Source organism: Panthera pardus, unplaced genomic scaffold (genome assembly GCF_024362965.1).
Source record: "Panthera pardus isolate Hobbes unplaced genomic scaffold, ASM2436296v1 HiC_scaffold_17, whole genome shotgun sequence".
Taxonomy (NCBI): Eukaryota; Metazoa; Chordata; class Mammalia; order Carnivora; family Felidae; genus Panthera; species Panthera pardus.
In genome coordinates this window covers 79,378,399-79,516,316 of record NW_026526732.1, presented here as the reverse complement: position 1 = coordinate 79,516,316, position 137,918 = coordinate 79,378,399, and the positions used below count along the sequence as shown (strand labels likewise).

The window sequence follows — 137,918 nt, the reverse complement described above, 5'->3', positions numbered from 1 at the left end:
GACCTCTCACGCGCCGAGGAGGTGCCCTCTGAGCAGCGGCTACCCTGCGCCGGGGCCTGGGAGAAGCTCAGACACCACACCCTCAGGGGCGTTCTCCAAGCAGTGGGGAAAGCGCCCAAGTTCAAAGCGGGCTAAACTTAGATCCATTACACACCACCCCCCACCACCCGGGCTACAGGAAAGTAGCCCTGTTCCCATTAGCAAAAATGGAGTTTCTTTTGTTTCCATTCAAAGTACAATAGAAAAATCTCTCTAGAACAACCTAAGCTGTTGGTTAATGTCTAACCCAGCGCTGCACTCCATCACTAATGACCGACTGATAGCTGTCACTGCGTCCTGAAGGGAAGTCTAAGGCCTTCTCCCCACTAACCCCAAATGCTTTATCAGGAGTATTTATTGAGACAGCAAGCTCCAAGAAGGTGGAGACACTTAACCGGTCTTCTGTAATGTGCCTAACACCCAGTAAATATGTTTCATTGAAATATGTTTCACATTGTAGCACACTAGTGGCTTTGAATTAAAAGTAAAGAAGAAACCCATTCTTATCCTCAGATAATGACTACTTCATGAGGAGAGGGGGTGGTAGCTGAAGTACTTAACTCTCAGCAATGACTGTGGAATTGGGTCTCGGAATTCCACTTCCGCTCCTGCTCTTACCATAGTGGACTTACCTCACTTACCATTGGCTGAAGTGAGGGGTTTAGAAAGAAGTGTGAGATTGTTTTACAGTACACGACTCACAATGTAAGTGAAACGTCTATGATAGTGGAATGGAGCCTGAGCATGGGTTCTAGAATCCAGCGGTGACTCCCAGATTCACATTTTGAGTTCCTTGAAGGACAGACAGTTCCTTCAGTAGAGGTGTTCCATGGTTGCTTGTTGAATGAATGAATGAATGAATGAATGAATGAAACTATCACAGCTGTCTCCACACCAAAATTTACCTATCATGAAACATACTCACTGACATTATTGGGATTAAGGCAAGGCAAGTAGAGACTTTAATGACCAACTTTGGTGTTAGGAGCTATGCCCCCCCTCCCATCAGTGGCAGTACTAAGGATGATTAGGGGCAAGGGTGGACTTTAGTCTCCCTCAGTCTCCCTCAAGCACAGAGGGCGAGAATCTAAGCAAAAGCAAACATCTTGCTTTGCATTTTCAAGGCAAATTGCCAAGAAGTTGCCCCTTTTAACCAGATTGTCTCTTTTTTGTGTGTGTGATCAAATATTCTATACTTTATTTGCATGATGTGAAGAGCACACAACTGTATTGTCCATTGTATAAACAATAACTGCACCAACAACAACAACAAAAATAAACGCTGTGCTAACAACCTTCCTCGATGTTAACCAGATTGTCTCTTAACACCTACTACACAGATATGCTGGCCCTCCATCCCCTTGTACACCTGTCTTAGCCCTGATCTGTCATCTCACACACTAGGGTGGTAGGTATTTGCACAGGAAATTGAGACATCAGGTACTCACCCATTTTTAAATTACTCATAAAGAAGGAAATAATAATATGCATCTAATGTGTGGCAGGTACCATCTCTTGTTACCTTATGCGATCTTCATGGTGTGTTAGCACAGACTGCTACAACAAAACATCATGGACTGGTGGCTTAAACAGTGGACATTTATTTCTCATAGTTCTGGAAGCTGGAAGTCTGAGGTCAGGGTGCCATCATGGTTGGGTCCTTGGTGAGGGTCTTTCTCCTGGACCAGGAGAGAGAAAGAGCTTAGTCACCTGGTTAGGCTTACGATTAGAACCAGAAAAGAACAGTTTTAAGTCCTTTAACTAAATGTCCCCCTCTTTCCTCTTACCACTTTTTGTTTTTCCAAATAACTTAATTCTTGGGCTACTCAATGGTTCCCTCCTTGGCTATTTGCACTGTTCATACTCTTAGATAATTACTATTTCCTTCTTTAAGTCATCACCCACAGTACATACATTTCATTATCATTATCTTATCTTGGTGTAAGAAACACACCTAAACATACCTATGGACTTCCCTTTGAAGATAATATCATAACAGTAATAATTTGTCTCTCTTTTAATTGAATAAGTTACTTAGAAAATGATTTCTATACCTTATTTCTACTTGTTTCCTTGTAAAACCTCTGTCTTCATTGCTGACATGTCACCTGCTCAAATATCTAAGATTAAATCTACTGGGTGGGCAGGCAAGTAGTTGATATATGATTAACAGGCAATTCTCTTTCAGGAAACTCAAGGTTGTGTAAGTACACCTGATTCATACCTCTGCAACTGCAGTGTGTAATAATAGAGCAACAACAAAGAGCGGCGATGATGACAGCCCAGCCATGGCAACTGGTTCTCTAGCTCCATAAGCCAACAGGGAAATTATGGCCTGGTGAAACAAACAGCTCCCAAAATCATTCCAGAAATTCCAGGGGGTGATGGGATTTTTCTTCTCATGCTTGCAGTGAAGAGACTATGTTGTTTAATTGATGCTTTTCTTCACACTTGTTCCATTGTTTCTATAGTTGCTTATAAGGCTCTTCACTCTCATTCAATTCGATCTCTGCTCAAAAAAGATGTCTTAAGCCTCTTTCACATGCTAGACACTGAGCTCAGAGCTGGGAATGCAGCCATAGGTATCATCAAGTGGACACAGACACTTGTCTCTTCTGTTATATTCTTCTATTCACTTAACCAGGTTCATCTATCTTTAAATATTTTTTAATATTTATTTTTTTTAAGTTCATTTACTTTGAGACAGAGGGAGAGAGAGCAGGAGAGGGGCAGAGAGAGAGAGAGAGAGAGAGAGAATCTCAAGCAGGTTCTGCACTGTCAGCACAGAGCCTGACACGGGGCTCGAACTCACAAACTGCGAGATCATCACCTGAGCCGAAATCAAGAGTCATATACTTAACAGACTGGGCCACCGAGGCGCCCCTATCTCTAAATATTTTGATAATGAGTCAAACTATAAGAGTATGAGGCTAAAATCATGGGCGCTAGTCAGAGAGACTTGAATATGAGACTTAACCTTGTCATTGCTACCTGTGTGTTCACGGACATGCATGTACTACTGAGCCTTCATATTCCCATTTGCAAAACAGAGATCACATCAGTGCCTTCTCCCCAGGGTAGGTGTGAGGATTAGATGAGACACTACTTATAAAAGTACTTGTTCCAGTGCCTTAAATTACGCAAGCACACAGTAAGAGGAAGCTCTTATCACTTCATAATATGATTTTCCCAGGCATGTATACACAGACTCGACTGGTTTTCTGCCAGAAGGTGAGGGCCTCCTGGAACCATAAGCTGGACTAAGCTTAAGAAAAGATTTCAATAAGGGATGAAAATGATGTGTGACTCACTTCATAAATGGCCTGTGGTTGAATAGTGAACCAGGGGAATGTTCAAGTTCAGATTTCTCCTGGCAAGTGAAATTAATAGAACAAGAACTAGAGCTGTGGTCTAGAGTTCCCTCCATCCAGCATGACATTTCCTCAGATTTATTCCAGAGAAAACAAATCCTGGGAGAGGCTGTCAAGCAGTGGTTCTCTGGTCAAACACCTTTGGAAAATGCTATATAACATATATTGTGCCTTATATATTGGGAAGGCACATTAGTGCATTAAAGATTCAAATACTAGCAGAAAAAAACATTTAAGGTTTCTATCATTTTCCAAATTCATATCTGTATAGAATTCTTTTTTTTTAATAGCATCAATTAGCATCTCAAGAAACATACTTTGGGAAATGTTGCTAAAAGAAGCTGAAATGAATTTACCTCACAGTCATCAAGCGATGAAAAAGATGTATACTTGGGAAACAGGGAAATTCTTTTTCTGACCTCGACCCTTATTGGTAGCATAATCTTGATTTCTCCATATATCAAATGAAATGATAACACATCCTCCTCAGATAGCCATAGATAGAAGATTCATTATGAAAATGCATGCAAGGGAGGAATAGAAGTTGCCAAATAAAAGTTAATATTGTTACAGTGTGCATGCTATCTTTTACCAGAATAAACGCCAGGAAGCATTTCTTAGGAGTGAAGCCTTTTGAAAGTAGATGGTTGGGAGGAGGTTGGCGTGTGTTCAGGACATAGCTATTAACTAAAGCATCAGGTAAGTGTCAGAAAGGAGTAGGAATTGATCAGGAGAAGATGGACAAAAGAAGGAAGATAATTCAGTGCTGGCATGCTGAGACCACCGGCAGAAATGATGAAAAAAAAAAAAAAAACAAAAACCCAGAGTGGTAGAGAGGCAAAGTTAGACTTTTTTATAGAGTGCTAATTTTGAGGCCAACAAACCACCGAGTTTCATCTCTCTGATCTTAGAAAAGTGATCAGAGCTTGAAAAACTGGGGAATCTTTAGCACATTATTTTTTTATTAAAAAAAATTTAATATTTGTTTATTTTTGAGAGAGAGAGAGATAGAACACGAGCAGGGGAGGGGCAGAGAGAGAGACACACACACACAGAATCTGAACAGGCTTCAGGCTCTGAGCTGTCAGCACAGAGCTCAACTCAAGGCTTGAACCCATGAACCGCGAGATCATGACCTGAGCGGAAGTTGGACGCTGAACCAACTGAGCCACCTGGGTGTCCCTAGCACATTCTTAAACACATTAAAATTATTATTTTATTTTAGCACATGAATGTTTTAAGAAAATGATCATGTCTTATTCAGCTCTTTATCTTCTGTGTTCAACCTAGTGTCTGGTCCAGGGTGGAAGCTTTGAAATGTTTGGAAAATAAGTGAACAAATTAATATGCTACAAATCTAAAGAAGTAGATTCTGTACCAAATGGCTAGAATAGGGTAAAATAGCAAAGGGATAAAGAAAACGATAGTTGAAACAATGGAATTAGGAAGATCAACAGCTAAAGGTGTGTTAAGAGAGAGGAGACCAAGGACGAAAACAAGAACTACCCACCAGAGAAAACAGAGGGAGTCCGAGAGGCTGACAGAGAAACGAGTGTTTTCTAATATGACAGAAAAGTGGGCAGTCAGTGACATCTAATGGTCTGGGAGGTCAAATAGGATACAAATTCACTCTTTCAGTCATGAGTGGGAAGAGCAACAATACAATAACCCCAAACCCTGACATCTGGGATGTGGTGATGCAGCCTGGGTAGAAGTCTCTCTACATACACACATTTTTAGAATGTGAACATATCATAAGCTCACTGATAGGTGGAAAACAGAGATTTAACTTTTTTTGTTGTTGTTTCTCACACAGGTTAATTCTTTTTTGAACTTTCAACTATGGAAAATTTTAAACATGCAAAAGTACAGAAAGAAGTATAATGAACTCCCAGATGCCCAGCGCCAAGTTTGAAGCCCTATCAACTTTATCAACTTTGTTGTCTACACCTCCACCCACTCTCAGACACACATACTAGATTATTGCAAAGTGAGCACCGAACACTATATTTCAATCATAAAGACTTTGAGATTGAAAGGCATAAGGGCAGGAAGTGAAAAAAACAGCAATTTGGTGTGGTAGGCCTCCTTCTGGAGTAGATGAACACAACAAGCAAAAACCCAATAGCAAGGAGGAACTTCCCCTTCCTCTCCCAGAGCACATGGCTGTAACCAGCAGGAAGCCATCATAGTGGGGCTTATCTCTGAATGAGAAAATAGAGAAAAACTACTAGACTTACTAAAGGAGAAAATGCCTTTGGATGAAGTTGAAATGCCTTTCTTCTAGGTGGATTTACTCAAGAAAAAAGACAAGTTAGAACATTTCTAATTTGAGACAAAATTGTATCTATGAAATTAAGGTGAACAATCTTGAAGATTGTTGAAAAAAATCTTGATCTTGTAAAAACAATCTGAAATCAGAAAAGTTTGGAACTTGAACTAAGAAACATTTAATGATTTGTATGGAAAGATGTAGAATGTTTGTGGATCAGATGATTCAATATTGTTAAGGGGTCAATTGACATTTTCATAAATTTGATCTATAGCGTCAACACAATCCCAATGAAAACCATAGCAGGATTGTTCATAGTAACTGATTCTAAAGTTTATATGGGCAAATCAAAGGACCTAGAATAGCCAAGAGAATTTTGAAAAAGAACAGAGTTGGAGGTTTATACTACCTGATTTCAAGACTTGCTATAAAGGTACAGTAATTGGGGCACCTGAGTGGCTCAGTCGGTTAAGCCTCTGATTCTTGATTTTGGCTCAGGTCATGATTTCACAGTTTGCAGATTCAAGCTCCGCATTGTGCTCTGCGCTGATGGTGCAAAGCCTGCTTGGGATTCTCTGTCTCCCTCTCTCTCTCTGCTCCCCTGCACTCTCTCTCTCTTTCTCTCTCTCAAAAATAAATAAATAAACATTAAAAAAAAATAAAGTAATCAAGGCAATGTGGTGTTGGTGTAAAAACGTTTAGATTCTTAGAATAAAATAAAGAATCCAGTAATAAATCTACGCATATATATTCAATAAATTTGTATCATTGGTGCCAAGGTAGTTAAAAGAAGAATGGAAGAAGAAAGCAGATACTATTAAAATAGTCTTATGTGTGTTTCCTGCAATATTATCATCTTTTAAAAAATACCCATGTTAAGACTGCAAAAGAGACACACATCTCTTCTTTTAAATTTTGGAGAAAATACGAGCCATTCGGCACAGGAGTATAGATCCTAACACTTCCTTTCAAATGGGGTGGACCCACCCTTTCCAGGAATGAAGAGTAGTGGCTACTAATCTGTAACAAAACAATCCACGTAGGATTCCTAATATTTTCACAAGGAGTAGCTAGGCTTTAGGAAATTTGACATTGCTAATGTGATGTAGTAATTTTGCTGGAGGCTTAGCATAATTATTTCAAACAGGTCACTAGAATTTGTCTTTTGGGTGGAGTCCAGCAGAAGCAAGCTAAGTGTTTACACTAACCAAAAAACAATTTCAGTGCTTTTCATCATGTTATAAATGTCCGACTTCCAAGAGACAATGAGATTTTGGGTATGACTTTGAGAAGATGCAGATAATTTTGTTCCCTCAAAAATCATTGCTCTCAATAGAGTTATGATGCCATTTATCTTTCGTTTTGAGCCAGTTACTTGTGTGCTGTGAGTCATGATAATTAAACCAAATTTAGATTCTCTTACTCTTACCCTTCATAATTTTTTTTTTCCATTTGAGACTAATGACAATAAAAAGCCTCTCGCTTGGTATGCCATTAGACCACATACTGTACTATGTAAAAGCTAATGATTAAGTTGATGAGTCAGGTACAGCAATGAAGAATTGGGTGGAGCTTAACAAAATTTTTAATTTCATGGGAAGAAATTTTGTTTATTACCAAAAAAGATCCTTTTCCAGGTGCTCTTCTTTGGTTTATAAGGTAGATGACTAGTATATAAGAGCCATATCATTTTAACGTACATGTTTTTTCAAAGATAGTTTATTTGCAAACACAAATGACTAATTCTTACATCATGGTTTTCCTGTTTTCATCTTTGCCTCTTTGTTAAGCTGGTGTCTGTGTACCACAGGCAGAACCAACCAGAACTAAAAAACCTGGTTGCTGTAACTCATTGTGGTTTGTCTGTGTGGCCACACCTCAGGATAGGAGCCTGGAAACACCAGCTTTGCTTGTCCCAGTCAAAAATTATCCACACCTCAGAAACTGATCCTCTCAATTTCCCATCTCTTCCTTCTCTCCCTATGCACCTATTATTTCCCTCTAAGTACATGAATCTGCCTCTCTTTTTCTAGAAGGACCTATCCTGATTCTATTCTGAATCTGATGTCATTGAGATCATAATTAAATAAGAGAAAGAGTCCAGGACCTGGCTCACACCCAGGAGGCCTGTGTCCTGTTCCATCACTGCCAGTATTTCTGTCTGAAGTGTGTGCGAGGCACAAACTCCCCTGTCCTCACTTCCCTTGCCATCAGGATGAGAGGGCTGGCCTGGATTATGGCCTAAATTCTGTGATCCCGGTTCTTTAGTTATTCCCTTTTACACTGTCCCCAGCTGACCTCCTCAAAAAGTGCTTTACAGTTTAAAAAGCTTCTTCATATCTTTACAGTTTAAACAGCCTTTCACACACCTGATCTCATTAGATCTTTATAGCAGCTCTGGGGAATAGGCAAAGCAGACTTTATTACCTTCATTTAGGGGTGAGGAAACTGAGGCCAACAGAGGATTTGTGACAGGCTCAATAGCTCGTGGACTCTGAAGAGTGAAGCCAGGACAAGAGTCATACTCTTAGTACTCAGTCCCCTATTCCCTGTAGCTACATCTCATGACGTGTCTGTACATAACAACGTCAAGGTTGGATCCTTCTAGTCTCATTTCCAATAGTTGAAAACACAAACGCCAATTCATTCGTTTTTTGTTCCTGAAATATCTTCCCTCATCTTAAGCTTCGGAAAATTCAAAAGTAATTCAAGAGACAGTTTCACAAACTAATCAATGTAAATATGTTGAACAAGGATTGTTATAGTAATTGGAACAGGCAGGGACAAGATTAGGGTAAATCAAGACAGACCTTTGCTTTAGTCACAAAATATAAGAGGATATAAAAAGTCAATAATCCACATTAAGGTTGTAATGCAATATTTTTAAAAAATCAGAATCAATGCAAAAAATACATGACAAAATATCAACATCTTAAAGTTGGGATCAGTAAAGAAAAAAGATAAAAATTATTTGAAGTCAAATATATTCCTAACTAAATCAGTAGTTGTTGTTTTTTTTAAATGTTTTTAATGTTTATTCATTTTTGAGAGAAAGAGAGAGACAGAGACAGAGTGTGAGCCAGGGAGGGGCAGAGAGAGAGGGAGACACAGAATCCGAAGCAGGCTCTGGGCTCTGAGCTGTCAGCACAGAGCCCAACGTGGGGCTTGAACTCATGAACTGCAAGATCATGACCTGAGCTGAAGTCTGAAGCTTAACTGACTGAGCCACCTGAGCACCCCACTAAATCAGTAGTTTTGAGTCTTCATTGGCCGAATACACACCTCTTCTCTAGGACAGCATCTTATACCAAGGAGATGCACAACAGATATCTATTGACCTGAGATAAATTTGTATTTAATTGAGCATATTTATAAAATAAAATGATAACAGGTTTGGGGGGTGATTTGAAATTGCTGGGATAGACAGAGTAAAGAGGCAGTGTCGAGCGGGTCATAGCAGGCATTTAATCAATAGAAGTAATAATAGCGATATTTACTATGTATTATGTTTTAGGAAATGTCGATTTTATTTCTAAGATCTAAAGCTTTCTAAAAATGTGATACTTATCTTCATTCAGTTCATGGATGTTGTCCAAGTTATCACTTTACTCCTGAGATATATTATGTATTAATACTGACGTTAGCCAGTACTAGACAAATCACAGTAGCCATTTTTAAAAAGCTATTTTGCCAAACCCTAAGGCCTGAAACATCTATTCAAAGGCAAATAAGATATTGCCTTGGCCCTCAAACAACTCACCAGTTGATAGGAAGCTCCCCATTGGCCTGTTTCCTCTCTGTCCCACTGTCCCCCCACCCCCCTACCCAGACCTTGACCTTCAGTGGTCCTGCTCTGAGCCATTAGAGCTGCCAGCAACGCCATATAGCTCAATGTATTCCTGCTTCAAGTGTGATAGGGATGTCAGCTATGGAAAGGCACCTCAGAGCTCTGAAAGCTTTTCCACAGATAAATACTGCTGATTTACTTGATGGTAAGTTTCAAGTACATCTTTTCATTCCGCATGACCTTTAAATGCTGTAGTCCGTGTTTAGGCCTGAAGTTTATACCTACGTGGGACACTTTTAGCTGGAGGACTAAACAAATGAATAACCAACAAATTTTTGAAACACAATTCAATATTGACTGGGAGACTACTGATACAGATGTTTAGCGCATTGTGTAATATCACCATGCCTGGAAAACATCCCCATAGCACCAATTTAAACTAGTGGTAATGAATCCCAACTTGCTTAGCAAGACAAACTCCATCATCATTCTTTATGGGTAATAAACATGTAGTTAGTTATTATTGCTTAAATTAATAATTACAAAATGACCTGGATCAACTTGGTCTCAACTAGCTCTTATTTTCAACAAGTTTAACATTTTCCTTTATGTTCATGAGCATTTTCTATGTACTCTCTTCTAGGCATATGTTGGCATTTGGCCGTTTCCACAGCTACATATTAAAGGAATGAATTAAAATATAGCGTGCTCTCCAGCACCATATCAACAACCCTTATTTCTGCAACATTAACTCTAGAAATTTGTAACTAATTGAAAAAATCCACTGTACTGATTTTAACAGTTCTTTTAAATTGTACCATGTTCTTATATTAAACCATAATCTCATTTCCAGTAGATATGAAACACGCTGACCAATTACCTACTTCTTGGAGTGTATTTTATTTAACTCTTTCACATATACTAATGGCTTCTAATTGTTAAGGGGGCCAACACAAACTAGGAAAGAGGATCCTTAGATTCTGGCTGGCTGAAGAACTTGGTCAAATTTTTCTGGTTTGTACTCTGATTAATTTTTTTATACATAGCCAAAATAAGGGGGTATTTAAATTAAGTATCTTCCCAGATTCATGTTTCCATTAACACGTTTCAGTCAATGAATTCTTCAATTAACTTATAGAAAAGTAGCATGTTTCATTAACATGGTGTCCAGTTTCCATTATAGTGTCACATGTAAGTCTGCCTTGGCAACCATAAATGTTACATGCAAATCTATTCATGTCTAGGCATGAAAATATTACTCCAAAAAGCTCTTTATAAGTTAGAAACAAGCTTTTCTGAAGTGGTTAGAACTCTCATCTTTGTCTAGGCCTCTATTTTAGCACCTTTTGTAATATAATTAATTGGTTCTTTGCCCATCTTTTCCATAAGTCATTGGCTTCTTCATAAGCTTGGGATGTGTATTATTATCTCCCTCAGGCTAGCACAATAATTGGGACATAGAAAGAATTTGTTAAGTATTTGTCAAATGAATATATTCAACAATAATCTGAGAGCATAAAGTAAAATTACCATACAAATGGTAGGCAAAGCTCTCTTCATATTACAGCTTCTGACATAAGCCTACTACTTCTTGAACAAGGAAATGTCTTGTTTCCAGAATTACGTAGCTGCCCCTCCCCAAATGTTTACATAAATTATGGTTATAATTAGGAAATCTCTGACTTAAATCTGAATATGAAAGGGTAAATTTTGCATAAATTGTTGCAATTTTAACCTTTAAACAACCTTTACAAGTTGTAATTTTAATCATCCCTGAAGATGTTTAAAATTAAGTCTTTGAAAGATAGTTAATTTGAAAGTTAGTTAACTCCATAGCCATGTCTAGGTATCTTAGGAAGCATATATATATGTATATATATATGTATATATATACATATATATATACATATATATATACATATATATATATACACACATATATATATGTATATATATGTGTATATATATATAATTTATATATAAAATGAACCTTTCAGAATAAAATTTTTATATGTAAATACAACTTTCAAAGATTAAAACTATATATTAATTTATGCTATTTATCAAATCTATGAGAAAAGTATTAAATAACATGCATATCTGCTTTATTTTTTTACTCTTCTCCAATGTTACTATTATCCCTTTCCCTTACTAGAAAATAGTTAACACTGTACATCCACAATAGTTAGAAGTCCCATTATGTCCTGGTGGCTGACTTTATATAATTCCATGAGTAGGAAAATCAGAACTTTTTTCCAGTTGCATATGATATGCTTATTAAGTAACCCTGAGGCTATCGTATTGCCTACAATAGCCTCCCAGTCCAGTGTATGTTGAAGGCAGTCCCTTTCCTGAAACTTGCTGGCCACATAGTGCTGTGAGCTCTATAGCAGATGAGCACTGCTCCCCAAGTTTATTTATGTTGAATTTATTTATGTTTGTTTCAACTATAATTATGTTGATAAATATAAATCAAAATAAGACAAGTTATAATTCAAAATAATTATTATGTACTTTTACAATTAAATGACAGTGACAATAAGGATTACTATTATAGCAATAATATTATGGAAACCCTATGATAATATTGACTCTTGAGCATTTAATATGTGTCAAGCCCTAGGCTAAATGCTTTTCAAACAATATCTCATTGAATTCTCATCAAAACTATAGCCACTCAGTTATGATAGAGAAGTGGGAAGACTGATATGAATTTTAAATACAAAAACGAAATATGAGGGGCACCCAGGTGGCTCAGTCGGTTAAGGGTCCAACTCTTGATATCAGTTCAGGTCTTGATCTCAGGGTTGTGAGTTCAAGCCCCACAGTGGGCTCTGCACTGGATGTAAAGCATACTTTAAAAAAAATGAAATTTGAGGTGAACTAAGCTACCTCAATTTCTCATTGGAAAAAAGAATTCCTCCATCCCCTTTCCCTACCCAGTTTCTAGCACATTGATGGCATAACATGATGATTCAATCAGTAATGTCTCCATAAAACAAAATGAATAAATGGGGAACATAAGTGATTAAGTGTCTGTGACTGATTATTCAGAGATGCAAGTAGCAATAGTCTAAGGTTGCTTTGACGATATATTTCTAAAATCACAATTTATCTCTAATAAGCAAGAATCACAATTTTGGGATATATTTGCTCCAGTTTATATCCCCTTAGGAATGATAAACTACTTAATCCAAAAAAAATATGACCTATCAAGACAGCAAGAAGACAAGCCACAGACGGAGAGAAAATATTTGCAAAAGACACATCAGATAAAGAACTGCTATCCAAAATATACAAAGCACTCTCAAAACTCTATAATAAGAAAATAAACTACGTGATTTTTTAAATGGCAAAAGACCTGCACAGCCCCCTCACCCAAGAAGATGTATAGATAGCAAATAAGGGTATGAAAAGATGCTCCACATCATATGTCATTAGGGAATTGCAAATTAAAACAACAATGAATTACCACTATACACTTATTCGAATGGCCTGGCGGCACGAAATGCTGGCAAGGATGTGGAGCAACAACAGGAACTCTCATTCACCGCCGTGAGAGCGCAATATAGTCCAGCCTCTTTGCAAGACAGTTTGTTAGTTTCTTACAAAAGCAAAAATACTCCTGCCACATGATTCAGCAGTTTGCTCCTGGGTATTTACCAAGGACTCGGAAACTTACATCCACACAAAAGCCTACACGTGGATTTTAGAGGAGCTTTATTCATAATTACACTTATAATTCAAACTGAGATTTATAGATGTACACAGGGATGGGCACGGTATTAGCAATGTTTCTTAATCCAGGGATCCATGGCAGGTCCCTCTGGATTTAAAGTCATTAATTTCTATTATTGTCACAGTGCCCGGCCATGAGCCCTTAATCTGATTATCTCTCCTGCTATTCTAACCATATCTATTCCAGCACTGTCTTATAACAAGTGAAAATTAATTCCTAATATAAAACAATAAGAGCTAATATAGAAATTCCTTTAAATTTATTGCACTGCTAAATAAACTTCGAAATGCTTCAGGACTTGATTAATAAATCATGTTATTTCCTTTAGCGATTTTCTTTGCCTGAATTCAAATTATAGTGTATTAATCCACTATCAATAATATCAAGACAGCAGAGGTACAATTAATACCCCAATCACTCTTTAATTGGAAGATCTCCCTCTGCACTAGAGATTTTATTATTTGCATCTCATTACAAATATTTTCCTAGGGGGCCCTAAATTCAGAGCATCACTGTAGCTAGTTTGTGATAAATCATAATACACTAGCTATGCTATGCAAATAACAGTGCACTGAATCCTTTACTAAGCAGTTAATACATACAGTGTATTATGTTATCTTAAAAAGGTTTAATACAATCAACCCATAAGAAAGGCTCTATAATTTTCCAACTATAGCAAAGCCATTTTAGAAGTAGGTTTTAAGCTGTAAATAGAAAACAAGAAAAACTAATAAGTTGTCTTAAAAAGTGCCTAGTTTGACTCTTTGAAGGGAAAAATAACCTCTTTTAGAGGTGAATATAAAAATAGATGTGGATCACTTCCAATTAGAAAAAAGCCTAGGGCAGTAGTTCTTTCTCTTTTTATGACTGTGGAAAGAATTATTGCCACAGAATAAATCAAAACATAAAAATAAAACAATTCTACCAAATTGGAGGATGAATGAACTTTCAAGGAGATGCCAAGAAATATGCAAGGAACTCACATTAAGCAAGTTCTATGAACAGCACACTGTACTAAATACTTTATATACATCTTTCCATTTAATTTTTATATATTACCTATTTGAATTAGATATTATTATCTTCCAGGAAGATTAAATAACTTGTTCAGGTTATATCAGTGACCAAGCTCAGATCTGAAATTCTCATTTGCTTTAAGAGCATCTTTAAGGGGCAGGGTGGGGTGGAGTACCTGGTTGGCTCAGTAAGTTAAGTGTCTGACTTCGGCTCAGGCCATAATCTCATGGTTCATGGGTTCAAGCCCCTCATCAGGCTCTGTGCTGACAGCTCAGAGCCTGGAGACTGCCTTGGATTCTGTGTCTCCCTCTCCTCTGCCCCCTCCCCACTCTCACTCTGTCTCTCAAAAGTAAATAAGTGTTAAATTTTTTTTTTACAAAGAATGTCTTTAAGAATGTTTTCTCCTTCAGAGGCACCTGGGTGACTCAGTCGGTTAAGCATCCGACTTCAACTCAGGTCATGATCTCACAGTTCATGGGTTGGAGCCCTGCCTCAGGCTCTGTGCTGACAGCTGGGAGCCTGCACCCTACTTCCGTTTCTGTGTCTCCCTCTCTCTCTGCCCCTCCCCTGCTTGCTCTCTCTCTCTCTTTCAAAAATAAATAAAAACATTTAAAAAATTAAATAAAAAAGAATGTTTTCTCCTTCAGAAACAGTAAAGAGTCCTCTGACTCAAGACGGTAGAAAAAGCTTGCATCTTTAATTTACCGACATTTTTTACCTGTGTATCTATTTTATTATTATTACCTATTTCCCATCCCTCTCAAAGATCTATTTAAAAGATCATAAAAGAGGGGCGCCTGGCTGGCTCAGTTGGTTGGGCCTCTGACTTCGGCTCAGGTCATGATCTCACTGTTTGTGAGTTCAAGCCCCGCATCAGGCTCTGTGCTGACAGCTCAGAGCCTGGAGCCTGCTTCAGATTCTGTGTCTTCCTCTCTCTCTGTTCCCCCCCTGCTTGTACTCTGTCTCTCAAAAATAAATGAAGATTAAAAACATTTTAAAGATAATAAAAGAGTAGTAAAATGTCTAAACCCACAATGGGGAGAAGTTGAAGGGGCCACAGCAGGTGAGAGATCTTAGTAATTTTCTGGAAGATGGAAGGCAGGTGTTTAAATTATTGAAACACAAGGTAGAGTAGAGGAGACTGTTTAGGAATCACACACAGAGGTGGCTATAATGAAGCAGAGAGCCAACATTCCCTCCATAACATCTGGAAAATGCCACCCTGATGGAGATTGGGCATGAGAATTTGAGTTGAGAAAAGGGGGTTGGAAAGCCTATATATGGAATAGTTAAAACTCTCATTCCCTTCTAGCACTCTCACCCACAAAATGTATAGCATTACACTATCAATCTTCACTTCTTTCTCCCTCACAGGAAAAAAACACACCAAAGTTCTTGTCTTAAAAAATTATGGGGAGAACTAAGGCAGGTAGTACAGGCGTTGGTGATTTAAATTACAGTCCTCCTCATTTTGGCATTGAGAGGCCCCCAGTGTAAGGTTAGGTCCTTGCCAGCTCACAGTGAAGTATAGCCTGACAGACAACACACCCTGCCATGAGCACACAACTCTGAATCAGCCTTTGGGTCAGGCTCAAATACGAATGGCAAGCGTGGATTACATAGCTCTGAGATAGAAGACACACTGAAAATTTGCCCCTAGAAGAAACAGAGGTGATTCAAGGAACAAGGATAATTTTGAAAAATTCTTTATGAATGCTAGAAATCTTCAAGAATGTGCTGTGCCCAGGACTACTGGGGTGGCTCAGTTGGTTAAGCGTCCGACTCTTGATTTCAGCTTCGGTCATGTTCTCATGATTCATGGGTTCGAGACCCACCTTGGGCTCTGAGCTGACAGTGCAGAGCCTGCTTAAAATTCTCTGTCTCCCTCTCTCTCTGCCCCTCCATGACTCACTCTCTCTTGCTATCTCTCAAAAATAAATAAATAAATATCTTTTTTTAAAAAGAATATGGCTGTACCCATAAAACAAAAATAAATGCTATGGGGAAAATAAATAATGAGAGACTATGAATGTTTTTAGAAATTTTAAATGTGATTTATCAAACAATAGTGCAATAGAAGGATTGAAATATACAGTTAAGGAAGTCTCTCAGAATGGAGAAGAAATAAAAGACAAAAAATATTGGTGAAAACATAAGGCATTCAGAGGATCAGTTCAGGTGCTATAATACCCAAATAATAGTATTTTCAGAAGGACCAGAAAAAAGATGAAAGAGGAAGGAATTGTAGAAATAATGGAAGAAAATTTTCCTTTATTGGAAAAATATATATTTGCCAAATTAAAAGAGACATCCAAGTATGTAGCAGAATACATGAAAAAAAAAATGCACCTAGACAAATCACTGTGAAATTTCAGAAAATTAAGGGTAAAGAAATGCTGTGAGGCAAGGGAAAACATGTCACTAACAAAGGAATAAAATTCAGACTGGCATTCGATTTTTCCCAAACAATATTAGTCACATGAAGACAATGGATATATTCCCCCCAAATTTCTGAGGAAAAGCTATTGGTATTCAACCTGAGAATTCTGCACCCAGATGAATTAGTAAGTATATAAATAGACAATTTGACAGATGTAAGCACTCAGAAAATATATCACCCACATAGCTTGTCTTAGGAAAGGATATAATCCAGAAAAATGAGAGAATAAACCAAGGTAGAGGAAGATAGTGGCCCAAGAAGCAGCAGTTTCAACACGTGTAAATAATGAAGGGAATTACTGGAATGATGTCTGTACAAAAGACCTACAGAAGACACATTCTGCATACCTCACAGTGTGAGATAGTCCGCTAGGAACAAAAGGAGATTCTATGAGACATTGGGAAATGAAGAGAAAATTCAAGAAAACAGAAAGGTAATGCAAAAGTCGAAGAAAAACATAAAGCTATATAAGAAAGGAAATGTGATCAGGACACAGTACTCGGTTCTGAAGATCACAGAATTTACATGGTCTAAATAATGTAAATGGATTTTATTGATTTTTCAACTTTTAGAATAATCTTGAAGACAAAACACATAATGAAGAGACTTAATTTTGATAATAGAACAGAATGTAAATATTATCACTATTGACAATATAAGCTAAAAAATACAGATGCAGAGTACAAATTGGGGAAGAGTGGAGAGAAAGGACCTAGGGGCATTTATACTTACATCTTACAAAATGTGAGATCAAGGACACTTTCTATAGCTCATGGGAAGAGAAGTAGAGGTGCAAGTGTATCATTTAGACTTAAACAAGGTGGGTAGGGGCTGTAACAGAGCTGAACCCTTGTCTATGATAGCAGAGCTCGGTATATAATCTCCTCAAGTTGGCAAGTCTAAGAATAGCAAGAAACACATGTTTATTATTTAGAAATATGAATATGAGACCACCAGAAGATAGGAGATGTTTAGAAACACAAATAAAACACCACCAGAAGAAATCAAACTGAAAAGTTAAAAAGCGTTGCTTCTGGGGAACAGAACTGAGGATGGAGAGGGATGAAGTGAGAAACTGTTGATTTAAAATTACATGACTGTGTATACTTTTTACTTTTTATATGTGTACACTTATATCTTAAAATTTTTTAAGCAGAGTTATACAAATTCTTTAAGTGATTAGCTAACCATCACACCACCTGTATGACTCTTAAAAAGCACTATGTGCTACGCAATGAATTTTGTGCCTAGACAAGATTGTAATAGACAATTTTGTAAACAACCATAGACAATATTGTAAACAACTGTACATATTAGAAATTATACTATAAACAGAGTGAGAGTAACCTTTAAAAAAAAGAAAAACTTATTAAGAGTCAAGTCAGATAGATGTAGAAGGAACATTTGTTTCTAGAACCACATTTCCTCAAATCTCTCTCTCATTTCAGTGCTATAATAGACAGTTCCATGAAAACGGGCGGTGTCCCATTTCAACCTCATTTTTGCTGCTATTCTTTGTTTTCTGCCTCAGGGCTGCTTAGGCTAACGGGTATATTCCAGAATTAAGGGGGAAGGTGCAGATACAGAGCATACTCCCCAGTGTAACCAATGAGAGACAGAAATGCAGAGTTAGATGCCTCAGTCTCCCATCCTCCAGATACAGAATTCTAAGATTTCTTTATGGTTTGTCAGAGAGTTACCAGCAGAGCTGTATCCCAGCTACCCACAGTGCTAACTAAGCTAACACATACCCTTTATTGGCTTTTCCTCTGTGCCGATCTTACTTTCTTTACACACTCACTCTAGCTTCCCAGAATCAACTCTCAAATTATCTGTATCAAAGACCTTGCCTTAGGCTCTTCAGGAAACCTTCTCAAAAAGACACAAGAGGTCTAGGAATCAAGGCTGTGCTGAGACATGTGGGTGCCCAAGTTAGGCCAATTATTTGGTACCTCTTCAAATGTAGAAAAACATTTCAATGCTTATTTACCAGAAAGCCTGAGCACAGCAAGAGAAAAAGACATGCCAAAGATAAGAATGACCATTTTGGAATGCTAAAGCCATATGTAATTGTATTGCCATTGCATTCTTAAAATATTTCATTATCATATCATACTTAAAAATTTAAGTGCTGTGAGATTTCTTAACAATCATCTGTGCTATTTAGGGTTCTGTGCAGGAAGCAGAAACTCGTGTTTTCAAGCAAAAAGTATTTGTTTCTGTTTCTGTTTGTTTGTTTGTATGTTTGTTTGTTTTATAGAGAGAGAGAACATGAGCAGGGGAGGGGGGCAGAAGGAAAGAGAGAATCTTAAGCCGTGTGCATGCTCCATGATGTAGGCTCAATTCCACGACCCTGGGATCATGGCCTGAGCCAAAATCAAGAGTCAGACACTCAACTGACTGAGCCACCCAGGTGCCCCGAAGCAGAAAGGGTTTTAACAGAGGAAATTATGTGCTTACATAATGATGTGAATCCAGAGAAGAGAATCAAGAGACCACCATTATATTTTGTAACCCAAGGAACCATTCCTTTGACTGGGATTCAGAGTCAGGAAACTGCTTCTGCCATTGCTACCACCACTGATGACTTCACAGCTCTTCCACACTAATGAAGCTGATGATAATGTTGGAACATGGGATCCAGCTGCTATCAATGTTAAGTCCATCTGAGCTGTTTGGACCGTCTTCTCTCTCCAAAAAATTCAGTCACTCAAGTGCATTTCATCAGCATATTATAAACTAGCTCCAGAGCTCTAACATCAGGGATGTTTGCAAATGTGGATTTTAGTGCTCCAGCCCTTGCAATGTATGATATGGGGGAAGGGAATGAATGCCATGTACCAACAGGCAGTATTGGGCACGATCCATTGTGTAGCTACCCAGCATCCACAATCTTTTACCCACGTTTAACTTCCAAACAAGCATAAGAGCAAAACCAACATCTTCCCAATCTTGCAAAGTACAATTGGCCTGCATATAAAACAAAAATTTGCTCACTGTCTCCTAAAAGAAAAGATCCAAAGGCTAGTCACTGTACCCAACAATGTAATCTTGTTCATTTCTCTTCTCGGTCAGTTATAAACCACGTTGATATTCTCTATCTTTTTTAAGTGTATTTACTTATTTTGAGAGAGAGAGAGAGAGAGAGAGAGAGAGAGAGATAGCAAAGGAGGGGCAGGAAGGGAGTGAGAGAGAGAAAATCCCAAGCAGGCTCTGCACTGCCAGCACGGACCCGGTCGTGGGGATCAAACCCATGAACCATGAGATCATGACCTGAACTGAAATCAAGAGTTGGACGCCTTAGCCACCAAGGTGCCCCTTGATATCCTTTATATTAAAGAGTAAATTGTAAACTTTATCACCATTAATATGCCTTATATCAAGTATGAAGAGAAAGAGAGAGAGGGGGAAATTTTTGGCTAAGATATACAAACATATACATAAAGCAAGAAAAATATGCAAAACTATCCGAGGTCGTGTTTCTGCAAGAACTGGTCATAAAACCATAAACAGTACAGTTAACTTAATTTTTCCATGGTTCATTCCAGTTATGTTTTGCCTCAGTCATAACTTGATTTGTACAGGGTTCTTCACATGGTAGAGTAACCTGTGCCTTTACAGCTGAAAAGTTGGAGCGCTTGATATTCCTGTCTCTTGGGATCACTAAAGGCATTCAGTCAATTTTGTCACTGGTCACATGAATACTTGGAAGCACCAAAGAAGGTCTGGGTTGCAAAAATATTCCTCCTTTCCTCCATTTTGCAGCAGCAATTACCCCAGCTGGTACTGTCTTCCCTTCTTTGCCTATTTGCCGAATGGCATAAGAATCCCTAAATTCCAGGTGGTGGTTTCAACTTCAGGTTAAGTGAAATCACAACTTAGTATCCCTTAGTAAAGACTTTCCTTCTTTAGAAACTCAGCTCTTTAAACTAACACAGCACGAAGTTGAAAAAGCAAAAAAAAACATTTAATGTTGCATGTAAGTGTAATAGTGAAAAGATCCATTTTCAAATGTATCCCTTGTTTCCCAAACCCAAGTATTCTGGCTAAGGGGGAAATAGTACCATACATTTGTGACCGGTTCAGAGCATATACTGGTAGGAAAGCACTCCAGCTTCTCAAACTCTTATCTTCACGCTATAGTCATAATAGTCTTCAATAGAACACTTTACTGTTTTAAAGGTCACATGCTCTGGGGAAATCGAGTCTGAGTATATGGTATGTTGGAGATAATGGGTAGAATCTCACAAACACAGTTCCTCCTGGAAACACATTTCGATGACATTTCTCGGTATCCCTTGCTCTTAAGTGCTGTAATTGAGTAAGCTGTTGCCAATGGAGTCTAAGTTGTATTTGATGACTGTCACCGCCAAACTTGGCCACTCCTTTCATAAAATCCTCTGAGCGATCTCGCTCTAACCCCATCTCTGTGACTGAATGAAGAAGGCCAGTTGAGAGAAGGAGGCTCGGGATCCCTGAATGACTGCACGGAGCAGAGCCTTCCACCTCTACTGCCCCGCTCTGATGAGTTCTACAGGCTTGTGAAATAGAATTTGTTTAATTATCAATTTATTGTATTTCTTTAATACCCCTTCATCGGAGTTTGCTTATTTCAGTAGTTAGCCTATCTTGAATAATAAATGGAAATATAATTGGAATCCCATGGGTTAAGCCCATTGTCATATTTCTTTTATTATAAAATGATTTTCCAGATAAGAAGCAATGTTATGTGGTATACCATTGTGTTGAATAAAGCATTCAATAAATCCACAGATGGATGGTGTTCCTGGAAAGTACATTTCAGAATGAGTGTTACTCTAGTAGGAATTAACTGATGCCATTTGCATAATGGGAAGCCACCAAGTGGCTGGCTATTCTAAGTACGGTTCCATATCCCAAGGGTTGCATTGGTCTCTGCTGTTGGCAGGTTGGGCACTCAGCAGTGGTCCTAGTCACATCAGCCTTGCTAAGAAGTCCATGCTGTTCAAGCTCTGATACAACCTCCTTCCCTGTATGCATTAGCTTCCTGTGGCTTCTGCAACAAATTACTGCATTACAATTGGTTAAGCAACAGAAATTTATTTTCTCACAGTTCTAGAGGACATAAGTCTGAAATCAAGGTGTCAGCAGGGCCATATCTCTTCTGGAGGCTCTAGAGGCGCAACTGTTCCTTGTCTCTTCCAGTTCCTAGTAGCTGCCAACATTCCTGACCTGTATCACTCCGATCTCTGCCTCCATCTTCACATCACTTCTCCGTTTTGTGTATCGTATCTATTATAAGAACACTGACAATGGCATTTAGGGACCACCTAGATAATCTAGGGTTATTGCCTCACCTCAAGATCTTCAACTTAATCACACCTAAAAAGACTTTTTTGCCCCAAACCTTTATAGATTTTAGGGATAGGCCTTGATATTTTGGGGGCCACCGTTCAGCCCATTACATTGCACCTTGCTCATTTTGTTTATGAACCCGTTGAGCAAACGTGAGGTTGTTAGGAAAAGAGGCTAACAAATAACCATAGAACCAGTCACTCTGTCCCTCTGTTGAGAAACTCTTCTATGGTGGGTGCCTTTGGTAAGCATTTACATGAAACACAAATAATGTCATACCCAGAGCTTCTCAGAACTTCTTGTCACCAATCCTCAATTTTATCCCTTCCAAGCTTTTGAACGTCTGGCCAAACCATTATCAATTATCCAAAAGCCAATTTATGTTTATAACACTGGTTATTTTTCCTTCTAGGAAAAGTGGGCGACCAGATGTACTGCCCAAAGTCCTTTCATTAGTAATATTTTCCCTCAATATATCCCTCAGGGCCACTCCTAAGTAAAGCTGTAATGCTGCCATGGTCCATTTCCAGCTTGTGTTTGCATATTATATGGAATAGTTTGTAAACCAGGATCAATTACTTTCTTTTCCAGTGTCTCAATCAGGGTTTCAGCATAAATTAAAATTTATCCCATGTGGTTTAAATAAATATCCTTTAATAAAGAATTGCTTGCAGACGTATAGGCAAGGTTAAAGGAACAAAGGATAGTGAGGTACTTAGATGCTAGCAAGAGTGTGATGTTATTATCATCCTCAGAACTGAAGAAACAAGAGGAGAAACAATGATCCTGGAGCTCAACGAGAACTAAAACTATGGTAGGGGCTATGATTATGGAAGGAAGTAGCTAGAGCTAGAGATACAACACCTAAGTAGGGAGAGAGCACAGAATGGATGTCCTAGCCACTCTATACATCTACCTGTTGATCTTCTACTCATTGCACCCAACTGGAAGTCAGCTGGCAAGGAAGACAAGGTGATTCAGTGCCTATATGGATCAGTATCCTAGGACACAAAACAAGGCAAAATGAATCAGAGGTGTGAAAATACAATCAGCCAACATTTCATAGCAACTTTCAAGAGGTCAAACATGTGGGTTGAGGGAGAAGTGACAATGCTTCAGGAGTGATGCAATGGTAGTCTTAGGCACTGATCTTGCCATTTACCTGTGTCTTCATAACCTTCTACTTGATGAAAGAGTGCTGCTGTTCATGTCCTAGTTTATTACATGGTGGATCAGATAACACCCAATCCATGTAAGCAGCTTAGCTTACATGATAATTTGATATTCCATGGTCAGATACACAAACTTCTACTGTGGTCCAGAAGCAACCCAGGATATGTTTCTTAAAAGAATAGTTATATGGAGAATAGGCCATGGCTTTGCTCTAAACTGTAATTCTAAATCAAGTCTTGGCAGAGGCCCCTAGAGGATTGCTTTCTGCCAGGCACTTCAAGCACCATTTGATCTATTGGATCTTAAGGCTCAAATAGCAAAATAACTTGCACTGTAGTCCATAGTAGTAACAAAGCCTTCTCTTACTCTGGCCTTATTCAGATCTAGCAGCCTTATGGGTTACTTGATAAGAGAGTCAAAGCAGTACCCTGAAATGTGTATATGTTGTTTCCAAAGCCCAGTGAGATTTACGAGCCTAAGAAATTCACTTCTTTAACAGTGATGGATGTAGCAATTGTCTTTCCCTGAGGAGGAAACGTCTCAATCTGTTATAGACCACAGGACCACTGAAGACTTTACTGATGTCATGGCCCTTGAGTTTATGGTTATTTTCCCCTCCCACCCTCTGGCGTACATGTTCCTTACCAAAGAATCTATGCCACTTGCTACCTCCTACTCACCAAATGCGGTCACATGATGGGCCAAAGCAGTGTCTTATCACATGATGAGACAAACAAGGTTCCTAGATTATTAAAGAATACTGAATAGTTAATATTGCCCTGAGGCAGGACCATGAGGGAATACAGGTGAAAGAAGCTTCTTCTGTAATATCTTTATTGGAAAGGAGAAGAAAACATTTAATAGCTTGGTTGCAGAATATCAAATGCCAAAATTACATTGATTTGCTTCAGTTATTTGAGTATATCTAGAACAGCTATTGAACTTGGAATTACATGATTAAGTTGATGATAATCCACTGTTATTCTCCAAGACTCTCCGATTTCTACTCAAGTCAAACAGGAAAGTTAAATGGGTGTCTGATAAGTAATCATCACCCTTGAATCTTCCATGACTTTGATGTTGGCATGAACCTCTGACTTTCACCCAGAAATGTAACACTACTTTTGGTCCACTGTTTTAAGAAGGTGGTTACATTTTTTGAGCTTTGACTTGGGTCTTCATATCATACTAGCCCTATCTATGAGACAGGGAAATAATGTGGATATTTAGCTAGAAGCTAAGTATGTCTAATCTAAAAATACATTCAGGAACTGGAGAGAGTAAGTTTAGGGACCCACTGGGTCTATTGTGACAAGGACTCTGGCCCAAACTGCACTTATCACCTGGCCTCCATAAGCCTCCATTTTGATTGGTGACCACAGCAAAAATTTGGACACCTAATAATCAGCATCAGCTCAATGTACCAGTAATGCTCCCAAAGTCTGATTATTTCCCTTCCCTTTTGGTGAAAGCTAGGATGAGGATTTATAGTACATCCTTGTGACATCATCACAGAAAATTTCCTCAAAGGAACCCAACATTTCCTTCACTTAAGGACCTTTGGGTCTATGAAGTGACTCAGGAGGGGCTGTTCTATTGTGTTGACTCAAACTGTGTTCAGTAACTTTAGAGTCAGGTATACAGATCAAGTAGGACTTTAGTAGGTTGCCTATTTCAGTCCTAAAGGCATCATAATAGATTAGCCACCATCATAGATACTCATGCTACTAAGCCATTCTAATAACCACTCTGACTTTTCTGCCCAGTACTGTAACCAAGTCCACTTCATCTCTGGCATTTAAGTACTGCCATTTGGCCTCTAGCAATGAATGATGCCTTCATTCCTACTGAAGTCAGGGAGCCCATTTCAGAGACAGCATCCCCCTTCCTTGTTATTCTGAAGGAGATCAGAATATGTCACTTGAAAATATACAACCGTGACATAAAGATTCTTTTGAACTGAAGGCAATTGAGAAAAAGCAAGCACCAGAACAGCTCTTTGTCCTCCCTCTACCTGCCTAACAGCAGGGCATAAATGTGTCAAACTGTATCAAGAGATAGAGAACAACCCTTATCACTGGAAACAGTGATGGCACTGAGATGAGTCTGCATAAACAATGTTTTTGGAATAACCCTTATCTACCATTAGTTTCCCCCATATGTTCCCTACTCACTTTCCCACAATTTATCAGACTCCCTTTCCTTGTCTAGTCACTTTTCCACAATTTACTGCCTTTTGTTAAAATGGTATACAAGTCTATAAGGCTAACTAACCACTTCTTTGAGTTTTTCACTTCTTTTCCATGAAGCTCCATTCACATAAAATTAAAAACACTAGTATCGGGGCACCTGGATGGCTCCATCGGTTAAGCTTCTGACTTCAGCTCAGGTCAAGATCTCATGGTTCGTGAGGTTCGAGCCCCGCATTGCACTCTGTGCTGACAGCTCAGAGCCTGGAGCCTGCTTCGGATTCTGTGTCTCCCCTTCTCTCTCTGTCCTTCCCCCACTCGTGCTCTGTCTCTATCTCTCTCAAGAATAAATAAATATTAAAAAAAATACTAGTATCAATAGAAGTTACAAACGTTCCCCCTATTAATTCGTCTTTTGTCAATAATTCACAAGCCTCAGTCACTAACCTAAGAAGGTGGGGGAAAAGTTTTCCTCTCTATAGTCCTCAGCTTATGGAAAACAGCCACTACAGGATTTTTTCAAAGACCTATTACCAATGTACATTTACCTACATATTTCTCAAACATAGTGGGGGGGGTGGTCAAGTGGGTTGCACATGATAAATCATCTGCAACATTCCTTATGCCTTAAGCCTTTGGATTCATTCCTTCACATTATTCCAGTGAATTTCTAACATATATCTCATTTTAGTGTAGGCCACCAGTGATTTCAGGCTTTAGTTAAAAGCTGCTTCTCACTGTTGAGCTATATCCTTAAATTAACAATGTCTGGTAAATGCACCTGTATGAATAATTTCAGTCCAATCTAAAGGTATGTTTCTTTCTACTTTACTTGGCACTCTTTCTATTCCTACACATTTCTGCAGGTGGAAATTAGCCAAATCCTATCATTCTAAACTACCTCCTCCCAGGGTAGATTTTGAACTTTCCCCCTGAGGCATCCTGTGTTAAAATTATCTTTACAGATCTGATGGCACTGAGAGAATAAGAGGCAGCCCTAAGGAAGATCAGCATCCTCTTGGAAGGTAACTACCTTGGTTCAAGTCATTACAGGATCTCAAGCAATGAAAAACTAAGGTCATCTGACAATGGAGGAGGGACTGCTTTTCTTGGCCAGGGATATTTAATAGGATTGAGAGATTCAGGTTTGCAGTTTCATCCAAATCTATCTATGTGTCCCCATTTCAATTCTTTGGGTCCCTCCCCCTCCTGGCCCTGTTTTCAATTAATGCCACAATTTTCACTTAGAAAACTATTGGGGCTGTGAACTGAAGTTGTAATTTTGCAACCCACTTTGGATCAACCTTTGGATCTTATTTTAAGATGTTTCAGATCTGTACCTATAAGATATAACAGGTCCTTAAAGGGCAGCCAAGAATTTAAGACACAAGCTAATTTTTTTTTTCCTATAAACTCTGCAGGGCAATCAGAGGCAACTATCTCACTTAAATCTTTATTTATATTTCTCGTTTCCATCACAATACTACAATGTAGCTACCATTTATTCGGCCAATATCTTGTCTTGCAATAACTATTTCATTGTAGGTGGCCATAGGTGAAAATTCAGCTATTCACTACATGGAAAACTGTATTGCATTTCCCAGTGGTCATTAAGTTATCACTGCCTGTAAACTCAAACAGGTCAGATAACCAATTTCATATTATTATCTTTGGCAGTCTATTTCCTGATCAAATTTTGGTGCTGAATACTAAATTAGGCAAGGTTCACTGCATGAAATAGATACCACTAGGTATTTCAAGCAGAGTGCTTTAATTCAAAGGATCAGATGCTTATAAGATTATTGGTAACTTGGAGGAATGAGTCAAGAGGCCACCCCTAGTCTTTAACTTCAAATTTGTAAGACCACATCTGCCATGATCATTATCACTATTACCACTGCCTGCATTTACAAAAATGGTGTCAAGATAGTGGAACATGTAATTCAGCTGTTGCCAACACTTGTATCTGTAAGGAGCCCATTTATATAATTATGTTCTCCAGAAGGATGACATCCACCTCCCTTCTACCTTCCAAAAATTTCACGAGTGCTGCATGTTGATAAAACCTAAATTTGTGAGGGAATCTGAGAAGTGTAATTTTTAGTTCTTTAGACCGGGGGAGGGAAGGAGGGAGATGTATTGAGGGGATAGAAATGGATTCATAGAACCAATAAATATCTAGCACACTAATCTAAAGATGGTTGCTGGATTTCTCAAGTAGTATTTAGGGTAGATTCTAAGATATAAACTCAAAATCTCAAATACAATTAGAAATTAGAAATGTGTTCCCATACTCCTTTTCTTTCTGAAAAAAAGACCAGACCCCACTTTCATAAGGGCTGACAGTAATAATTCAAACATAACGAAAACACTTAAATGTTGGTGAATAAATACAGCTTTGAAGCACAGCTATTTGTTCTTTTGTGACCATATGACATCTTTATTACATTTTCACTGTGAGGACTGACCTCAAAAAATATTTAAAATCTAACCGTATATGTACAACTGATATACCCTAACTATATAATATGCTTATAAAAATGTAAATGTTGTATTTGATTCCCAGATTTATTAAAAAATTAGAACACAAGCCACTTTCAAAGGTGAGGTATGAGTGTCACTAACATAATGCTACCTCCTGTGCAAGACTCGTAACCTACCACCCTCTCATTACCAAATAGCTAACTAATCATTATTCTTGAAAGACTGGTTCTTAGGATAGCTTCCTCACAGGGAGGAGAAACTCAGTTTAAATATGATGCATCAGGGATGACAAAGAAGGAATTTCAATTGGATGCTTTTTCCCAAAGGCAAATTCAAAGAAAAATTTTAAAACTGAGGAAAGGAGTAACCTAACTGGCTTCTCAAAAATTGCAGGAAAGGGATCCAGGGGTTCCTGGAGACTGGTAGAGTATACAGAATATGCATGAGGACTGACAAATTCTCTTTACAACTCATAGTCTTGTATTTAAATTGGGAAATACCCAATAATATCCAGACCCTATCTTTTTAGAAATGGCTAGATTATTTAAACCTTCCAAGATTTTTTAGTTTTAGAATGGCTTTTAATTTGGACATATTCTCTGTGTATGTCCTGTGTAGATGTTTGATTACAATGTGACCTTCTGATAGCTGCATGAGATTATTATAATTAGGTAGATAGTTATCAAGTGATGTGTTTCAGCATGTATTTATTCTCAAAGGAGATACTACTTTAAGGACACAATCCTTTGGAGAACCTCACCTATGAGAAGGAGAAAAAGAGAAAAAGGTTCTGTTGGATTTCTATTTAAGACCAGATGGATCTTGAAGGAATAAAAGTATGAAGGAAATTTGTTCACATGTGGACATGTAAACATGCTTTCATGTGGTAAAATGAAAAAGAGAAAAGACCTAAGTTCTAGGCCTTTTTTTTTTTTAAACAGGTAGAAAAAAGCTTATTTTCTCAAAGGAAAACCTAGAGTTATAAGTGCAAAAGAATACCAAGTTGTATCTCATATCATCCTTTACAAACCTAAAACTCCTATTAACGAATCGCCATCTAAAGACAGCTGTTGACCACCTTCTTCATAACTCACATACTCTTTTAGTGATATATTCCAGAATCTTAGAATCTTAGTCTTCATCTGGTAATAGTTCTATACGTCAATTATAATTTTTAACATATCCCTTTGAATCCCCTTCAGGAACATAGTTGTGTTATAGCCTCCTATTTTTAAACTTAACAGGTGTGCCTTCCCTCTATAATTTAGGAGGGAAATTAGGAAATTCCAGAGAGAATTAGGAAAACTAACTTCTTTTTTTTTTTTAATTTTTTTTTAACGTTTATTTATTTTTGAGACAGAGAGAGACAGAGCATGAACGGGGGAGGGTCAGAGAGAGGGAGACACAGAACCTGAAACAGGCTCCAGGCTCTGAGCGGTCAGCACAGAGCCCGACGCGGGGCTCGAACTCACGGGCCGTGAGATCATGACCTGAGCCGAAGTCGGCCGCTTAACCGACTGAGCCACCCAGGTGCCCCAGGAAAACTAACTTCTAATACTTACATGATCTGTAGTGTTTTAAAACAATGAATTTGTTTACACTTCTCTGCCTTTTCATAACTATTTTTCTGGTTCAGATAGCATCAGCCTAAAATACCAAAGCTTAAGCATGGGTTCTAAAATACACTATTAAGAACTTGCTTTCCAAGGTGATTTGCCAAAACTGCTTGCATGCTGAGGGGCAGGTGAACCATCTATTAGGCGGGTGTTATGTTCCTGGGGGAGTACCTCAGAACCTCAGCTCTGCAGCCTTAGCCACCATCCAGCAGGATCCCAGTCTATGTCACGCAGGTCTGTAGTAAGCACTTGCCCTCCTACACAGTCTGTAGCCGTCTTTTTCTCGATAAGGACAGTGCCAGGAATTCAGCTGGCTGAACTTCAGGCTACAACAAGGCAAGAGCTGAGAGAGCGGGACAGTTCGGCATGCTGTCACATTCTCATCAAGGTGAGATTCAAAAGTCGGGTCCCAACTGTCAATATGTAATGCCTGGATTGTTGTATTATCAGATGGACCGGGCAGCAAAAATCACTTCCACCTCTATGTTCTCTTTCATTTCACATATGAATTGCATACATGGAATAAATCTGTAAGTTAAAATGTTCCTAATAAACTACAAACACTACATTCCATGTTCTAAAATGTGAATGTAAAAATCCATATGAAAATATTTTTGAATACCTAGGAAGTGTGTGGGGAGAAACAGAGAATGACTAAATTAATGGTGCTACAACTGAAACTAGTCATCAGTCAGTGTCCATCAGAAAAACAGAGTCAAGAGTATCACAGAAAAGAGAAAAAAGAAGAGATGCAGTCACTGATTATACTAGGAAAATGCACTGTCGCATGCCTAAGGTATTGCTAGCCACTGCCAACATTAAAAACTTCTGTTTTCTGCGTAAGAAAACATTTCTTTCGTTAGTGACAAAGTTTTACCCAGAAGAGGATGCAATCCTCCTCCCCTGATTTTAGGTATGAGGCATGCAACTCAGTGTGATGACTGAGAAATTAGGAAAGCTACCAGAACGGCTGCACATCACATCTTAAAGTCATCCTAGATAAGGAATCTTATAAAGTGTAGAAAGAGCTGAATGATCTAATGTAAGAACACAAGAGCTCCTCCACTTTATTTTTGGAACCAAAAAACCCCGCAGCATGAAAAAGTGTTAAGCTAACATTTGAAGCAACAAATGGAAGGATAATTTAGAAGAAAATGGTATGTTTTATGTCTGGATCCAAAAGCTCTTCCAAAGGCAACTAATTTTTACAGTAAAAAACGCCACAATAAAAAAAGAAGCTTTTCACCAGAAGTTTTAGGCACCCAAGTTCTAATTTCACTTCTTTTCTACATTAGTAATTGGCAGTGGAAGAGAATTCAGAATACTAACAACTGAATCAAATAAATATTTAGCAGATAATTTACGTAATAAACTGATTAACAGAAAAAAAATCATTTTTTCCCACAGCAGTAGTATATTTATTGTGCTGAAATCAGGTAGCGGGGAATGAATAGGTCTGGGGAAGCAGTACAGAATGTTCACAAAGATTTACAAGTCTCCAGTCATTCCACACCAAGCAGCAAAGACAAAGGTGTTGAATCCTCTCAGGCCAAACTATTAAAAGTTTTGCAAATATTCTGTATTTCTCATGACTGCATGCCTTTGGGGGAAAAAGTGGGTAACTTTAATGCACAATAAATATGTTATAGTTTACAAAATATTCTGAAATAGTTTGTCTGCACAAACAGCATACATCCTGCACCATGCAGTTTTGACATGTTGAGATAGTTAAAATATTCATGCTTTTTTTTTTTTTTTTGTCACATTTTCTCTTTCAATAATGATCCCTGGTCAACATCCCCTACCAATTCAACCTATGCAATAAGACAACGTACAAGTCTCTTTCCTAATCTATTTCCAGTTGCTCATTTATATTACATAAAACACTTTATTTGTCAACAGCAAATTTAATTTTCTGGTTCTGACTACTCTTACTTTTATTCATTTTGTGTCTTAACAATTAACACCTTATAACAATCACACACTAAATTTAATGATCTTTAGCACCAAGGAGTCAAGAATATTGCCCCAAGATGGGTATACACTTCATATCTAGTTAATAAATAAGATCTTGCAACTTTGTCACAAGGAAAATATCACTCCAAAATTAAACACATTGAAAGAGAAGGATCGTTTCACGAAAAATTGGGTGTATGCTATTTGTAAAAAACGCAAAAAAAATACTAGCGGATTCGAAAGTTATTAAAATTTACATTAGAGGACTCCTTGATTTTTTAATTAAAATTTATTTAATTTTAAATGTTCTTTCCAACATAAGAGGTAGGTATATTTCCACATATGAAAAATCGGTAACAGCCACAAATCAAAACAAGGAAAGCCTGATAAAAATCAACATACTCTCTTCTAACAGCACATAAGTGTAACTCTTTTGTGATGTTACTAATAAAGACATGAGTTGTTTCATGTTCCAATCAGACAATAATCTTAATTTTCATAATATATTTCTGATAGTAACAAGAGTATTAAAAGGCTGCCTTTTCATCACAAAAATTGTTTCCCACAGTGATTTGTGCCGCAAGTCGTGGTGACCTTTGGGTCGCTAGACAGGCTTTTACTGTAATTCTTTCTTATTTTCACCAACACCATCATCATCAAGCCTCTAAGAGTCTACAGAGATCATCAGATTTTTTTAATTTAATTACAACCAAAAGGGTATATTCAGACTAGAGGTGGAGAGATTCGACCATTCCAGTCAGCAAATGAATCCAAATGTGCAAATTTTAAAGTATCTACAGTTCCAGCTTTGGACCAGAAAATGTTAGATAACTGATTTTCATCAGTAGGCAATAATAATTTAGCCAAAAAATTCATACTGTGTTTCTGTGATCATCAGACTGAAGAATGACTGTATATAAGATACATGAAAAATCTCATGCATTAGACAACAGATGTGAACAGAGGGAGAGCCTCCCAAGTCACATAATGATTGCTTTGGTCTGGACAACATCAAGGCTAATAAAAAAAATGTTTAAAATAAAACTTCATAAATAAAACATCCGGATATTGTATTTAACACTTTACTCTATCTAAAGGTTACTAATACATAGAGCACATTTGTCTTTTTCTCCCCACCCCAAACCCTCATTTGCTTCTTTTTCCCTGAAATTTTATATGAAATGGGAGCTTCCTCACTGTCAACAACAGTTAAGGCCCAGTTCAATTTACTCTCCTTTTGCTTTTCCATTTTTCTGCTTTTTTCCATTTTCTATTACTAGTTGTTTCTCTGATTTGCTCACACCATTTGCTGAAATACCATTCACAGCTGTTTTTCCAGCTTTTGCTTTCTTAGGCTCTTTGTATGTCCGAACATAGAAGTTAAGAAAGAGAAATATGAAGCTGATTGCGTAGGCGATGAGAGCCCAGTGCATCCATTTGGGGAAGGGGCAATCAGTGTACAGAGACAGTGCTGTGTGCCCGATGGTCACGTGGAACTGAACCTGAAAAACAAAACAAAACCACGATGCAGGATACATTTACTGCAAATAGTAAATAACTTTTAACAACACCAGGATCTTCTGCCTGGCTAAGATAGGGCCTAATCTTGCCACACTGTTCAAAGTTTAATAGCTCTCGGGCTCCCACACCCAACTCCAGCTCCCTCTCCTTCCCTCAGGAAGGGCTTCCTGCCTTTTTGTTTTTTTTCTTTTTCTTTTCCTGACTTTTTTTGTTGTTTTTCCTGCTGCTACAAAGTACCTCCATCCAGCTGGCCCTCTCTATCCCATTCATCAGGGTTTTTGTTTTGTGTGCACTTTCTTCTTTAAAACAATTAAACCTATCTGGAATTCTTAACTTCTTGGTTGTCCATCTTTCCACTAGTATATAACTCCAGAGGGTAAGGCTATGTGTTGCTCCCTGAGGATTCCTGAGTCCTTGGCACAGGGTCTGGATTCAATGAGTATTTGTTGGATAATGCTGAATAATGTTGTTAATGAGAGGGAATATCAATGGCCTAAAAGAATAAAGTAAGTAGTACCGTATGCCCTTTTTGATATTTGTTTTCTTCTCACATTTTAACTAATTTCTTTCCACAAAACTGTAAGCTGGTACAAATCCTTTTAAAATTGAAACTACCAAAAGGGTTTTTTATTTCTTACAAAATAGCACACAGGTAAAACTGCATTTGAATTAACACTATCCTTTACAAACTAAGATTTTTAGTAAAATTTAGTAGATATTTGAGAATAAGTGCAAAAAGAGAGAATCACTTTCAACTTTAAAAGTTTTTAAATTTTTTTTTAATGTTTATTTATTTTTGAGAGACAGTGAGAGAGAGAAAGAGAGATAGAGTGTGAGTGGAGGAGGGGCAGATAGAGAGGGAAACACAGAATCCAAAGCAGGCTCCAGGCTCAGAGCTATTAGCACAGAGCCCGATGTGAGGCTCGAACATCACAAACCACGAAATCATGACCTGAGCTGAAGTCAGACGCTCAACCGACTGAGCCACCCAGGCACCCCTAACTTTGAAAGTTTTTAAAAGAAGAAAAGCCAGGGGCGCCTGGGTGGCTCAGGTGGTTAAGCGTCCAACTTCGGCTCAGATCGTGGTCTTGCAGCTCGTGAGTTTGAGCCCCGTGTTGGGCTCTGTGCTGACAAACTGCTCAGAGCCTGGAGGCTGCTTTGGATTCTGTGTCACCCTCTCCCTCTGTCCCCCTCCCCTGCTCATGTCCTGTCTCTGTCTCTCAAAAATAAATGTTAAAAAAAAAAAAAAAGAAATTTTTAAAATAAAATAAATGAATAAAAATAAAAGAAGAAAAGCCAAAAATTAAGAAGCTTTTTAATTCAGATAAGGCAAATCAGTTTAAATTCCAATATATCAATAAATGAATGACTCTCAGTAGAAGAATTATGAATTCCATAGTGTTAACAAGGGTTAGCTTTTTATAAGATTAACTGATATGATTGACTGTTATGAGAACTTCTGGTTTGAAAATACTGTGCTTTTCACAAAATTAACATCCTATCTGGAATGGGCAATTGTGGTTTCTCTTTTAAGCACAGCACTATCTAAGTTAATTATTATATAAATATTACTAAAATAATTTATTCCATGTAAGCCCTAAATTTATATCAGACTAAAGAACTTTAAATTCTCTAGGACAAAATCCAGATTTTAAGAAGTTTTGATTTCACACTGGTTCTTAGAACCTAAGTCACCAAAAGAGTATGTATGTGTATAGGTGTGATCAAGTGTGGCACTACTCAAGGAGACTGTGGTGAAGACTCCAACAAAATAGATACAAAGTTCAGATGACTTCTGTCATCTCTTCATTTTCTTGTGACCATTTACTGATGACTGAGAAAAATGAATTACACAAACTGTATAAACAGCTTAAACATAAACTGGAGGAAGCCTCCTGCAGCATTTTAGTTACAAATGAATCTTTCACACCCAGCATTCCCCAAAAGTTGTGTTTCCTGTTCGGCCAGCCAACTGTTTAGCAACTTAAAGCAGAGATGAATAATATTTCCAAATGTGATTCCACTGATAAATTGTGTACATGCTATGATTACAGCAAATTATAATAAATTCCAAGGCTTGAAGAATAGCTATCAGGTTGGTGTTGGATTTCCAGTTTGATTACTGGGCTAGCGCCTCTCTCTGAATGTTTCACTGATATATCCAGATGCTGCAAGAAGTCCCACTAGGCATATGTGCTGAAAATTGTCGCCTCTAAAGGCTAGCATTTGAAAAAACCTAGCTTTGCTCTCTAAGGACTATGTGTTAGGGAATTAAGAGGAGTTCTCTTGTCCTTATTCCCTTCCTTTACCCCACCCCTTCCTTGGTTCTGTACCTTCTCCTCAACTTTCATTCTCTAAACGTATGGGCTCTGTTAAAAGGACTGAAAAATGGAACAGAAAACAAAATTCAAGCAAGGGCAGGATGAAGAGAGGTAATAGTAACATTTTAAATTAGAAAAAAATCACCTGAGAAAGAAGTTACACTATTTTTCTGGTCATATATGAGTTTATGTACTTTATGATGTACTTCGAACATTTCTCTTAGAGAGACCAGAGTTGTGTTTAGCCTTTTAAGAGTATCTTAAAAGTTAGTGGCAGTGACAACTAGGTCTATGAACAAGAAGCTCAGAGCTAAGCAGCCTCAACTCTCACATCTAGAGCACAGAGAAAGTCGACTTTGTAACAGAATGTTGTCGAGGATAACTTAGCCCTTTAAAATTAGTAAATTCAGGGGTGCCTGGTGGCTCAGTCATTTAAGGTTCAACTTCAGCTCAGGTCATGATCTCGCAGTTCATGAGTTCAAGCCCTGTGTTGGACTCTGTGCTGACAGCTCAGAGCTTGGAGCCTGCTTCGGATTCTGTGTCTAACCTCTCTCTGCCCCTCCTCCACTCACACTCTCTAAAAATAAATAAACATTAAAAAAAACTGCATTTAAAATTAGTAAATTCAAACATTTTCAGTGTTTCACCACAAGAAACTTTAGAAGCATTTTACTCACCAGCTGCAACATGGTCAAGTATCTTTTCCACCAAAGATATTTCTGAATCCATGGGCCAAATGCAGTTAACCCATAGTATGAGTACATAATCACATGGATGAAGGAATTCAGCTGTGCTCCAAAAAATGCTTCAGAAAAACAGAATCACAAGATACAGAAAACTTTAGTAGTCAATAAACCATCTGAACATAAAATAAATGAATCCACATTATTTTTTAACATTTAATCTTGGGTACAGATTAGGAATAAAAAATTGTAAAGTAGTACTAACAGAAAACATTTCTCTTCAGATCATGCTAGGTATTTTTAAAGTTTAGACTCAGGCTTTTAGCATATTAAAAAAATGAGTGTTCTTCAAATGCAAAGGATTTTCAAAGTGGCAAGGTTCCAAATGGAGCACCCCAGTGGCTTCAGTATGCCCTAATATAGAACTACTACCTATATTATTTTTCATGCTTGGGGGAAAAAGTCATGGTACATGTAATTGTATAAGCAGATTTTTAAAGCCTCATTATTGCCTTTAGATGTGCCCATAAATATATCTATGAAAAAATCGTACTTATTTCTTACTTTCCTAACAGTTTTAAATGAAAATAGAAGGTGAACTGTACTACTGTAATGACCCGTACCCTGGGTCTCCAATACAGCAATAGTCTGTTTCCAGCTCAGTGATGTAAATCATTTTCAATCTGCATCTGAAAAGCTGAAGACAGATCTTGGACAAACTGTGAATTCAGATCCTCTTTAACAAGGCTATATATGATTTCCTTTGAGTAAAATCCAACAGGTTAATTTAAGGCCTGTTTTAGAGCAGGAATGGGCTCTGGGCTTGGACTGGAGACGGAACCTTCAAACTCAGGAGTTACAGCTTAGTACCCTTTGAATCAGAACAACTACAATTGCTTATCAAAATATCATTTGCCACATTTAAGATTAGTTTATGCTTATCTCTGAGACAAATCTTTAGGAATTTAAGTAGCCACAGATAAAAAGCTAAAGCTTCACTTTGTTCAAATTTCTTTAAAATGAAATTAACACAGAAATAATTAACCATGAAAGTAAGTTAAAGACCAAGTCAAATTTCCAGCTTATAATTACTTTTCCACACAACACATTTATATAACTTAATATATGCAGATATGTTCCTGAAAATGCTCACCTTGTCCCCCGGCGACCCACTTAATTCCAATCCACCACAGTGTAAACATTGTACAGTGATGATATACATGAAGGAAAGAGACTTGGTTGTTTTTCTTCCTCAGGATAAAAAATACGGTGTCCAAATACTCAACCCCTTTAGATACAAAGTACCACCACAGAGCAGCAGCTATCTGTAAAAAAAAAAAAAAAAAAAAAGGGGGGGGGGGGGAGCATGTTATAAACACCAGAGTGACACTGTATTATATGGCTTTCTATTCATTCTTAGTCCTAAACAATCTTCATTGCACAAAATATATGAGGCATAGAATCATTTTTGCCTAAGTAGGTGTGAAACCTAGGCATCTCTCCGTTGGGGGGGGGGGTAGGGGGGGCGGGCGGGGGAGATGAGAAAGAAAGGGTCCAGGGCTGTATCTACACAGTGGCAACAGTTTAGAGAAAATTTCTAGTCTGCTACATAGTGAGATGACCTGAAGTACCAAACTGCTGAACACAGAGCCGTAAACACCTTCACACTACTGTTTTTCAATATGGTAGAGAAACAGAGATAGTTACTTTGTAAAGGTTATTTCAGATGTTCATGCTTAGCCTATACTAAACTTCAGATATTCTTGCAAGTATGTTTGGGTAGCTCCTGTCTCTGTTAGTGTCTGTCTGGCACTTTAACATGTGCAACAAAGTAAATACCTAATCATAGCATTTAGTATTAGGCAGTAAAATCTTTAAAGTAGTGAGTTGAAACAAACAAACGAACTAAAGTAACAAAAATATTTCCTAGGTCATAAATATAATCCTACTTACATGAATAAGTCTTTTCTTTTCCTGGGCTCTAATTAAGACACCAGATGGTGCAGAAAGATTATGTTACATGCTGAGATTAAGGATCCAAGGATCCAGTGAGAGGTGACCTCTGTAAATGTTTTAAAATATTTTGCAAGAACCCTACTATAATAGTAACCTAGACTCAACTTTTTTTATATTAGGTATTTTCTCTGATATGTATCCTATGTACCAACAACAAAGAAGACAGTACATAACTGAACTGTTTATAAATCTTTTGTGTGTCAGAGGTGACTGGAAAGTAAAATATGGTAACATTATATTATCAATGCTTTATTTTTCTGCAAATATAATAAAAACTGAGTTTATGCCTATACAGATTGTGCTATGCTTAATTTACTAAACATTACATAGTTTATAAAACATTTGTTTTCCCTCAGGCTCTTAACAAATGAATTAGACTCTCTTTATAAGTTTCTATTCTTGACTGGAACCAACAAAACTCCAAAATGTCATCTTTACACTAAACATGGAATTTTCTAAGTACTGCATTCTGGTAATCCAGAACAAATGCACTCTCCCACAGCCAAATGGGACATGAAAATATTTTCAGTTATATGCTTTTAAAGAAACACACAGCTTTACTGACATACCACAATCCTATCCACTTTTGCCACTCTACAAAAGTACATTTTCAGAGTGGAGATTATAAAATTAAACCCACTTCTACTGGCGAATGGTATTTTTAATGTACTTACCCTAACTTCATGAACATTATCAGAATAATCCACACTCTGGCAAATATAGCTATATCCTGCATTATATGATCCCATGAATAACTGGAAAAAAAGGGGAATAATATTTAAAGTAAATTTTAGTAGATACAGAATTTTAAAAACTCTAAATACAATATGCAACCTTTCAAATTATTTTAAAAAGCCATATTGTCTAAAAAATTCAAATGCATTAAACATTTAATGTATTAGAATTTCTAAAATTTGCTGTGTGTCAAGTTACTCTCAAATTGAAATCTAAATTAAAAATCACCAGTAACTCATTGACTGAGGCTTCAAATCTATCTACTTTATAATATTAAGAGAATTTTTGATTAACTATGACTCAGATCTAAGCGTGACACTGATTTCTTGCTCCAGAGTGGTTTTTATCTAACAAATGAGGTCAAAGTATCTAACTAAGTTAAATAAAAATTGTTATGAAGTTGAGATTCTATAGGCTAAGTTGTCAAAGATTTCTTTAAAAGAGAGTACTGTTTATTTTCCTAACCTCACCACTCCCATTCTCTGGGTTCATACAGACTTTTAATAAGGAGTCTCTTTGGAAACAAAATCCTTCCACTCTTACAACTTAAAAAATGCCTGTGTCGATCTAGCCTTTAGGATTTCTTTCCAGAATGTCAGGGAGCATTTGCTGGTGACCAGAAAAGTATATGATGATTAACAGTGTGTAACAGTTAACTCATTTTAGTTGCAACCCAAAATATAATGACATAATGTAATAGGATTTCACTTGAAATCAGTATTTTACACCTGCATATTTTAATCTGTTACCAAATCTGAAACTGCTGAATAAGAATTATAAACAAACAACAGCAACTATTTACTGACTATTTAATATGTGGCAACACTATCAAAAATTATTTCACTTATTTCTGACCTAGAAGGCAGGTATTATTCCCATTTTACAGATGGAGAAAATGAGTCTCAGAAAAGTTAAATAACTTTTAGTGTCAGAACAGTTAATAAGGGTTATCTTGGAATCCAGTGTGTCTGCTTCAAAATTCCATTTTAAAACAACTGTTCTATACTTTCTGTATATTTCATATTTTTGTTATCCAAACATGAAAAATGTCAATAATACAAAATTTACCTTTTAGAGTAGCTAACGGTTATCTTGGGGTACAATATTACATGAGGGTTTTACACATTCTAATTTCTTAATTTCCAATAACCCTGGGGAATTACAAGCTGACTTTAGTAAACCTACCTCTCTGAAGATAAAAAGGTTAAGCAAAACCATCCCAAAATTATAGATAATGAGTACTAAGCGCATCTGGAAAGGTTCTCGGTCCTTCATCCATTTTGGACCCAGCCACACGAACAAGAGATAAAAAGTACTTATACAAAGTGTAGGCCATGGAGACTGCATCAGAGGCCAGTTCTCCACACGTTTATCTACAGAAAGAACAAAGTGATATTAAATTCATTAAACAATACATTCTTTTGAAATGAATTTATCAGGAATTATAATATTTCAACTTAGCTTTTTTCCTAATTTGACCAAATGCAAGTCATTTTTCTCTGAGTCACAACAAAAATACATGGCATTAAAACCAAAGAAATGAGACCAATTCCTGTGAGTAGCTTTTGAAAATTATGTTTCATTCCTATGGCACACATTAAGTTTTACAGAGAACCTAGAGAACAAAGACAAGAAATCAACCTTGCTAAAAACACAGAACAAGCTGGGGGTGAAAAGTTAATGAAAGACTTCATAGACAGAAAATACATTTTTTTAAACGTTTATTTATTATTTTTGAGAGACAGAGTGCGAGTGGAGGAAGAACAGAGAAAGAGGGAGACACAGAATCTGAAGCAGGCTCCAGGCTCCGAGCTGTCAGCACAAAGCAACGATGCGGGGCTCGAACTCAAGAATCGTGGAATCATGACCTGAGCTAAAGTCAGACACCTAACAGACTGAGCCACCCAGGCGTCCCAGAAAATAAATATTTTAAGGAGAAACTTGTCATTCATATCAAACGTATGAGATTTATCAGAGCAGTTTGGAAGCTGCTCCCTCCCTACCTAAAGCAAAGCAGGAAAAAACAGCAAACTGAAGAGGTGGAGCAATGCAAGCAATTGCCGGCATATTTTTGGACACTAAGACAAGAGGATAGTTATGTTTGTGTGATTAAATTGGGGGGACTACAGTTCTCTAATTTATTTAAGTGGAAATCACCATACCCAAGACATTTCCATTATATTCAAGACATTGAATATAACCAACTTATGAGCTCTTCTCTAAAGCTATAAGCATTTACTTCCCATATGTGCAAGTATTTCACTTAAAATGAGTCAATTGTCCTTAATATTCAGATATGCAACCTTGAATCAATTTTACAATAGAGCTCTGCCACAAGTAACATTTCTAAGAGAAGCATGATAATGAAATACAGGGCTAACAAAGATTAATATTCTAATAAATTATAAAAAGATAGTGAAATTTATATTTCTAAAGGCTAACCAGTATTTTACAGGTTGTGAATCTAATGTCTAGTTTACGCTTGGTAATGCAAAACATTTCTTTGTTCCATGCTGAAGAATAGGATGTACTTTTAAAATAGCAACAATAAAAAAATCCTGTCTTTCAATCCATTCCTAAAATCTAGCCTGAATAAATTTAACTTAATTACTCATTACAATATCCCACCATTTAAAATGTCAGTTTTACTGAGACTATATATGCAGAAGAGTTCTGGATTAGATAATTAGGTTTCAAAATAACTTACTTAAAATTAGTCTGTTTCTATACACTATTGATAGAAAATAAGATAAAAGGAAGGAAATGGAAGTAGAACAATGTTTAATAACATAGTCTCCCAAGTCAGGAAGTGACATAATAACTATGGTTTCTACGAAATAGGAGTTGTTAGAAAGATGGGCTAGTGACTTGAAAGAAAAACACATATGAAAACAAGAAAAAACAAAAACTGACTTTATTTCAGAGTTTACAGGAGAGGCTTACTATCTACTAATGGAAATTATGGTTCTGCCACTCAAATCAAAACATATTCCAGAGTTAAAAATAAACTAAAACACAAGACAGGAGAAAACAGTCCTCTTATAAAGAGGGTGTGGCTTAAAAGATGAGTGGCTGACTTTTGTTGAAGGCATCGTGCCACAATGGTCTTATCACTGATTGTCTGCTTTTCTTTAATATTGTCATATTACCCTGCTATGACCATATCTTTCTATGCCAAAGTCCCCCCTTAAAACATGGCACATTTATCCACTTAGATATTTATTTCCTATAGGAAAAAAACTTAATACAAATCCCTAAACCTTAGTAGCTTGTGGTGTCCTATTCCTTTCTAGAAACTAGAGGGCAGACATTGTTTTTCCAAGTGTTTGAAACAAAGAGCAAAAGGTGTCTGTTATGAGATAATCCACATAGCAAAGAAAGGAAGATAAATTCATCTGAAAGGAGATTCTAATTTCTAACATCACAGATTATATCACACTCTTATCACACACCGAATTCCTGCTGATTGCAAAGTTAAGTTCTGAACAAGTAGAAAGCAATTAGAGAAAAAGGTCCAAAAATTTTCCCCAAATCAAGAATGAATAAAAATGTTCATTCTTTTTGATATACAGTGTGGGTAGCCTGTACCATTCTCTTATTCAACAGAGAAGTTTAAAGAGAGAACTAAGAAAGACACCGAGAGGAAGGGACACAAGTAAGAAGCTGGAGATCTGACAATATGAAACAATAGAGGCCAACATAAGAGTAAAAAGGTGGAGGGGAGTAGGTAAGAAATAACAGAGATATTAGAAAAGGCATTTGAGACTCTATCAGTAAACAGATGGGCTGAGTTTTAATATCAGCTCTGCTACCATTTAAGGGCACCACCGGTCTTCATTCTGTTCATCTATAAAACCTATTGGAGAGAAAGGGAACTAGATTAGTATTTCCCCCAACTTTAATGAGAAAAACAATCATGGGGAGGGAAAGCATAGCTTAAATGCAGGTTCTGACTCAGTAGGTCTTGGATATAGTCCACTTATTAGGAAGATTCTGCATTTTCTAGGAAGCTCCAATGGATGCTATGTCAATATTCCATGGCCCATCCTCTGAGTAGCAAGAAGCTACATAATCTCTTAGGGTTTTTTTATTTTAATTTCTGAAAGTTGTTACTTTTAAAAAATGATAATTAGGAAGAAGAATGAAACTTAAGGTGAGGAAAACTGGGTCCAAAAAATGGGCAATTTTCACTGGTCAGGGAACACATTTTGCATGCCAAAGTACCCGACATTTCTATTCCACTGCGGCACTCATCACACTGTCCTGTACCTTCTTTTAAAATGCAATGTCCCTGAGGGCAGGGGCTGTGTTTTTCATTCGTGTACTGCAATGCTCATGAGGGTGCCTAAACAACATTTATTTGATACATAAATTATGAGTGGTTGATTTGTTTTTCCATTTTAGTCCTTTATTCTTGATACCTTCAAATGAAATCCAACAGTGCATTTACTGATATTCCAGGTTTCTTCAGTGCCCAGCAACCCTTTCTACAGTTCCTCCCAGATCCTCCTCTATGGGACATATAACTTGAACCCAAGTCAGCACTTCAATCCGGTATTTAGGGGTAAATGTGTGCTCTCTCTCTCTGCCTCAGTGTCTTTACTTCATTGCTTTCTCCAGGGAAAAAAGGCAATGCCTCCCATTTCTATATCCAACATTGCAAGTCATGTGTTCATTTAGCAACCACTTAACAAAACCATCTTCAGACTATAAAAGTCCATAGTTCACACCATATCTTTCTCAAAATAGCCCACCAGTTCACCAGGGTCAGAAAGCCCTCAAGAATTCCATCTGCAATAAGCATTATGGAAGTTGTGGTAACTGTCAGCAATCTGAACACAGCATCACAACCCCCATCCTATGGTGATATTTGCATATCTCTCCATGTCTCTGCAATTACTTGTGTCTTTCTAAATTTATTTGCATAAATATTTCCTTTAGTACTTCTGACAAGATGCGTATATCCAATACTTCTTTTACTTGTTCCCTTTTCCACTAAAAAGGATGAAGTGAGTCACAATAGTGTCATACAATAATATGAAAATTCACTATTACTAACAGGTCCCCCACACAAGTCTTGAGCCAAAAAAAAAAAAAGAAAGAAAGAAAGAAAGAAAGAAACAAACAAACAAAAAGAAAAGAAAGAAAAAAGATGTGGAGTTAGAACAATAAAAGAAGATCGTGAATACTAAAGCTTTTATTTTATATAATCTTAAAATAATGAATTATCCAGCCTGTCATTAACTCAAATGTTTCAATAACATTTTTACATGTTGCCTTTCTTCTAAGAAAGATGTGCACATCTGCTTAGATTCTTTGTTTTTTCTAGTTCTATTGAGACATAATTGACATACTTCACTATGTAAGTATAAGGCATACAGCATGATGGTCTGATTTACATATATTGTTAAATGATTACCACAATAGGTTCAGCTAACATCTATCTTTTCATAGATAAAACAGAAAGAAAACAATAAAGGGAAAAAATGGTTTCCTTGTGATGAAAACTCCTAGGATTTACTCTCATAACAACTTCCATGTGTATCATACAGCAGTGTTTGCTACAGTCATCATGTTGTACATTACACCCCTAGTGCTTATTTATTTTATAACTGGAAGTTTGTGCCTTTTGACCACCTTCTTCTAACACCCCCTTCCCCCTTCCCTTGGTAAGGACAAATCTGATCCTTTTTTCTGAGTTTTATTTGTTTATTTGTTGTAAACAGCATATTTTAAGGATAAATTAAATCTTCTATTCATTTGAGTTACACTGAATCTAAATGTAGATTACACACATTAGAGTAAATGATGACATATCTCCAATATGCTGTCAATATCCTAATTCTATACAGTTGTGGACAGGAATTCACACCATGAATTTATTAGGAAAAAAACAAGAGAGAAAACAATTCAACTGAAATCCTATTCCTCCTGCCACCACTGAAGTCAAACTGTCATCAAGGAATACCCAAGATTCAAATGGGTTTTATATAACATTCTTAGAAATTCTCTATTTGTACAGTTTGGGGGGAGGGGATCAATATGGCACAAATATAAACTGACTCTAGTTGACTTATTTTTATAAATTGTCTTATTTTTATATTTTATATCTATATTGTCTTATTTTTATATTTTATATCTGTTTATTAACATGTTTATGCCTCCATGTCTTAGTGATTTTGCTCTTATTTTGAGCTTATCAACAATTTTAAGCCATTTGTGTTACATGTAAACCTTTACCTAAAGAAGGGCTGTACAATTTTAGATTTAGATATGATCTCTTTATATTAAAATGAAATTCAGAGAAGTCAAGAGCCTCATGTAGCCTAGCAGGTATTCCAATACCACTCAGTTTTCATGTCCATTAATTTTAAGAGAGATGATTTCCATCAATTTCTTCCATCAATTTGATACCAATACCAAATTTTGGGTACAAATGGTATGTTAAGATAGAATTGTGACTATCAATCATGTTTCTTTAAGGGAAAGAAAATAAGAGAGACCTACAAAAGTTCCCTTAGTAGAAAGAAGGACAAGAGATATTCACACTAAGTTTCATACTTTTTTAGGTGCTACACCTAACACACCTGGTCTAGGATCATGAATGCTTTGGAAGCCATAACACAAAGAAAGGTGGGAAAAAACTAAGGATGTCCAGCCTGGAGAAAAGAAAGAGGACTCATCAAATACTAAAAGACCTAAAGAGAGCTCAGATTTATTCTCTAATTCCATAGAAGTAGAACCAATGAAAAGAAGTTTTAGGAAGCTGAATTACACCTATATTCAGAAAATTTCTAAGAACTTGGTCTTTCTTTTTGTAAGAAGAAAGAGCTGTCTTCTTTGGCAATGAGTTCCTTATCCTAGTTTTAAATTAAATTTAAGCAAACCTAGAGCTAAACATTGTAGCACATCAAGTTCAGGAGCAAGAGACTATTTTAACAATAAGAATTACTAAGATACATTATCTTAACTCTTTCAGACCCTTAAGAGTTAATTTTTTTCCTCAAGAAATAGTTTCCATTTAGAACATTTTGATTGTTTCATAAAGCTCATACCAAGTGAGAATGATTTATTTACAAACATTCATTCAGTCAGTAATCATAAAATTTTATTTGTATTAAAAGGTCATGTAATAGTTACACAACTGTATGTGTCAAAACTCACTGCTAAATAAAAAGAGTTAGTTTTATTATGTGTAGATTATGCCTTTACAAATGGGAGGTAAAATGGTCTATCTGAAGTGGAGCTTCCTTCAAACATGCTACACCAACAGGTTTTTATTCTTAACCTGATCTGTATCTTAAAATCACACAGCATGATGGATACATAGAATAGATTTTGAAGTGAGACTCTCCACCCCTTCTGAGCTAAGTGATTTGGGGCAGGTAGTCTAGTTCCTGACCTGTAAAAACTCATTTACTAGAAAAGGAGACAGACATAAAAAATCTATTGCTTTGCAGGACAATGAGCACAATATAAGAGAAGACAGTTAAGAACAGTGGTAGGACAGGGGACAAGATGGACTGCAGGGATAGACATCTGAATTGTTTCTTGAAGGAAAGAAGAGGAATTTGCCAAACAGAGAGAACGAAGGCCTTCTTACAGACAGAAACATATGTATAAAAAGCCCCAAATCAAGAAATAACACATTTATTCTGAAAACTAAGCAGGCCTGAGGTGGAGGATATTTACAAAGGAAGATGGCAGGAAATGACTGGAGACTTATGGGTCAGATCAGACCTAGGAGAGTCTTACAAGATATGCTAAAGAGGCTAGAATCTGTCTGGTAGATAATGGAGAGATGCTTAATTGGTTAAAAATAGGGGATCACATTTAGCTTATAAAAAATAATGGCAGAAGCAGTGGGAGATGGACTGAAGGGGAAGAAGATACATCAAGAGGCAAGGAAACCAGTTGGATCGGTGGTTCTCAAACATCTCTGTTGCCAGGCCACCCACATAAGAACCATCTGCTTGTTAAAAGTATAGATTGTTGGGCCCCACCCTAGATCTACTGAATCAAAATCTCCATGGATAGGGCCAGGACTGTGATCTCAAAGTTCCTCTGGTGATTCTGGTGGGCAGTAAGACTTGGACACCACTATAATGCAAGAAATGACGGAAACCTGAATTAAGAGGGCTGCACTGGTGATGAACATAGGCAGACATGAAAGTAATCTCTACAGACGTGGTGACTGATGCAGATGTAAGAGCTAAGGGAGAAAGAAAATTCAAAAGTACTCCCAGATTTCTGGCATGGCTGGTGGCAGAAGTGGTGAAACCATGATCCTGGCCAGAGCATAAAAGGAGAGGAACAGATCTGGAAGGAGATCCAGGACAGAACATAAAGGAAGAGAAATGAATCTGGAAGGAAATGACCAGGTGACTTTTTAAACATCCTGTGTCTGAAGTACTTGTGTGTGTCTGAAGTACCTGGGTGGACGTATTCAGTAGGCCTTGTGGCTGCAGAGAACTACCAGGGTTGCAGACACATGGAAGAGTCACTGGCAATGTGACTCACTCACATGGAGTTTGAGGTCACAAGGGAAAGAGCATGTGGAATGAGAGAATAAAATGAACAAGGAATGAAGCCTGGGGAACACTTAAGGGAAGAGCGGGAGAAATGGAAGTGAAGCAACCAGAGAAAAAGGAAAGGAGAGTAAGATGTTTCCAAAAGGATGGGGTAAGCAACAGACACCTACAGATGGAGAATCAACTGTTCTTTTCTTTTCAATCAGGAGATAGTAACTACTTCACAGGTTGATGTGTGATGATTAAATGTAAAAGCTGTAGCACACATGAATACCACAATTGTTGTTCCTTCTGCTGTATCCTATTCCCTATCCATGCCACATCTTCACACAGGTGTGTCTTATTTCAGGAATAAGCTGAGTCCCTCCCATTAAAAGTCAAGTCCTGAGGTGCCTGGGTGGCTCAGTCAGTTAAGTTTCTCACTTCAGTTCAGGTCATGATCTCACAGTTTGTGAGTTTGAGTCCCGCGTCGGACTCTGTGCTGACAGCTCAGAGCCTGGAGCCTGCATTGGGTTCTGTGTCATCCTCTCTTTCTGCCCCTCCCACACCTGCACTCTGTCTCTCTCTCAAAAATAAACATTTAAAAAAAAGGTTTTTTTTTTTTAAAGTCAAGTCCTGCGATGTCTTCTATGCCTTTTCTTCCTGCTCTAAAGTTCTCTAGATTGCAAATATTGACTCTCAAGTCAGCCTACCAACATTGGAATCCTAGCTCTCTAATTTACTAGGTAAATACATTGAGCAAGTCACTTAAGTCTCTCTGGCTTTATGGATGATAACAGCGTTGTTGGGAGGAATAAGATATTGCTGTATGTATGGTGCCTGACACAGAATAAGAGTTCAATAAGTGTGGGCACTGTCATTATTATTGATAATAATTAAACCACTAAATCCTCTTTTCCAAGAGAAGAGCTTAACCAAATGAAGAGAAAATACCATCAATAATAAATTGTATAAGAGTTTAAACTGAGAAAACAGAACATTTTTATAACTTATATACTGAGAAGACAGCACATTCTATAATTTATTCAGGAGAACAAATACATAACAAGTCTAACTTTGCATTTTGAATTATTTAGAGGCTACTTAAAAGAACAAAACCTCTTTTTTAATGAAGTGTAAACCAGAGGTGCGTGGGTGGCTCAGTTGGCTAAGCCTCTGACTTCGGCTCAGGTCATGATCTCACAGTTCATGGGCTGGAGCCCCGCATCAGGATCTGTGCTTATAGCTCAGAGCCTGGAGCCTGCTTCCGATTCTGTGTCTCCCTCTCTCTCTGCCCCGCCCCCGCTCGTACTTTGTCTCTCTTTGCCTCTCAAAAATGAATAAATGTTAAAAATATTAAAAATGAAAGAAAGAAAAAAAAAGAAAATGTAAATAAATAATATGGATTTAGTTTTCATAACAAAATATTCATAATCCAATAGTTTTGAAGTAATCCAAATCCTTTATAAACCTCTACTTATACACAAACAACTGTAATTAATTCTTGTAATTGATTTTTCTTAAAGCTTTTTAGAATTCAGGTTTCTACCAATCAAAATTAACTTTATTTCCCAAGTAGTCTAAGCTAGTTATCATCTTCCAAAATAAAAAGCAGTAAAATTTTTAATTTTTAGGACATACAAATTTCTAGAATTAACAAGAGTGAGCACAAGACTAGGAAATAATTCTAGTCAGGTGATGACTTAGGAACACACATGGAACAGAGGGAGTGTGGTACAGGGACAAGGGACAGGACTTGAATTAAGAACACCTGGATCCCAGGTCTATCTATGTGCTAGCCCCATGACTTAACACCTAAAACTGTTGGAGCACACTTTCCTCTTATGTAAAATGGGGGTAATAATAAAATTACCCAAATCACAGAGTTGCTTTGAGGCTCAAATTGATAACCCTCTGTAAGAAGCCCCTCCAACATTAACTCGTTTTTTATTTTAAAAGTATTAAATATGTATTTCTTTTGAAACCTTTAAAGCACACTATGATTACCTCTATTATACCATGCAACTGTCCGTTTAGTCTGTTTAAGCACATCCCACACAGACTGGGCAGGGGCAGTATTGTTATTTCTACAGCCATAAAGGCTTGTTAACAGTGGATGTACCCAGCAAATGGCTGAAGACTAGTGGACTGGATGAAGGCCGCAAAGTGTCTGGAAAATAAATATTATTATTATGGCTACTGCTATTGTGAGAATAGACATTCAAGACATTTCTCAACTGCCCTTTTGATTCAGTTAAAATGAGCAAGAGTTATTGATCTAAAAGGTATACAAAGTTCTAAAAGGTATACAAAGTCCCTGCTGGGGTAAAAAAAACAACTAAATATTCTATAAAAATCCATGCCATTGTTTGTTTTTCTTAAATATATTTTTAAAGCAATCGCTTAGGAACATTTGTAAATCTTCTTTTTCAATATTAGTACAAAGTAGCAGATTATCAAAGAAATTAAGAATCCTCCATTCCCTTGCTATTCCAAGTGTGGTACACCAGCAGAAAATATCTCCTGGGAGCTAATAGAAATGCAGCATTTCAGGGGCGCCTGAGTGGTTCAGTCGGTTAAGTGTCCAACTTCAGCTCAGGTCATGATCTCACTGTTGGTGGGTTCAAGCCCCGTGTCGGGCTCTGTGCTGACAGCTCAGAGCCTGGAGCCTGCTTCGGATTCTGTGTCTCCCTCTCTCTCTGCCCCTCCCACACTCGCACTCTGTCTCTCTGTGTCTCTTGAAAATAAATACATGTTAAAAAAAAATTTTTAAAGAAATACAGCATTTCAGGCCTCATTCCAGGACTACTAAGCCAGAATGTGTATTTTAATAAGATTCGCAGGTGATTTACACACTAAAATCTAAGAAGAACTGCTCTAGTTTACTCATAAGCGTGGGCCTATTTTATATTAAAATCCAGTCATAAAAGCTTGGTTTATTTATTTGTTCCTAGAGTCTACCTGAATCACTTTATTTTCCTTTTAACAACATCTACATCTATTTAACCTGCCATAAACAAAAACACACGCCTAACAACCAACTAGAGATACTGAGTAGCTTTGGGAGTATATTCAAGACATTGAGAAGTATGTACTATATATTTTCCAAAACTATTCATCCTTCTTTAATAAGTTAGAACCAATAGCTGCGAATCAATACCATTTTTTACACCTGTATACTAACCACTACTATACAAGTCATATTGTTAAAAATCCATTTGCCTTTACTGACTACACAAAAATAATAGTCAATGTCACACCGTACACTAGAGGAACCCCAGAGGGAAACCGCAGACTTTTTCTTAATGAGGTAGTCAATGTCTTCCTCCATTAATTATAAAGGTCATAAGGGCCAGGGCCACAGTCTTTATTCCTTGATGTATCCATATAACAATGCCTAGGATACAAGCGCCCTCAAACATTTGTTGAAAAGAAAATTTTTAATGAAAAATGTAGGTAACTGTTGTCAAGAAGAGTTTAAGAAGGATTTTATCTCTATGATAGGGGTAAACCAAATAACAGCACAAGGCCTTTTCTGGATTCTAGTCTAACATGTGATGCTTAATATATTCTCCAAGCCAAGTAAGATTTTGGGTATCAGTGAGATGAAGAAGGCAGAACTAGAGGAGAAAGGGTCTTTATACAGCTGGATACAATGGATAGGTAACAATCCAAGATATACTCTGGAAGTAAAACACAGATTCTGAAGGCACTGCATGAAGGAAAGTGTGGTACGTTCCCATTGAGTCAGAGTGATGAGCAGGGAAAATTTCTGCTTTAGCCTCCCCTTACATCCTCAGGAAAAAGGGTGATGGTTTGAGTTAGGAAGAGTGCCTGGATGAATGTAAGGAAAGGGCAGATCTTGCAGAATATAGAGGTGGTGCAGGCAGAGGTTCAGCTAAAAAACGACGAAGAGGTCAGCGTGTGATGGGCAGACAGGAGGGAATGGAGGTCTCCACCAGCAAGGCAAGGATAAGCTGCAGCATCTGAGGGGACGAGGGGGCAAATGGCCTGAAAGTAGTTACAACAGGAGGGCAAACATGTTTTCTGTAACTGAGTTGTAGAACAGTCACCAAAGAGCCTGAAAGCATGGATAAAGGAGTTAAAAAATAGAGAAAAAAGGAAAGAAGAAATTTGGTTCTGTCTGCCTGAGCAGAGATCATGAAAAAGGTAGAGAGTGAGACAAATGATAAAATCTCCCACAGAGAGCAGATGCACAGAGGGGGATTCAGACACTGCAAAGGAGAAAAGACAATAACACAGATGAGGTGAGTGAATCATTGTGTGTTGCAAGCTGGAAGACTGATTCCTTTGAGGTTTAACTTGAAAGGATTAGTACTAGAAGGAGAAGATCCAAGGAAAGTCAGTTCACTCACTTGGGAAAAGGGAATAATAATAATTTATTCTTTTCAATAAATACAGCCCAAAGGAATATGAGGATTAAATGTGATAATACATATAAAGCATTAGACATAGTGCCTGGAACTTAGTAAGCATCCAATAAATGTTTGCTATTATTAGTAGACAGTAAAACAGTACTTGTTGGATGAATAGGAAGCTTATACTGCCTTAGGAAAAAGTCGCTCTTGTAGGAAGGTGAAAGGTCCCAGCTTGATTAGGTCCCAGCTCCATTACTTTCCTGCTGTTTTGCTGGTGTTGTTTTAAGAATTTAGCTTTTCAAAAAAAAATGTTAATTGAGTTTTGAGAAAGAGAGAGAGAGCAGAAGCGGGAGAGGAGGACAGAGGATCGAAGTGGGCTCTGCACTGACATCAGTGAGCCCAATGTGGGGCTCAAACTCACAAACCACAAGATCATGACCTGAGTCAAAGTCATATGTTTAACTGCTGAGCCACCCAGGTGACCCCAAGCTGTGTAGTTTTAAGTCTGTTTCTTCATCATATAATGATTAAATAATACCTACCTTATAGGGATGCTATGAACATTAAATAAGGTGTATAAAACACATACTACAGCATTTTACAAGTCCATAAGGGTCTTATTCTAGAAGCTCAATAAATAGCAGTAAGTTTCACTATGTGCAGATGACATCTAAATCCATGGTTGAAATATATATATATATATATATATATATATATATATATATATACACACACATATATATACATATACACACGTGTGTGTATATATATATATATACACACACACATATTTATATATACTTATGTATATATTTGACCCTCAAACATCATGGGTTTAAACCACGAGTCCACTTCAATTCGCAAGTTATTTTCAATAAATACAGTACAGAACTGTAAATGTATTTTCCTTATGATCTTCTTAATATGATCTTCTTAATAACATTTCTTTTCTCTAACTTTCTTTATAATTAAGAATACAATATGTAATACATATAACACAAAGTACATTAATCAACTATTTATGTTATGGTGAGGTTTCTGGTCAATAGTAGGCTATAGGAAGTTAAGTTTTTGGGGAATCAAAGGTTATACATGGATTTTTGACTGTGCAGGGGGCAGCATTTCTTAACCCCTGAATTATTTAAGAGTCAGTTGTGTATTTTTCCCCCAGACCTCTTAATTGCCTCAAATCCCCCCACCTTTTGGCATTGTTTCCCTTTCCCTACAAACTGGCTCTTATGAATATGTCTTCATATATATGTATTTGATATGAAAGAATGACACCTCACATCCTGGAAGCCAAGATAAAATGCAGCTAAGTGGTTTCCTTCTTGCTGCATTTTCACATTTTGCTTGACTTCTCAGAAAAGTAGTCATAAAACTTCCTCCCTGTGCTAATCTGGAAGTTCAAAGTCCAAACATCCCCCTTAGTGCCACTAATGATCTTAAGGATTTAAGGAAACTGAAATGGTATTTCCTTTTAGCAAAAAAACAAAACAAAACAAACAAAAACACTGAAAATACCAATGAAGTGTGTGTATGTTTTAATGGGAACTGTGACCATAATCTTCTCTTGCTAACAGTTCTATATGCTGAATATCCAATGGGTAATTTACTGTTGGTCCTGAATTTATTTCTTTTCACTAATTACCAATAGTTTCACATTCTTAGACTGTGAAATTTAGCAAACATTTTCATAATTCACTTTGAATATATTTTTTTATTTTTAAAGAGAGCACATGTGGTAGAGGAAGAGAGAATCCCAAGCAGGCTCCATGCCTGGACCCGCCTCCTGCCTCCTGCCTGCCCCCCCACCCCCGCCATCCCACCATGACATCACAAGCTGAGCCGAAACCAAGAGTTGGATGCTCAACCAACTGAGCCACCCAGAAGCCCCTGAATATACTTTTTTATAGTTCTAGCCACTCCACCATATAGAAGTCAACTTTATCTTCTCAGGCTAAATACTTATGTTGTTTATATTTTACATATATATAATTTAAATATATAAATCTATATAAATATCAGTTTTTAGTTTAATCTCATACAACAGCCTTACAGTACTTTTGAGTATTTCAGATGTTTTTCTTTAGATTGCCTCTGGCGGTATTACAACTTTGTTCAGATTTAGTATTCTAAGTAGTGACAGTACATAGATAAGATAGATAGCAGTATAAGATCAAGTAAAGTAGGTCAGAGGTTTGATTATTGCTTTCCTGCTTGGCTAGTGTGATGGGAGACAAGAGCACTAGGCTAAGAGACAAAACATCCTATTAATACCCATTTTTGCTACAGCGTTCATCCACAAGTGATTTAACTTCTATGACTCTCAGAGACTTCTAAACATATGAAAATAATAATGCCTACCAGTCCCATCTTCCAAGGTTGTAAAGTTCTTGCTAAAATTGTAAAATAAAATACAAAGGCAAGGTTGTCTTTCTCGTTATTTGCTACTTTCTAGCCATTTGGGTACTGCTCTTTAGGCAACACCTATGCATTCCCTTTTTAAAGCCATTTTATTGTAAGCTGAAAAAATAAAACAATAAAAACTTAAAGAATAAAATAGATATTTATTTATTTAAAAAAATTTTTTTTTTTTTACGTTTATTTTTGAGACAGAGAGCATGAACGGGGGAGGGTCAGAGAGAGAGGGAGACACAGAATCTGAAACAGGCTCCAGGCTCTGAGCTGTCAGCACGGAGCTCGATGCGGGGCTCGAACTCACGGACTGCGAGATCATGACCTGAGCCGAAGTCGGTCGCCCAACCGACTGAGCCACCCAGGCGCCCCGAATAAAATAGATATTTAGTTTAACAACAAAATGAATTTATGTGAGGAGAGCAGAGAAATTACAATTTTGAACATGCAAACCATGGTGAACCACAGGAAAGTCCTAAGAACAAAGGAGGAGAGCATCCTTTTTTTTTTTTGTAATTTGTTTTTTCTAACGTTTATTTATTATCGAGAGACAGAGAGACACAGAGCATGAGCAGGGGAGGGGCCAAGAGATGGAGAGACACAGAATCCAAAGCAGGCTCCAGGCTCCAAGCTGTCAGCACAGAGCCCGACGCGGGGCTCGAACTCACAAACTGCAAGCTCATGACCTGAGCCGAAATCGGACTGAGCCAGCCAGGTGCCCCGAGAGGATCCTTTTAATAGAGGGGAAAAAACAAGTTGGTAGAGGTTGTTAAGAATGGTCCATGGGAAGAGGGTGAGAGTTCAGGGCTGTGGCAACTTCTCATTGGCTGGGTTGCTGCTGGCCAAGGAGAAAATCTTCCTCCTGCTAGGGTATTAAAGTAAGCCTCTTCTTGTCTGTGGGAGTATATAAAGTAGGCTGTGACAAATGGTACATGCCTGAGAGTTCTCCCTTCACGACTTCCCAATTCCATTTTTAATGAGGTTTTCCTTTATACATTTTCACAGAATCAACTGTTGTACCACTGAACACTGAAGAAAGATCATTTCTACAGGTGCTATATTAATTTTATAATATATGAATTTTTTAAATTGTGGTGAAAATACATAACAAAATTGACTTAATCGTTTTTAAGTGTACAGTTTAATGATATTAAGTATATTCACAGTGTTGTACAACCAATCTCCAGAACTTTCTCACCTTGCAAAACTGAAACTCTCTACCTATTAAACAACTCCCCATCTTTCCCTCCTCTTAGGCCATGGCAATCAACACTGTACTTTCTGTTTCTTTGAATTAGACCACTTCAGAGAGCTTATATAAGTGGAATCATCAATATTTGTTTTTGTGACTGGCTTTTTTCACTTAGCATAATGTCTTCAGGGCTCACCCTTTTATTGCATACATCGGATTTCCTTCTCTTTTAAGGCTAAATAACATTCCCTTGTATGTACACACTACATTTTGTTTATCCATTCATTCACCAATGGACATCTTCCACCTCTTGGCTATTGTGAATAATGCTGCCATGAACATAGGTGTGCAAAACTATATGAACTTGTTTAACAATACATAATTGTGCCTTAGTTTTTATTTAATAAATAAAAATGAAAAGAAAGCTTATTCCTTTGAATGCTCCAGTTCAAAATCACAATGCCTATCTGTGATTACACCTAACAGTGAGTAACTGATTCCTTCAGTGGATTAATGCATTTGCCTTTCAAATTCCAAGATTTGTAGTCTAATTTAAATGTAATCAAAATATATTGACAGGTATTTAAAAATGACAATATTCTATGGGAAAAAATAACAAAATTAAGAGTTTTTAAAATTCACATTTGGTTAAGGACATATTTACAACAAAATTATTTAATTTTTTTGTTTACCCCATATACTAAGACCTACATATTTGTAGCAATTTTACAAAAATTTTAAGCCATACCTTCAAATTTTAGAAATGCTCATAAAGTGCCTATAACTGAAAATCTTTTGTAACGACATATGATAAAATTTTGCATTTTCTGTAGGAAAGAATGTAAAGTAAGATTAAGTTTAGACTATTTAAGCCATCACTTTAGGAGTTATTATGAGAATTCAATAAAGTGGCCTTAAGAGATGATACTGTTTCAACCATCTCATGGTACAGGTAGAAATATGAAACACAAAGAATCATGAACTTGCCCCAAACCACATAACAAGCCATCCTCAGAAGTCATATATTACATAATAAATGTAACACATAATTGTATATATTGTATATAATGTACAATAAACTAATTATTTAATGTTATTGCTATTAGCTTTGACAATATAGGCAACTCTTGATATTCAAGAAATATCTAGATGATTAAATAGGTACAGTAAAATGGCAACAAACAGTGCTATGTCAAAGCAGGTACTTAAATATCTGTATCCCTTTGTTTTTCTATTCCTTTACCTACTTCTTATGGAGCAGATAAGAAAGTAAAAAAGATTAAATATGAATCTATTGTTATTTTTACTATCTTAGCAACACTAATAACAGGTTTGTTGGAAAAGATTAAAATTATTGCATAGAGTGAGGTTTTTAAATTACCGATCAATGTATGTTTATAGGAAATTGCTTGACCTATTTAAATAATTTTTTTTTAATTGCATATATATCCAGAATTTAAGAGCTGGGTGAGACCTTAGAGATGACCTGATTCAACTCTCTCAATTTACCGATGAAAAAAGTTGAGATTGGAAAGAGGGACCTGTCCAAAGTCTCCCAACTAATTAGTAAGACTAAAGCATTGGTCATCTAAATCCCAGTCCAGTCCACGCTGCCCTCCTCACTTCCACATTCATCATGATACTTCCACATAGATAGGAAGAAAGAATTACATCTGATTTCAGATCTCTCAAAAGTAACAGTTTTGTGCTAATAAATGATTTAATGGTTTGATTCCTTCACTAAATTTAGTCAACATCAATTGAATATGGCTAATTTATGATAAAGGTCATTAAAAAAACTTTATATAATTTACTGTGGCACCAAACATTATTAGTATTTAGCAACAGAATGTATCACTATTTGAAAATACGCTAGATTAAGGGGGTCATCTCTTGACACGTATCAAATCAACAAATACAAGGATACTCCCTAGTGTTGGGGAGAAAAATACAAAGAGGTGAAAGGGTAAATAATAATGAAGGTTAAGACGGTTCAAGAAAATAGAGTTACAGAAGGAATGGCACAAGGAAATGCATGAGCAATTGCTAACAGGAATGGGATCAGATGAAGGAATGAACTGCTCCAAGGGTACCAAGGCCAAGAAAGGCTTTGTGAAAGAGGGCAATTGAGCTGGGTTCTACTGCAGTGCTCCTGGAGAGGTAGAGAGGAGAAAGGGCAGCAAAGGCAAAGGGAACAGTGTACTGAGAAACAAAGACAGACATGGGCATGATTTACTCAAGAGGGAGTTATCCAAGTTGGCTAGAGCTACAGGTCTGTGGGTGAGGAAATACTACAGGCTGACGAGACTGAAAAGGAAACTTGGAAATCTGGTTTCGAAAGTCCATTGTATTTCCTCCCTTCTCTTTTCTAAAAGTCAAAACTCTGGTGAGTTTTAAAAATATATTAGAATTCATTCTCATTCTAAGGGAAAATAAAACAATAGCGCCTTGGTTTTTTTTATTTTTTTATTTTTTTATTTAAAAAAAATTTTTTTAACATTTATTTGTTTTTGAGACAGAGAGAGACAGAGCATGAACGGGGGAGGGGCAGAGAGAGAGGGAGACACAGAATCGGAAGCAGGCTCCAGGCTCCGAGCCATTAGCCCAGAGCCCGACGCAGGCTCAAACTCACAGACCGTGAGATCATGACCTGAGTTGAAGTCGAAAGCTTAACTGACTGAGCCACCCAGGTGCCCTAGTGCCTTAATTTTTAAAAGGAAAAATGTCCAAATCATGAAAAGGAAAAAAGAGCCATCTAAAGTGAGAAAAGAGTCTGCTCTGTTATAGAATCCTTCTCTATGTGCTTATATGTCTAATTTGAAATAATAAATGACTCAATAAATCCAAAATAATACTTAGGTTAGTAATATTAAATCACTCACTAATGACATTATCATACGACTTGAGAAAAAAAAAATCTAACAAATTCAATTTTAAAAGGATAACCAACTTTTTTGTGGCTCACAAAAGCACTGTCTGACATAATTACCTATGTAATTCGTAAAACCTCATCTTCCTAAGCCAAAATATCTAACTGTATAAAACTGTCCCGACACCAGTTTTAGAATTTGCATTGTTTTACCCTCCTGTAATTTCATCTGTGATTGGATGTTCTGCTATGAGGCTGTTGCGGAATGGACAAGAGTAGCAGACATTAAAGTCTAAGAGTCTACCACCAAAACAAGAACAAAAACAAAAAAATCCTAAAATGGTGTGGACCTTTTAGAAGCTTCAGGGAGGTTATGAGAGAGAAGGATAGCTCTAGGACCTCACTGAAAACACTAGCTAAGGGAGATCTCATGTTAGGAGCTGGTGATGTCCCACATATTTATCTTTAATTAGCTGCCTGGAATTTAGAATGCCTTTTCTCAAAGAAACATCAAAAATGGTAACTAGGCTTGCAGGCTAGGCCAAACAAACAAACAAAACATACTTTAGACAATAACAAAGATTAAAGACTATACATTAACTGTGACAAATAATAAAACTAATATAAATATATTGTAACATGTTTAAAACACATGCTAGCATGTGGGCCTAGCACTCCCAGGGACAGACCTTTTACCCCAGCTTATATGAGCTGAGTTAAATGTCCCCTCTCACACACCCCCAGTTTTAGCAAATCAGGATGACTCACTGACCCTAAAACACATTCTCAGTTCCATGAATTTTTAGTCTTTGAAGCCCTTCTCCTTAGTCTACCTATACAAATACTCTCTGACAATATTCACATCAACTCCACATGGTGACAGCTGAAATATTCTAAAAATAGGGCTTGTATATTCTTCTTACAACTCAAGACCGTACTGCAGGTAAAAGAAGTAAAGATAAGAATAGTAAAGAAGGACTTTTCTGACTTTCCTAGGCACCAGCTAGGCCTAAATCTGACAGATCACAGAATCACAGATCATGCCTTCAAAGGACCCTTTGGATTCCCAAGGTGGAATAGCCATGACTTCATAAGCTGCATGGGTGCAGTGACCAAGTGTCCTCATTCTTTCTCCAGAGCCCAGAACTATGCCTACACATGGTAAGGAGAAAAGAATAAATCATTATACAAGCCTTGCTTCCAAATTTCATCATCATCCTACAAGAGTCTTCCTTCCTCCTGTACCACTCATCCTCCTCTCCCTTCTGCCCCTCCAAAAATAAGCAGGCCCTTTATGCTCTAAGTTTAACTCCCAAGTAAACACAAATTTTGCATCAAAATATGGGCTACTATTATCTGTAAACAGAGAGGAATGCCAACCACCTCCACTCCCCGCCCCCCTCCCCACCACTACCAATACGTACTCCATGAACAATGGCTGTTTAAAAACATGCTGCCAAAAAGAAATATGGCAGTTCAGGAGACAGCTGGCCTTATTGCAGGCATGCTGGCTACTAACTCTGTAGGATATTTCTATGCTATATTCAGTTACACAAAAGGCTACTAATAAGCATTTATTTTAATAAACAAATACAATAGATATTGTAGATAATTTGGGTATTTATAAGTTGGAGAATACTAAGATTCACCAGGTTTAAAATTTTACATACAACTTTGATTTTATATACTTTGAGCCTAGTATCCCAGTCCTAATAATTTTAATGTACTCATAAAGTAAAAGAACATTAGGAAAAAAAGTTCAATAACATCAGAATACCTACTCCCCTGCCACCAACTAGTATAAAGTTCTACAGCAGTCTATACTTTCCTGTGTAATATGCACCGAGATTAACTCATTGTTCAAAATCTCTAAAAATATAATATAGGGAAGTAGAGAATTATTTTTGTTGTTTTTCCTAAAGTACAGCTTTTTCAAAGTTTCAATACTAATGTATAAAGTGTTAACAGCTGGGGCTCCTGGGTGGCTCAGTTGGTTGAGCATCAGACTTCAGCTTAGGTCATGATCTCACAGCTCATGAGTTTGAGCCCCGCATCGGGCTCCCTCTCTGTCCCTAACCCACTCACATTCTGTCTCTGTCTCTCTCAAAAATAAACAAACATTAAAAAAAATCTTCAGTGCTAACAATTATAGTAAAAGTAACATTATCTGTGTTAATACTCTATGGGTCATATTCTGTATTTGCTAGACATGTGCCTTTGAAAAGCCCAGTTTTTATACATTGCTTTGAGCATCACCGTATGTTTTATTAAATAGTACCATTTGATATAATAGCACAAAATGATATTTTTCCAGAAACCGTTTGCCCTAGGGCAAAAGATCTCTTGCATCACCAAATATACTCTACAAATCTGTAACTATTCTTGTTATGACAGTCCAAAGCAGATACACTCAATTACACTTAGGTAGAAACTTCAGTGGAGAGAAATATTTAATGGACTAATAAAACGGAGATAGAAGCATGTAACTACAGTCTGGGAATGAAAGCACTCAAGGGCACAGAGCCTAGTTCGTATCTTGCTCTCTGAATAATCTGTGTCCTTTCATCACTCACCTCTATTTCTCAAGACCATCTTTTCTCTCCACCCATTTTTATTTCTCCCTCTTTCCAAACATCTGACTCATCAACTTTTATTCAGCTTCATCTAATAAGCTACTCTTCTACTTTGAAACTCCTTCACTCAGATTTTCATGAAATTATAGCAAGAGGAAATCCTTGTGGAGAGCAGTGTGAAGTTGTGAAAGAAAGGTAGCACGGAGAGCATAGGATAGGGGGTGAAAGGAAATGGGACACCATGGGGTTCAGGTCTGTCCTGCCTGCATCTAAAAAAATATTTCCCCTCACAGCAGAAAGGCAGAACAAACTATATCCCACTAAGCCTCTAAGTTGGTTTAAGAAATACCATCTACCTACAGCAGGTAGCTCATTACAGAAAGCAAGGAAGCAGTCTCAGGTTTCGTAAGTGGATAGCCAGGGCATGGGTGAATACCTTCCCTCTAACTTGCTAGTGAGAGGTCACTTGTGTTCCAGTGGCTACTCTCACTTCTCAGACTTGGTCTACAATATTATCTTATATGCCCTTCACAGGCTAGTAGCAAGTTTTCACATGAAGCAACTGCACAAAATTTCCTATCTTTTTCATATTTTTTACAGCAGCATCATTAGGAAGGAATTAACCAACACAGAAAGGTGTATTCTACCTTTGCACTCAGTTTTTGTTTCTGAGACTCGAGAAGTAAGAAAGCTCTGAGATAGGAAGGGAATAATAGACAGGAATGAGAACTTCTGGGTGTGGCTCTGGCTGAATTGAGATTGGAGGACCTTGACGATGTCTGTACTCTAAAGTATGCAAAGTACAAATTACCTGCCAAAGCTGATGTTCAGCTCTGCACAATTGTGTAATGGGAAACCCTGATGCAATGCTTAAATAACCAAAATCAGAGATGAAGGGATGGGTACATCTTTCCCAGCTCTCGTAGGTACAGGGTAACCTCAGTGTAACAGCACATAGAAGATTTAAAGAAAGACTCCATTAAAAACTGCCTTTTAACCATTTCCAACTGCAAGGGCTAATTAAAACAGCTTATTTACCAGTGCCAAACATGAGATTCCTAGCTGAAGAAGTTAAAGCCACATCAATGTTGAAGAATCATTTTGTCTCACACAGAAATAGTTCCAGCACACATTTTTCTTTACAAAATGTATCCCACATATTGTACTGTAATCACGCTGTAACCACGGTTCCATTTACTCTGACAACAAATACAAAACTACAGGAATATATTTTCATTTCTAGGGAAAGGAGGCAGAGTCATAATGTGTAAGGTTACTCTCCTCCACTGCTGGAGATGCAGTGCCACACTGCAAAAGGACTAGAAAATTATAAATCATAAGATCATTTCTAAAATCCTGTTAGGCTAATTTTTTTGTAATTTCAAAAACTTTTAAATGCTTTAAAACCAAAAGCAACTGAAGCAAATTAAGAAAATCAATGGCAAAATGTAAAAATAACATAATAGCCCAACTGCTCCCACTAGAAGAGCTGCATAAATCCACCAATAGACGATCCCTGTCAAACTACAACCGCTAAGGGGAAAAAGTTTGCTAATTTAAGAAAATTGTATACATGCAGGCTGCTGGGACGACCTCTAGGTGCTGCTGTAGAGAGACCCCCTTCCTAAAGACTTATTTCTTTCCGGGTATTTTAGCCTCCCCCACCCCCTAACTGCACTGCACTGCGCAAAGCCATTATAGACAATCACTTCAAACATATTTGCTGCTGAAAAAGCCTCAGAAACTAACATCCTGCAAGGTTCAAGAGGACAAACAATGGCTTTTTACTTTTTGTTCCAAATTATGGTATAGATGGATGAGTTAGACTAAACACTAGAAGGTTTAGCAGATTGTGTCAATGCAACCAGGAGGCCGAAGAGACGCAAAAAAAAGACAGCTACCACTGAAGCTCTCCTCCTTCCCCCAGCCATCTCTACAAAAGGACTATTATTAGTAAATGTTAAAACCAATCCTGTGCATAAGTTAAAACTGTCAGACGAGACTGGGAGATGTGGGAGTACAGGGTGGAGTGGTTCCTGCGACGAGCTCTTAGCAGCCCAGGCTCCATCTGATATGTCAGCCCCAGCATCCGAGAAGCTGACGAGAGATGGAAGCTCAGAGGAAAACCCTGCGAGCGTCGCGGGGGGAGGGGGAGGCCTTAACGTTCGGATCAGATTAACCAGTGCCAGACCGCGGTCCCCGCGCCCCGCATCTCCTCTGATCCGCAGCATCCCAAAAGCCGCAGGGAGCGAGGGACTGCAGGGCCGGACGAAGACGGGGCAGCCAGCCGCTTTACCTGTGATGGACCAGGTCCAGCGGTAGAACTCCACGGTGTCGTTCAACGCCGTGGACACCACGTTGAGGACACTGCCCGGCTCCGAGTCCAAGAGCCCCATCGCGGCTGTAAGCGGGCGCCGGCGGCAGCGGGAGGAGAAAGCGGAGACACCGCGGGCGGGTTGACCCCGGAGGCGACGGCCGACGGAGTGAGAGGCAGCCGGGGACCCCTCTAACGGCGGCGGCCCAGCTGCGTCTTCTCCTCCTCCTCGGGGCGCCGCGGAGGTAGGGTTGCGGCGGCTGCGCCGACTAGCCGGGCGGAGGAGAAGGTACCGTCCAGGTTCCCAGGAGAAAGAGGAGGAGGAGATCCCGCCGTGAGCTCCAGGCGCAGCACCAGTCTGCGAGGGCGCCGCCGCCGCTCCAATCCCCTCGGCCCGAGTCACGTGGCCGCGCGCGGGGCGGAGGGGCCGCCGCCCCTCCTCCCGCCCGCGCTGCTGGGACTCTTGCGCAGGGATGCTGCGGTCGTGGGGTGGCGAGAGCCAGGTCCGCGCAGGCGCGCGCCGCCCCGCACCTCTCGCCGTGCGGGAGCAAGACACCTGGGCCCTTTTGAGCTGTCTGTCTTCCCACCGCCCACCCCGCGAGTCTCCTTAAGGCTCCTTCTCGGTCTCGGTCGTCAGGAGGAGGGTACGCCGCCTTCCCACGGGTGACCTCGCTTCCTCCCCGATACATCTTAGGAAACAAGACAGGGAAGAATGGGCGTTTTGTGAGCAAGGATGAGGTAGGCGAGGTGCTTTGGTCCTTACCTGTCATTCACTTCTATTTCCTTTAGGTTCGGTTTTTTCACCCCTACTAGCACATGCCTGTCCTGACAAGAGAAATGCACAAGTTATCCCTCTAAGTTAGTGAAGTGATATTTGTCTTCCAAGCTACACTGATGGAGATTGGACTTTGGGGTCTACTCACTAACCAATTTACAAATAATTTGAATGAATGCTTGCATGTGTTTTGTAGACTCTTTTATTATACCTGGAATAATCAAAGCAATATAATTGTGTTAAATAAGGTCATTATGGCTTCAGACAAGAGGGAGGACGGAGAGAGCCCTTACTGTTAGAGAAGTCCTCTTGGACCTGAAGAAGTTGAGGTGAATGTAAAAGGATAATTGCTCAGGAGACAAAGGACAATCTAGGGGAAAGAGGAAAATATTAATTTTTTATTTTAAAAGTTGTTTAGATGGTAAGGTGGGAGCCAACGGTATAATATACCCCTGAAAAGTAGCAAGTATAATCTACATACAGTTCTTAATTTGATAGTTTCTGACGTCAGCAAGACCTTTGAGAATAAACTTCTCACCTACTTGTTACTTAAACATGTCACCTACTCTTTGTTTAACCTTTTCTCCAGTTGTTGGTTTAGGATGCTCCATTTAAACCACTGAGTCAAGTGTGTGATTGCTTCTGCTCTTTGGCACTGTTAAAATAAAAGGAATGCTGTTTTTTAGCATATTTGGATAATTTATTTGTTTTCCAGTTGATTTGGTTATATATTCTTTGACTTTATTTTATCTTGGCAACATCCTAGAGGATAAGAATTATTTTTAGTTCCTCATTGAGGACCTAACCCAGTGCTATAAATAATAACTAATGAATGTTTATGATGATGTCAACATTATAACATACTTATTTCAGAACATAAAGACTATTATAAGTGGCAGGAGATTTAGGGAGAGAAGAGGTAATTAAATGTAATTGATTTATTATATCAAGCAACCACAGTCTTAATGGTGTATTCTTGAAATTAACCAAATAAAATGTAATTTATCAAATATATTTACCAGATTAAAGTTTTTGGATTGAAATTATGGTTTCTCAAGTCTCAACCCCAAAGTTATGTGTATCATACAGAATTTAGTAGATATCTATATACACACAGTCAAGCTGTAATACCTGAAGAGTAGATAAGGATCAGTGATCTACTCTATGTACTTTGATGATCTAGTGAAGTTCAGATTAGTTTGACCTTCACCTAGAAAATTGATTACTACTTCTATATAGTGAAATCCTGGATACTTTTTATGGAGAACAGATCCCCATCCTCACCCACATTCACACACACAAAACTTCATTCAGCATCTTAGTTGTTTAATGCAGTGTGAACTTGTTATAACAGCTTCAAGTATTTTTCTAGCCTCTCTGTAGTAGAGGCCAATTTAAGCCCCTCTATTCACTAGGGGGCGCCTGTCACATACAAGAAAATCCTAGACAAGTGATGACAAAAAGTCAGGAGTGGCACTTACACTTCCTTCACAGTACCGAGAAGAGTAGTATGTTTATTTGCATTTATGAGCTGTCTAATCATACAGCAAGAAAAGTACCCTAGAACTTACCCACTCTGGAGCTCCATTACCCAGTATAGAGACTAATAGTCCAGTACATACTCAATTTGCAAAGGGAAGGAGACCTGCATGTTCATTCACCTAGAGTGACAACCATCTAACCAAGATCTTGGTGGCATCGTGACAGAACAAAATCAAATATATGCATCCACAGTATCTGCAAAATTTTGAGGCCTAGAGTTATTTGTTGTGGATTGAATACAAATAAGATGTAGTTATCTACAAAAAATTGAGAGGGGATATGATTATCATAAAAATTGATTTTATATAAAATAGTAAAATATTTTAACATTTCTTACAGCCCATGCAGAGTTAACAACATAAATCAAGCTGTCCATTTTTTCCCTAGTGTTTCTGCCTTTCCACATTGTCAATATCATTAGCAATGTGTGCTTTCAAAAAAAAAAAGTGAACCTAGGAATCTGTCGAATCAGGAGTGAAAGCATGTAGTTTGATGAAGAATCATAGAAAGGCCTTAAATGTTACATAAGTAAATTGTAGATAATACTTACAGAAAATGGAGAAACTCATTGGTAATAAAGTTGACCCTTGAACAACACAGGTTTGAACTATGTGGGTCTACTTATACATGGATTTTTTCTCATAAGAATCTAGGAAAAACTTTTGGAGATTTGCAACAATATGAAAAACTCACAGATGAACCACATAATCTAGAAATATCAAAAAAATAAAATTAGGTGTGTCATGAATGTGTACAATATATGTAGATACTAATCTATTTTATCATTTGCTATCATAAAATATAGCATATCTATTATAAAAAGTTAGAACTTATCAAAACTTACCCACACAAACATTTATAGACCATACAAGGCATGATTCACAGTTGAGAGAAATGTAAACAAGTGTAAAGATACAATACTAAGTCATAACTGCATGAAATTAACTGTAGTACATACTGTACTATTGTGATAATTTCATAACCCCTTCCTGTTATTGTGGTGAGCTCAAGTGTTGCCAGTATCCACTTAAAACACTGTGTGAGGGGCACCTGTGTGGCTCAGTCAGTTGAGCATCCAACCCTTGATTTCAGCTCAGGTCATGATCCCAGCTCAGGTTGTGGGATAGAGCTCTGCATCAGGACTAAGCATGGAGCCTGCTTAAGATTCTCTCCCTCTCCCCCTCTGCTTCTCTCTCTCTCTCTCTCAAATAAAATTTTTTAAATACACACTGTATGATACTGATCCTCTCTGTATGAATGATATGTCTCTCCAGTAAACTGGGAACCACAGTAATAAGTGATCTCTCCTGGATCTCACATATTTTTCATCATGTTTAGTGCAAGCCTTGAATGGGACCTATACAAAGTGTCACTAGTGATGCTGGGAGTGCTCCCAAGAAGCAGAGAAAAGTCACGACATTACAAGAAAAAGGTGAATTGCTTGATATGTACCATAGATTGAGATCTGCAGCTGCAGATGCCTGCTGTTTCAAGACAAATGAATCTAGTGTAAGGACCATTGTCAAAAAATAAATAAATAAATAAATAAATAAATAAATAAAAGGACAAGTCATGAAGCTGTTGCTACAGTTCTGCCAGCAGGTGCAGAAACCTTGAACTTTTTGCAAACTGCCTTTTTATCTCATACTGAAAATGCAGCTTTTATGTGGGTTCTGGATTGCTATAAAAAAGGCATAATTATAGACTCTAATATTTGAAAAAAAAGTGAAGTTATTATATGACAACTTAAAGCAAAAGGAGGGTGAAGCATGTGATGCTAGAGAATTTAATGCCAGTGAAGGATGGTTTGATAATTTTAAAAAAGAAGTTTGGCTACTAATGTCAAGTTAACAGGAGAAGCAACTTCTGCCAATCAAGAGGCAGCATATGAGTTCCCAGACACCATTAAGAAATCATTGAGGAGAAAGGATATCTGCCTAAACCGGTTTTTAATGCAGATAGAAGTGCCCTATTCTGGAATAAAATGCCACAAAAGACATTTATTAGAAAGAAAGAGAAGTGAGCACCAGGTTGAAGGCAAGAAGGGAAAGTCACCTGTACTGTTTTATGCAAATACGGTCAGGTTTATGATCAGGACTGCTCTTATCTATAAAGCTGCTAATCCCTTAGCCTTGAAGGGAAAAGATAAACACCAGCTGCCAGGTTTTTGTTTGTACAACAAGACGGCCTGGACAACAAGAACACTTTTTCTGGATTGGTCCCCTCAATAGTTTGTCCCTGAAGTCAGGAAGGATCTTGCCTTTGGGGATTGCCTTTTAAAGTTCTTTTGATATTGGACAATGCCTCTGGCCACCCAGAACCCAGTGATTTCAACACCAAAAGTGTTAAAATGGTCTACTTGCCCCCAAACACAATGTCTCTAATTCAGCCTCTAGATTAGGGGGTCATAAGGACCTTTAAGGCTCATTACACATGGTACTCTGTGGAAAGGGTTGTTAATGCACGATGAAAGTAAGGAAGGATGCCATCATGGTTATAGAAAAAACTGGAAACCATCAAGCCTGAATTTATGCTCCTCACTGAATTTATGCCTTGTAATCATTACCAATCTGATAGGCAAATATTATTTCATTGTTGCTTAATGTTTTATCATGTTAATTGTCATTTTAGCTTATTTTGAGAACCATCTATTTGCATTCTCTGGCTATTTTTTGTCTATTAGTTGTGTCTATTTTTTTATGGATATATATAAGATTTTATGTAACAAAATTAATAAGTTTATCTGCTATACATGTTGCCAGTATATTTTCCCAGTTTATTTGTCTTTTACTGGATTTGTTGTAATAATTTTTAACTGGGCATATTGGAGACTGGAAATAAGTTAGGTGTACCTACCAACACCTCCCCCAGAATTATGTATCAGAGGGGTGCCTGTCTGGCTCAGTTGCCAGAGTATGTGACTCTTAATCTTGAGGTCATGGGTTCAAGCCCTATGCCAGGTGTAGAAATTACTTAAATAAATAAACTTAAAACAAAGAATTATGTGACAGAATGTCTTGTGATCATTTTCAAACTGTATAACCCCTGGAAGTTCTGATTCACACTTTTAGGAGCATATGCTGCTCCCTTCCCAAGAATCTCAACTATAAATAGCTTGCACTGGATAATCATCATTTTTGGGTCATCTAGTATGTACAACCAGTCTTTCCTTTTTATGGTTAATGCCACTGATTCAATCTTCCTTCACATAGCCATCCGTTAAAGCCATGTAGCCACACTTCAAGTCAGCACTCAAGGATGTAGTGATAAATCTGCCAAACCATGCCAGCTCTTCCAGGCTTGATTACACTGAGAAAAGTTCTGTCACTCTCACTTGAATATTGTCTGGGTTCCCAGTTCCTTCATTTACTATATCCTAGAACACCTCCATCTTCACCAGTGATACAAACCTTGACCAAGAAATCTGATAGTAAATGGAAAGTGTTAAGGATAGTTCCTCTTCACCATGCTTTTGTCTTGCCATTACTAACAGTCAGTCTGGTTTCATTGTAAGAAAAGACCAGGGGGTTCCTAAGAGGAAATTAATTAATCATTATAAAGGAAAGAAACTGTATTTCAAGGACTTAGTATAAAAATCTGACCCTTGGTTCCAGGCCAATGTTTAGCTAATTCCAGAAGCCATCTTTCATGAGCCATTCTGATATTCTGTGAATGCCTTAAGGAAAATGACTGTGTATGAATTTAAAGACATTTTCTAGTAATTAGCTGCAATGTTTTGGGCCCAGCAGCTGTGCAGAGGGACATGCACACAAAATGAATGATTACACAAAAATGAGTAACCTCCTTCAGACCTTGGAGAAAGAGCCTTGACTCTGAAGAATCCATAGACAAAACAAAAGGACATCACCAGAAGGAAAGTATTGACTTTTATAAGATCACTTTGTATACCTGGCCCCCTTTTCTCCTTTTTTCTCATCAGCTCCTTCTTTCTGACCTTTGAATGTTAAGAGTTCTTTCTGGTTGTTTTATAGTCTTCTCTTTTTCTTGTAATTATACTTCCTGTCTAAATTATTTGATCCATTCTTTTGGCATTAGTTGCCATCTGTTTATAACTCCCAAAATGTATATCTTCAGCTTAGATCCTTCTTCAGGCTTATATATCTCACAGCTTGTGTAATACTTTCTTTTTGATGTACCTTAGACATCTGAATTGCAGTGTACTAGAACCTATTCCCCACCCCACCCCCATCTGTTCGTTCATATTTCTCTATTTCCACACATGCCAAAAAGCATCACTGGTACTTCATTCTCTCTTACCACCGACATCCAATCCATGACCAACTATCATTCTAGATGCAAAATTTATCTTTGACTTCTTCCACTTACCTCAGCTCTCCTATATACACTTTAACCTAAGCCTCCCTCGTCTCCTGCACCTTACTCACCTCAATCACCTCTTAACTCTCTGCATCCATTTCTTCCTTTCTGCAATTTATTCTCACAACAGTTTAAGTACTTGTTAAAAATTGTACACCAGATCATGGTGCTTCTTGCCTTAAAACCTCTTAATACTTCCACTGTTCTCAGGAAGCTTCAAGCCTCTACATATGCCTCCCTGCCCACTATTCCTCTGCCACCTCTGCCTTCACTCTACAATGAAGCAATGGAGCTATTCTTGACTTCTTTGAGTTTCTTCAAAGATCCAAACTCCTCCTTGCCTCAAGGCTTATGCACACAAGTTTTCTGTTTCTTCGAATGTTCCTTTCACAACCTGCTATTAGAGCTAACTTCCACCTTACTAGTAATATATCACCTCCATGGAGAGCTCTTCCTGATTTCCATGGCTAAGTTGTATACACCTTCATGGTATCTTGTACTTTTCTATCATACTACTTATGTCATTGACTATTAGGTATGGATATATATTACAGAAAAACTGAAAATAAGAGTGCCTAAAATGGGGCGCCTGGGTGGCTCAGTCGGCTAAGTGTCCAACTTTGGCTCAGGTCATGATCTCATGGTTTGTGAGTTTGAGCCCCGCGTTAGGCTCTGTGCTGATAGCTCAGAGCCTGGAGCCTGCTTTGGACTCTGTGTCTCCCTCTCTCTTTGCCCCTCCCCCGCTCATGCTCTGTCTCTCTCTCTCTCTCTCTCTCTCAAAAATAAATAAACATTAAAAAAAAAATTTTTTAAGGCGTGCCTAAAACATGATAGAAGTGTTTTTTGGTTTTTTTTTTTATGACTTACTTGGAGTCAGGAGGTAGGCTGACCAAAGCTAGTAGAGAGAAAAAGATCCTTAAAAGGTAATCATCTTTTATACAACTTCAAAATACATAAAGTAATTTTTACAGACTAAGGAAAAAACTAGACAAATTCAAAATCATTGTCAGGGAATTTAATACCATCTCTTATATTTGATAGGATAAATGGACAAAATATAGATTTATATTACAATGTAAATCATTTGACCTCGTTGAGGCTTATGGGATACTAAATCCAACTACTAAAGAATACACATTCTTTTTTAGTGCCCACAGAACATTCACAAAGATCTAGAATTTTCTGGGCCATCAAATAATTCTCAACACGTTTCAAAATATTGAAATAATATACCCTATGTTCTCTGACCACAAGGGAATTAAATAAAAAATCAATAACAGTACTAAAAAAATGCTAACTACTTATATATTAAGAACATGATCTTAAATAACACATGGGTCAAAAAAATTCAAAATAGAAATTAGAAAATTCTCCAAACTGAATAATAATTAAAACATAACATACTAAAATGTGTGGGATGTAGCTAGAGCAGCTGTGAGAAGAAAAAAAAATAACTTAAAACACTTTTATTAGACAAGAAGAAAGATTTACAATCAGTGCTCTAAGCTTCTAGCTTAAAGAGCTGGGAAGAAAGTAAAATCAAAGTAATTAAAAGAAATAAAATAATAAAGATAAGAGCAGAAGTAAAAGGAAACAGAAAATAGCCTGTTGAGAAAATCAGCAGAACCAACAGTAGACTCTTTGAAAAGGTTAAGAAAGTTGATAAACCCTGAACTAAGATAATAAAAAAGAAAGAAAGAAAGAAAAGGTGAATGAAAGAAGGATATTATCACAGAACTTGCAGGCATAAAAATGATAATGTAATACTATGAGCAATTTTATGCTAGAAGATTTGATAAATTGGATAAAATAGACTAGTTCCTCAGAAAATGTAGCTTATCAAAACTAAAACAAGAAGAAATGAAGAAATGTGAAATCTGAATAGCCATAAACCATAAAAGAAATTAAGTTTGTAATTTAAAAATGTCCCAACAAAAAGCTCCAGACCGATAGCATCATTGCCAAATTCTATGAAACATTTAAGGAAAGAATAATGCCAATCTTACACATTTTTTTAGAATACAAAGAAGATAACTCTTCCCAACTTATTTTATGATGTCAATGTAACTCTTATACCAAAATCTAAAAAAGACTTGTCAAGAAATGTAAAATACAGTGTAACATTCCTCATGAACATAGATATAAAAATCCTTTTAAAATCTATCAAAGCAAATTCAGCAAAATGTAAGGAGGATAACACATCTTTAATGCACCGAATAACAGCATGTCAAAATACATGAGGCAAAAACTAATAGAACTGCAAGGAGAAGTTGAAAGCTCCATTATTATAGTTGGAGACTATACACCCCTTTTCAGTAATTGATAGGTGAAGCAGGCAGAAAATCAGTAAGGCTATAGTTGGCTTAAACAACACTATCAATCACCTGATCTGATATAAAATACTCTAACAACAGTATATGTCTTCTTCTCAAGCTTATATGGAACATTCACCAAGATAGACTATATTCTAGGCCATAAACACACTTTAACAAGTTAAAAAGCATAGAAGTCATACAATATGTCCTCAGACCATAACACAATCAAACTAGAAATCAATAACAGAAAAATAACTTGAAAAACCTCAAATATTTGGAGATTAAACAGCATATTTCTAAATAACACATGGGTCAAAGAAGAGGGTTCAAGAAAAATTTTTAAATATTCTGAACTAAGTTAAAATAAAAATAAAACATTAAAACTTGTATAATGTGGCAAAAATAGTGCTCAGAGAGTTTTTATTGTATTAAAGGAATATATTAGAGAAAGAAATCTAAAATCATTAAGCTTTTAATTTAGGAAGCTGGAGATTATCAATGTGAATTTAAAGCAAACAGAAGAAAAGAAAAATTAGAGGAGAAATTAATGAAATTGAAAATAAGAAAACAGAGAAAAAAACCAATAAAACCAAAAGCTACACTTTGAAAACAAAAATATAATTGATAAAGGTCCAGTGACCTAGTGAAGCCAAATAAGATCTAAAATTCATACACCTGTAGCCAAACCAACTTTAAGGAAAAAAGGAAAGAAGACACAAATTATTGATAGAAATGAAAAAGTGGTCATTACTACTGGTTCCATGGACACTAAAAGGATAATAAATGAAGACTCTGAACAAATCTATGTCCACAAATTTGATAACTTAGATGAAACAGACCAATTTCTTGAAAGACACAAACTACCAAAATTCAGGGGCACCTGGTTGGCTCAGTCAGTTGAGCATCTGACTCTTGATTTCAGCTCAGGTCATGATCCCAGGGTCATAGGATTGAGCCCTGCATAAGATTCTCTCTCTCTCTCCCTCTGTCTCCCACCCCCATCTCTGTAAAATAAGAAATAAAAATAAATAAATTTAAAAATCCACCAAAATTCATACAAGAAGAAACTGAAAATGTAAATGGAGCTATATCTATTTTTAAAATGTAATTAGTAATTCATAACCCCAGTCCCAGATGGTTTCGCTAGTAAATTCTAACACACATTTAAGGAGAAAATGATTCTTTACAATTTCTTGTAAAAATTGTATTTGTAAAGAACAATTATTTACAATTTCTTCCAGAAAATAGAACCAGAGGGAACACTTTCTAACTCATTCTATGAGGCCACCATTATCCCAATACCAAAAACAGATCAAGACATTATGATAAAGGAAAACTACAGATCAAAATCTCTCATCAACATAGATGTAAAAATCCTCAAGAAAATATTACCAAATTAAATCCAACAGTGTATAAAAATAATTAGACTTACTCTAAAGTGGACTTATTCTAGCTAGGCAAGGCTGGTTCAATATTCAAAAATCAATGTAATCCACCATATCAACAAGCTACAGGAGAAATTCTTATTGATCTTATCAACTAATACATAAAAGTCATTTGACAAAATCCAACATCTATTCACATTAAAAACTCTCACTAAACAAGAAATATAAGGGATTTCCTCAACTTGATAAAGAATCTTTACAACATATAGCTAATATCATATTTAAAAATGAAAAATTGGACACTTTCTTTTTAAAATAATGAACAAGATGAGGATATCCCTTCTCACTACTCCTATTCAATATTGTACGGTAAGTCCTAGCTAGTGCGATAAGAAAATAAAAGGAAGTAAGTGCATACAGATTGGAAAACAGGGTATAACACTGACTATATGGAAAACCCCAAAGAATAAACCACAACAAAAAACTTTTGGAACTACTAAGTGAATAGAGGAAGTTCATAGCATACAAGAATAGTATACAAAAGTCAGTTGCTTTACCAGTAATGAACAATTGGAATTTGAAATCTAAAAATAGTATCACTTACAATGGTATCTAGGAAAATAAATATTTAGGTATAAATCTAACTCAGGTATATGATCTATATACGAGATCTGTATATGGAAACTACAAAACCCTAATGAAATAAATTTTAAAATATACAAGTAAATGGAGAGAAATGATATTCCATGTTCACTGACTGGAAGACTAAATGTTGTTAAGATGTCAGTGCTTCCCAATCTGACCTAGATATTCAATGCAGTACCAATCAAAATCCCAGCAAACTCTTTTATAACTGTTAACAAACTGATTCTAAAGTTTTTATGGAATGCAAAAGAATAGCAAACACAATACTGGAGAACACAATACTGCTTTCAAGGCTTCCTATCAAGCTCAGTAATCAAGATGGTGTGGTATTGAAAGAATGAACTCCTAGAACAATGGAAGAAATATAAAGCCCAGAAATAGATTCACACATATATAGTCAACTGATCTTTGACAAAGGAAGAAAGCCAGTTCAATGAAAAAGGGATAGATTTTCAACAAATGGTACTAGAAAAATTGTACATCCATATGCAAAACAAAACAATAACAACAATAAAAACTAGACAGAGACCATCTATCTTTCATCAAAATGAACTCAAATTGGATCATAGACCTAAATGTAAATGTAAAATAATAAAACTTCTAGGTGAAAAGATAGTATAATCTAGGTGACTTTTGGTGATTAGTGTTTTAGATACAACACAAAAGCACAATCTGTGAAAGAAAAAAATTGATGCCATTAAAATAAGAACTTCTGCTATGTGAAAAATTGTTTAGAGAATGAAGAAACAAACCACAGACTTGGAGAAAATATTTGCAGAACACTTATCTGACAAAGCTTTGTATTGAAAATATACAGAGTATTCTTGGGGCACCTGGGTGGCTCAGTTGGTTGAGCATCCAACTTCGGCTCAGGTCATGATCTCAGGATTCAAGAGTTCGAGCCCCGCATTGGGCTCTGTACTGACAGCTCAGAGCCTGGACCCTGGCTTTGGCTCCCTCTCTCTCTGCTCCTCCCTCACTTGTGCTCTGTCTCTCTCTCAAAAATAAATAAACATTGAAAAAAATAAAATATACAGGCTATTCTTACAACTCAACAGTAATAAGACATATAACTCAATTTAAAAACGAGCAAGAGATCTGGACACCTCACCAAAGAAAATATACAGACAGCAAATAAACACATGAGATGCTCAATGTCATTTTCCATTAGAGAACTGTAAATTAAAACAACAATGATGGGGCACCTGGGTGGCTCAGTTGTTTTAGCATCCGACTTCAGCTCAGGCCATGATTTCACAACTTGTGAGTTGGAGCCCCACATCAGGCTCTCTGCTGTCAGCACGGAGTCTGCTTTGGATCCTCTCTCTCTCTCTCTCTCTCTCTCTCTCTCTCTCTCTCTGCCCTACCTGTTCTCAGGCGTTCTCACTCTCAAAAATAAATAAGCATTTAAAAATAATAAATAAATAAAAAATAAATACAACAATGATATACTACATGCCTATTAGAATGGCTAAATTCCAAAAGAGCCTGACAAATCCATTTGCTGGTAAAGTTACAGAGCAATAGGAGTTTTCATTCACTGATAAGAATGCAAAAGGAAAAAAAAACTGGTACACCCATTTTGGAACACAGTTTGGCAGTTTCTAAACATAGTCTTATCATATAATCTACAAATTGTGCTCCTGGGTATTTGCCCAAACAATTTGAAAACTTATGTCCAACAAAATGTTTCACATTGGGATGCCTGCATGGCTCAGTCGGTTAAGTGCCCAACTTCAGCTCAGGTCATGATCTCACAATTCATGAGTTTGAGCCCCAAATCAGGTTCTGCACCGGTTCTAGTACTTTTTAAAACTGCCAAGGTCATCAAAAGCAAAGAAAGTTTTAAAAAACTCTGTCCCCCTTTCTCTCTGCCCCTCCCCCTCCCTCTCTTTCTCTCTCTCTCTAAATAAATAGTTTTTTAAAAACTTATAAAAAGTTGCAATTGATGTGTATAGTAGCTTTATTCATAATCACTAAAAACTGAAAGCAACCAGGCTGTTCTTTATTATTTTTTTTATTTGAGAGAGAGAAAGAGAGAGAGAGAGAGAGAGCACTAGTGGGGGAAAGGGGCAGAGTGAGAGAGATACAGAGACAGAGAGAGAATCCCAAGCAGGTTCCACACTCAGTGCAGAGCCTGAAGTGGGGCTTAATCCCATGACTCTGGGATCATGACCCCAGCCAAAATCAACAGTCAGACATTCAACTGACTGAGCCACCCAGGCACCCCCCCAAGCTGCTCTTTAATAGATGAATGGATACACAAGTTGTGGTACATTCATACAGTGAAATATTGTTCAGCAACAAAAAGAAATAGGCTATTAAGCCATGAGAGACATGGTTGAAACCTAAATGAATGTTGTTAATTGAAAGAAACTAGTCAAAAGGCGATATACTATATGATTCCAATTGTTTGAAATTTCTGAAAAGGCAAAACTATAGAGACAGTAAAAAGACCTGTGGTTCCCAGGGGCCCAGGGAGATAGGAGGAGGTTGAACCTGTGTAGTACAGGACATTTCATAGGGCAACGAAACTGTTTTATATGGTAGTGTAATGGTAGATCAGTAACACTATGTGTGTCTCACAATCCATAGAACTCACTCAGCAAAGAGTGAGTCTTAACATATAAAAAAAATTTTTTTAATCATTTAGAGGTTGGGGAATCCCAAGATGGAATATAGACTGTGACAAAAGAATACAATTGTTTTATAAAATGTATGCTATGACCTCACAGAATGGGGTCAGAGTAAAATTTACTGATGTAAATAAATTTGGAAATGAGTAGCATCTGTAAGACTAAAGGCAAATGGAACTGCACATAGGCAATGTACTCTAGTTGGTAAAGTAGTTTTCCACAGGAGTACAAGTCAACAATTCTGATATTGCTGTATGTGTATAGTAGGATTAAACAATTAAGTAAACACATGGCAAATGATGTGAGCTAGGTTTCACACTGTTGGAGTGGAAGTTTATAGGTAAGCTGGAGGAGACTAGAATGATCCATGTGGTAATAGATTACAGTTTGAGACACCAGTGTAAACTCATGTTTAGCTTAAGATACATGAAAATGGTTAAACATAGATGTATTTATCAATATGTGTATATACACAAGTTAATATATGCATGTCTATATTTTTGCTTTGTCAACTGAGAGGATTTAGAAGCATTGATACATCACTAGCGACAAGCACACTTATTACCCAGATTTTGGTTTCTAATACTATTCTCCAATCAAAGTAATCAGGGATCCTTGGAAAAATGACTGATTCTAAGACTGGGGCAGGAAATGCATAAGAGGATCTCAGAACATCTTTTAGTACTAGAAATTAAAGATGTGTTCAAAGAGGAAAAAATAATTGGTGTGGGTACGGCAAAAGGACACAGGAGACAACTGGAAGAGCTCCCAATGCCCAAAGTTGAAACACTTTGAGCAAAAAAATAGGTAAAGTAGTGTTTAAAATAAATATTTATGAGTACATACTGATATAAACAAATCACTAGACTAGATAAATGGGGAAGAAGAGAGAAATATCTCTTGTAGACGAATTCCAAATAATTCCTTGAGTAAGGGATACACATAGTGACTTATTTCCAAAGAGCACAATATGGAAAGGGAAGAAAAAGAGAAATTTTACAATGGGTAAATCCGACAAACAATCCCTCAGCCAGGTGATCAGGGTCAACATCAATAATGATAAGAAATGTTGATAGTATATACCTTGCTCTGATGTAATGAAAGTGGCGCTTTACCCTGTGTAATGAAAATGGTCTTTCTACCCCAAACTCATAAGCCAAGTAGAATCATGTGGAAAACATCAAATAAATTCCAATTGAGGGCCATTATATAAAATATCTAACTAGTACTCTTTAAAACTGCCAAGGTCATCAAAAGCAAAGAAAGTTTAAAAAACTGTCATAGCCAAGAGGAGCCTAAGAAGGCATGAAAACTAAAAATAATGCATTATTCTGGATGGGATCCTGGAACAGAAAAAGCACATTAGGTAAAAACTAAAGAAATCTGAGTAAAGTACTGGGGCGCCTGGGTGGCTCAGTCTGTTAAGCGTCCAACTTCGGCACAGGTCATGATCTCTTGGTTTGTGAGTTTGAGCCCTGCATCGGGCTCTGTGCTGACAAGCTCTGAGGCTGGAGCCTGCTTCAGATTCTGTGTCTCCCTCTCTCTCTGCCCCTCCCCTGCTCATGGTCTGTCTCTCAATAATAAATAAACGTTAAAAAAAATTTTTTTTAAATAAAAAAAAAGAAATCTGAGTAAAGTGCTATCTCAGCATTCGTTCAATAATTGAGACAAAGGTATCATATTAATGTAAGATGTTAATAATAAGGGAAACTGGGTGTAGGGTATATGGGACTCTACTTTCAGTTTTTATTTAAATCTAAACTGTTCTAAAAAATAAAGATTTTTTAAAATTATAAATAATTAAAATATGGGGGACACCTGGGTGGCTCAATCAGTTAAGTGTCTGACTTCAGCTCAGGTCATGATTTGGCAGTTTGTGGGTTCAAGCCCTGCGACGAGCTCTATGCTGACAGCTCAGAGCCTGGAGCCTGCTTCAGATTCTGTGTGTGTCTCTCTCTTTGTCCCTCCCCCACTTGCGCTATGTCTCTCTCTCACTTTCTCTCTCAAAAATAAACATTAAAATTTTTTTAAGTAAATAATTAAAACATGGAAAAATAGTTACAGCCTTTGCAGTAATTTCAGTTTTAGGAATATATCTTAAAGAAATAGCTACTGTGTTATCTTATGGTAAAGTAGATTTTACAGTAGTACCTACAGCATAAGCATGCTATGAAACTTAAATGAGGTCAGCCTATACAAGTAGCATGAGAACTCAATAAATATTGGTTGCTGCTCTTTTGACTCTGACCCAGGCACAATCCTTAAAGAACTAACAGTGTAATAGAGAGATAAGTAGATGAGCTAATAATCTACTGCCTCTGCTTCTGGCACCCAGTAAATATAGTAGTAACAATGGTATTAACCTCAACAGCCTTGATGACAAATTTAAGACCGGAGTATGATGGAATGCAATGGAAACAAGAGGATCTCCTAACTTAGACTGGGAATGCCAATGCCTCTCTAGAAAAGGTAAATAGCCAAGATACATGTCATGCATAAATGCTAACCAGTTCATGTGTTCATTCGGCAAACATTCATTGAGTCACTGCTCTGTATGTCAGGCACTACTCCATCATTTTTTTTTGAGAAATCAAAAGTGATTTCCCCATCATATTGATGCCTTCTATAACTTGTACTTTTTCTTTAAAATAGATGATATCTGTCAGTATCATATTGGGAACTAATGGACATTCTTTGGAGAAAACTTTCTCTATAAATTGGAGAGTGTTGTCCTGGCCAAGACATATATAGAATTAAATTGCATGGGTTTGGATGTGAATAGGACCTTAGTGATCATAAAATTCTCCCTAGTTATAAAGTCAAAGTGGAAAGTGAAAGAAATATTACGCTTTCATGTTCTACTGAGAAGATCATTAAACCAATAAACTAAATCAAATCTGTAAGTAATATGGTCTAACTTAACTCATCAGCAAACTCCCAAATTATAATTGGCAAAGATTCAGCAACATTTCTTATATTACTAGTAAGATTTTGGTCTAGAATGATACAGAAGGTTTCCAAGTAAAGGTTGACACATGAATTAGTGTTGGCCACAAAATTAACAAAACTATGAAATAATTAGACTCATGGTAAATTTCTGGTAGTATGCATTCATCCTTTTCTGATCTAGGGTAAATAAGGATACGACTGAAGGAAAGCAACACATTTTTAAGCACATTTTATTAGATCCTAACTAGTATGTTCCTTATTTTACTGAAAGAATTTTCCTTTGGCATTTTGTCTGCAACAGATCATAGATATTAAGAGCAACTAGGAAGATAATTGTTATAATGGAAAGCATCCTGGACCAGGAATCATGGAGAGCTTACATCTATTTTTATCTCTGGCTCTAAGGTGTGTGGGCATGAACAAGTCACTAGTCACTTTATGGTTCTCCGTATCTGATAAATGAAGATAATTCATTCTCTATCTACTTCATGAAATTGTTATATGGGTGAAATGAGATAATGAATATGAAAGTATATTTAAAGCACAGCATTTTACTACTGAAATTGTTACTAATAAATGTACTTAAAAGAGAATAAGTTCTTCATGGAAAATTGAAAATATTTTTAAAAAGATACTGAGATATATCTCTCTTCATTAGTAGTTGAATTGAGTAACCATAAATAATATTCTAAAAATTTACTTTGTATAAAAAGGAAATAAGCACTGATAACTATCTCTTTCCATGTGGAAAAAGTATAGCCCTCTAGGTATTCTATTATATTTTCTCATGTTGAAAAAAACCTCCCCCCAGGGCACCTGGATGGCTCAGTCGGTTAAGCATCCGACTTCGGCTCAGGTTATGATCTCACTGTTCATGGGTTCGAGCCCCGCGTCAGGCTCTCTGTGCTGACAGCTCAGAGCTTGGAGCCTGCTTCAGATTCTGGGTCTCCCTCTCTGTGCACTTCCCCTGCTTGCACTTTGTCTCTTTCTCTCTCTCAAAAATAAATAAACATTAAAAAAATTAAAAAGAACAAAGAGAAAACCTCCCTCCAATACCTTTATTTTTTTACGTTTTATTTATTTATTTTGAGAGAGAGAGAGAGAGAGAGAGAGAGGCAGAAAAAGAAGGAAAGAGAGAATCCCAAGCAGGCTACGTGCTTTCAATGTAGAGCCCAATGTGAGGTTCAATCTCACAAACCATGAGATCATGACCTGAGCCGAAATCAAGAGTCAGTTACTTAACCAACTAAGCCACCCAGGCACCCCACACCCTAGATAACTTGGAATTTTTAATTATTTTTATTGTTCTTAAAAAGAATAGCATGAATTATATTCTCTAATATTTTATTGGATATTCTCTTCTCTCTCATAGAGTTATTGAGGGATATATTGGGAAAGGAGAACTTAAGTTTTCTTTAGGATTTTTATCTGTCCCTTCATGACAAATACTTCCATCCCTTCTTTCTCTATCATGTTTTCTTTTCAGTAATTCATAGGAGGTGAGAGAAATATACAGTTTTCCTAACAAGTTGTCTTAAAAGGACAACTCTAGAGTTGTTGTGCAGTGATTTTTAGCTTCCTAGATGAAGCCGATGTGGATAACAGTCCTCAAAAGTAGGCTTTATCTGCATCAGCATGGAGGAGAGAAACACAGTAGGTATTCACATTTGCAAGGAAATTACTGTACAGAAAAGAAAGAAGGCCTTAGAGGTAGATTGATTCCTATATAGTAATAGGAGTTATTTAAGAGTAGGGACTATGTCCTATTCATCTCTATATTTGTGATGCTATGAACAGTGCCTGACAGTGACTAGATGTTCAATATAGATGGCAAATGTTGGATGGATGGATGGATGGATGGATGGATGGATGGATGGATAAATGGATGGGTGGATGGACAAGTAGTTATAATAGACTTACCTAGAAAATATAGATTAGGAATGCTGGGTGGCTCAGCTGGTTAAATATCCAACTCTTAATTATGGCTCAGGTCATGATCTCATGGTTTGTGAGACTGAGTTCCCCCCCCCCCCACTTGGCTCCACGCTGACAGCACGGAACCTGCTTGGGATTCTTTCTCTCCTTCTCTCTGCCCCTCCCCTCTCAAAATAAATAATTGAACATTTAAAAAAAAGAAAATATAGACTAAAGCAATGTATCATAATCTCTTTCAGTCTTGTAACTTGGCAGGATTGAGGATAGGGGTGGGAATAACAGTCAGGCACCTACACATGTGCACCCTGGGCATCCTATCTCTTTCTGTAATTACCAGTGCCAGTCTCCACTCTCCTAATAATCATTTGGCAAAAATAAATAAAACCAAAGTACCGTGAAGATTGTTATTTACAATGCACTGAGCTTTACTAATTTGCTCGCTAGGAAATAGTAGATTATAGTGTGTGATGAATATTTATAAAAATCTCTATTCACTATAATTGATACTTAAGCATTTTATTCAAAGTTTTGTAGCATTACAAATGTAAATGAGCAGACATTTCTTCTGAGTAGGAATGTGGGGCAAAAGAGTAAAGCTGAATATAAACAAAGTCAAAAAGAAGAGGAAGGCAAAAAACCAAAACGCTGTGACAGCAGAACATCTAGAACCAAGCAATGATTTCTTGTCATGTACACATTCTGAACGATCCTTTCTATGTCCTGCCTGAGTATGAATTTACAGCATCTGTTCTCTTTGATATTATGCAGCAAGAATGGCATGTATCCTGTAACACTGCTGGTGAGTAATAAGAAAAGAAGAAGCTAATACCACCATCCTTACCGTTTGGGTATTCCCAAAATAGCACTTCTTATTCCATAGTCTTTTAATTGAATTACTATAATAATGATAAGATATGAGTGGAAGGAGCTTACATCAGAGGTAGCATAGTAAAATTCCTACAACTTCCATAAAATGAACATAAATGAGGGACATTTTTGTATCTTTTGACACAAATGCTCACCAGTAAATATAGAAGGAATAATAAGAGTAGAAAAGCCACGATTTTTCAGCAGCTGTAATAATAGTTGATTCTGGCTAGAACTATCAATAGATGCAGGATAGTCATATAACCTGAAACATCACTTAACACAGCTCACATTAATTACAAAGGGGCGAAGGAAGTTTTACAATGGGTAATTGGCAGATAGTATCTTAATGACATAGTCAAGGTAATATGACCAATAAGGGACAAAGTGATGGCATGTATCTTCTGAGGTGAGGCACTGCAAAGACTATCATGTATGCAACACTACATGGTACCATCTCTCTAAATGGGCAAGCAGGCTCCTCTTCACAAGGCTTTCAGGGAAGCTGTCAGTGTCAGTTATAAAATGAAATGCAGATGAAACTCTTGGGAGTCAGTTTTAGCAAAATATATTGGCAGCATGTATTTCTGGGAGATTCTGTGTCCTCTCATATATTTTATCATATATACTTTTAAAATAAAAGCATAAAAACAATACAATGCAATACTTCTTGCCTTGGAATTTCACGTTTGTGTTATATGATAAGGGCTATATCTGTGTGTTTGAGAGATGGGAGGGTGGTGAGGGAGGTTGGATCAGTCATTATTTGTTATGTATCTGTCAGAAGGTATCTCCCTCTTTCATTCCTTGCTTTTCTTTCTTTCTTTTTTTTCCAAATTTAACCTTGATATTGGAACCAATGCTTCAAAAAGCCCAACAAAGGGGAAAATATGTACCAGTGAATATCTTTATGCTGAAGACTTCAATAACTCAACACTGAGAAACTGGTGTGATCCTGGATTCACAGTCCCTGTCTAGCATAGTCCTGCGAGGACTGGCCTGTCTCTGTCCCTTCCTATTCTGCTGTAGCCCCAGGAAGCCCGGCTAGCTCTAGGGCTACCCTGATCCAATACCCCCCTCATACCAGAGCAAGAGCAGCCCCTCTCCTGAACCCCAATTTTTACAAAACACACCAATAAATGGTTATTAATAAACACATTCTATCTCTGTTACTCCTCTAGTGCTTGGCTTTGCACAGTGTTATTTGTAACCCTAAACATCCACTCTTGTTTCTCACTCCATTCACACCCCAAGGAAATGCTTCCCCAAACCTCTTATGCTAGGACCTTGGAAACAAAAGGCACCTGCACCCATGAGAGTTCGTGGGTTGTGCCATGGCCAACAGCAGAAACGGACATTGCTTCAGAGGACTGTTAGTGGTAGAAGTGCTTAGATTAGAGAAAGACTAATTAACTAGTCAAGTTCTTTCTCTTAACATCATTCCCAGTAGTGTGGAACATCCATTTGCTTGCTTCTCTTTGTGTTTCAGTGTATGGGTCAGAAGACCCTCACCAATTAATATGGTATTTGTAACAGCACACATGGCTGTCCAATATGGTAGCCTTAACCACATGAGGTTGTTGGGGCACCTGAAATGTAGCTACTCCAACAGAGAAGTGCTGTAAGTGTAACATAGACATTGTATTTTGAACATTCAATGTGAAAAGAAGAATATAAAAAGCTTCATTAATTGTTATTATATTGATTACATGTTGGAATAATATTTTAATATGTTCAATTAAATAATATACATTATTAAAATTAATTTTAATTACTTTAAATATTTACTTTTCATTTCTAAATTTTTTAATGTAAAAAAGTAGAAGTTATGCACATAGCTTGCACAATATTTCTATTGGATGGTGCTAATCTAGACATAATATTTATAAAATGTGATACTGATTCTTTATTAACAATTAAATGGATATGCAATGCTAGTATCATAAATAGCTTTGTTTTTGTTTTAATTGAGATATAACTGAAATACAACATATTACTTTCAGGGTTAACAATTGTCATCATACATACTTATACATTTTTTTTTTTATGAAGAGAACTTTTAAGATCTACTCTCTTAGCAACTTTTAAATATTCAATATAGTATTATTAACTGTAGTCACTATACTGTACAATTGCATCCCCAGAACTTATTTTTTAAGTAGAAGTTTATACCTTTTGATCACATTTACCTATTTTTTCCACCCCTCTTCCCCTACCTCCTGCAACCATCAGTCTGTTCTCTGTATCTATGAGTTTGGGGTTTAGGGTTTCTGTTTTGTTTTAACATTTCACATATAAGTGAGATAATACAGTATTTGTTTTCCTCTGTCTGACCTATTTCATTTAGCATAAAGCCCTCAAGGTCCATGAATGGATAGTTTTATTTTTATAAAAATGTTTAATAAGATTTAATTAATGTTTAAAGATGATTTAAAAAATCAACTTAGGGGCGCCTGGGTGGCTCAGTCGGTTAAGCGGCCGACTTCAGCTCAGGTCACGATCTCGCGGTCCGTGAGTTCGATCCCCGCGCCGGGCTCTGGGCTGATGGCTCAGATCCTGGAGCCTGCTTCAGATTCTGTGTCTCCCTCTCTCTCTGCCCCTCCCCCGTTCATGCTCTGTCTCTCTCTGTCTCAAAAATAAATAAAACGTTAAAAAAAAAATCAACTTAATTTAATAAACTTGATTAAAATTTTTCATATGCATTGATCATAATTTGTATTTTGACTTAATTTTAATATATATAATTTGAATATTTTAGAAGAAGATGACTTTTTAGGAAAATATATGTAACATAATCATAATTTTTATATCTATTTTAATTTTGCTGAAAATATATTCAAATTTTGTACTCAATATAGTTGCAACTAATTTTTAATCTTCTCGCTCTTTACTGTCAATAGAACACAAATAATGTAAAAATCTTAATTAGAGTAATATAGTGAGTTACCTTTTTCTAATGAAAGTAAGAAAAATAAATGTATGGAATGAATTAACTTATAAATGATTTATAAATTATATATCTTTATGTTATTATTAATATAAACATCTATGACCCATCAAGAAAAAAAATCCCTAAAAGGTAGTGTAATAATTAAACTCAAATGTCTTTTATGTTTTGCCAACTGTCAGTAACACCAACCATAGCTTTAAACATGTATTTTATTTTTGTTATTATGAGTGTACTGCTGTTTCAGTAGGAGGAGAGAACATATTTCATCTTATAACTTGTTAGCCTGACCTATATATAACATTTAAGTATTTAGATATATGGTCATGTGGACCTCTATTTGTACTCTTGCTGTGGAGCTGGCAAATGTTAGGGGTGGACCTTTTCTGATCATCCCAGGGTAACCAAGAATTTCTAAGTAAGCATGATTTTCTCCATGGAACCACATCATGTGAAGCTTCCATGGTTTCCGGGGAAGCTTTAGAGCTGAGAACATTCGTTTGGCCTTCTCAAGGTCTTTGTGACCCAAATAGGGTGTCCAGCCTAACTCATCTGCACATTTACGCCTGGGCCTAGATGGAAGGGGTGAATCTAAGAAATTGGTGGGGAAGAGAATAAACCTAATGATGTTTTTGCATATGTGTCTTCCTACTTTTGCCTTTTCCAGACTAAGTTAAATAGCCTGGTTGGCAATTGCTGAGACAGGTTTAAAGCCAATTCAGAATTTCTGAAATATATGCAATATCATGGCCGTGGTGCCAACTTTGGTAGAAACTGGGTCAAAGGGTGGAGTAGGAGGAAGGGATGTTCTTCAAATGGAACACTCAGCCGTCTGCCAACTAAGCTATGATTGAAGAGTAAGGTTCTTGGAGAACACAAAGGAAAATTGTGAGTGGTGTTGTTTATTAAGTTGATTCACATATTATTTTAATAATACATGAGAAGGGACAACCACAAAATGTATCAATCCAATATGAATAGAACTATGAATTATATCTATCCCTGGACAAGCTTTACTCAACTTTGAAAATTAGTAACTATTTTCAGTAACAAAAACTGTAGAATTATGAGTGGTCATTACGGCAGGAGTAAAAATGGACTTGGAAGCGGGAATCCAGAGTCCTAGTCCTACTTTTGCTATTTTCCAGTCATATAACCGAGGGTAAGTCACTAAACTGATCTAATCTTCAATCTCCTACCTGAAAAATGATGAAAAATATGTTATGCCTCTTTCATAAACTGATATGAGGATCAAAATGAGACACTTTGAAAACTGTAAAGTTATTTACAAACAGAAAACATCATTTTTTGTTTCACTCTTGATATTTCCTTCAGGAATTGGGACTGATTTCTATAATAGCTATTATCATTACATATTGATATGAGTTTATTTAATGTGATTATATTGTAGGATATATTTTTTCCCAAATGACTACAATTCAGAACTCTAAATCACCAATTATTTTTTTTTAACGTTTATTCATTTTTGAGAGACAGGGAGAGGCAGAGCGTGAGCGGGGGAGGGACAGAGAGTGAGGGAGACACAGAATCCGAAGCAGGCTCCAGGCTCTGAGCTGTCAGCACACAGCCTGACGCAGGCTCAAACCCACAAACCATGAGATCATGACCTGACCTGAAGTCGAACACTTAACCAACTAAGCCACCCAGGTGCCCCTAAATCACCAATTATTAAATATCCAAACTTTATTAAAGTATTATTCCAAAGAAACTTAATTTTTTTTAACCTCATCAATTTCGCTAAGAGTGTTATATTTCCCCCTTGAATTCCTATTTCTCTTTCCCTCTTCTTTCACTTAAAAAAGTCAGATGACTTATTTTCTATAAGATACTTATGTTGTCAAAAAAAATTACCATTTACCAATGTCTGCTTTTCTTCTGTCTCTCCTTCCTGCACTCATCTACAGTTGATGGGGAAGGTGTCTCCTAATTTTCTCATCTTGAGTGTTTTTACAGAAAGGGACTCTTGTGGCTCTCTTCTTCACCCTTGAACCATCTGTGGGTTCCACTCTGACAGGACTAGTTCGGCTGTTGGACACTCCCTGTGCAATCTTGCCCTATCAGATAAATCAGGGAGTGAGCCTCTGACAGGTACTGCTGTCACTATCCCGGGTGTCCATGGCGCAAAGTGGCACTCTAATCAGACCCTGCGTACACATGGTTGTGCAAGAGGCTATGGGTGGGTGACTTTTTCCTCACCCTAGATAAATGCCTCACTGATTCTGTGTGCTCAGAGTCCATGAAATCCTTTCTTAAGATTTGAAATAAAAGAGAATGTTATGAAAATATTAAGGCATTACTCCTATCACTAATAGATAGTAGCATTTAATTATGTAAGAAAACTTCAGGCACCCAAATATTAGAATAAAATAACGTATTAAATTCTTTTATTAAATGAGGAAAGCTCTTGGTCACTTTATGTATTCAGGTAATAAGTTAATTCAGGCTCCTCCCAGGCAATTCAATTAGAAGATAATTTTAAATAGGATGGGTAGATAGATGGATAGATAGATAAGAAAAGACTTTAACCACTCTGTGCCTGATATAATAATTTAAAATAAGTTATTTTAGAATTTCAGAACACTGCTTATAATGTTGATTGTCACAGCTCTGTGTTACATAGTTAATTATATGTGTTTTAGTTGTTATAAATGTTCTGTAGTAATTCATGTTTATGACTTATTTGGAATTATTTATTCCAAATAGGTGACCAGTCCCTTAGTATTTTCTTGCCTCAGAGGCAAGAGGTAGCAAGATTTCTAGAGGACCTGGTGTCTGTCTGGGGATACACAGAATGCTGTATCTTCAGCACAGATCCTTTAAGCCTTGCTCATGATTCCAAGGCCGTGAATGTGGACCAAAGCAGCAGATTCCCTGAAAATGTCCCAGCACTTCTCCAGTAATCACTATGAGCAAATGATTGATGATGACTGGAGCCTCCCAGAATCTTGGTCATACATGAGACACAGGTACAGCCCAATTGTTGCTGAATTTCCCACCAGCCTGTAAGAATAGGACATGGAGTTGGATTTCAAGTGATTTATAGATTATAAACAAATATGATAGTTTTGCACTTTTGAATTTGTGAACTACGATTCTGCAATTCCTATGTTATGGCTTTTAGCATACACATTCACGAACTGAACAAGGGATTAGAGAGAATTAATTATTAATTCCTGGTTTGAACAAGAAGTTATTGTTGTGTTGATGATCTTAGAATACCTAGGTTTACAGATATATGACAGTAATCTTCACTTATTCTTTGGCCCTTTAATTGTGGAAACACAGTAACAAAATACAAAAACCAAACTTTATTTTGAAAAAGCACCATAATTCCATCATGCAAATAAAGCAACTGTTTTAATGCTGTGTATATCCTTCCAGTCAATATACGTATATAGTAACAAGTAACCTGTGTTTCCAATTTGAGGAGTATCATGGAAGAATTTCAGCAAAATTCTTGAAAGCCCAAATTCCTTCCTGCCCTTGATAGAATATCCTTTGGTGTGATTGGCTTTTGTGTTCCCTTTGGTGGCCTTTAAATTGCTCTTGCTGCGGACTGTGGCCTCTGTTGCTGCTGGCTGCTTTCTTACCAAGAGTGTGGGTGGCTTTATGTGATATGAAAGCTTGTCACTGCTGAGTTTATTTAAAGATCTTCTTGTGCATCAGGATAGCAAATCTGGGGTGTAGCTCCCATAGGTTTATACCTGTTTGAGCATGTCTGGGAAATTTGTGAGCAGCCTACTTTCCCAGGGCCTGAAAAGCCTATGGAAAATTCTTGAGTTTTGTCTCCTGCTTGGACTACTCGGAATTTGGGGTAAATTATGAGATCTCTGGCAGAAGTCCAATTAAAAGGGGGCTATAGTTACCTGGAAAAGAATTCATCCTAAGGTTGGAAGGAGGGAGACCTAATGAACTCCCCAGCATCAAACCCTTAGTCAACAGAGTTAAATAGAGATTTTGATTATAGCTTTGTGAATGTCACATCTGTTCTCAGCCCAGTCCCATACATTCATGTCTGGGTCCCAGGCCAAATGAGGACTGTAAGTAAAAACTGAAAGAACATTTACTGAACACTTCATAAAACATGAAGGTGTACACACATATGTACTGCATTGTTTTTGACCCCTCAGATTGAATGTTACAAGTTGGAGACAGACAACCCCAATTTGCCACAGATCACCAAATTTTAGTTCTGCGAACTTTTAGGAACTGCAGCATGTTGTAACATCCTTTGTGCTCAGTGGAGTAGCAACAGGGTTTGCTGAAGAAGGAGATGCTTGGAGGAACAGGATCTGGAAAAGAAGTGGTGGCCGTCAGAGGAGAAATGTGGTATCTAGTAAGGCTAGATTTGTTTCTGATCACAAGTAAGACATCACTTATGACTCTGAGAAATGCTAAAGGGAACATCTTAGGGGTTGAGAACCAGCATTATGCAACTAGGGGTAATCATATCTGAGATCTGAGTAGTCTTCAAGTTATGCTATATGCACCTGTAGGCTGGCGAGATCCCTTTGGAGCTAGATAGTGGCTCACAGTAACCACAGACGGAAGGTGCTGCTACGTTTAACTATGATCTTGTCAAAATGGCATAGGCTCTTAGGTTTTTTTTTTTTTTTTTTAATTTTTTTTAACGTTTATTTATTTTTGAATAAAGCATGGGAATAAATGCTTGAATAAAGCATTTATTTTTGAATAAAGCATTTATTTTGAATAAAGCATAAAGCATGGGAGAATGACCTGAGCTGAAGCCTGATGCTTAACCGACTGAACCACCTAGGCACCCCTAAATGCCTTTCTTATGTAGCTTCACCTGATAAGAGTTCCGACCATATTTGTTTTTAAGGTTGTTAGTTTGAACACTATTATCCATGATGGAGAAAAAAGAAAAATAGGAATCTTATTTTTCTTCTGTGATTTGTTAACATGACCTGTTGCCTGGATAACTAAATAGTACCTGATATTCAAGCAGTGATCCTAAACTGTTACTGCTGTTTTCCCTGTCAGAACATTATCTAAACTGTCATTGCCATTTTTCTTCATAATCATGAAGCACTTTGTTGGCTGCCCTTGCCCCCCCCCCCACCCCTTTTTCTTCTTTTTCTTTTGGAAAAGGGTTGGTCCATTCTGTGATATGTAGCTTTCCTGCTGTTATTTGTACAGGTTCTCACCGTCCTTATAGCTTCACACCATTCCTATATGCACCCAAATCAGGTATACTAATGAGTTTTTATCCCAGAATAAATCACTGTAAAGCAGTTCATAACCGACTACGTTCTGTAAAAACTTACAATTGATTAGAAATTTAGCTTCTGCACATGCACAAAGTAAATCCAACTATGGGAAACGGTTTCTGGAACCAAAGTTTGGGACTTAGTGAACTCATGTAACAATGACTTCAATAACTGAAAGAAAAAAAAGTCGCCAGGCTCTGCGCTAACAGCATGGACCTGGAGCCTGCTTCTGAGTCTGTCTCCTTCTCTCTCTGCCCCTCTCCCACTCATGCGCGTGTGCTCTCTCTCTAATGTAAACAATAAACATTAAAACAACAAATAAAAGGAACTGTGCTAACAGAAAATCATCAGATTAGCAGAAAAGTGACATGATGATAATGGCAAAGTCACGTGGTCCAAACTTTTATTTGTGTCAAAAAAAAAAAAACCCAACAAAAAACTGAAGCTTTGCATCTTAAAGTCATAGCCTCTCGGTGAATTGTATTGTTTTGTGGAAGGCTTGACTCTGAAAATAAACAAGTTTATTCACTGTCAGGTGAAGTTGGTTTTCAGACAAACTAGTGATTGTGGTATGTTATCTTGACTGGAAAAACCTCATTTCTTCACTCATCTTTGGAGGTGGCTCCTCATTGGTCTGTGATTCCAATGGATGAACAACAGTTAAGGATCAAAATTTATTTGGATAGGTGAGTCAGAAACATTGAATCTGGGTAAGGTAGGAGAGCCACAGACACCCTCATACATAAATGTATAAATACTGCAGTGGAATTATTCATCCCCAAATGGTACATTGTTACATGCCTCCCATGAAAACAATCAGTAAAACATTTAGCCAAGAATGGTACCCACTTTTATTTCTGAATAGCTTGTTATGATAATCTGTAAATGAATAGTTGCTGAGAATTGTGTAGAACACAGTACAAAGGTTCTTCAAGCACTTACAGGAAGTTTACATGGTTACTTTCCTGTCCCCAAGAAGTCTACAAGTATAGTAGGAGAAATAGGAATCTGGAACACTCTAATGGTTGTGTTATTATTTAGCTAGCATTTATTGAGTGTCTACAATGTACCAGATACCATTCTAAGCACTAAGGATACTGTAATGAACAAAGTAGACAAAAATTCCTGCACTTATGGAGTTTACATTCTAGTGGGTAAGGGGTGGAGAGTCAGAAAATAAATAAGCTAAATAAGTGGGTCAGATAAGTAAAACTATAGGATTTTTTTTAGACCACTGATGGAAATACAGTGTAAACCACATATGTAATTGTCAATTTTCCATTAGCCATATTTAAAAAGAAGCAGGTGAAATTAAATTTCAATAAATTTTTTATTTTGGAAAAAATCTTGGTTTACAAAGGTTGCACGTGTAATCCAGAAAGTTGGTGTATAGGTTTCACTCAATTTCCCTATTGTTAATATTTTATATTACCGTGGTATATTTCTTGAAATTAAGACACCAACACAGATACATTACTATTAACTAAATCACAGTTATTATTTGGATTTCATCAGTTTGTCCATTAATGTCCACTTTCTGTTCCAGGATCCAATTCATGATACCATATTGCATTTAGTTGTCATGTCAATCTCCTCTAGTCTGTTACAAGGGATACTAATTTTCATAATATATTTTAATACAATATATAAAAATATCACTTCAGACAGTGATCAATATTTTTTACATTATCCACAATATGTTTTACATTATTTTTTCATAATAAGTCTTCAGAACCCAGTGTGTATTTATACTTACGACATATAAGCACTTTCGTTGAAAGTACTTAATCTGCATTTAGATCTCACAAGATTTACAGGTGAACAAGTAGATTCACATACTCAGGTTCTAAACATGCTTAAAAGTCTTCTAATAATTGCACTGAATATCAGTTTTTAAACTTAATTAGTTTCATTAATTAAAAAATTCAGTTCCTCAGCTGCACTAGCCACATTTCAAGTGTTCAATAGCCATATATATGTAGCTAACAGCTACCATATTGAATAGTGCAGCTCTAGACCACTGTAAGGATCTTTGGCTTTTATTCTGAGTGAGACAGAGAGCTCTGAAGGGTTTTGAACAAAGGAGTGATATGATGTAATTTAAGAATATTTTGCTGTGCTGGAAAAAAAATTGAAGTGTGGCAAAGGCAGAAGCAAGGAGATCAGCCAGGAAGCTATTGCACAAATCCAGGTGAGTGATGGACTAGGGTGGTAGCAGTAAAGGTGGGGAGAAGTGGTAGGATTCCAGGAGTACTTTGTTGGACCTAACACAATATGCTCTTAGATTGGATATGGGGTCATGGATGACGCCAATGATTTTGGCCTAAAAATTAGGACAATGAGATTGTCTTTTACAGAGATTTTGTAAGCAGCAGGTTTGGGGGGTAAAGGAGAAGACCGGGGGCTCAGTTTTGCAATTTTGAGTCTTAGGTGGCTGTGAGACATTTAAGTGGAGATGTTAAGTAGGCAATGAATACAGGAGTCTGGAGTTCAGGGAACAGAGTTCAGCTGGACATATACATTTAGCATATAGCTGATATTTAAAAATTAAGACTAGAGATCACGAAAGGAATAAGTGTACAGAAAGAAGTATTAGGGTGAGGTTATTCAGCAGCTGTATTTTTAGGAAAATGCAAGTTTTGAAATCAGGTCCCAAGAGATCAACAAGAATTGGTGGAATAATCAATTCCTTGCAATTAAAAAATTCCTTGCAATGATGCAAAGGTAACAATTAGCCAACCATGCTACAACGGATGATTTTGCTCAGCTGAAGTGAAATCACATAGCCAGTAGATATGGAAAGATTCATTAAACAAGGAAAGGCTTTCTTGCTGGCTAAGTGGCCAGCAGACCCGCGAATGTGAGGATTCTAAGGACAGCTTTGGCGTTACGTGACAGCTGTAGTTAGTTTCTACACACACACAAAATCAACCAGCCTGTTCGACCATACAGCGTATGTCCTAATGCTGGTACAACAAAGACACCTCTCCCATTGGCAGAGAAAAGTGTTATCTTGGATCACAACCCCACTTCAGCACAGAGGCCTAGCACGGGTAGATTACTAGGGAGGTGCCCTTTCCCTGAAGGCACCTGAACTGTTAAATGGGACAAATTCGGAGGCAGGGGTCTGTCTGATCGCGCAAATTCAGACGCAGCAATCCCGACAGCTGGTGAATTCTGTGCGGAATTCTGACAAAGAGGAAGGCGTTGGCTTAAAGAGGAAGTGCGGAGTTACTTATTTTAGGATAGTGGAAAAGCGTTTAGTTGAAGCTCAAGGACAATAAGCACTGAGATTCTCGAGCTGGCCGCAGGGCTGAAAGTAGCCCTGCGAACGACCCTTTCTTGCCATCTTCTCCCTAAGCCGGGCAGTGAGGCGCGTGAAGGACACAATCGCGTGGCAGTGAGGCGGAAAGGGGCGGAATGGGGCGGAATGGACCGATTCACAGGGCATCTTTTAGATCCCAAGCAACGTCCCCGTCGCTATTTTCCTCTCATCAGTAGCTCCGCCCAGAGGTGGTTCGCTCCCCGGCAAAAATTTGGCCTGGTTAAACAGGGAAGTGCAAGAAAGCCAGCTCAAAAACACCTCCTGAACGCGCATGGAAATCGAGCACCTCGCTACCGCAGGCGCCCCGCCCGGGGTTAGAGTGTGAGACACTCCCAAGACGCACTCCGCGGATCACTGGGGGCGGGGCATTGCCAACGCACGCAAGCCAATCAGAGAAGACGTTTTCACGTGACGAGAACTGAGCAATAAGCAGACGCGAAGATAGCGGCGGGGAAATTCAAACGTGTTTGCGGAGAGGGATTTGGGTTCCATCTTTTCTTCCCAACTCCGCTTTCTGGCGGTGAGTTCTTCCTTGGGGGCACACCGAGGAACGGCAGCGGCCCGTGTGTAGGCTGTTTAGCGCGAGGGTCGGTGAGTGGTGAGGGCGAGGCAGGGAGGACTCAGAGCCTGGTAGGAGACGTGGGGCGCGGCTAAACGAACTGGAGGGGGAGGGGAAGTCTCGCTGCTTCCGCCAATCCACTGGGTGGTGAGAGAGGTTTTGTTGACCCTGGAAGCCGGAGGTGGGTGTGTGCATCGGGTGTGGCACCTGGGGAGAGTTTGGGGGACAGGAAATCCTCTCCCAAAAGGCACGCCCTCTCGTCTGGTTTTTTAGAAGAGAGCGAGGAGATGGTGGCCCCTTTCTGACAGTTACCTTTCGAACCTGACTTCAAATAGTGGTATCTAGCTGCCTACTTTATCACCCCTTTTCATTGTCAAACTCGAGGTCAGGAGCGGCATTGATATCAGTTACCCTGGGTTACTGGGTATTAACCTTGAGAATCACAAACCTGAGATTGATAGGAAGAACGACTGCAGACACTTTGCACCATCACCACCATGCAGATGAGCAAGTGCTCAGTAGTGTAAGAATACAGTAGATTCTTGGTTTTAGAACGATTGAGATAGCAAAGCATAATTATGCCAGACATGCATAAGAACAAGACTGCTGATATCCCATTTATCAGTAAAGGGTTATGATGTTGTACATGTTCTGCTTTGGAAGCACTTTGAGTGTGCAGGTTTACTGGCATACAGAGAGTGAATAAAAGAATGGTTATTTTCATTACCAAAAATATTATGTCTATATGTCATTACCAGAATCCAAGCAAGCATTCCCTCACATTAAAAAAATAATAATAAGTGAATTTGCAGATGGCCCAGAGAAAATAATTCTGGAAAAAGAGTGAAAGGAAATTGTGGAAGAAAAATGGAAAGTTTGAAAGCAAGGAGGGGTAGCAACGTCTGTGTTGTGCAATGACTTCGTTGAAGTTCTTTTGGGAAGAAAAGGTATATGTGGCCTATTGGAAACCTTGCTGGACAAATTACAAGGATGTGCTGTTGTTTTTATCCACGTAGCTTCACAAATAACTCTAATTAATCTGTTTAGATGTGTTCGTATAACTAATGCTATAGTCTTCTGGGTAAAAAAAAGGCTAGTTGAGACATCTTTTTTTTCTTTAATGCTAGTAAAAAGGAATGATATGACGTTTACTTTTTTTATGCCTTAGAAATGGAGGCCGAAGATTTAAGTGGCAGAGAATTGACAATTGATTCTATAATGAACAAAGTGAGGGATATTAAAAATAAATTTAAAAATGAAGACCTTACTGATGAGCTAAGCTTGAATAAAGTCTCTGCCGATACTACAGGTGAGTTCCTTTTCTTTGAGTGCCCTCTAATGTAAAGGAATGAAGTGTTAACCTTGTGTATTCACAATTGTAATTTCCTCAGTAATTGTTCTTTACCAGTTAGACTACAGACACTTTATAATTTAACCCTGCTGTTTGGAAACGTTCCCACAATTTTCTGCTTTCTTAAAAATGGAAACTTAATATAATTTATTACAGTGTGCTCTTAACTCTTCCATTATTGTCAGCTGTTATTTCTGCTGATACACATGCCGGCAGTAGATATGCCATTTTTTTCCATTCCTTTTTTTTCTGTAAACTGAGAAGATCTCACCAATTGCAATGAAATTATGTATAAACTTAAAGTCAAACACTCAATTTTTGATAGGGGAGAATCTTCCTATTACTACCCCTTTTGTCCTTTTCTTCCTTGTTCACTCTGTTCCAGCCACAATGGCTTCCTTGCTGTCTCTACTATATACTAGACCAGATCCTACCCCAATGCCTTTGTTCTTGCTCTCTGCCTTAAACGCCACTCCCCAGATAACTGTCTACCTTTTCCTTTTCCAGGTCTGTTCAAAGGTCCTCTCATTGATGCCTTTCCTCACCCACCTATTTAAAATAGCAACCTGCTGGTGTGGGCATGTGACACCTCTCTTCCTTCTCTGTATTATATTTCTCCATAGCACTAATCATCTTGTATCTAATTTACTCATGAATTTGTTTATTGTCTGTCTCTTCTACTAGAATGTGAGCTCCATGAGGGCATGATTTTTATCTGTTTTGTTATATCTATAGAGCTTGGAATGCTGTCTGACATGCAATATGTACTTAAATATTTATTGGATGATTAATGAGTAGAATGTGCCCAAAGTTTAATACCTTAGCTTTATGAAAAGTTAGCTTATAAGCCTAACTCTTTCTATATTTCACACTGTTGAGGTTGTTTGAAAAGTGACCTTTGGATAAGTTTGTTATATGTATACTGACCATTAAATGAGTGAAGGATTGAAAATAAATGGAAGAACCTGAAGTCTAGTCAAGATGGCAGATCATATTCACTTGAAACAACCTAGAAACTGATCGTTTTGGTGTTAAACAAAATCTTAGGAGAGTATCACCATACTTTATTAAATGTATTTAAATAATGTTAACAAAGCGTGAACACCAAGATGAGTCTTTATTTAAAATCCTTCGGTCATGGGGCGCCTGGGTGCCTCAGTCAGTTAAGCATCAGACTTCAGCTCAGGTCATGATCTTGCGGATTGTGACTTTGAGCCCCATGTTGGGCTCTGTGCTGACAGCTCAGAGCCTGGAGCCTGCTTTGGATTCTGTGTCTCCCTCCTCTGTCTGCCTCTCCCCAGCTTGTGCTCTGTCTCTCTCTCAAAAATAAATAAACATGAAAAAAAAATTTTTTTTTTAAATATCCTTAGCTCACTCAAACATGTAAATACTTTTTTTTTTTTTTTTTTTTAAGTTTATTTAACACTGTCAGCACAGAACCCAACATGGGGCTTGATCTCATGAACTGTGAGATCATGACCTGAGCTGAAATCAACAGGTGGTGGCTTAACTAACTTGAGCCACATAGTCAGGGGCTCCAAGACTTTTTTTTTTTTTTTTTTTTTTTTTTTTAAAGTTCATTTATCTTGAGAAAGAGTGTGCGTGCGTGTGAGCTGGGAAAGAGCAAGGTGAGAGGGAGAATTAGAATCCCAGACAGGTTCCATGCTGTCAGTGCAGAGCGCAACTCGGAGCTCGATCCCACAAACAGATTATGACCTGAGCCGAGATCAAGAGTTGGATGCGCAACTGACTGAGCCACCCAGGTGATCTCCAAACTTGTAAATACTTAACATATATGGGTAACTGGGACATAAGACAGTATCATAAGTATCAAAGATACTTAAAACCATGATTTATAGATGGGAAGAGTATGCATCCACTACACTGCATTGCAAAATATGTTTGTCATCAAGTGAACACTAACAATATAAAGATACAATTTAAGTTCTGAATAGAAGGAGAATGGTACTCAGAGGCATGGGGAATACATTTACAAACACAGTGGTTTTTAGACATCTTGTAAACTAATTTGCTAGGACAACAATGGAAGGGAAGTAAAAAATGGAAAGTGAAATTAATATCAGTCCAAAGTAAATTAAAAAAAAATTTTTTTTTTAATGTTTATTTTTGAGAGAGAGAGAGAGAGCGAGCATGGCAGGGGCGGAGAGAGAGAGGGAGACAAAGAATCTGAAGCAGGCTCCAAGCTCTGAGCTGTCAGCACAGAGTGTGATGCAGGGCTCGAACTCAGAAAGTATGAGATCATGACCTAAGCCGAAGTTGGACGCTTAACTGATTGAGCCACCCAGGTTCCCCAGTCCAGAATAAATTTAAAATAAAAAAGCAGAGTTAAAGTTATGTTTTAGTAAAACAGAAACTGTAATTTTGTTTATAAAAGCATAGATTTAGCTCTTATTGAAGGTAACCAAAACTTATAGAAAGAATGATAGTTTCTCTGGGAAATCTGTGTTTAATAATATTTAGTAATGACTAAAATATCCTGAACAGGAGACTGACATTAATTCAATTTGTCTTTTTAAAACAATTGACAGTAAAGAAAGTAAGAAAATAAATTACAATCTTTATGGAGAAATATGGGTAACTTGGAGGGAGAAGAAAATAACCATACCAGTTACTTATCTTTTATAAATTGATTTTATTTAATTGGATTAAAGGTAAGTTTGAAGTCTATGGAGATAATGTTGGATGGATGAAGTTGTAAAGATTATGTTGGGAGGAATAAGGTGATATGTTTAAAAATTTTTAACGAATAAGTCATTGATGAATTTTCTGACAAAGTTGTTATAGGTGATAGTTGGGGAGGTTTAGGTTTTCTTTGGGTAGTTAGGGGGATGAAATAGAATTATGCTGCTACAAGATAAAATTTTTTTAGACTACATAGGGTTTTCTTTTTTTAATGTTTATTATTTTGAGAGAGAGAGAACACATGCAAGTTGGGGAAGGGTAGAGAGAGAGGGAGAGAGAATTCCAAGCACGCCCTGCTCTATGATGAGGGCTCTGTCTCACAAACCTGTGAGATCATGACCTGAGCTGAAATCAACAGACGCTTAACTGACTGAGCCACCCAGGTGCCCTTACATATGGTTTTTTAAAAGCTATAAAAAACTAGCTTATTTCCAAAGTTTTTCTTTCCTTCAGAATATGTAACTTTTGGAGTAAAATAAACTCTTATGAAGACATATATGCAGGAAATATGTTGCTTACATTTATATGAATTGTTAAGGTTTTTAAAATAATTTAAGGAGTTTATGTATATTTATATTAAGAATATAAATTACTAACTTTAATTTGAAGAAAAAGTGCAATTTGGCATTTCTTGTGGCATATTTTCTTCCTCTAATTCAGATAACTCGGGAACTGTCAACCAAATTATGATGATGGCAAACAACCCGGAGGACTGGTTAAATTTGTTGCTCAAACTAGAGAAAAACAGTGTCCCTCTGAATGATGCTCTTTTAAATAAATTAATTGGTCGTTACAGTCAAGCAATTGAAGCACTTCCTCCAGATAAATATGGCCAAAATGAGAGTTTTGCTCAAATTCAAGTGAGATTTGCTGAATTAAAAGCGTAAGTATTCACTTTTGAATTATGTTTAACTAACTACATTACATAGTACACAACTACATTATAAAAGACATGTTGTTAGTATTAATTGTAAGAAAATTAGTATTTTTTAACCAAATCCTTCTGTTTATAATGAGCAAATGAATATTGTAAACTCTGTTTACTATGTATATATTTCCACAAAAGTTTGTATTGTGGACTCTGCCTAGAAAGATGTTAAAAATTAACTTATTAGTATTTAATTTTACACAGAAAAAAACCAGAATCCCATGTCCTTTGGAAAATTGAGGGGCGCCTGGGTGGCTCAGTCGGTTGAGCGTCCGACTTCAGCTCAGGTCACGATCTCGTGGTAGGCGAGTTCGAGCCCCACGTCGGGCTCTGGGCTGATGGCTCAGAGCCTGGAGCCTGCTTCCGATTCTGTGTCTCCCTTTCTCTCTGCCCCTCCCCCGTTCATGCTGTGTCTCTCTCTGGCTCAAAAATAAATAAACGTTAAAAAAAAAGAAAATTGAATAAGGAGTTATCAAACTTAGGTAGCTGTGCCCTTTTTTCTAAAATTTGACTCTGAAATCTTTTTTACAGTATTCAAGAGCCAGATGATGCACGGGACTACTTTCAGATGGCCAGAGCAAACTGCAAGAAATTTGCTTTTGTGCATATATCTTTTGCACAATTTGAATTATCACAAGGTAATTTGAAAATGTCAAGTCCAAATTTGAAAAATGTTAACTTCGCGCTGTAACTCACATTCTAATATTAAATCATACATATGAAGTAAAAATTTGAGGCTAAAGGCATGAAAATTGATCAGGTGAGAGTATGGGGGAAGAATGCCACCAAAGTGTAAATGTAGAGAATGTTTGTTATACTAGCTTTTCTACTTGTAACAGATAATCCAGAGATGTAAGTGAACATCGTGTTTGTGCCATTGATTAGATTCAGGAAGCGTCTAAAGGAAAGTGGCTTTTTCATTGAGTATTTGTGCGAGAGAAGCATATAAGATACTTAAGTTAGTGCTTAGATAAGCTTTCCTTATACTATGGTTTCATAGTACTAAAATATATACACCAAAATAAAATTGTAGCATTAACTGGTAGTTCTTCTTTTTAATTAAAAAAAAAAAAAAAAAAAAGGAAACTGCTGTGGAAGCTTTTATTTCTTGTTCTTTTGATTCTTCATAGTCTTGAGTTTTTGGATAGAACTATGGCAATGTCTTCCTCGCATTTTTAGCCTGCCCATTCCTTAGTCTTTTCTTTTTCTAATTTTCTGGGGCTTTTGGATCCATGAGGGCTTCAGTCTGCCCTCTGGCCACATGTTACTGTTTCCCTCTGTCTTGTTTCTGCTCCAACCCTAATCCCATTTGTTACCTGTGATGCACACATTATCGCTAGTGTTTTGGTTCAGCCAGAGTTTCCATCACGGTGCCCAAAGCAGGGCTCAGTCACTGGCATGTATTTCCCAGGATTGAGGTTAGAGAAGAGCACTGTAATAGCTCAGGAAATGGTTTGAAAACCGTTAACTTTTACGTGTTTACATGATTTCTGAGTCCTAGTTATCTGAATCACCTCTAATCTATCCTGTGCACTGTCAGGTGACTTTTAAAAAAACCATTCCTTTTCTGCCTAGGAACATTGATTCCTCCTTGCTTGTTCGAGGAAGTTTGGCAAGGCCTTTAGTACCCTCTCTCTCTTTTTGTCATTCTACTTAAAGCATTTGTTGAAGTATTGTAGCCTATCAATAGCAACTACAAGTTTTGTATCTTTAGAACACACAAATATTGAAAACCTCAAATTTTGTTATCTGTAAAAAAAATCTTATCACTCAAGGTCAAAATTGCAGTTATTTTGGACAAGATTATGAATGGGTTTTTAGGAAGTATGCACATCTCTGAAATTCTATGTGCAGTTTGGTGTGTATGGTTAGAGGACATTTGGTATTTTTTTATTAGACTCTCAAAGGGGTCTGTTACTTTATTAAGCTCCCTAATTACTAGTTTTTATCTAAGCCTACCTTCTTTTGCTGCCCTAAAATGCTTAAATTGTGAAATACCACTACTCTGAATAAACATATACTTAGCCACTATCAGATATGTTTAAATTCTTAAAATTTGTAAACTGTCAGAAGATAGAGATTTCCTAATCATTTTTAAATCCTAAGTGCCCAATGGGGCGCCTGGGTGGCTCAGTCGGCTGAGCGTCCGACTTCGGCTCAGGTCATTATCTCACGGTCCGTGAGTTTGAGCCCCACATTGGGCTCTGTGCTGACAGCTCAGAGCCTGGAGCCTGCTTCGGATTCTGTGTCTCCCTCTCTCTCTGACCCTCCCCCGTTCATGCTCTGTCTCTCTCTGTCTCAAAAACAAATAAAAAAACATTAAAAAAAATAAATAAATCCTAAGTGCCCAAGTGTGTAGCATAGCTGAGTTGCTCCCAGAAATGCTGATAACACATTCCATATGATACATGATGTACACATTTGACATTTTAAATCAAATTCTAGACAAAATATATTGAGTAAGTTGGCAATTGAAAGAAAATTTGGTGGTTTATCTGTAGTCAGAAAAATAATTATGGTGGTGTCAGTTATTTTACATTTGGGGGGCGGCATAGCTAAGTCTGATAGCTAAAGACTAGTCTTTATTTATTTATTTAATGTTTGTTTATTTTTGAAGGAGAGAGAGATAGTGTGAGTGGGGGGGTGGGGGGACAGAGAGAGAGGGAGACACAATCTGAAGCAGGCTCCAGCCTCTGAGCTGTCAGTACAAAGCTCCTCACGGGGCTGGAACCCACAAACCGCGAGGTTATGACCTGAGCTGAAGTCGGACGCTCAACCGACTGAGCCACCCAGGCGTCCCTATTACTATTTTTTAAAATATGAATCTTTTGATGGAGGATTCCCTTTAGCAAAATATGTCATCCTTAATAACTAAATGTTGTTATGAATGATTATTATACTGCATTGTAACAGATTGATGCTCTTGGGACTGTAGTAACATCTAGAGCTTAGTTTTTCCTTTTACTACATCCCCTAAGTTTCTGTTTTATTTAGTTTTTGCTGCCCCCGCTTTATACTGCTTTGTTATATTCCTTTTACTTCTGAAAATGGGCAGTGTTGCTAAAACGAATGCATAATTATGTTAACTACTTATTATATAAGTAAGCTATTTGACAAGAATTCTTACCAAAAGAGAGAAATTGCTTTTATTTGTTTATGAGATAAGGTATGTGAATCTTGGAATAAATATTTTTACCTAAGCCTTTTAAATTTTTTCCCTAGGTCCTGAGGAATAAGTATCTGGGGAATGAAGATTGCTGCATTTAAATGACAAATTTTTTTTACTTTGTTAGGTAATTTCAAAAAAAGTAAACAACTTCTTCATAAAGCTGTAGAATGTGGAGCAGTACCACTGGAAATGCTAGAAATTGCCATTCGGAATTTAAACCTTCAAAAAAAGCAGCTGCTTTCAGAGGAGGAAAAGAAGAGTTTATCAGGTAAGGGTATTACTGTGTACTACTACTTTTCTGTGGTAGATTGTCCGGCAAGAAAGAGTTCAGGATAACATTTTAAAGAAAAATACCATCTGTGTAGAATGATCAAAATCTCAGATTAAATTTCAGATGTAAAGGAGGTGTAGGGCTTTTAGAAGTACCAAAATCTTTATTAACCATGTTGGAATTTTTTTTTTTTTTTTGCTAATCAAACTCATTAGTAAATTAAAAAATTCAGTCTAAGCAAGAGAATGACTTTTTAGAAATAAGGAATATACCTTTATTCTGGGGAAACAATTATGTAATTTTGAAACCATTACATGTATACTTAGAGAATTACCTTCACAACATCTTCATGTCTGCATATCTTATTTGGGGACAAATGTTTACTATGAATTATCTTTTTTTTTTTTTTCTTTTTTTTTGAGAGAGAGAGAAAGTACAATGGGGGAGGGGCAGGGAGAGAGGGGGACACAGAATCCCAGAATCCAAAGCAGGCTCCAGCCTCTAGGCTCTGAGCTATCAAGCATAGAGCTTGATGTGGGGCTCGAAATCATGAACCACGAGATTGTGACCTGAGCTGAAGTCAGACTCTTAACTGACTGAGCCACTGAGGTGCCCCTGAATTATCTTTTTAAGTATTCATATTTGTGAGGTTACTTTTTGTGTATTTCTTATGTCTTTATAAATTTAATTACAATTTAAATTTTTTTATAGCATCTACAATATTAACTGCTCAAGAATCGTTCCCCAATTCACTTGGACATTTACAGAATAGGAACATCAGTTGTGATTCCAGAGGACAGACTACTAAAGCCAAGTTTTTGTATGGGTAATGAAACTGAATCTGTTTTTTAAATGTTCATCATACATTTATGTTATTTATACATCTACATCTGTACTTTAGTGTTAGAGTAATAACATTAGCAGTTAATGGCAATTCCTATTAATATTATTCTTTTAAAAGTTGGGGTATTTTCTTCCTGTATAGAGAAAACTTGCCCCCTCAAGATGCAGAAATAGGTCATCGAAATCCCTTGAAACAAACAAAGAAAGCTAAACGGGTAAGTTATTTTTAATGTACCTTGATTAAAGTGATAGTGGTGAGGTCTATACTTATTTCCTAGTTGGTTACTTAATCTTTCAAAACATTTCTAGTCATGCCCTTTTGGAAGAGTCCCAGTTAACCTTCTAAGTAGCCCGGATTATGGGAAGACAGATGATTCAGTTGTACCAAGTTTTACAAAAAGGTATGTTTGAATTTTAATTTTTTAATTTGTTTTCAATACTTAAAGATTGATGACAGGATGGTCACACAGTTTTTTATTGCATAATAGTAATTATGATTAAGTATTTTTACTTAGTATTAAAGGTTAGGGACAAAGGAATGAGTGGGGAATGTGACTTTATTTTGCTTTTCACTCATTAAAAATTAAAGAAATGGGGGCACCTGGCTAGCTCTGTTGGTGGAACATGTGACTCTTGATCTAGGTAAGAGTTGTGAGTTTGAGCCCCATGTGAGGTGTAGAGATTACTTAAAGGTAAAAATCTTAAAAAAAAAAAAAAGGAATGATTAACAAATTATGGAACATGGAGGAAAAAATATTAAATCAATATTAAGCTTAAAAGATATATGCAGACATCTTTGGGGTAAAAACTCCTAGTATCTGGGCATTTCTCGCTTATGGGTAGTTTCTCTGGTAAGAATCCGTTTCTTATGTTTGTGAAAGTCTTCATAGCAGGGGAGGAAGGAGGTCTAGGAACAATTTCTTTGCTAGCAAGTTCAAGGAAAAGAATAACTATCAGTGGGAAAGATGATTAATTCACTCATTTGCTACAGAGCCCAGGGCATCAAGAGGTGGGGCAGAGCAGGTAGAGATGAAATATTGTTCATCACGTCCAATGTGTTCTCCTTTCTTCAACCTGGATATTTATCCCCTTAAAAGAAGCGGGAATCTAGTTTTCCATCTTAGCTAAGGGAATTATTCTGGTCTGTTCTTAACTCTAACCATTCTTGGTAACCTTATTTCTATTAGAAAAAGCCCCTTGGATTCCAGAGAATCATTTTGCAAATAAACTTCAGAAATACAACAGGTTGTTTTTATCATTTATTTATTTATAAAATGTTTATTTATTCATTTTTGAGAAAGAGAGTGAGCACACGTGTGTGCACAAGCAGGAGAGGGTGAGGGGCAGAGAGAGAGGGAGACAGAAAATCCCAAGCTGGCTCATGCTGTCAGCGCAGAGCTCAATGCAGGGCTCAAACCCACGAACTGTGAGATCATGACCTGAGCTGAAATCAAGAGTCATTGGATGCTTAACTGACTAAGCCACCCAGGCGCCCCTGATTGTTTTTAGTTGGCATCTTTAATTAAAATTTGGTTATACTTAGCACTTGACTAAAGATAGATACTAAGCATATTTTGGTTGTCCAGAATCTTATGAGATGACTTTTTTCTTGTCTCCATTTTAAATACCTCTCCGAATAATAAAAGGAGACTTTCTCCCATTGTAAAAAAATAAAAATAAAACAAAACCAGCCATTTTCTTGGTGCTTGCCATGATACACTGTGTGGTTGGCACTGTGGAGGCCTATGGAAAGGTTTATACTCTAGTCCTTTTCCTTAAGCTGCTTGCATTTCTAAGTGTGGTTTCACCTACATACTGCTGTCCCCTTCTTTACCACATTCCTACTTAGCCCCAATTGTTACTTATTACGTTATGAAGTACAAAATCACCTACCACTTATCTGTCCTTTTCATCATTGCCCAGCACCTAACTTCATTACATTTGTACTACAATCATGTTATTTTTAAAAATAATTTTTCAAGAGATCTTTCCAATTAAAAAGTGTATATATTGTTAAGAAGTCAATTTTAAAATGGAAAAAATAGCACATTAAAAAGATTAATTTCAAATTAAGCATTAAAACTATTTTGGTTTGTGGGTAGCAGACAGACCTCTGGATCAGAACGCCAAGATATGATTGTACCTGGATCTAAATCAAGTGGAAATGATTCCAGTGAATTGAGAAATTTAAAGGTATCTTAATTTTTAAATCTTTATATGGAGCAAGGTTTCCTGATCTAGGATCCATGGAGTTTTTCCTGGGGAAGGGGTCCAACAGTGTTCCTGAAGCCCCAAGAGATACAGGACCACTAGTGGGAAGTGGTACAGAAGTCCTAAACTGTTCCTCCAAAGTTGAGGAACATGTACATTTCATGTAGAGAAATGATCAATGATCTCCTGGGATAACTTTGACATAATACTTATCATGCTTATATTTAAACAGACTAGTTGGGTTTGGGAATAGCTAGGGGAGTCATTCCCCCCAAATTCTGTTTCTTGGCTGGTGTGTTTAATCATATGTTCTGACAGGACATCTTATATAGCAATGAGAGTAAATTGTGATGTGTCTTTGTAAATGCAAAGACTGGAAACAGTTTTAGTCTCCTACTGTTCTTATTGTACTTGAGTTCAACCCCTGGCCTCACAATGTGGGTCTTTTCAAGTTTATATTTTTTGTAATTCATCTTTTTCATGGTCTATGCTTATTATTTTAACTGATCATAGCTACCTTAGAGAATAGTGCATAGTTGTTTAAGAAGTTTACTTTTTGGATTTTAGAATAACTACTGTTTTAGACTTATGCAAATCTTAATTTTCACTAATGTTATTTTGGGGATAAAATACCATCATAGTCACAAAATAATGAGGCATGTCTTATGTTATATTCAAATTTTCAACCTCTCTTTTTAAGTGATTATATTTTATGAGTTGATTACGTCCATTGAAAGCACATTGGCCAAATTTATGGTTATGGCCAGTTCCACTGTTCTAGTCAATAATTCAAGAAGTTAATCTTTTCTCAGTTTGTGAGTCTATATCTGATTATAGTAGATAATTTTCTTAGCAATCTTTTCACATAGATGAGACTTTAGTCTATTGAACACTAAGACAAATTTGTACTATTACTGTTTATGAGACTTTATTATTTTTATGTCTTATTCTTTTCATGTAGTCTATTCAAAATATCCATTCCAAGGAACCTCTGATGTCGGATGAGAAGAGTTCTGAACTTATTACAGATTCAGTAACCTTGAAGAATAAAACTGAATCAAGTCTTCTATCAAAATTAGAAGGTAAGAGAGACAAAATAGGCTTTTATTAATTAAGAATAGCACTCTGGTGCTTGTGAAAGTTGACCAGCCATCTACAAATTACAATGTAAGACTATATGTCCCTTTATCTTGTATGTCAATTGAATTATATAGAGTCTATGAAAAGTGTTGAATTCTGTAGCAGTGGAAGTTTATTTGGCTAAAAGCTGTGTAAAAGCAAGAGTGGAGGGAAAGTACATTGGGGCTGAGTTAGGTTTTTCAGTTGGCTTGACAAATACTTTTCTGGAAAAAAACACAAGCTGTATCTTTATGATAATTCTCTTTTTTATCAGACATTTGATTTTCTACTATATGAGTAGTATGATATGTTCTAAGGGGATATAAATGAATGAAACAGTCCCAAGGAGATTGCCATCCAGTGTGGGAGACAGACTGATAAATATAATGCTGTGTAGAATTTTAGAGGGCATATTGAGAAGCACATAAATAAAATGCTGTGAGAATTCAGAAGAAGGAGAAATGTGAGGAACTATTTGGTTTAGGGTAAGAACATGTTTTATGGAGAAGAAAGGTGAAGAACTATTTAGGTTTAAATAGGAAGAAATGGCAATGATAGAGTATTTCAGATGGAGGAAATAATGAAAACAAAAGAATAAAATATTTTAGGAACAAAAGATAGTCTATGCAGAAAACTATAACAGGTCATACAGAAGTAGAAGGTAAAACTAGGTAAACTGAATTCCACGCTTACATTTTTTTTTTTTGTAGATATCAGAGTACCATTAGAGATTTTTGAACAAGATCATGAATTGGATGATCCTTGTCCAAACAAAGTTTACCAGATTGACTAATGGTTTTCTTTAATTGGACTGAAGAGGAAAACTGGGACATACTAGGCTTGTTGAGACTCTTTGGTTTCCAGACTGGAACTTCCCTGGTGTTAGCCCTGAAAAGTTCTATATATAGCAGAATGACCATCAGTTCCCAGCAAACTGAGACTGTTATTCACCCTAGAATGGTTTATTTGCCATTATTTTGATTTGGAATAGATTCCTTTTCCTAGTATTTGAAGGATATTTTCATGGCATCTATCATAAACTGGTATTACTGAAAAATTATCTTTACCAAATATGCTTGTTAATAATACTAATCTTATACCTAATTTAATGTTTTTCAGTAAATACTTGTTGAGTACCTATACAGTGCCAGTAATACTTTATTATATAGTAAAACTGCCAATTACAAAATCACCCAAATCATGAGAGTACGGTCTGTTGAAATATCATTCCATTCATACGCGTTTGAGTGTATCCAAAGAGTGGGGTTGTAGGGTCACAGAATGTGTGTATGTTCAACTTTGGCAAATAGTGCTAGTTTTCTAGAATGGTGGTCCCTTTGACTAGCAGGGATGTTGCTCTTGCTCCATATTAGTCCCAATTGTTTTATTGTTGGTTTTTAATTTTAGACATTTGGATGCTGCTAAGTGATATCTTACTGTGGTTTTAATTTGCGCTTCTCTGATGGTTTATTATGTTGAACATCTTTTTTTATGTTTATTGGCCATTTGGATATTCTCTTGTGAAGTACTTGTTTGAAACTCTTGCCAGTTTTTCTATTGGGTTTTCTTTCTTTTTCTCATTGATTTTTAGGAGATATTTATATCATCTAGATACATATCCTTTGTTGCATATGTGTGTTGCAAGTAATTTCTCCCATTATGTAGTGAAGACTTTTTAGGAAAATAAATTCTTTTTTTTTTTTTTTTTTAATTTTTTTTTTTTTTAACGTTTTATTTATTTTTGAGACAGAGAGAGACAGAGCATGAACGGGGGAGGGGCAGAGAGAGAGGGAGACACAGAATCTGAAGCAGGCTCCAGGCTCTGAGCCATCAGCCCAGAGCCTGACGCAGGGCTCGAACTCACGGACCGCGAGATCGTGACCTGAGCTGAAGTCGGCCGCTTAACCGACTGAGCCACCCAGGCGCCCCGGAAAAGAAATTCTTAATTATTATGCATTTTAATTTATCAGTCTTTTCCTTTGTGGTATTTCCTATGTCTTTTAACAAATCTATGCCTGCTCCAAGATTGTAATGATATTTCTGCATATTTTAGATGATTTATCATTTTGCCTTTCACATATGGACTTACATTCTAACTGAATTTAATATTTGTGTATAAGTAAGATGACGTATCAAGATTCTGTTGTTTTTTTCCCTCATGTGGATATCCAGTCGGTCCAGCATCATTTATTGAAAAGACCCTCTTTTCCCGTCAGTGAATTATAATGTTTATTTATTTATTTTTGAGAGAGAGACAGAGAGTGAGCAGGGGAGGGGCAGAGAGAGATGGAGACAGAATCCTGAGCAGGCTCCATGTTGTCAGCACAGAGCCTGACGTAGGACTCAAAACTCATGAACCATGAGATCATAACCTGATCCAAAAGAGTCTGATGCTTAACTGACTGAGCCACCCAGGCGCCCCTCCCTTAGTGAATTATAAATTAGATATCCTGTGATATCTGGTTTTGGATTCTTCTCTGTTCCATAGATCTTTGTGCCAATACTATCTTATTTACTGCAATCAATTGAAAATCTTCCAACTTCATTCATCTTCAAGGCTGTATCAGCTATTGGGCCTTTTGGGTTTCCATATAAATATTAGAATCTACCAGATTCTTTTTTTAAAATGGGATTTTTTTTATTGAGATCCTAATGGGACAGGTTGGCATTTATCAGATAGGTTTTCTAATCCACTAATCTGGCATATATCCCTTCATTCATTTAAGTAGTATTTAAGATGTTATTGAGAACTATTTTCTGTTAGAGGTTTTTCTTCTCTTTTGCTAGAGTTCTTGCTAGATACCTGGCATTTTCAATGCTGTGATGGTGAATGGAATATTTTTAAACTATTTTTTCATCTTCTACCTCATTGCTGGTATATAAAAATACAGCTGGTTTTAGCTATTGATCTTAGATATAGTCAGTGAGTTACTAAATTCACGGAATAATTCTAACATTTTTCTATGAATTCTTTCATAGAAAGAAAATAATATAACATTTTTTCCTTATCCTTTTAACCTTCATTTTTTTCTTTGTATTGCATGTAACATCATAATGAATAGAAGAGATGATAGGTGGGCAATCTTATTACTTATTTTAGAGGGAAGCTTTCCATATTTTACCTTTGTATGAAATAATTGCTGTAGATTTTTTATCTACTCTTAATCAAATACCAAAACAGTGAATTTTGCTTTATACCTAGATTATCATTAGATATTTTTTGTGACTGTTGAATCTTGTCAGAATGCTTTTTCTGCATTTATTGAGTTGATCATGTATTTTTCTTCTTAGTCCTGTTATTATGGCAAATCAAATTGATTTTCACATGTTAAGCAAACTTCACATTTAAGAATAAACATAACTTAGTCATAATTCAAGTAAAAGTAGGCTCCAGGCTCTGAGCTGTCAGCACAGAGCCTGATGTGGGGCTCGAACTCACAAACTGCTAGATCGTGACCTGAGCCTAAGTCGGTCACCTAACCAACTGAGCAACCAAAGCACCCCTTCTCTCTTTGTACTAATATAGTTTGTAACATGTTTCGTATTTCAGATTTAATTTTATTATCAAATATTCTTTCCTTTTATTGATAACAACAACAAATGCAATTTCAGAAATTAAGGAACATCAAGAACCAAAGGTTCCAGAGAGTAACCAGAAACAATGGCAGTCTAAGAGAAAGTCAGAATGTATAAACCAGAATCCTGCTGTATCTTCAAATCAGTGGCAGATTCCAGACACAGCCCAAAAAGTTGATACAGAGGTAACTTTCTTTTCCTCTAAAGTGTAACATTGCCATTATTTGTAATGTGATGGTCATGTTAAATTTTTTTCTTTTATTAAATCCTTATGTACCATTTTTAGTGGAATAGTTTACTTAAAGGATGTTTCTTATTATTCACAAAACAATGATCACTACTAGTGACAGATTCAGTAAAAGTATGTCAAGCTGAAGTCTTTTTTTATTTTCAGTGGTGCTTTTGGATTTCTGGTAGACTGTGCAGGGGTCAGCAAACTACAGCCTATTATCAGTCAAATCTAGTTCTCAGCCTGTCTGTAAAGTATGTTTTACTGGAAGACAACCATCCTCATTTATTACTGTCTAGGGCTGCTTTTGAACTGTAACAGCAGAATTGAGTAGTTGCAACAGAGACTCTGCCTTAAAAAGCCCCATATGTTTACTACCTTGCCCTTTACAGAATACGATATGCTGACCCCTGAACCAGTGCAATGCTGTACCAAAAGATTTGATAATTTCCTATTATCCCATGGATAAAATAGAAAAATATAGACTAGACACTGTATGTGAATTTATAACAGGTTGAATGATCATTCCCAATGGTCAAAGGTCATTTCAGAAGGAATGATCTGGTAGGTTACTAGAGAGTCATACTATATATAGTCCATGGCTATACTGTCCTCACTACTTTCAGTTATATTCTAACTCAGTGGGTTCTCACATGTTTTTGTGTTGGGATCCTCTTTACACTCTTCATTATCAAGACCACTAAAGAGCTTTGTTTATGTACGTTATATTTATCTGTATTTACTGTATTAGAAAGTAAAACAGACATTTTAAAAATATTTATTAACTTACTAAAAATAACAATAATAAATCACATGTGAATATAGATATTTTATGAAAAATAAGTATTTTTGTGTTTTCTTTTATTGAGGTGTAATTGACATATAACATCAGTTTCAGGTGTACAATCTAACTCAATATTTGAATTATGAAGTGATCACCATAATAAGTTCAATTAACATCTGTACCCATACAGCTACACAATTTTTTTTCTTATGGTGAAACTTACAAGATTTACTCTCTTAGCAATTTTCAAATATGCATATAGTATTAATAAATATAGCCACCATGCTACACATGCATCCTCATAACTTATTTTGTAACTGGAAATACCTTTGTATGTCTTTATTTAATGTTTATTTATATTAGAGAGAGAGAGAGAGAGAGAGAGGCACACAGAATCTGAAGCAGGCTCCAGGCTCTGAGCTGTCAGCACAGAGCCTGCCATGGGGCTCAAACTCATGGACCTCCAGATCATGACCTGAGCCAAAGTCAGATGCTTAACAGACTGAGCCACCCTGGTACCCTATCTTTGTATCTTTTGATCCCTTTCACCTGTTTCGTCCACCACCCATCCCCACTGCTGTCAACCATTAATTTGCCCTCTGAATCTATGAAGTCGTTTTTTTGTTTGTTTGTTTGTTTTAATTCATAGGTAAGTGATATTATGCAGTATTTGTCTATATCTGGCTTATTTCACTTAATGCCATCAGCGTCCATCCATGTCACAAATGGCAAGATTTCATTCTCTTTTATGGCAAATACTCCACTGTATACTATGTATATATACACACACCATATTTTCTTTATCCGTTCATCCATCAGTGGACACTTAGGTTGTTTCCATGTCATGACTATAGTAAATAATGCTGCAGTGAACATAAGATTGTATCTTTTTGAGTTAGTATTTTCATTTTCTTTGGATAAATACCCAGAAGTGGAACTGCTGGATCATATGATAGTTCTATTTTTAATTTTTTGAGGAACCTTCCTACTGTCTTCTATAGTGGCTGCACTGATTTACATTCCTACCAATATTGCACAAGAATTCTCTTTTCTCCACATCCTTGCCAACACTATTAGTTTTTGTCTTTTTGACAAAATTCTAACAGGTATGAGGCTTTTGTCCTTTTGACAAAATTCTAACAGGTATGAGGTGGTATCTCAGTGTGGTTTTGATTTGTATTTCCCTGATGATTAGTGATGTTGAACGTCTTTTTCTCTACCTGTTGGCTATCTATATATCTTTGGAAAAATATGTCTATATGTTTAGACATATTTACATATTCTGCCCAATTTTTAATTGGATTGTTTGCTTTTTTGCTATTGAATTGTAGGGGTTCATTATATATCTTGGATATTAACCCCTTATCAGATACATGATTTGCATATATTTTCTCCCATTCAGTAGTTTGCCTTTTTGTTCTGTTAATGATTTCCTTTGCTGCGCAGAAGCTCTTTAAGTTCAATTATAGCCCCACTTACTTATTTTGCTTTTGTTGCCTTGTTGCCTTTGCTTTTGGTATCACATCCAAAAAAATCCTTGCTAAGACTCCTATCAGGGAGCCTACTGCCTGTGTTTTCTTCTAGAACTTTTATGGTGTAGGGTCTTACATTCAAGTCTTTAATCCATTTTGATTTAATTTTTGTATATAGTGCAAGAAAGTGGTCCAGTTTCATTCTTTTGCTTGTTGCTGTCCAGTTTTCCCAACACCATTTATTGAAGAGACTTTATCTTATTTAATTAAAGATCTAAGTAATAAAGTAAATAATAAATATTAGATGGGAAGAATCCTGATGGGTTAAATCATGCATCATATGAAACAGCATCTTTTCTTTTTTCTTTTTGAAACTTGAAAGTCAATAGCAGGGTGAGAGGACTCAAAACCATTTATTTGTCATTAGGGAAATGCAAATCAAAACCACAATGAGATACCCACTAAGATGCTATAATTTAAAAGAGACAATAACAAATGTTGGTGATGAAGTGGATAAATTGGAACCCTCATGTACTACTGGTAAGAATATAAAATGGTGTAGTTACTTGGAAAATGGTATGGCAGTTTCTCAGAAGGCTAAATATAGAGTTATCATATGATCTAGCAATTCTACTTATAAGTATATACTCAAGAAAACTGAAAATCTATATCCACACAAAAACTTGTACTTGCATGTTCATAGCAGCATTATTCATAATTGCCAAAAGTGGAAATAATCCCAAATATCCAACAGCTGGTGAGTGAATAAACAAAATGTGGTACTTTAATTTCATTATTTCATTTTATTATTCCACAATGAAAGGTAATGAAGTACTAACAAATGCTACAACATGGATGAACTTTAAAGACATGCTAAGTGAAAGAAATCTATCACAAAAGGCCACATATTATGTGATCCCATTTATAAGAAATGTCCAGAATAGGCAAATCCATATAGAGGCAGAAAGTAGATTAGTGGCTGCCAGAGACTAGGAAGAGTGGAGAACAGAGGGTGACCACTAATGGATATGGAGTTTCTTAGGATGATGAAAAGGTTTTGTAATAAAATAGTGCTGATTGTGTACTCTTGTGAACATACTAAAATCCACTGGATAGCATACTTATGAAAAGAAGAAAAAGGAATTAGGTGGTTTCCTGAAGTCACTGCTTCTCCAGCAGCCCTCTCAAGTAGAGATTGTTTTTATTTCACATCTCACTTACCTTATAGCTAAAAACTCCCTGTAGCTATATCCAGATCATTTCTTCTCTTACAGAGCCCTGACCTTTTGAGGCTCCTGTTTTTTGGATATACCATCCTGTTCCTTGCTCATTGCTATCATCTCTGGACATCCTAGTGACTCCCCATCATTCCTTGAGGATATTAGGCTCTGGATAACTTCCACCTACTTCTGATTAATAATTTCTTCCTCCCTTCTGACCATTTCCTTAATTGCACTTTAGCTACCCATTCCTATATCCCATATACTGTGGTTTTATTGATTAAAGGAAGCTAAGTTTTCAGAAGTACAGAGTACTTATTTAGATTATAGAAGTTCAGTAATGGTTATAGTAGTCCTGATGGCAGAGGATATTAGATCTTGTTTTGTTAAACAATACCATGAGTCTTCCCTCTCCTTGTAATCCTTTTGAAGAAAATATAATAGGCTTCAGAACTTAGAGTGAAAGCTATACTAAAAAGTTATTGGAAGTCTGGAATACATATGTTTACTTATTTTAGCATGTTTGTGTATTACATTATTTTTTCTTTTAGAAATTAAAATGTTTGTAAAGCTATTGAACAGGTGTCTAAAAACTGTAAATCGTGATTTTTTTTTTTTTTTTTTTAGCAGAAACAAACCACTTTTGAGCAACCTGCCTTTTCAGTTTCAAAGCAGTCACCACCAATATCAGCACCTAAATGGATTGACCCAAAATCTGTTTGTAAGACACCCAGTAGCAGTGCCTTGGATGATTACATGAGCTGGTAATTACTTTTGGCATTCTAGTTTGGCACAGTGGAAATAACATGGGCTTCGGGGTTAAATAGATCTGAAGTTGAATCCTGCTCTGTTACTTTAAAGAGTTTCCAAATTTATATTATTTTTCTGAGCATCAGTTATTTCACCTGTAAAAGGGGAGGGGAAGATGGCTACAATACATTTTTAAGGATTGTTTTGAAAGTCTCTGTCCTATTGTAATTTGTACCTACAATCTATAAATACTCTAAATATGTAAAACTTCTTGGTAATTACACATTGCTACATGGATATCTTTATGTAACTGAGAGAGGTATTTTAAAGGTTAGCATTCTTATACATGATAAAGGGTAGCTACATTTTATAGCAAAGGAGGGTTTTTAATTGGAATGTGATAGTTTCTGAAAGAAGTTGGTTGTATAGGTCACATAGTTCTGGGAGTGTTCAAAGGTAAAAGACTTGAGTGTATGGGAATGAGGGATGAGTAAAGAAATTGGATGGTCAGTGCGGATTGATAGGAAACACAGGGATATTGCAAAAGCAAATTAATGACATTTCAAAGAAAGAAAATAAAGGAATGTGGCACATCATATCATCCAACTAGTAGCTATATTTTTAATGTCTTAGAGGATAACTTAAGTCCATGATGCCTTTTGTTTTTAATTTTCATAATGTAATCTTTGATTTTAATTAGAACTGGCCTTAGAAGTTTTATAACCTGGGCTCTTACCAATTTAATATAGTTTTGCTATATATTACTTCATTTTATTATATGTGGAATATTTTAATTTTTTTTTTAAGTTTATTTATTTATTTTGAGAGAGAGAGAGAGCAGGGGAGGAACAGAGAAAAGGAGAGAGAGGGGATCCCAAGCAGGCTCTCTACAGAGCCTGATGTGGGGCTTGAACTCATGAACTGCGAGATCATGACCTGAGCTGAAGCCAAGAATTGGATGCTTGACCTATTGTGCCACCTAGACACCCCATATGTGGAATATTTTAAAGAAAGTTGATAACTAGAATAGTGATATAGTTATTTTTTGTGAAGTTAGGTTATATATTGTCAACAAGTATTTAAACTCCTTTGTGCCAAGCACTCTTCTAGGTGTTGAGGATGTGATAGTGAATAAGATAAGCAAAACACAAATGTGAACTCAACAGCTTTAATCTCAAAAGTCCAAACTCCTGGGGGCGCCTGGGTGGCTTGGTCGGTTGGGCGTCTGACTTTGTCTCAGGTCATGATCTCATGGTCCATGAGTTGGAGCCCTGCGTCGGGCTCTGTGCTGACCGCTCAGAGCCTGGAGCCTGTTTCGGATTCTGTGTCTCCCTCTCTCTGTGACCCTCCCCCGTTCATGCTCTGTCTCTCTCTGTCTCAAAAATAAATAAACGTTAAAAAAAAATTAAAAAAAAAAAAGTCCAAACTCCTGTAATGTAATTGGCTTTCTGATAGCATGCTGTTGTAGAGCACTATTGTTAAAAAGCACTCGTATACAATAGGCTGACCTTTGCATTGGCTAAATTTTCTAAAATAACCCCAACTTCACTTTTAAATGCCATCTTATTATTTTTACTAGTAAGGATTTCTTGTCTAGGGACAAAAAATTACTTTCAGAAAGAATTTCCTCAAAATGAAATTTCTGGTGATAGTATATCTAGAATAAATAACTTAGCTATATTATGAAAACTGATGTGGATTCTGTTTGATGTAATACATTTAAGTTTATATGCATCTTTTAAAATCACACAAACACTGAGTCAGAATCTTGTTTCTACATTTTTCATGTTTTAAATTAAAACCATTTCTTTCCTAGTTTTAGAACTCCAGTTGTAAAGAATGACTTTCCACCTGCTTGTCAGTTGTCAACACCTTATAGCCAACTTGCCTGTTTCCAGCAGCAGCAGCAGCAAATACCTGTTACTCCACTTCAAACTTTACAGGTTTGATAAATTTTATTTATGATGGTATATGTTTAAGGTATGATCCAAAGATTTTATTTTCATAGCATCTAGTTGTTAGGAAAGGCCTTAAGAACTTGTCCATTCTTAGGCAAAACTCTTAATAGGGAAAACCTATTAAGGGTGCCTTGTGACTTTGAGAGGTTAGTTATTGAAGAAGCTAATGAAGCTTTTTCATGAACTAGGCCAAAAGACCCAGTTTGAATAGCTAGGCAAAATTTGTCTTGTAATTTAGGTAACTTTTTATTCTGTTTCACTACTTAAGCCTACTATTAACTGTGCAGCCTCATTTCACTGGCTGGTTAATATGCAGTTAAGTTTTCAAGAGTATCAGAATAGCAATATAAGATGCTACTAAAATATAAAGTAATTATAAAAATAGGAAAATTTTTGCTGGTGAGGCAATTGTATTGTCATCTGGATAAAAAATACTCCTGATATCAATACTATTAAAATTAGTTTCTAATAACTGAGTGGCCACTAAATACTGGTGGAAAGCATGAACTTTGAAGAGAGGCTTTCTGGCCATGACTCTTGGCCTCACTACTTACCAACTGTGTGACCTTTTGTAAGTTACTTAAATTTTCTGTGGCCATTTCATCATCTATAAGGTGGGGATAATAAAGATACCTACCATAGAGGATAATTGTGAAGATTAAATTAGTTAACATATATGGAACTTGTACAGTGGAGCCTGCTACTTAGTAAAGAAAAGATAGCAGCAATTGTTATTTAAATAAAACAGCAAAACACACACACACACACACACACACACACACACACACACACACACACAAACAGGTAATTAGCTATTACATATTGAGAGATTAAAAAAAAAAATTAGCTAACAAAAAGTGGAACAATGGTCACCAGTGTCTAGAGGGAGGGAGGAATGAGGAATTACTGTTTAATGGGTGTAGAGTAAAATGCAAATTTTTGTTATGTATATTTTGCAATTAATAAAGAACAAAAAAGCTGACAATAGATTATCCTATGGAAAGAGAAATAGTATTTTGAAGATTGAAGCAGAATAATAAATTACTAAGGAGAAAAAGATGATCAGGTTTGTCCATACATTGATTCAAAACATTTGTTGAACTCTTCCTCATGTCAGACCCTGTTTGAGTTGATATCTAGAAGTCAAGTCATGACCACATGAATGGGCTAGGAGCCTTCTAGAAAAGGCCAGTGTCAGGAGGAAACTAAAAAGAGTCCAAGAGGGACAGGTGATCCTTAGGGTTCCTCTGGGCCCTTTGAACTTTACCCCAAGAGGGATAAGAAACTGTGTAACAGGTTGGAGCAGGAAAGTGAAGTGATCTTATTTGCATTTTGAAAAAAACTACTCTGGCCACAGTGAGGAGGATGGGCTAAGGGGGATGTGGAATGTCCTATGTAGGAAACTGAACTTCACATTAGTATTGAGTCAGAAATAAGTCAGAATTACTTACTCTAACAACTGTCAGCAGTTAGGGGGCAAAAACATTGAACTGCTTTCTTCTCTCTCAGAAGTTTTCAGTTTAAGTGCGAGAAGATGCTCCAAAAGGAAGAGGGGTGGGAGTAGGTAGTGAAGAGCCTTTCTGAAATTATAACTGAATGAAAAATAACAGGTACATATTTCAAAGCCTAATACTTTCTTACAGAAAACATATTTCATGACTCAATAGTGTTTTTTAACCCCTGAGGTTAAAAGGTAAAGAAAGAGATTACATGAGAGAGTTCTACCATTTGGGATTTAAAGCAGGACTTGGTTAAATTGAGGTTTATTCAGACAGACCCGTTTCAACTTAGTAAATCAGCTAATCAGATGCGCTTTGTGTCTTCAGCTTTCTTGTCAGCTTGGAATGGGTCCTCTCACTGCACTCCATCTGTGCAAAGCATTTATAGATTCTCTGAGAGCTCTGGCATAAGGGAAGGGAAATGGGGTCTGTTGCAATAGTACATCAGCTACAAGTTTGCCAAGGTAGATGCTGAAGTTCAAATTAACTAACTTGTTGAACATCATTCAGCAGAAAGGGGGCATTGCTGAAATTTGCATTTGTCTGATTGACTCTGGAGCTAGCATACTGCTTCCCTTATAATGTAGTGCTAAATGAGGAAGAAGAATTTAGATATAATTATTTATGCATGTATGTAAGTGAAGAGGGATATATAAGAAAAAAGAATAAGGTGAAAAGTAATAGCTTGTGAGTTTGTGTATTGGCATTAAGTGTTTTCTCCCCTGAATCTTCTATTTATTTATGTTAAGAAGTAAAGGTGAACATTGTATGTCAACTATACTTAAATTTAAAAGTTTTTTTTTTAAATTAAGTAAAGGCAAGTTAGAGGGAGACCTTGGAAGTCTATCTATATATTAATAAGTTTATTAATTTGACTAAAATATGTAAACTGCCTCTTTAAAATATTATGACTAATATCTAATTACTTGAAATTTAAGATAATTTAAAAATTGGAAGCATTTCACTGTACTAAATGCATGCTAGTTTCTCAGGCATATTCTTTGCACCTTTGAATCTTTATATATTTTAATTATTTAGATTTCAGCATCCTCTTCAACAAATGAATGCATTTCAGTTAAAGGAAGAATTTATTCCATATTGAAGCAGATAGGAAGTGGAGGCTCAAGTAAGGTAAGTATCTTAAATATTTAAGAAAGAAAAATATTTTCAGCTTTCCTTTCTTTGTCTTTTTACCCTTTGGGGTTCTTTTTTCTTAACATCTAGGGGCCCATATTGCTTTTGAGCCAAAAATATCCTTATCCCCTGCTCCCATTCCCTCTTTCCAACAAATGACATATCTCTTTAGACCTATCTCCTAATTCTAATTCTCTGTTCTTCCCTCTGATGTCCTATGCCTCTAGATTTCTTCTCTAAATGACATTAACATGGATTTGGGGTGGCAAATGAGGCTATGTATTATCATAAAAGAATCTTTCTAAACATCAGGTAGGGCATGTTGTAAATAATATTTTAGGATGATTCAGCAAGATATATGATTAATATTTTGAGTTTTTTGAGTTTTTCATTTCAAAAACAGTTTAGTAATGAGAGTTTCTGGAATTAGACTAGATCATTTTCTAAATGTATTTGAGCTCTAAATTTACATGGTTCTGCTTTTCTGGGTGGAAGGCATCTCAAAAGATCTGTCTAAACTTACCATCTTTAGTTCTTCTCATTCGGTTCTCTTAAATCCACTTCAGTCAGATTTTTACCTTTATCACTTAGCAAAAACAATTGCTATCAAGATCACCAGTGATCTCAATGTTTTTATTAAATCTAATTCTTTGCTTTAATTTGGGTTACTTAGCATTTGGGAGAGTTGATTGTTCTTTTCTTATTGGAACTTTTTTTTATTCCCACTTGGCCTCCCTCAGTTTTCCTCTTCTCCAATTGGCCATTCCTTTTAAGTGTTCTTGTCCCCCATCCTAATGGTGCAATGCCCCAGGGTTTAGTCCTTGACCTCTTTTCTTCTCTTTCTAAACTCACTGGTGTTGTCCAGACTCATGGTTTTAGATACCATGTATATGCTGACAGTTCTTAAACATCTTTCTAGCTTAGACCTCCCACTTGAATTCCAGACTTGTATATCCAGTCTCATTGCTCACTATCTCTCCTTGGGTGTCTACTAGATATTTAAAACTTAATATGTCCCAAACATAACTCTGGCTCCATAGTGTTTCCCAGTTCAGTAAATGGCAACTTCATTCTTCCACTAACTAGGCCAAAAACTCTGAAATCATAATTGACCTCACTTTCTCTCACACATACACCCAGTCAGTTGGTAAATCTTGTTGGTTCTACCTCAGAGCATATCTAACATTTGCCTATTTCTCACCACCTCCACTACTATCATTTTGTTCAAAACAACTGCCATCTTTCCACCTGGATTGTTATAATAGCCATATCCCTAGTTTCATTGATTTAATCCTTGCTTTCCTGGTGTATTTTAACGTAAGAGTCAGTTTTCCTCTAGATCTCCTCATGTCTTTGCTCAAATATCTTCTCAATCAGGCCTTCCTTGGCCATACTCTTTAGTACCACAACTCTTAACCTTCCAGTCACTGGTGAGCTCCATTTCCTTCTTTATTTTTCTCTGTAGCCCATCCTCTGTGCTTTGTAATTTACTTATTTGGTTTGTTGTTTGTGTCTTCCTGAACTTGAATATAGTTCCATCAAGATAGGGATGTTTGTCTGATTTGCTCAACAGTGTTTGCTCTGCTATCTAGAATACTACCTAGAACATGACAGAGTGAAGTTATTTGTTGAATGAATGTCCCTCCTCAACTGTTTTGCTGTTATAAGTTAAGGATGATGTATGAAGCACAGCCTGTTGGGTTTAAGTTTTACTGTATTTTCTAAGCCAACTAACAATAGCTAGATTTGTTTAAGATGGTCTTGTTAACTTATTATAAAAAGGTGTGTACATTACTATGAGTAGCAGTTCAATAATATTCATTCCTTTTTTGTATACATTTTCTTTCCCTTGTCTCAGATTTCAGGCATGGGAATAAAGGGACAATTGATTTTTATCAATATATTTGAATTATCTGATTTAGTTGCTTTAATAGAAATTCTTTTGTTAACCTTTATTACTTTAGCTATAATTGAATAGTGTCCAGGTGAGATACTTATTTAGTGGCATGTTTTCAGAGGATGTAAAATAATCTTGACGGTGTTTTAAACATTTTTTCCTTGGAGCATAATGAAGATGTTAGCTTAAGTGAAGGGTCAGATGATAAAGACACGACTGGCCCATATTTTTTTTAGTGTGATTATATTATCATTTTTTAATTTAATTATTATGGTGGAGTTGACAAAATCAATGTACCTCAGGGAAAGAGGGTAACATGCTTTGTGAAACTAACCATTTATGCTCTATTCTAGAGTTTAGGCAGTGGCCAACTTATACAGTATTAAGAACATTTAGGAAGGTCATAGAGGCTAATAGGAATAGTCATGATACTAGCCTGTCTAGTTCTTTCACCAACTTCCCATGAAACTGAAAATTATAACTCTGATACTATCTCTATGAGATGGAAGTAGAGGCTATCTAATCATCAGTTATTGCAAGAATTTTGCCAGAAAAGGGGCAGTAGGGGAGTAAAAGCACATACGTGCAAAAAGTTGATTGAAAAGTTTTTATTTCCTTCAAAACTTTGAGATCTTATTATATAGTTTTAATATCTTGCAAATATCTTTTTCTGATATACCTGACAACTTTAATAGGTTTTAAAATGTCCACTTCATTCTGTCCTAATTGTCCTTAATGATGGTAGCTAACTTTGCTACATTCCAGACACATCCATCTTGGTCATCCTTCCAACCCTGTGTGGTAGGAACTACTAACAACATTTTAATTCTACTAGAGTGGTAGGTACTCTCAATTCTCTGAGGTTTAGAAGGCTGTTTACCATATACAAAGTGGTTTTACACTGTTTTAAAATTCCTTTTATCATCCTTTGCTCTTTTCTGCGGTCTCTTGCCCTATCACTGTTTTAATGCCCCTCTTTGTCTAATTTGCTGTGTGTGCAAATAAAACCAGTAATACTTTGTTAGTTTTATATTTAAAATTTTAAAGTAACTATACCTGACTGCTTGATAGACTGTCCTTATTAGTACAGTTGTAAATGCATGAATCTCATAGACACATTCGTTCTCTTCTTATACTTGCCCCGACCTGGTCAAGGTTAAATGGTTTTTAAATAAATGATATTTTACTTCATTTTGTCAAAAGGGATGAATGAATGTAATTTTTCTTGCTTATAATGGCATTTGTATTTGTATACTTGCATTTTAGAAGCCTCATGCCTCTTGCATGTTTTCTGAAAGTTGGACACATTAACAGTATTTTCTACTTTTCAAAATGTATTTATTATCTGCCCTATTGCTTAGAAGTTGACTGTCATTATAGCCAGAGCTGTTTGACCCATACCTGACAGTGGGCTTATAGGAACATCTTGTTCTTGTCAACTTGACTTTGAAAATGGGACCTCATCTGGGGTGCCTGGGTGGCTCAGTCAGTTAAGCTACAGATTCTTGATCTGAGCTCAGGTTTTGATCTCAGGGTGTGAGTTCAAACCCCACATTGTGCTCTGAGCTGGGTGTGAAGCCTACTTAAAGAAAAATTCATAAACTTTGATCTAATCTACTTTTCACAACTGAATATACAAATAGCTTACAATTATTACATATTTTAAAATACCACATGAATGAGATGCCAATTCCAGGCACCTGGAAAAAACACCATCTGTGAAATGAATTGACTCTTTATGAAAGCCCTTAGTAGTTCTTAACATTTTATTGAATTATTTATTTATTTATTTAATTCATTTATGAAAGAGAGAGCATGTGCATGAGTGCAAAACAGAGAAGAGGGCAGCAGTGGTGGGAGAGAGAAAATCTTAAGCAGGCTTCACATTCCCTGCTGAGCTCTATCCCGTGACTTTGGAATCACGACCTGAGCCAAAACCAAGAGTCAGACACTCAACCAATTAAGCCACCCAGGCACCCCTCTTAACATTTTTGAATGTCTTTTGCTTTAGGTTATTTTTTTGGTCAGGGCAACCCAACAGTGTTATGAATAGATATGAAATTTAAATAATCTTTCTTATATGTTGTTATAAAAACTTTATGTTTATGCCTTTGTGTTATTGAATGCCCATTGTCATAGGTAGTTGAGAATGGTCTGTTAACTCTCCTAACATATTTTTTTTCCCTTCAATACTCAAAATAAGCCCAGACACGTTTAATTATTCATATCGGTATTTCTCAACCTAAAATTCTAATAAGTTTAGAGATATTGTGATAGTGTAAAAGTAGTGCATTCTAAACTTTTTCTTTTGTTCTATATAGGTATTCCAGGTATTGAATGAAAAGAAACAGATACATGCTATAAAGTATGTGAACTTAGAAGAAGCAGATAATCAAACAATTGATAGTTATCGGAATGAAATTGCTTATTTGAATAAACTACAACAACACAGTGATAAGATCATCCGACTTTATGATTAGTAAGGATTTTTTTTAATATAAAAGAACACTATTTTTGCTATAATTCTACAGATAAAGAAGATAAATACTTAGTCTTAATAGTGTAAGCTAACCATGTATTTTTTTGTTGTTGTTTTTGTTTTTAATGGCAGTGAAATCACGGACCAGTACATTTATATGGTAATGGAATGTGGAAATATAGATCTTAATAGTTGGCTCAAAAAGAAAAAATCCGTCAATCCATGGGAACGTAAAAGTTACTGGAAAAATATGTTGGAGGCAGTTTACACAATTCATCAACATGGTATTTTAAAACTCGTTATATGCTGAGTTACAATAATCATTAATAGTGTCATCTTACGATTTTTAGGTATTTGTTATTGGCACCTCTAGACTAGATAAACTAAATATTTGGACGCTCATTTAAAGATGGAGGCACAAAAAACATTTCTTTAAAACACCGTTAACCAAAGGATATAGTGCATGAACTCAAGTCCTCACAGCCATAATGCATCCATAGTGCAAAATATACCCATATCTTTATTAGTATTAACATAGTCCATTATCCTGTGTCTCCAAATAGTTCAGTTATAGCAGATCTGAGACTTTGGGGTTCAGGCATCCCAAAGATCTGAGATGTTTATTGTGCTCATTATGTTAGTCGTTTTGTATTGTGTCCCTTGTGTGGGAGTTGGTTTTATTCTTTTTCAATTGTTAGCCCTAGGTTGTTTTTTTTTTACTTGGACTTGGTTCTTTTTAGGGCTTCTCTGCCTTTACCTTATCCTTTTTATTTTTTTTATTTATTATTTTATTTATTTATTTATTTATTTTTACCTTATCCTTTTTAAAAAATAACTGCTAACCTAGATTAATTGTAATTTTTCTCCTCATGTCTCCCTATAAGTTAAAAGATAATTCAGTGATTAAGATCAGGGCTGTAGGGATAGAGGTGTCAGGAGCATTAGGGTCTTCCATCTGACAATATAATTTATGATGTTATCTAGTGGGTGGTGAAGATCATAAACTCTGAAGCCAGAGGCCCTGTCACTTAGGTTTTATGACCTTGAGCAAATTACTTAATCTCTGTGCCTTAGTTTTTTCACTTAAAAGGATAATATTAGTATAGTAATTACCCCAGTTCTGGTGTGAGGATTAAATGATTCAAGATAAGCAGCAAACTTAGAATAGTGCTTGGTACATTGCCGGTACTATATCTTTTTAGAAAATATTAAAAAGGAGGGGCTCCTGAGTGGCTCAGTTGGTTAAGTGTTTGACTCTTGGTTTCGGCTCAGGTCATGATCTCACGGTTGATTGAGATGAGCCTTGCATCGGGCTCTGAGCTGACAGTGTGGAGCCTGCTTGGGATTCTCTTTCTGCCCCTCCCCAACTCACATGCTCTCTTCTCGCTCTCAAGATAAATAAACATTAAAAAAATATTATACATGAGCATTTACTTTGACCAAAGGAATCAACTAGGCCAGTAGATTGTGAAATTTCTTTTTTTTTTTTTTTTAACATTTATTGATTTTTGAGAGAGAGAGAGAGAGACAGAGTGAGCGGGGGAGGGGCAGAGAGAGGAGACACAGAATCCAAAGCAGGCTCCAGGCTCTGAGCTGTCGGTACAGAGCCCGATGCAGGGCTCTAACTCACGAGCCGTGAGATCATGACATGAGCAGAAGTCGGACACTCAACCGACTGAGCCACCTCGGCACCCCATTGTGAAATATATTTTATACTTAGAATGTTTTACATTGTCTGATATTACAATGGATTTTTATTTTGAAGGCATCGTTCACAGTGATCTGAAACCTGCTAACTTTCTGATAGTTGATGGAATGCTAAAACTAATTGATTTTGGGATTGCAAATCAAATGCAACCAGATACAACAAGTATTGTTAAAGACTCTCAGGTAAGACTTAACGAATGGTTGGTTACTACCCACTACAGTTCAGTTCCATTTCACCTGTAAAGTATTTTGCTAATGGGGATTTTATTTTTCCTACCTCATTCTTCAAAGGATTTGAAACCTTTGTATTAAGAATAGATACTATAAGAATAAAAACCATATTTAATACACTTTAGAGAGTCAAGATCAGGTAGAAACAAATCTGGCACTTTGAAATGATTTTCCTATAGCTGAGGTAGAGAAGCATAATGCCTGTCTTGGAAATCACCTTTGTCATGATCTTGAGTTCACCTGAAACTTTGTCTCAGAGATTCCTGGTAGCAACCAAAGAGGGAATTGCAGTTACATGTTTTTTTTATTGTCCATGAGGTAAGATTATTTCATTCTTCTGGAGAAGTAAAGCTTTTCCTATCACTTGCATTTGAAAAAAAGTTCTTAAGTGGGCCTTCATATTGGAAACAACCATAATATTGTACTCTACTGCCTTTTTCTAATAGGATATGCAGTTACAAACTTAATAAATTTGTCTCCATAAAAACTGAGGTGATAACACCAAAGAATAACTAAAAATAATCCTGCTTGAAGTCAAGATGATGTATTCTATGTATGCAGATTTCTGGTGTGGATGTGCCATAATCCTAGAAGTAAAACTAGACTATTTTTAGGAGGAATAGATGAACAGCATGCCTTTGAAACAATTCTATTTGATAATAACTTCTCTTTGTATCAAAAATATGGCTGAACATGTAATTGTAAATCAACTTGAAGATTCCCTCTATGGCAAGGCCCTAAAGTACAGGTATTCGGTGCTTGAAAACAGAACCACTTATTTTAGACTAAAATAAATGCCTTTTAAGGTTGGCATAATCTGACTGTGGAAACTCTTGCATGGTTTAGATTCCTGCCCCATCTCACTCTGGACATGGGCCCAAGGAATACTTGGAGACATAGCTAGATTTTTGAATTGTTGCTTGGTTGATTTTTTTTTTTTTTTTTTTTTAAGCATTCTAGGCCTGTTCCAGCACAGAGAAATGAGTGATATCAATTCCTCAAGTTTATGGCCATTAATATAATTTTAGCCTCTACAGTTTTATGGTAGTTGCCTATCATAATCATAGAAAAAGCTTAGCATTCTGAAAGGAATAACTTTTCTGATTATGGACCCAATTTATTTTTCTGGAGTTGTGAAGAAACTTATGTCCTAATATCATTGTCAGTTACTTGATTTTTTAAAATATATTATTGAAATATGTAATTATTCAAGTTTCTAAGAATCTGACATTTGTGTTTTAAAAAATCTAAAGCAGAATAAAATATTTTCATTGATTAGTGTTTTCTGTGCTTTGGCATACAGGTTGGTACAGTTAATTACATGCCACCAGAAGCAATCAAAGATATGTCTTCCTCAAGAGAGAATGGGAAATCCAAGTCAAAGGTATTATGAAGGTTATTTAGATCCCATTTATCTGGCATCAGAAGGGAATGGACTATTCTCTGATTAAACCTAACGGATAACTGAAAGTTGCTTAAGTTCTAAAACTTTTTAGGCCATTTTAGAGACCTTGCTTTCTTTGGCAAATGGTCATGGGATTCAGTTTTACAGTTATTGATTTGAGACTGTTCTTTTAGTATTGTGCTTTTAATACAGGATGTCTCAACAATGTGCTCTAACAAAAAATGTACCCAGGGTATTTTTTTTCAGTTTCAAAATGAAAGGTAGAAATTAAGACTAAATTAGCTCAGAGTTAGGCACATTAAAATGATCCTTGAAGTCTTTTGTTTCCTCTTTGATTCTTACATTTTATCTCTTACTATTTATTCATTTGTGAATTCTACATTTCCAAGTACAATTCTAATAGGCAGTTTTTTCCCAGCCTGCCACAGCTACTTTCCCACTTGCCTTATTTTACCACCTCAGTGAACTTTGTGTTAGCCTCATTGGTGTCTCTTCTTGGGCTCATTTTGCTTGCCTGGATGCCTCTGGCTCCCAAGCTAATCCTTCGTTGCTCTATAGCAGTGTAACCAAGTGCATGCAAGCATTACATTGTTGTCCAGGGACCTGCATTCAAGTAATAGACCTGCCTCTTTGTTAACAACCATCTTTATGAATTAACTTGCCTGGTTTCTTCATCAATAAATTCAGCTTATAAACAGTACCTATTTTAAAGGTGAGGATTAAATGATAAAGAATATAAATCACATAATACATTGTCTAGCCCTAAATAATTGCTTGATAAATATGTGCTTATTTACTAATTATATTTTCCTTCCTAGAAAATTGTGGCTTGTAAATTTCTTTTCAAATAACTGACATAACATTATGTCAAATAGTCTCTTATAAAATTCTTTTTATCATTTGTTTAGCTTCCCCTTTTCTTTTAATACTTAGATTTGTTGTCTTTTTTCTTTTTCTTGGTTAGACTTTCCAAGGTTTTGTTAATTTTAAAGAACCAAGTCTTCATTTATTAATTCTATTTTCATTTGCTCTCTAATTTCTGTTTTTATCTTTATTAATTGTATTTCCTTTAGGTTTCTTTTTTTTTGTAGTTTCTGGATTTAGATAATTGCCAATTTAATTTTTGTATTCTTTCTTAATGAAAACATTAAAACTGAATTTTACTGAGTTTTACTTTAACTTCTACTTCCACTTTTTTGTAGTATTAATTTTCATTAATTCTAAAGTTTTCAGTTGCAGTTTTAAAATACTTTGAAATAAGATTTATTTTGAATTGCTTGTAGAGTTCAGATTTTTTCAGTTTTCAACTAAGTGCTTTAATATTATGGGTAAATCTCCATTCAATGTAATCACCTGCTAAACAGTGGCCTTAATGATTCTGAACAGAAGACAAATTTTTTATCCCACCATGTAAGATAATCCCTGCTTGTGAAAAGCTCAAACCCTTCCCAGTCTAGCTCTGTTTGCAAATTACTTTCCAATGAACATCTGTTGGCTATTTGGAGTTTCTATTCTGAGGTCTATTGGGCACATTCACTATTTCCCTCTGTTTCTGTTTCAAATGCCTCTACTATACACGACTTGTGGCTGTTGGTAGTTTGTGTCCCTTCGTATTCTGGGGTTTTGGGGTATGGCTTTTCACTTTGTTTTGTTGTAAATCTTCTCCATATGTCTATGGTTTTGCTACAGGCTTCTCTGTCTGTCTTATCTGGGGATTTGGACAGAAGAAAAACTGTGCTGCAATCTAAAATGCAAAACAAATAAAAAGCAGAAACAGACTCCTAAATACAGAGAACAAACTGATGGTTGCCAGAGGGGAGGGAGGTGGGTAAGAGATCTGGCAAAATAGATCTCCAAAAGAGGAGTGGGAGGTACAGGCCTCCAGCTCTGGAATGAGTAAGTCATGGGATGGAAGGTACAGCATAGGGAATCTAGTCAATGGTATTGTAATAGTGTTGTGTACTGACAGACAGTAGCTATACTTGTGGTGAGCATAGCATAACGTATTGAATTGTCACTATGTTGCACACCTGAAACTAACATTGTGTCAGCTATACTTTAATTAAAAAAAATAAATAAGAAAAACTATTCTGCCACAGCCACTGCTATTTTTCTAGAATCTGAAATCCTTTTTTAATCCATGATTTATGTAGAAACAGATTTAATTTCCAGATGGTTAAGTTGGAGGAAGAGGAGTATTTTTATTAATTTTTAGTTTTCTTTGTGTTCGGCAATGGGGTCTGTTTTATCTGCCGTTTTCTGAAAGGTGTGCTAAAATCTCTCTACCCTTCCAACCAAAAGAATTTATTGTAGTTTTTACTCAATATAGTTCTATTAAATGTAGTTTCCGTGCAAAGAAGTTCATGACCATCTTCTTGGTTGGTTGTATCTCTTATCATTATAAAATGCCTTTCTTTCTTCTGTTAAAAGTATTTTGTGTTCTTGTTCTCCTTTCCTAATGTCAACACTGCTGTTCTGCTTTCTTTTCTCCTTTCTCTCTCTTAAAGTCAAAATGGTAATTATGTTATAATACTGCATTGTTTCTAATGAGATTGTTTAATACAAAGAACATGTTATGATAAGTAATATTTTTGAGAACTTACTGTAACCGGAAATTATTCTTTATGCTTACCCATATCTCATGGTTACATCATTTAATGCCCATGACAATGTACTTTTATTATTTCTGTTTTAGGGGTGAGGAAATGGAGATACATAGAATTAGCTAATGATAAGGCCAGGATTCAAATGCAGCCCAGCCTGGCTCTATAATTTGCATTCTTGGGTTTAGGATAGTTCAACTTAACATTTTTGAAATCTATGCATATTTACATATTATTAATTTTATATACAAATTTATTATAATAAAATAATTTTGGAGAAAAATAAATTTAAAATTTGCAGTTAATGTTTTTTAGTTTATATTGTTGCAAGCTGACAAGAACGTAATATATGTTTTGGTTGAAATATTTTAATTACAAGTTTGTTGAGAGACTTAAAGCTCATTTCTTGATAAAATAACCAAATATAGCAAAAACTAGAGAAAGATTTTTTTTTATGTAAACTTAATCTAGTACTTGCACATTCCTTGAGGTTTAGTTATGATTTTAAATGGCAGGGAATATATGTTTACATGTGTGTATATAAAATACTCTTACATTTAATTTTATGTTAAAATAAAATTTTTTTTTTTTTTTTTCTGAATTAGATAAGCCCCAAAAGTGACGTTTGGTCCTTAGGATGCATTTTGTACTATATGACTTATGGGAAGACACCATTTCAACATATAATTAATCAGATTTCTAAATTACATGCCATAATTGACCCTAATCATGAAATCGAATTTCCTGATATCCCAGAGAAAGATCTTCAAGATGTGTTAAAGGTAACATTAATAGTATATGGATATAGAAGAATGATATTTCATATACTTAAATTGTTTGCTTAGAAGAAATCATTGAAATCTGGCATACGTAGATATAACTAGTCTATTGGAGGGAATTATTGAATGACTTAGCTTTTTAAGTCATGTTAAGTTTATTTTGAAGGTATTTTTAAAAAGCTTATGAATACTTGGGAATTTTGCAAGAATGACTTATGGAATCTTGTCATTTCTGAGTGGGCTATCTAGAAAGCAACTTCTGTGGTATGGTGCAATCTTGAAAAACACTTTATGTCAATATTACATAAGAAAACTTGATTTTTAAAAAAATTAATCCTTATTTTTATAGTGTTGTTTAATAAGGGACCCTAAACAGAGGATATCCATTCCTGAGCTTCTGGTGCATCCATATGTTCAAATTCAAACTCATCCAGGTATTTCTTTGAAAATCAGTTTATTAGATTACTAATTAATTACTAAGTAATTACACTAATTATACTAAGTAATTATACTAATTACTAATATAAACAGACGTTTAGCTATAACAAAACCAGAATTTGAATGGGCTACTTCCAGATTTCCTCCTTCCTTAAGGAAGTTTCTTTTATTCTAAAATACTAAAATAAATGAAATCGCCTTTTTTTTTAACTTGCATTCATTTTCACTTATCCTTGGTAAGTAGCTTTGATCAATGATAAATTACATAAAGCCAGCCATTGTGCTGTTAAACAGAATGTATTTGTGTATTTTATATTTTTTTAATGGTACCAGTAGGTTATTGATTATATTTTTATTACAGGTAATCAGATGGCTAAGGGCACCACTGAAGAAATGAAATATGTTCTGGGCCAACTCGTTGGTCTGAATTCTCCTAACTCCATTTTGAAAGCTGCTAAAGTAAGAATGTCTGTTCTCTATTTACATTACTTTTAATTGTTTTGTATAGTTTAGTGAATTAGATGCTTAAACAGGTACTCCAAAGAAAACTTGGTCCAATCATAAGACAACTATGAAATATATTTCGACATTTAGATACTTGTGCTTTTTGACAAAATAGACTTACTTGATTTACATTCTTATTGTACAGATAGCACAATTGAAAGTGAATTGTCATACAAGGTGCATACCTAAGATTGCAGTCAGGTCTCAGCTGGATAAATTTAAAAAGCAACCTGTCTTTTGAATCAACAATATTCTTAACACAGCTTTTGAATTCATTTCTTCTAGCCATTTTTTTCTTAAACCATCTTGGAGAAGTCTCAGTATTTGTTACATGTAATGACTTACAGCTGTGTACAGCAGTCAGAACACTTCTCAAAGTGAATGCCTCAAACCTTTCAGCCTCCCAGTGTTGGTTTATGTCTATGCCACCATTTTTTGGATCTCATTGCCATCAAACACCTTGTCATTTCTAGAACCCTATGTATGTTTATTGCCCACTGGTTTAGTTAACCAAGCAGTTACTAATTATTTATTTCAGTAATAACATCTTCATGTTTTAAATTTCTACCAGTGTATTATTTAGAGCCTTTTATAAATAGAGATGAATTAGTTTCCTTTATCACTAAGGTTATGTGTTCTCCAAGACAGAGATGTCTGTCATCTTCATAAATTAGATGTTGGTTTAGTCTTGAATCCTTTAAAAAATATGTAGATTTTATTATAGCTGATTATGCCTATTTATATAATAATTTGTATTATTTTTTTTAATGTCATCTGTTTATTAGTTGAAATATCATCTGATAGTCTATTTCCTGATGAGGGTATTTTAAAGTGTAGCAATTTATCTAAGACTAGCTTTATTTAAAAAAAAATACGGGAGACTAAAAAGGGCTTGAAGGTGCATATGTATGCTTATTAATAGCTATGGTACATTTCTTTTACAGAAATATTGAGCTGTATCTTATGATAGATTTTTAGGCCAAGCTAGGTGTTTACAATTCTTAATTATCTTCAATAGTTTATAAAATAATTTTGTAGTTATAAGAACAAGAGAGAAATTCATTTCATGTTAGAATATGTTTAGTTATCTTTATTAATCTGATAATCCATTGAATTTAAAAAGTTACAAAACAGGTGTGTGTTTTTAATTTCAGACTTTATATGACCGATATAGTAGTGGTGAAGGTCATGATTCCTCTTCATCATCCAAGACTTTTGAAAAAAAATGGGAGAAAAAATGATTTGCACCTACTCACAAACTGTCAAATATCAACTGTAAAAATATATTGGACTGTTATACTCTTAATTCTCTGTGGAAACTGCTCTTAAGGACAACTTAATCCAGAAATGTCAATGGCAGAAAAATTCAGTGGATTATTCTCAAAAGAAAACTGTAAAAATAATAACCACTAATGATACTATATATATTAAGTTGTAGAATTGTTCTCTCTCTTTTATGCTTTCCTGCAAATCTACTCTATTTGATATCATATCACACTTAGAATAGTGGATGGACAACTGAAATATATTCTGAAGAACTATGTAAATAAAGCTTTGTAGCATAAAATGACACTAAAATGTAAAAAAATGTATGGTTATTTTCTTTAAGCTAATGCACTGCTGGTATGGCAGCAAAACACTTTAAAAAAATTGAGTTAAGGGAAGACACAAGAGTCTTCAAGAAGAAAATTCCAAAGGGTTTGAATTCTAAAATAGATTTCCTGATTGCTTTATGGCACTGATACAGTCCAGAGTTTTAGAGCTGCACTGGTTCTTTTAATTCTCCCTTTGATTCTTCATAATACCGATTGTTTTTGGTGTTTAGAGTATCATGCTGGCTTCTGTGGTATAAGTTGTATAGGGCGTGCCCTCAGTGTATGACTTGCTTGGTAATTGGTAATTACCAATGTAGTCTTAGAATCTTTGGGACTAAATCTAATACATTCTCCCTCCATCTTATCTTTTCTCTTCTTTTTTTAGATTTCATTAGACTTTTTTTTTTTTTTTTTTAAGTTTATTTGTTTTGAGAGAGAGCGTGAGCAGGGGAGGGGCAGAGAGAAAAAGAGAGAGAGAGAATCCCTAGCAGGCTCAGTGCAGAGCCTGACTCTGTCAGTGCAGAGCCTGACTCGGGCTCTATCTCACAAACTGTGAGATCATGACCTGAGCTGAAACCAAGAGTTGGACATTCAATGGACTGAGTCACCCAGGTGCCCCTCAATAGACTTTTTAAGATCTTTTTTAGATCAGTTTTAGGTCCACAGAAAAATTGAGGGGAAGGTGCAGAGATTTCCCATATAGCCTTTGCCTCCACACATGCACCATCTCCCCTATTATCAACATCCCCCACCAGATTGGTACATTTCTTAAATTTAATGAACCTACATTGGTACACCATAATAGTTGTCTGAAGTCCGTAGCTTACATTACAGTTCATTCTTGCTGGTGTACATTCTGTGCATTTGGACAAGTGTATAATGAGAATACAGAGAATTTTCATGGCCCTAAAAATTCTCTGTGCTCCTCCTATTCATCCCACCCCTACCCCATAATCCCTTGGCAACCACTGATTTTATTGTGTCGATAGTTTTGCCTTTTCCAGAACACCATGTAGTTGGGAGTTGTACAGTTGGTAACCTTTTCACATTAATTTCTTTCACTTAGAAAATGTTCCTCCAGGGGCACCTGGGTGTCTCAGTCGGTTGGGCGTCCAACTTTGGCTCAGGTCATGATCTCACAGTTCGTGAGTTTGAGCCCCGCATTAGCTCTGTGCAGACAGCTCGGAGCCTGGAGCCCACTTTGGATTCTGTGTCTCCCTCTCTCTGCCCCTTCCCCACTTGCACTCGGTCTCTCTCAAAAATAAACAAACATTAAAAAAAAAGAAAAAAAAAAGGTTCCTCCAGATCTTTTCAGTGCCTAATGATATTCCATTATGTGTATGTACTGCAGTTCATCCATCCAACTACTGAAGGTCATCTTGATTATTGCTTCCAAATTTTGACAATTACGAATAAAGCTGCTGTAATCTGTGTGCAGGTTTTTGTGTGGACGTAAGTTTTCAACTCTTTTGTGTAAATACCAAGGAGCATGTTTGATGGATTGTATGTAAAGACTATGTTTAGTTTGGTAAGAAACTGCCAAACTGTCTTCCAAAGTGGCTGTACCATTTTGCATTCCTTCCAGCAGTGAATGAGGGTTCCTGTTGCCCCACGACCTCGCCAGCATTTGGTGTTGTCAGGATTCCAGATTTTGGCCATTCTAATAATAGTATCTCATTGTTTTTTTATTTTGTATTTTCCCACTGACACATGATGTGGAGTGTCTTTTAATATGCTTACTTGCCAACTGATACCATCTTTGGTGAGATGTCTTTGGTTTATTTTTTAGATTGGGTGGTTTGTTTTCTTAAGGTTAAGTTTTAAGAATTCTTTGTGTATTTTGGATAGCAGTCATTTATCAGATATCTTTGCAAATATTTTTTCTCATTCGGTTGTCTTCTCATTTTCTTGATATTGTCTCTTACAGAGCAGAAGTTTTTAATCTTAATGTACTCCAGCTTGTCAATTATTTCTTAAATGGATCGTGCTGAAAAGTCATCACCACACCCAAGGTCATCTGTTTCTTGCTGTGTTATCTTCTAGAGTTTTACCGTTTTGCAGTTTACATTACATTTAGATTTGTGATCCACTTTGTGTTAATTTTTGTGAAGAATTAACAAAATTTCTTTATCCCCTCACCAATACCATGCTGTCTTGATTGCTGTCACTTTATAGTAGGTCTTAAAGTTGGATAGTATCAATTCTCCAACTTTGTCTCCTTCAATATTGTGTTGACTATTGTTATTTTTTCCTTTCCATATAAACCTTAGAATTGGTTTGTCAATAACCATAAGAAAACTTGCTGGGATTTTGACTGGGATTGCATTCAGTTAGTAGATCAAGTTGGGAAGAACTGACATTTTGACAATATTGAGTCTTCCTATCCATGATTGGAATATTTCTCCATTTATTCTTCCTTGATTTTGTTCATCAGAGTTTTGTAGTTTTTTTCATATAGACCTCGTATATATGAGATTTATTCCCAATTATTTAATTTTTGAGGGTGCTAATGTAAATGGTATTGTGTTTTTTTAATTTCAAATTCCACTTGTCTATTGCTATTATATAGGACAATGATGGACTTTTGTATATTAACCTTGTATCCTGCAACCTTTCTATAATTGTTTATTAGTTCCAGGAGTTTTTGGTTCTTTTGGGTCTTCTACGTAGATGATCATATCATCTGCAAACAAGACTGTTTATTTATTCCCTCCCAATCTGCATACCTTTTGTTTCTTCTTTTTGTTTTGTTTTGGTTTGGTTTGGTTTGGTTTTTAAAGTAATCTCTATACCCAGTGTGGAGCTGCAGCTCACAATCCCAAGATCAAGAGTCACATGCTCTTGATCTAACTGAGCTAACCAGGCTCCCTTCTTGTCTTGCATTAGCTAGCACTTCCAGTATGCTATTGAAAGGAGTGGTGAAGGGACTTCTTGCCTTGTTTTTGATCTTAGTAGGAAAGCTTCAAGTTTCTCAGCATTAACTATGATATATTAGTTAGCTGTATGGTTTTTTTTATAGATATTCTTTATTAAGTTGAGGAAGTTCCCCTTTATTCTTAGTTGTTTTTTTTTTAATCGTGAATTGATGTTACACTTTGTAGATTGCTTTTTTGCATCTGTTAATAATGATCATGTGAATTTTCTTTTGTAGCCTGTTGATGTGATTGATTACATTAATTGATTTTTGAATGTTGGACCAGCCTTGCATACTTGGGATAAATCCTATTGAGTTGTGGTGTATAATTCTTTTTATACATTTGCTAATATTTTATTGAGGATTTTTGCATCTATATTCATGAGAGATATTGATCTGTAGGTTTCCTGTAATGTTTTTTTTTTTTTTTTTTGAGCGAGAGAGAGACCATGCATGAGCAGGGGAGGGGCAGAGGGAGAGGGAGAGAGAATCCCAAGTAGGCTCCATGCCCAGCACAGAGTCCATCAGGGCTCGATCCCACAACCATGAGATCATGACCTGAACTGAAATCAAGAGTCCGATATGCTCAACCGACTGAGCCATTTAGGCACCCCTGTCTTTGGTTTTGGTATAAAGGTAATGCTGGCCCTATAGCATGAGTTAGGAAGTATTCCCTATGCTTCTGTGTTCTGAAAGAGCTTGTACAAAATTCTTTCTTAAATAATTGGTAGAATTCACCAGTGAACCCCTCTGGTCCTGGGATCCCATCTGGAAGGTCATGAATTATTGATTCAATTTCTTTAATAGATACAAACCTACTCAGATTGTTTATTTCTTCTTGTGTGAGTTTTGGCAAATTGTGTTTTCCAAGAAATTGGTCCATTTCGTCTAGTTTATCAAATTTGTGAGCATAGAGTTGTTCATGCTATTCCTTTAGTATCCTTTTAATGTCCACAGAATCTGTAGTTAGGTCCTTTCTTTTTTTTTTTCTGATATTAGTATTATTATTTCTGATATTAAATTCTGATATTTGTGTCCTCTCTGTTTTATGCTTTGTCAGACTAGAAGCTTGTTGATTTTATTGATCTTTTAAAGAATCAGCTTTTGGTTTCATTGATTTTTCTCTATTGATTTCCTGTTTTCAATTTCATCTATTTCTGCTCTACTTATTATTTCTTTTCTTCTTCTTACTTTGGATTTAGTTTGCTTTTATTTTTTTAGTTTCCTAAAGTAGAAACTTGGATCACTGATTGTAGAACCTTCTTCTTTTCTAACATATGCATTCAATATTATAGATTTTTCTCTGTGCACTGCTTTTGCTGCATCCCACAAATTTGGATATGTTGTATTTTAATTTATTCAAAATACTTTTTAAATTACTCTTGAGGGTATGACTACCAGAAGGCAGAAATCATCATGGGTCATCTTTGAGGCTCCCTACCACTAAATGTTAACTTTTTTTATGATTATTTTTTTCCCAATTTTTTAAAGTTTGTCCTTAGGAGGGTTGATCTAAATTACCTTTCTTTTGCTCTTTAAAAATTATTCTTGAACAGTATGTTGGTGTCTCCTATTTAATCTGTTTTTGAAAAACCAGATGTCTGTGTAAAAATATCTCCTAACCAGGAGCCTATTTTCTATTATGTTAAATGGAAAAATTACGATGTATCACATGTTTTCTGAAACAATAAAACCTTAGATAAGGGACAAGCTATCCAGTCAGGATGACAA

General features: G+C 36.5%; 2 protein-coding genes and 1 long non-coding RNA gene across 8 annotated transcripts; 2 read left to right on the top strand and 1 right to left on the bottom strand.

The window, feature by feature from the left end:
* Window positions 1–30,852: 30,852 nt before the first annotated feature.
* Window positions 30,853–63,287, bottom strand: ELOVL4 (ELOVL fatty acid elongase 4). The gene is made up of 6 exons (XM_019442715.2): window positions 62,931–63,287; window positions 39,879–40,066; window positions 38,633–38,713; window positions 37,096–37,267; window positions 35,937–36,064; window positions 30,853–32,919 (listed from the first exon to the last, which is right to left on the bottom strand). Exons 1-6 carry the CDS (start codon window positions 63,028–63,030, stop codon window positions 32,644–32,646), a joined length of 945 nt encoding a protein of 314 aa, XP_019298260.1. The 5' UTR covers window positions 63,031–63,287; the 3' UTR covers window positions 30,853–32,643.
* Window positions 63,288–63,422: 135 nt separating this feature from the next.
* LOC109263328 (uncharacterized) lies at window positions 63,423–79,932 on the top strand. The gene is made up of 3 exons (XR_002078160.2): window positions 63,423–63,686; window positions 78,956–79,053; window positions 79,835–79,932. It is a non-coding gene; the product is annotated as an uncharacterized LOC109263328 (long non-coding RNA).
* A 14,023-nt stretch (window positions 79,933–93,955) lies between these two features.
* Window positions 93,956–133,101, top strand: TTK (TTK protein kinase). 6 transcript variants are annotated; one of them, XM_053904703.1, is made up of 23 exons: window positions 93,956–94,379; window positions 95,177–95,365; window positions 95,587–95,727; window positions 99,133–99,355; window positions 99,932–100,038; window positions 102,694–102,837; window positions 103,552–103,666; window positions 103,826–103,898; window positions 103,993–104,084; window positions 105,789–105,876; window positions 106,856–106,976; window positions 110,626–110,774; window positions 114,925–115,058; window positions 116,861–116,987; window positions 119,540–119,632; window positions 123,854–124,011; window positions 124,144–124,295; window positions 125,777–125,901; window positions 127,253–127,333; window positions 130,563–130,739; window positions 131,086–131,170; window positions 131,536–131,633; window positions 132,833–133,101. In XM_053904703.1, exons 3-23 carry the CDS (start codon window positions 95,589–95,591, stop codon window positions 132,917–132,919), a joined length of 2,568 nt encoding a protein of 855 aa, XP_053760678.1. In that variant the 5' UTR covers window positions 93,956–94,379; window positions 95,177–95,365; window positions 95,587–95,588; the 3' UTR covers window positions 132,920–133,101. The 6 variants fall into 6 exon arrangements, with proteins under 6 accessions (XP_053760678.1, XP_053760677.1, XP_053760676.1 ...); XM_053904702.1 differs by having other exon boundaries at window positions 105,786–105,876; XM_053904701.1 differs by having other exon boundaries at window positions 93,964–94,379; window positions 95,231–95,365; window positions 105,786–105,876; window positions 114,922–115,058.
* The last annotated feature ends 4,817 nt before the right edge of the window (window positions 133,102–137,918 follow it).

Coding starts and splice junctions, on each gene's coding strand:
- TTK (XM_053904700.1), top strand. CDS start 95,589: ATGGAGGCCGAAGATTTAAGTGGCAGAGAATTGACAATTGATTCTATA. Junction 125,902..127,252: donor GTATTGTTAAAGACTCTCAG/GTAAGACTTAAC, acceptor TTTGGCATACAG/GTTGGTACAGTTAATTACAT. Junction 130,740..131,085: donor ATCTTCAAGATGTGTTAAAG/GTAACATTAATA, acceptor TTATTTTTATAG/TGTTGTTTAATAAGGGACCC.
- ELOVL4 (XM_019442715.2), bottom strand. CDS start 63,030: ATGGGGCTCTTGGACTCGGAGCCGGGCAGTGTCCTCAACGTGGTGTCC. Junction 40,067..62,930: donor CTGGACCTGGTCCATCACAG/GTAAAGCGGCTG, acceptor TTCTTTCTGTAG/ATAAACGTGTGGAGAACTGG. Junction 36,065..37,095: donor GTGGGTCGCCGGGGGACAAG/GTGAGCATTTTC, acceptor GTTTTTCTGAAG/CATTTTTTGGAGCACAGCTG.